Source organism: Salmo salar, chromosome 02 (assembly GCF_965601325.2).
Source record: "Salmo salar chromosome 02, fSalSal1, whole genome shotgun sequence".
NCBI lineage: Eukaryota > Metazoa > Chordata > Actinopteri > Salmoniformes > Salmonidae > Salmo > Salmo salar.
Window position 1 is genome coordinate 33087710 of NC_138292.1, and position 112777 is coordinate 33200486.

Below are 112777 nucleotides of genomic sequence, written 5' to 3' on the forward strand. Positions count from 1 at the left end.
AATAAAGAATCAAATATTCTACTAACCGAGGGGGAAGGAGATCCGTGGAGGTTCCAACCCTAGTGAAGGGGTCAGGAGAAGCCCCAGTAGAGCAGAGAGATACCAGGCCAGGATCCCATGTGCCATGATGGGGGTGCTCCTCTCAACAGATGGAGATTGAGGCGGAGGGTGTGGAAGGATCGGTAGTTGAAGAGGACTTCCTCATATGAGCACAGTGTGCGTATTAAATGCGTGTGAGTCTGACTGTGTTGAGAGCTTTGTTACACACTTGTGAAAAAGGTGTTGCAATGCTGTGGCCTGCATCGTATTTCTTCCTCTCATCATCACCCTTACTTGGGTTGTTCCACAAAAAGAGCGCCTTTTGCGCCCCTTTAATAATTTAAGTAGAAATTGTGCACCAATATTGAATTTTAAAAGACTGTTATAATAAATAAAGTGCCCCGTTAACATAGACAATATGGAGAATTCAATAAATCAGATTTTTTATATGAATAAAGACTTGCAATCTCTGACTTCTAGGAAGATTTTAACCCATTTAACTCCAACATTTCTCCAAGTTTTCACCGTCATTGTAAAGCCATAGTTATTTTGTTGCTTTGACAAAGTTATTTCTGAATATTATTATTAATTTCATGTGATTAGTGATTAATTTACCTCTGTCCCTCATTTTAAGGTCAACCTTGTTACATGAAACTAACACTCGATGTAATATGGTAACACTACTCTGTTTTAAATATTTTTTTCAAAAGAAACTTTGAACATTTAACCTAGTCAATTTCTGCAGCCCTGCTGAAATCAAATTAGCATAATATCCCTTAGGGTCCAACTGCGACTTCATCTCTCAAAGCAGTCATCCCTCAGGGTCTATGCTGCCACCTACTGATATGTCATCTCTCAGTGCAGTGCACCTCTCAGGAAAAGTAGGGGTGTCAAAAGGAGTGGGCGTTTCGAAATGAACCATATAAGGAGAAGTGGGGCTTTCGCAAAAGAGTCTTACATGCTGACCACACCACCCGCATTATGTGCAGGAAGGAGCTTTGCAAAATAAATCATTCAATCATTTCATCCAAACTACTTGCGCAGTTGGTTCTAATTTTGACGCGCTGCAAGTCCCGCCTCTCCCATCTCCTCATTGGTTTTTAGGAGCATATACCCACGTGGGTGAATGAAAGATGAACTGAGGTCCACACTCCAGTCCAGTTGGTGGTGGTAATGCACCTTAAAGTTGGTTGCCAGCCGACATATAACACAGAAGAAGAAGAAGCCTGAAGGAGGAGAGATTACTAGAAACTAACTAGGTTTCCCCTTTTATCTGTGGATTAATTGTCGGAGTAGAGAACACACGATTTGTGTGACTCAAATGGGTCAAAGTTTTACAAAGATCCAGAAAAAAGGACCTTGTGTATTTCAAGTAAAATAACAACCCAATGTTTATATCCCAGGACAAATTAGCTAGCAATGTTTCATGTGTTTCGACCTGTCCACAAATTAATAGTTGGTTCAGAGTTCTTTTGATATTTCAACCTGCGTGACCTGATCGTGTCTGGTGTGGATGGACAAAATCAACATGCGCGCGATTGCCTGGTCTAGTCAGCATGTTAACACTAGAAGTGCTGGAACTCCATAACTACTAAATATTTCAATTATTATTTCAAATATTCAGTAATAAATAACACATTGTAAAATGAATGCAGTTTTTATGTTCAGGTAGCTATTTACGGTAGCTATTTAAGGTAGCTATTTATGAAAAAGTTAACGTTACATACATGGCTACTGATAGGTAATGTATTATTGACTGTATGTTTGTTTTACTCCATGTGTAACTCTGTGTTGTTGTATGTGTCGAACTGCTTTGCTTTATCTTGGCTAGGTCGCAGTTGTAAATGAGAACTTGTTCTCAACTTGCCTACCTGGTTAAATAAAGGTGAAATTAAAATAAATAAATTAATATGTTCAAAGACACAGCTCTCAGTGAGTGAAGACTTTTTTGTTGTTGCATAACTGAAATTCCTTACTGTCATCTCTGCAGACCTTGACTAACGTCTGATAACTCAAACGACATCTTGAGTGGCACCTTTCGAAACCCCCACTTCTGCTTATATGGTTCCTGTCGAAACGTCCACTTCTTTCGAAAACCCCAATTTTCCTGAGAGATGCACTGCACTGAGAGATTACATATCAGTAGGTGGAAGCATACTGTAGAGACCCTGAGGGATGACTGCTCTGAGAGATGATGCAGCTGGACCCCTCTCCTAAAATCTGTCAATTTAAGCTAGAGAGCTGTTTTCTCTGTTGCATTGGATGCGTCTCAATCTACCGCAACTGCCGTTCACACTTCCGCATCTGCGGTGAAAGGTGACAGAGCAAGAGTGGTGTTTGTCAGGCCATGAAACATCCCAAAAATCGGTCTTCACACAAAATCATCTGTAGTGTCTGAACGGTTTGGCCTACTATGGGACTCGTCAGAAGACGGTACAGCCAATCTGCCAACATCTTTCTGTAGCATCCGAACAGTTTGGGCTACACAATAATATAACCCTTCTGTGGAACGATGAGAGTCTCAAACACTTTTTGCTCCAGGATGCCCACATGCCTCACAAGACTCATCTGAAAGTTCCCCGGTACAAGTTGAAAATGGAATGGAAGTACAGTATATACAGTGCATTTGGAAAGTATTCAGACCCCTTGACTTTTTCCACATTTTGTTATGTTACAGCCTTTTTCTAAAATGGATTAAATCAATGTTTTTCCTAATCAATCTACACACAATACCCCATAATGACAAAGCAAAAACAGGTTTTTAGAAATTCGAAATTGCAGCTAATTTATTAAAGACAAAAAACAGATACCTTATTTAAATAAGTATTCAGATCCTTTGCTTTGAGACTCTAAATTTAACGCAAGTGCATCCTGTTTCCATTGACCATCCTTGAGATGTTTCTACAGCTTGATTAGAGTCCACCTGTGGTAAAAAGCTATTGATTGGACATGATTTGGAAAGGCACACACCTGTCTATATAAGGTCCCACAGTTGACTGTGCATGTCAGAGCAAAAAATAATTGTCCGTAGAGCTCCGAGACAGGATTGTGTCGAGGCACAGATCTGTGGAAGGGTACCAAAAATTTCTGCAGCATTGAAGGTCCCCAAGAACACAGTAGGTCCCAGCTGCCTTTGAGATCATTGACAAGATCCCGTGTTGTTCTGGGCTGATTCCTCACCGTTCTCATGATCATTGCAACTCCACGAGGTGAGATCTTGCATGGAGCCCCAGGCCGAGGGATATTGACAGTTCTTTTGTGTTTCTTCCATTTGCGAATAATCGCACCAACTGTTGTCACCTTCTCACCAAGCTGCTTTGCGATGGTCTTGTAGCCCATTCCAGCCTTGTGTAGGTCTACAATCTTATCCCTGACATCCTTGGAGAGCTCTTTGGTCTTGGCCATGGTGGAGAGTTTGGAATCTGATTGATTGATTACTTCTGTGGACAGGTGTATTTTATACAGGTAACAAACTGAGATTAGGAGCACTCCCTTTAAGAGTGTGCTCCTAATCTCAGCTCGTTACCTGTATAAAAGACACCTGGGAGCCAGAAATCTTTCTGATTGAGAGGGGGTCAAATACTTATTTCCCTCATTAAAATGCAAATCAATTTATAACAATTTTGACATGCATTTTTCTGGATTTTTTGTTGTTGTTATTCTGTCTCTCACTTTTCAAATAAACCTACCATTAAAATTATAGACTGATAATTTCTTTGTCAGTGGGCAAACGTAAAAAAATCAGCAGGGGATCAAATACTTTTTTCCCTCACTGTAAATTGTTCATTCTTTTTTGGGATACTTCAAGGAGTCTTAAAATTCAAAATCAAATATCTAAAGGATCCTTGGTATGACCTTCTTAAAACAAATTACATATTATCTTAGTAGTTATTTTGTTTGACTGTTTCTTGAAAATAAATATCATGAACACTTACCATGCTGCGTTTTGCTCCACTTCTCCTTCAACTACAAACGACGGCCGTTACACAGTAACCAAAAGGCTGCTGGTTTGAATCCCTGAGCCAACTAGGTGAACAATCGGTAATGGTGTCCTTGAGCAAGGCACTTAACCCTAATTGCTCCTGTAAGTCGCTCTGGTAAATGAAAACGGAGTGGGTCAATTGGTTAGGAGCGTGTCATCCTCTTCGGCACCAGCTCTTTATGACACAATGTCAAATTTGGTTAAATCAAACGTTTTTTTGACAAAGTTACACTAATGACCCACTTGTGATTACTGTCAATGTCATTGGGAAGTAGGAGGGGGTACGGGGGATGGATGGAGTAGGCAGAGATGTGGACCAAGACAACCAATCACCTCACCTCTGTGGCAGGAAGTGCATTGGGCAGAGGTTGGCAGACCTCTGCCCAGATTGTCAAAATATTCCTGCATTAACACTAAAAGCACAGAAGCAGTTATTTTAACTGTTTATTCATTTAAATATCTCTGCCATTTTTAAAGTCATGCATTTGTTGTTAGCATTTGTTAGCGAACAGAATGTTGTTAGCGAACAATGTATTATAAGCAGTTTAAAGAGGAAAAACTAATTTCCGTATTGTGACGTTACACAAGGCCTTCATAAACACACATTCTAATTTTTCCGATAGTATATATTTAATGTATTTATTACGCTGCAGTCAAAATGACCCCTCATTGGCTCAAAGTGGGGTCCCTTGAGGCCCAGTTTTTCTAGTGTTAAGTACACAAGCATAGGTTTTGAACAACACACTTTCTACAACTGTGTGCAAGGAAGGGTGAATGGTGCGTAGTGCAGTCGTGCCATTTCATCAAAACTTAGACTTACGGATCCAAAAGGGTTGACATGAGCAACAACAGAGATGAAGAATATTGTAGGCAAGCATTTCAAGAAATTACAAACCAAAATAAACCAACTCATCTTCCATTACTTGGAGATAGACAAATACATATTTCCCCATAAGACAACTTCACAATTCATTGCAAATGTTCAGAGGAAGTCTGACTTCTCAGAATCAAGCCTTCTATTTATGTTGTTTCCTTCTGTGTTAAAGTGAGAGCAACATGACATCATTTCTCTAATCTGTATCCCCTGAAACCAGTCACTGCAAATCCAGGCTGCATGCACACACACCATGTATGAGAAGAATGTATTAGATCAAATTGGCATGCAAGCCATTATCATCAGCCAGTGAACCCCTTCCTCCTTCCCAAGCACCATGTCTTGTTTCAACTTAGTTGCACACCCAGTGCTGTGATATCACTGTGTGAAAGGGTAAGTCAGCCCAATAGGTAATTAAAGAGGAAAATTAAGCAGCCAACAAAACCAGTCATTTTTCCACAGTCTGTTTTATTTCCCTCAGCAGCAGTGAATGTCTCAATTGAGATAGTAGGAAAACTGCAGACAGAAGTCAAAGTAGATCCGTCTCCTATAAAGACAATCCCATAATTGCATTGAGCAAAATTCGTAACAATTCATGTTACATCTGAGTGTTCTCATACTGATAATCAGACGTATGAATAGAACCAAAGGGAAAGTGTTCAGAACACTGGAACAGATCATTGTCAGTAGAAGGTCAAAAAAGGACATTAACAAATTCTAAATCAAATGGACCGATGGAAGGCATAATCACATGTGCATGCCTGCGCCATTTAGAGGTTTTCATAATCAACCTTGACAACTTTAGTAATTAATCAAAATAATTAACAGTCAAATGATCTGAAATGCTTGTAATGTATATTGCATACCAGTACTCATTTATCCAAATGACCAAGAAGTATTGGCAGATTTCAAATCAGGATGAAGAGTATCAGTTACCAATTTCAATTATCATACCTGCTAGCTGTTCTCGTTGACTAAATAAGCCATCATTGATACACAAAATCATCTATTTGCTGTATAAAGACAGTTAGCCATGTTGCCGTGGAGTGCTTTCAAATTCAACCACTTGGTCTTCATAAGAGTATGTTATCAACTTAAAACTCATAAGGCTTGGAATTCATCACTTTAAACAATATTAAATAGAAGACAAACAAACGTTTTGACATAGAAAACAACAATCTTTCACTAGAAATGAAATACTTTCATGACATGCAGGCAAAAGCAATACCGTTTCCTGTTGACATACAGCCCCTGTACAGGTGGCCCACCACTTCAGGAGTAGTAATACTTATATTGTGGTTTATTCCAGACCATCATAACACTTTATATTAAGTTCCCCTTATACCATGTAGTTACTCAAACTGCAGAGAAGGACCATAACAATGCTTGAATTGCACTAAAAGGATAAGTGACAAAATATGTTTGACATTAATTACCAATCTAGTTACATGAAATAAGACGGAGAAAATGATATTTGGTGTAACTACATGGCATTGCTGTGACTTAATGTAAAGTGTGAGCCTAGTTTTTCTTCGTACATTCAGTCTGTGCATTTCCCCAGTTTAAGAAGTGAATCCCATGGCTTGGTTTTAATTCAACTGAATATGTAAAGACATTCTAGGAGTGCACTTAACTCATTTCGGCCAACACTGGTGCGGCACAACTGATCACCAAAGGTACATAAAAGGCAACCGATCTTCTGTCACAACGTAGGTCAGTGTTCGAGAAGTGGCCTCGCGTTTCACAAAGTTCAATCTACTTCCCCCCTCACTTCTCCAGAGATCCATCTCTTTGGCTTTTAAATAGTCCTTATTGTAGAATTAAAACTAGTAGGCAAGTTCCAATTCTATGGTATTTACAGTTGTGCAGTTCCAGTTAGTTGTACAGCTCTGCAACCGAGAACAACTAAAGTTTCTGTGACACTATTCTCATTTCATCCCAAGGGTTAGTCAGAGGGTTGCATGCAAGGTCTTCCCCTCAATGACACCATTGTGATGGAGATCAAAGGAATCATTGCGGTGAATGAAAGTGTTGATATGCTTCTTTATTCCAGAAAGAGAGCAAGAGGTGGTCAGGACTTGTTTCCTGAGGCCTGCATTAGCCAAGCCACTTAAAATAAAATACTGCAAAATGGTGGCCACAGTCGGATTGGGAGGATGACTTGGGCTTCAACCTATAATTTGAAGAGTAATAAGCTATTCTGAAGCATCACAGAGCATATTCAAATGTGCTAGTGCCATAAAACCAGTACTGGGCCTTTAATCTTGATTGAGCTTATCCTCTGTGTAGACATCCGTTTTGTAATGGTCAGTTAATGTCAAAAGCCACACAGTTTTCATGTAGTGTTACATCTTTGACGGATACTTAACTACATCCATCCAGTTTCTCAATGGCCAACGGATCAACTCGACTGAACATTCCAGACCTTCTCTGCTTTGCTTGGAGTCCCAGTCTGTCCCAACATGGCAGGTAACCAACCAAGGCACCTGTCAGTCTCTCAGTAGGAAGACAACAGGAAATAGTTTAGGGGGGCAGGGAGAGTGAAACGCAGCCTTCGTTTGGAGACTTCTGAGCCGTCCTATAAGGGTCTCCATATTAAAACTCCTGGCTGAATCAGTGCAATTCGTGCTGTCAGGTCCGGTTTAAGAGAATCCTAGTGGTTTTGTGGGTCTTTGGTGGTTAAATCGGAGGTGTCGAGTTAAGTTTTCTGGGTTGTGACGTCCGTACTGGAGGTAAAGGGGCACGTCTATGTGAGAGAGGGATATAAAAAGACAGAAAAGAAGGTCACCTCCAGCTTTTGTTACAATACTGTACAACGCCAACTGTATGTGTCTATCTGCCCATTCATCTGAGATCTATACATTCATCAACTTAGCCGAACAAATACTGTCACTGAAGTACCTGGTAGGGATGGCTGCAACAGGAGGGCCAACAGGTGGAACTGAAGTTATACTCGCTCCATGTTGCATGGGGGCACCAGATGCAGCGTACCCAGGATGGGTGGGATGTGACGGGGGGTCCGAAGGCAAGGACTTCCTGGGGGCTGGTGGTTTTTTGGGTGGTACAAGGGCCTGAAGAAAATACAATAGAAACATATAATACAATCCAGGTGTGACACAGGATGATTTTTGTTGATTATAGCTGTCTCGTCACATAGAGTTTAGGTAACAGAGACAAGACAATTGAAAATTGAGGGCTCTAGACCAACTCCAGTCCTCGGGGGCCTGATTACTGTCCCTTTTGCCCCAGCTAACACACGACTCCAATCATCAACTAATGATCTTCAGTTTAAAAACGAAATTAGTTTAAATCAGCGGTGTTTGCTAGGGATGAGGAACTAGTGTGACCACTATGGCTCCCGAGGCCTGGAGTTGCCCATCCCTGCTCTAGACCAAAAGTAGATTTAATTGATTAACTTTTGGTTTAGTTGCCTGTTCTGCCAATAGTACTAGAAATAATTTATGCGACTTGCTGATATTGATGTGTTGAAGGTTGCCTGCTTGTACGTGGGTGATGCAAACTACACTCACCGGCCAGTTTATTAGGTACACACATCTAGTAGAGGGTCGGACCCCCCTTTGCCTCCAGAAGAACCTGAATTATTCTGGGCATTCTACAAGGTGTCAGAAACGTTCCACAAGGTTGGTCCATGCTGAGGCGATGGCATCATGCAGTTGCTGCTTATTGGACGGTGGTATATTCATGCTGCGAACAGCCTGTTCCATCTCATCCCGAAGATGCACTATTGGGTTAAGGTCTGGGACTGCGCAGGTCACGCCAGGCAATGTTTTTTCACTCATCGATTGTCCAGTGTTGGTGATCGCGTACCTACTGGAGCCGCTTCTTGCTATTTTTAGCTGATAGGAGTGGAACCCGGTGTGGTCGTCTGCTACAATAGCCCATCCGTGATAAGGACCGACCAGTTGTGCATTCCGAGATGCTATTCTACACACCACTGTTGTACTGTGCCTTTTGTCTGTTTGTGGCCCACCTGTTAGCTTGCACGATTCTTGCCACTCTCCTTCGACCTCTCATCAACAAGCTTTTTTTTGCCCACATGACTGCCGCAGACTGGATGTTTTGTTTGTCACAACATTTTCAGTAAACCCTAGACACTCGTGAAAAGCCCAGGAAGGCATCTGTTTCTGAGATACTGGACCCGGTGCGCCTGGCACCGGCGATCATACCACGCTCAAAGTTGCTTAGGCCACTTATTTTGTCCATTCTAACCTTCAATCAAACAGTAACTGAATGTCTCGATGCCTGTTTTATATAGAAAGCCACGGCCACGTGACTCACAGTCTGTAGAAGCGATCCCTTTTCGTGAATGGGGTGCTGTACCAGTGAGTGTATTTACACTACACCAATATATTAAGCATGGTTTAATATGCAAATGAAGTATCAACATGAATAAAATGCAGTTAAAAATGCACATTTCACCATTTTTTTTTCTTTCTCCAAATAGTTACTAACATTGCCATTAGCTATAGCCATAGATTAGCTGTGCATTCTTTTATAACCAACTTTTTAGAGCCACTTCCTCTTCTGTCTAAGGGAGTGAATATGAAGTACTTTTTTTTTTAATCTGCATTTGCACATAACTGTAAATTCAGCAATAAAATACAATTCTGAACTAAAGCTTGATTAGTGTGATTATATTCATTGTCTCAAATAATTAAATCCATCGAATCAACCAATCAATCAACTACATAGACTCATCAGTTAACCACACAATCAAGCATTAAATCCCTCCACAATCAATTAACCAACCCACCCCACTCATCAGATAAATCAACCAATCAGACCCAATGCCCACATGCAGCCATGTCTACATGCTACTCTGGTACCTGGCTGCCTGTTAGCACAGGGTCAGGGGGTAGAGGCTTGGTGGGAGGAGCCGGCCGACTCAACGATGGCTAGAATAACGGACGGAAAACAGAAGAACAGGAGGAATAGATGGAGAGAATGAGAGAGAGGGGTGAAGAGACCAACCAAAGGAAAGGGACTATTCAGGTATTCTAACTGAATGAGACTCCAGAGTAGTCACAATACTCAAATGTTCGCTTTTTGTACGATAAAAACAACAAACGTCAGATGAATTCTCATGCAATGAGACGTCAAATACACAAATCATTTCTATTAGCAAACCACAGAGACGAGACAGCTACCTCTATTCATTCGCCATCATGCTCAGTTCCATGCAGGTAACAAATGCACTCTAAAGTAATGGAATAGTATCCATTACGTTACTATTGACAAGACAGATTCCAATCATGGAAGTAGATAAGAGGGAAAGATGATTGACACCAGTGCTCCTCAAAGCCATACAGATGAGATGAATTTACCCACACTGACCAAACGTTAGAAATCAGCAACTTGACCAATGACCATAAGATACTTTTTGAGGAACAGTGGTATGGAATATACACTGAGTGTACAAAACATTAGGAACACCTGCTCTTTCCATGACAGATTGACCAGGTGCATCCAGGTGAAAACTAGGATCCCTTATTGTTGTCACCTGTTAAATCCACTTACAGTAGATGAAGGGGAGGCGACAGGTTAAAGAAGGATTTTTAAGCCTTGGGACATGACCTGTGTATATGTGTCATACAGAGGGTGAATGGGCAAGACAAAATATTTAAGTGCCTTTGAACAGGGTATGGTAGTAGGTACCAGGCGCACCAGTTTGAGTGGGTCGATAACTGCAACACTGCTGAGTTTTTCACGCTCAACAGTTTCCCGAGAGTATCAAGAATGGTCCACCACCCACTCAAGCCAACTTGACAACTGTGGGAAGCATTGGAGTCAACATTGGTCAGCATCCCTGTGGAACACTTTCAACACCTTGGAGAGTCCATGCCCCGACGATTCAAGGCTGTTATGAGGGCAAAAAGGATTGCAACTCAAAATTAGGAAGTTGTTCCTAATGTTTGTACACTCAGTGTACATTGATTCTAGAGCATCAGCTAATTAACTATGTAGCTCTAGATTTGAATGTTATGTAATAATGCCTACCGTGTTTTATAGGCATCATCACAGAAGATTCAACACACAATTTACGAAAGTGATTGGAAATAAAGAGATGAACAACTCTGGTGTGTGGAGCCACGGTCTTTGTCAACTTGTTCAATCATTGTGTCTCAGCAGATAGGCTCCTCTTCCAGATCTAAGCTGGGGATAGAGTTCGCTCATGTGTAGGGTTCTTTTGCTAAGTGACAGATTTACACATCTAAACAGGAGAGTTAATCTTGTCCTAATGAAACCCGTTAAGCATTAGACACTGTGGCGACTGTTGGTGCTTACCAGGAGGAACATGCTCCCCCATGCCAGTAAGTAATGCTAAATAATCAAAGTAATGCTGTGGTTGGTTTTCAACATCAATTTTTAAGTCACCCTGTACATGCAGGTTTCCATTCAGACTGACATGATGTCATATCCTCATAGAATATATATTTTTTAATGCTTTATTTTTACCCCAATTTCGTGATATCCAATTGGTAGTTACAGTCTTGTCCCATTGCTGTAACTCCCGTACGGACTCGGGAGAGGCGAAGGTCGAGAGCCATGCGTCCCCCGAAACACAACCCAACCAAGCCGCACTGCTTCTTGACACACTGCTCCCTTAACTCGGAAGCCAGCCACACCAAATTTGTTGGAGGAAACACAGTACTGGCGACAGAAGTCAGCGTGCCACAAGAGCATGATGGGGCAAAGAGATCCTGGCTGGCTAAACCCTCCCCTAACGACGCTGGGCCAATTGTTTTCCGCCTCATGGGTCTCCTGGTAGCGGCCGGCTGCGACACAGCCTGGGATCAAACCCGGGTCTGTAGTGACGCCTCAAGCACTGCGATGCAGTGCCTTAGACCGCTGCGCCACTCGGGAGACCCCCTCATAGAATAATTTTACAGAAACAGTGTGATGGCATGGCCCTCTAAACAGATACAAAAAGGGTGATTGCTTGAGAATCAATTTTGGAACCACAGCTCTGAACAACAACAACTGTTACTACATATGGACGAAGACCTCATTAATGGCAACCTCTGACTGTACCTGGTTGTTAGGGGTGCTGGGGTCAGGGGGCAGGGGCTTGGTGGGGGCTGGCCGTTTCTTTCTTATCTAATGATGGATATTTGGAAAAAGTAGAGGAACAAACACGACTTCGCTATAATACTGCAACTCCACATACATAAAGACAGAATGTTAGTTCTAGAAAACATGAGGATTCTTATAGATAAATAATGAGAAGTAAGTTAGAGATTGCATCTCTTTGCATCGCGCACACACAAGCATTTTTCAAGCTACCCATCACCTCACAGGCCTAGGCGAGGTTACCTGGGCTTGTTTTAAGACAGGGTCAGGAGGAAGTGGCTTAGTAGGCGGAGCAGGTCTGTCCTGAACCTGATAGGAGAAAACAGGAGGCAAAGGGTTTTGACAGCCAATGGAAACATGCATTGGGGGGGTAAATTAGTTATTAGAATTAAGCAGAACATATACAACTCAGATTGAGAAAATATGAATTGGTTTCTTGAACATATGCTGAACAAAAATATAAAACGCAACACGTAAAGTGTTGGTCCCATGTTTCATGAGCCGAAATAAAAGATCCCAGAAATATTCCATACACACAAAAAGCTTATTTCTCTAAAATGTTGTGCACAAATTTGTTTACAACAACTGCATTTTATCGATGGCTATTTGAATGCACAGAGATACCGTGACAAGATCCTGAGGCCCATTGTCATGCCATTCATCCGCTGACATCACCTCATGTTTCAGCATGATAATGCAAAGATCTGTAAACAATTCCTGGAAGCTGAAAATGTCCCAGTTCTTCCATGGCCTGCATACTCACCAGACATGTCATCCACTGAGCAAGTTTGGGATGCTCTGGATAGACTTGTACGACAGTGTGTTCAAGTTCCCGACAATATCCAGCAACATCGCACAGCCATTGAAGAGCGGAACAGGCTACAATCAACAGCCTGATCAACTCTATGTGAAGGAGATGTGATGCGCTGCATGAAGCAAATGGTGGTCATACCAGAATCTGACTGGTTTTCTGATCAATGCTCCTACCTTTAAAAAAAAATACAAATCTGTGACCAACAGATGTATATCTGTGTTCCCGGGAATATGAAATCAATAGACTAAATACATGTATTAAATGTACTGATTTCCTTATATAAACTGCAACTCAGTAAAATCTTTGAAATTGTTGCATGTTGCGTTTATATTTTTGTTCAGTGTAGTTACTGTAGAACTTGTTAATGTGTTAGATGCTTTTTTACATTTTCTTTATGCTCCCCATCTTCAGGCAAATCTTACATAGCTCCCCGCATGAAAAAAATACTATAGTATACAGTGCCTTCGGAAAGTATTCAGACCCATTGACTTTTTCCACATTTTGTTACGTTACAGCCTTATTTTACAATGGATTAAATTAAAAGAAATCCTCAGCAATTTACACACAATACCCCATAATGACAAAGCATCAAGAATGGTCCATCATCCAAAGGACATCAAGCCAACTTGACAACTATGGGAGGCATTGGAGTCAACAAAAATACAAAACAGAAATACCTAATTTACATAAGTATTCAGACCTGTTGCCATGAGACTCGAAATTGAGCTTGAGTGCATCCTATTTCCATTGATCATCCTTGAGATGTTTCTACAACTTGATTGGAGTCCACCTGTGGTAAATTCAATTGATTGGACGTGATTTGGGAAGGCACGCACCTGTCTATATAAGGTCCCACAGTTGACCGTGCATGTCAGAGCAAAAACCAAGCCATGAGGTCGAAGGAATTGTCCGTAGAGCTCCGAGACAGGATTAGTTCGAGGCACAGATCTGTGGAAGGGTACCAAAAATGTCTGCAGCATTGAAGATCCCCAAGAACACAGTGGCCTCCATCATCCTTAAATGGAAGAAGTTTGGAACCACCAAGACTCTTCCTTGAGCTGGCCGCCCGGCCAAACTGAGCAATCGGGGGAGAAGGGCCTTGGTCAGGGAGGTGACCAAAAACCCGATGGTCACTCTGACAGCACTCCAGAGTTCCTCTGTCGATATGGGAGAACTTTCTAGAAGGACAACCATTTATACAGCCCTCCACCAATCAGGCCTTTATGGTAGAATGGCCAGACGGAAGCCACTCCTTAGTAAAAAGGCACATGACAGCCAGCTTGGAGTTCGCCAAAAAGCACCTAAAGGATTCTGAGACCATGAGAAACAAATTGGTCTGATTAAATCAAGATTGAACTCTTTGGCCTGAATGCCAAGTGTCACGTCTGGAGGAAACCTGCCACCATCCCTAAGGTGAAGCATGGTGGTGGCAGCATCATGCTGTGGAAATGTTTTTCAGTGGCAGAGACTGGGAGACTAGTCAGGATCAAGGCTAAGATGAAGGGAGCAAAGTACAGAGAGGGCCTCCAGAGTGGTGCAATGGTTTAAGGCACTGCATCGCAGTTGCTAGCTGTGCCACTAGAGATCCTGGTTCGAGTCCGGGTTATGGGAGGGTTTGGCTGGCAGGGATATCCTTGTCCCTCTAGTGACTCCTCTGGCGGGCCGGGGGTATGGACGCTGACATGGTCTCAAGGTGTACAGTGTTTTTTCCAACACATTGGTGTGGCTGGCTTCCAGGTTAAGCAAAAAAAAAGTACAGAGATCCCTTGATGAAGTCCTGAGCGCTCTGAAGCAGGTTTTCAGACTGGGGGCAAAGGTCCACCTTCCAACAGGACAACGACCCTAAGCACACAGCCAAGACAATAAAGGAGTGGCTTCGGAACAAGTCTCTGAAACACGACCCAACAAAAGTGTGGCCAAGCCAGAGCCTGGACTTGAACCCGATCGAACATCTCTGGAGAGACCTGGAAAAGCTGTGCCGCAATGCTCCTCATCCAACCTGACAGAGCTTGTGAGGATATGCAGAGAAGAATGGGAGAAACTCCCCAAATGCAGGTGTGCCAAGCTTGTAGCTTAACCAATACCCTAAAAGACTTGAGGCTGTAATCGCTGCCAAAGGTGCTTCAACAAAGTACAGAGTAAAGGGTCTGAATACTTAAGTAAATATATTTCAGTTTATTTGATAAATTAGCAAAAAAGTCATTATGGGGTATTGTGTGTAGATTGATGAGGGAAAGAAACAATTTCGTACATTTTAGAATAAGGCTGTAACCTAACAAAATGTGGAAAAAGTCAAGGGGTCTGAATACTTTCTGTAAATACTGTAGTATTATCATATTTATATACTATAGTATTCACTGTAGTGTTTGACTTTACACTGTAGTGTTTTTGTGGACATGACTGTAGTATTTACAATTCACTATAGTATAAATGCAGTAGTATTTCTATAGTTAGAACTTCCGCGGTATCCAGATTGTCATACCGACCTTGTACCATCCCGGGATATTCTGTAATACCGGCACTGAACAGAAGGGGTGCTATTTTCAAACTCCATTGAGCCTCTGTAATCCAAAGGTTAGCAATGCTGATTTTGCAAGAAGCTAACCACTTAGCTGGATAACCAGGCAGCCAGAAAATTCTACCCGCTGATTTACAGCTGCACTAGGTTCAGACAGCATTCCTGTGTATATTAAGACATCACGGAGTCAGCACAAGATATGGCTCAGAAAACGTACCTCAATCCAGGGATGAGAAACGTGCTGTACTCCGAATTGTCCCATTAGCTCAACTGTTACACCGTGAAGACAATGGGACAATTAGGAGTACAATACATTTCTCATCCCTGGATTGAGGTACATTTTAATCTACACAGGAATGCTGTTTGACCCTAGTGCAGCTATAAGCAAGCGGCTTGGATCTGCTGGCTAATAGATAACTAGCTACTAAATTAGCAAAGCAAATGCCCAACTATAGAGTATTGAACATATTTCAGACAGTTAACTTAATAGTTATAAGATATCTAGCTGTAAAACATTTAGTTGTGAATTCCATACTGTAACTAGATCACCTGACGTGTGCTGCGCAACAGTGTGTGACTCACAAGGCTCCAGTCTCTAGTCATTGTGTGCTTGTAAACAAACACAATGTGATTAGGGACTACCAGTAAACTTCATAATGAAAAATAATGTGACAGGTGAAATGAAGAACGCAACCTGCTTTATCTCCTAACGTATTACACAAGTTGACTGCAGGTACCTTACTTAAAAAGTAGCTACACATTTTCAAATGTATAAAAAAAATGATAATAAATAGTTTCAAAGATATTGACAGCATTGAAAAACCATCCTGTGGCTATTTCCAAATACCCCAGTATATGGTATACTGCCCAAGCCTAAAATACTATAGTATTTACTATAGTGTTTTAGTTTTATTATCTTTGACATGGAATTGGTGGCTTTGTCCTTGAGGAAACCTACTGGACAAATACTAAAACATTTCCATAACCTGTAGGTAGAAATTCTATAGTAACTACTACACATGATTAAGGTATACTACAGTGTGTAGTATAGTATTCTACAGTACACAACAGAATTATATAGTAAGCACTACACAATCGAGGGGAATACCAGTGTGTAGTACAGTATTCTACAGCATACTACAAAATTCTATAGTAAACACTACACGATCGAGGGATACTACAGTGTGTAGCATAGTTTAACAGTAGGGATTCATATTTTCCATACAAGTTTCAATATTGGGAATAATTCATATTTATCCTGAAAGTTCCGGTAAATAGCGCAAAAATCAGATGTGCCCATTTAAAGAGTTTAAAACCAAGATATGGTCACTATGCCTGCCAGGTTTCTCCCCAAATAAGAGAGTGAAGATTTCAGAGAAAATGAAACTGATATTTAGTAATGATAGAGTAACTGTGTTTGATCGCCAATGACATCGTTGTGAATTGCAAAACAGGCCGTTCATAAATTCTGAGCCTTACATTCCTCAAATAATTCAGCAAATTTCAGCAGTAAGCCATCTCGACACAGAGCGCACCCAGAGTATAGAGTTGTTGAATCATTGAAACTTTGTAACGGCAGTCAAACAAAAGTCAAATGACCAAAGTTGCTAAGCTTGCTAGATAACCTTCAACGAATGACAGAATATCTACTCTTTTTGGCAAAAATCAAGTTCATGATTATACGGATAACAGATCAGCTCAAGAATAACAGGGAGATGAAGAGTGGAAATAGTTTAAATATCAAAGTAACTCTGTTTTCAAAATATCCATATCTACTCCCATATTGTTTGTTGAGCACACATTCTCTACCGAAGCAAGTCCGAGACAGCGCAGAGAAGATGTTATAGCGGTATTCTGACATGCACAGGCGAGAGACGTGCTTTGATAATGCAACCTATGGATTACAGAATAAAGTTAGGAATGTTCATGCAAGACAGGAGTCAGGGTTTTGGATTAGAAAAAAGCCTAGGCTTTAGGACAGGGGAATATATCATTTTCCCTCATCCCTACCCACAGACTTCATGCCTGTGACAGAGATGACTATGTAATAAATTGTGCATAGGCCTATCAAATTTGTGACTGTCTGAAGAGTCACTGAAGAGTCAATGACAGCTCAAAGAGGCACATGTTTTATAGGCTATACTGTAGGGGTTTCCTGTAGGGTTCATTAACTGCATTCGGGTCGCATGTGCAGTCCAGCAGTGGCAATTACGAGTGTACTTTGAATTTATGGTGACTTTGTGTGAAGTAAATACGCTAGACTAAAGGCTACCATGCGACAACCTGTTTGGATAATGTGCTATTAAATATTTAACTAATCTGATGCTGCGCATGTTGTGGATTTTGTGGAATGGCATTAGTGCTGACATTGGGGAGCATTTTAGTAATTTTCCAGGTGTTGTCATTTAATCTTTTCGGGAAATGTGTCTTCATGGATCAGTCAAGGGATCTCGATTACCCATGTTAATCCCGATTCTACAATTTACTACAGAATTCTATCGTAAATTCTACAGTAAACTGTAGTATTTTTTCATGTGGGTCAACTCAGAGATTGACGTCTACTAAATGGCCAATATTATTACAACAAATTCAGTGTTATCGAGTCCATGTACCTGTAACAAGGGGCACATAGGAACAGTGTAGGTGGAAAAACTATCTGAGTGACAGCCAGGGAAGGCCAGGCTGGGTCATCGTGGTACCTTGTTGGAAGGCAGCGACGGGGTCATTTGGATGTCACTCTGGCGGCTCCAGTGGTACCTCAGAGGTTGGACCTGCTCACCGTTACGAGCATCCACTCGCTCTGTGGCCGGGGTCCTGGGAGACAGCACACACTCACACATTAACACACTAACACATTACCAAAAAGTTCATACCACAATTTCAATAATGGGGGTGCTGAAGCGTAGTAAGCTGAGCACTGTCATAAGCGTTAAGAATGATGTTTCTCTATAACACTGGTCCAGCCCTCAAAGAATGGCCGTTTGATTACAATACACTGGTTAATATACATGATGTTACAACCTAGGGGAATAATCCGTTCTGGTTCTGAAGAGTCAGAGGTCATTGCAGTGGTACAGTATAAGTACAAATGAGGTTGAGAGAAGTAACGCTCAAAATAAGCGTATAGAACTGAGACTCTACAGAATGGTCACCATCCATATCCATGAAAACCGGCTCTAAAGGAGTCTTATATAAAACAATGAAGAAATGGGGAACTAAACTGGGGTGAGTTTCCCAAAGCCTTCGTAGCATTTAGTTAGTCGTTAGATCCTACTTAAAGTGCGTCGCTAGTATCTGAGCTGTTACTCAAAAAACACCTGTTGAACTAAAACTGATCAATCAAATTTAGTCACTCTCTCTTCAGATTATAGTGAGTTATTTTAATATGGACCAACGTTCACAGATATTTTTGCAAACTAGAGACTCTTGGGTGTTATATGGAACACTAAGTATTAACTTTGCACTTCAGTAACGATTCGTCGTAAAGACACAGCCCAGAACTGAGCAGCTAGAAACTAATTCCATGGCTTTACTCTACCCTTAACATTTACTACCTTTTAGCCTGTTCTACGGCAAACACCAAGCCCCAATTCTCACTATGGGCCACATTGACCCCACTGAATTCTGAGTAGTGAAAAACACAGTTAACTCTGACCTCCATTGATTGATGAAGTGCAAGATAATTGGACATGCACAAGGTTTCAAACTTGCACATACTGTAGTTTGCCATAGCCCCTTTCATTCCATTATAGCTATTAAAAAAACACTATGGCCGAAATTCTATCCATACTGATAGCGGTTGTCTGCACTGCGCAAACATATACATACTATATAAACATTGTAACTAATCAGTGAACACAGCTGGTGTCCCCTGGGTCAGGGCTCTCACCGGCTCTGTTGGCGTCCGGTGCCCTTGTGGAAGAGGCTGGTAGTGCCCAGGCAGGGCAGGTTGCGGTGACAGCGGGGGAAACGTAGGGCGAGGAAGAGGAGAACCACTGGCAGGATGAAGAGGAAGATGACCAGCAAGGCCACACGTGCCGGGTCAGATCCTGGAGATACAGAAAAAAAATGGAGGTCTTGGTTATCATGACAGACATAGAATTAAAGCTGGGGGCATGTTACTTATCTCATCCTAGTTTTATTGATACGGTGTCCCAATTTCTCAAGGATTTGATTAAGATAAGGAGTGTGTATCTATGAGTGCATTAACAGAGGAACGGTGAGGTACCTCTAGGTGCTCTTGCAGGGCCACTGTCCACACTGCCTCCATGGCCTGTGTACCTACAGTCTGGAGGAGCCCAACCCACATCACAGTGGCAGTTCTTATTGCTGTTGCACACCTGGCAATGTCAGAGAGAGGACATTGAGCCATATTATTCATTTAACATCAACAACAGTATGGGCCAGTCCATTGTAAGCTATACAATATAACTCCTATAAAGGGGAGACAGGCAGCTGGCTTGCTCACCCCGTGTCCGTTGCATTTGCTCTGACACTCGTCGACGCCGAACAAAGACACATCCTGACACCGCTGGTTCCAACAGGCCTGAACCACAACATGGTCAGTAATACCAATCATCATTTTTGATATGCATGTAAGCTTAGATAACAACACAGAAAACCTCCCTATTCCAAAGGGTCAAATGGCCCGTTCCACAAAACCAGATGTTGCATTGTATTTCTATAGTTGAGGAGATGCGCACCTTGCCAAGACCACACGCGGTGCCCTGTGCCACCATGGCAGGGTCGGAGACGTCGTCGCCAAGGTGGAAGTAGGTTCCCCGGCAGACAAAGTCGCTGTAGTTAAATTTTACTTTAGTGGTCAGGATCTCAGCGCTGGTGCCTAGCAACGGACGGTCGTTGCCTCCCTGGCACTGGAGCCTCCCACAATGCACATCTCTGAAAAGTCAGACACAGTCAGAGCAACAGTCAGACACATGGAAGTGTTCATTAGGCACCAAATGGATGAAAAAGGACTGAAACAGGGCAGGACTACATGAACTTACCAATAAGATATGCTAATTTGCAATCTGTTGCAGAACATTTTGCTACGATGTTCCCCAATGAACGTGGTACCTACTTGCTAGGGCAGGGGATGTAGGTTCCGTTGGCCATCTGGCCACAGTTGCCGTATTTGTTGCCCTGTTTGTTGACGGAGGAAAAGCAGACAGGCGGAGCCCTGGTGGAATCTGAAAAGAAAAGGGAGTTTAAACAATCAGAATTGTCTCAAAGATTCTACAGTAAAAGTGTCTGAACAACACTGCATCCTGAGTTTATGAGCCATTCTCAATTCTCCATCTCTGCAACATATGGCATATGAAGATTTGATATGATGTAATAACTCGCCAAAACAGTTTCTTCAATCAAACACTAGTGGTGACATTATTTATAGGAATCTTTGTCCAGGGAAGTATTCTCTGTTCCAGTTCCGCTGACCAGTCAGTCCAGAACTCTGGGGTTCGGATCTCTTGAGGTTCTAGAGTACTTGGTAAAAGTACTGAAACAAGTCAAAATAACTAGCCACTAGCTCCCCACAGTGGTATCAATCCCAATGGTTATCGGGTCCAGAACATTTGACCAATAGTGTAACTCACTAGGTCCCCACAACATCTGGCACTGTGTGTTGAGGCTGGCGCAGACACCGCTGTAGCAGTAGGAGGAGCCTTCCTCGCAGGGCTCGCCGTTCTGCAGGAACACGTTGGGGGGGCAGTACGGAGAGGTACCGGTGCAGTGCTCTGGGAGGTCACACTCCCCCAGGGGCTGCCGACACATCCATCCACCTGAACGCAGCTGGTCAGACAGAGAAAATAGACAGTAGATCAGTAAAGGGGTTTATGATTTGGACCTTTGTTCAGCTTCTTGTGATAGATCATGTAACAGTTTAGTTCATTAGGATCACTATTAGCTATTGCACACGCAGCAGCTACTCTTCCTGGTGTCCACATAAAACATACACGACAAAATACAGAACCGTAATAGACAAGAACATAACAATCAGGGTTATAACATATATAATTATAGTTAGAATAAATATGAGACTAATGAACTGAGCTGATTTAAATGTAGGTGTTCAGTGATGGGGTTGAATGAGTGACTGTCAGTAAGGGTCCAGTGAAGGAGAGAAAGGCTTGCCCACCTTGCAGTTGTCACAACAGATGCCATCGGAGGAACACTGGGCCCCAGGAACCAGTTTACAGGTGGTGGCGTTGCAGCAGGGATCGTTACACTCCTGGACATCCAGAGAGACAGACAATAATTAATCCTAAACCCTGAAGTTAGGGCTCTTCAACCTTTTCTTTCCCAGGGATCCCGTCCCAGGCAAACTGGCGACCCAGGGACCCCCATCATACGTTAGTAATATAAACATTGAAATAACAAAATAAAATGTGTAATTTGATATATATATATTTTTGTGGGCCTCCTAATTGAATACCCCTGACATAAATCATAAAGTCTGTTAATAGAATTATCATCTATGGTGGCAGGTTGGTGATGAATCTTGTCATTGAGATGAATCTTGTTCTGTAGGCAGCTCTGCAGGGTGGTCAGTAGCTGGCACATCCACAAAGTCATAAAATCTGATTTTAAACCTAACCTGAACCTTCACCCTAACCACACTGCTAACCTTATGCCTAACCTTAAATTAAGACCAAAAAGCACATTTTTGTTTTCATTAATTTTGTATGATACAGCCAATTTTGACTTAACAGCTGGCCCATCTAGAGGAAACCGCTCAGTGCTGCTTCCAGGGCAAGATCCATCCAAATAAAGGTCAACCTGCATCTATGGTGAGCTATGCTGTCCTCCCTAAAAATATCAAATTTACTGTCCAACATACATCCAGCAGGCCGCAGTCACATTCCTCTCCCTTCTCCACATAGAGGTTTCCACAGCGTGGCCCCCCCAGCAGTTTCTCAGGCTGGGGCACGTTGAAGAGGCACATCCCTCCACCGTGGAGCAGGCTGAGGGACAGGTCTCTGGCACTGCAGCTGCTGAACAGCTGGCCTGGCATGAACCTGGAACAGAGGGGTAAAGAGAACAAGACATTTAGTGGATGCTCTTATCCAGAGCTTCTTACAAGTGCATTAAAATGAAGTGCCTCGAAATTGACATAATACAAGGCAAGTGAGGATCACAGCTGCACATAACTGACCCTTTGTTTAGTATCATTGACTTTGCATGGCCTGGTGCTTTTGTAATGCATGTCAAACCTAGCCCACCATAGCCCCCTAGCCCCTCACCCAGTAGATGGCTCCATGATGCAGCCTCCCAGGCGTGGTTCGTTCTGACACTGGCAGCGCCGGTCGGCCGTGTCGTGATTCATGCCCAGATTGTGCCCGAGCTCGTGGGCAATGGTGGACGCCACCCCCAGTACACTGACCAGGTGATCCTGCAGACAGACAGACAGACAGACAGACAGACAGACAGACAGACAGAGACAGACAGAGACAGACAGAGACAGACAGAGACAGACAGAGACAGACAGAGACAGACAGACAGACAGACAGACAGACAGACAGACAGACAGACAGACAGACAGACAGACAGACAGACAGACAGACAGACTCAGTCAACTACCAGACTCAGTCAACTACCAGACTCATACTGTCATTGTGGGGCAGATACCCCTGTACTCCACTGATAAGCCTAACTGAAGCTAACTAACTCACCACATTTACCCCTCCTGACCGGTCCTTGGAGCACATGGAAGACTGAGATGCCATTCCCACTGTAGTTCCATCAAATGAGCCCCCCCTGGAACAGATCAAACACATACAGTTATAGTTAGTCTATTTTCACAAAGAGGCCATTCACTGGTATATACACATGTATTTGGGATGAATCTGCTTCCATAATGTACAGGTGTGAGAAAGGCTTCAACCAAGTCCATTTGACTACTCACATAATGAGCTGAGCATTGTCGTGGCGCAGGCGGGGCAGCAGCTCTCTGGTGCGCCACTCCAGGAAGCGGTTGAGAGTGTCTGAGGGACTCTTGTCAACCTGGATCTTATCCTGGTCACTCCAGATCTCCACCCCAGTTAGAGCCACACGCACACTCAGCGGCCGGTAGAACTAGAGAGGGGTAGATGAGGACCACCATGATAAACCAATGAAAATCTAATACAAATATACACTGGCCAGTTTATTAGGTACACCCATCTAGTACCGGGTCAGATCCCCTTTTGGCTCCAGAACAGCTTGAATTCTTTGGGGCATGGAAACGTTGCTCAATTTGTATCAAGAGACCTAATGTGTGCCTGGAAAACATTCCCCACACCATTACACCACTGCCACCAGCCTGTACCATTGACACCAGGCAGGACGGTGCCATGGATTCATGCTGCCTACGCCAAATACTGACTCTGCTATCAGCATGACGCAACAGGAACCAGGTTAAGTTTTAGTGTTTTACTTGCTAAATGGTATTTACTTTGCCACCATGGCCTTTTTTGCCTTTACCTCCCTTATCTCACCTCATTTGCTCACATTGTATATAGACTTATTTTTCTACTGTATTATTGACTGTATGTTTGTTTTACTCCATGTGTAACTCTGTGTTGTTGTATGTGTCGAACTGCTTTGCTTTATCTTGGCCAGGTTGCAATTGAAGATGAGAACTTGTTCTCAACTTGCCTACCTGGTTAAATAAAGGTGAAATTAATAAAAAATTTGAACCCGGCAATGTTTTTCCACTCCTCAACTGTCCAGTGTTGGTGATAGCGTGCCCACTGAAGCCACTTCTTCTTGTTTTTAGCAGATAGGAGTAGAACCTGGTGTTGTAGTCTGCTGCAATAGCCCATCAGTGACAAGGACTGACGAGTTGTGTGTGCGAGATGCCGTCCTGCGCCATTATTTGCCTGTTTGTGGCCTGCCTGTTTGCCTGCACGATTCTTGTCATTCTCCTTTAACCGCTCATCGAGCTGTTTTCGCCCACAGGACTGCCGCTGACTGGATGTTTTTTCGTCTGTGGCACCATTCTCTGTAAATCCTACACACTGTCGTGCGTGAAAAGCCCAGGAGGCCAGCTGTTTCTGAGATACTGGATCTAACGCACCTGGCACCGACAATCACACCACGCTCAAAGTCGCTTCTAACGTTCAATCGAACGGTAATTGAATGCCTTGATGCCTGTCTGCCTCCTTTACACAGCAAGCCACAGCCACGTGACACACTGTCTGTAGGAGCGAACCATTTTTTGTGAACGGGATGCTGTACCTAATAAACTGGGTGTAAGACATCCTCCAGCGATTTAATTTTACTTTTGAAAAGCGATATCCCAAGGATAAATACAGTAAAGTACACACACTAAACGGTGAAAACATTTGTTTTTAGCAAAATAATATTTTTTAGACACCTGCAAACTTCAAGGAGTAAGGCATTCAAGGAGTTGGTCTGTTGGGAATACGTGATATCGCCGGCCTCCTGCTTGCTTGAGGAACAATAGAGAAGCAGTAGACGATAGAAGAGGAAAGGCCCACTCCCCCACTTGTGCCATGTCCCGACTTACCTGGACCACTTACTGAGATGTGGCTTTTGTCAAGTAAATCAGGTGTTAAATGAGGTGAAAAGGAGACAACTTTAATATTAGGTTACATACCCAGTCTACTTGGTTGGCCACATCCAGCATTCGATAGATGATAGTCTTGTTGATTTTCTGGTAGTTACGGTACTGTAAACAATAACAGTTATTGGTTAGGCCAATAGAGGCAGAACATGATGGGATTGGTCTAAATGTATTGGGGTCTCTTCAAAGTGCAGCTATGTCAGTGCCTTGCTTACACTAGGAGGCATTGTCGTACATTAGCCTTATCGTACATTACCTCTTTGTGATCAGCTACAAGCACAAGCTCTATGTACTTGGTCTCTGAGAGAATGTCCCTCTTACTCTGCAAAAAAAGCAAAGCGTAAACAAAAGACATTCGGGCCAATGTACACTATGTTGTCGACAATTCAGGGAAGTCAGTACGGTATTTCCAGCAGTGGCGAAAACATCAGTAGTTCCAATTCCAGGATAAACAAACATTTGATTGTGCTTCCAGCCCCTCTCACCCTGTGTGGGACTTGTGGTGGGATGTGGATGGGGGCTACAGGTGTATGGGACACTCCACAGCCCCCAACACTACCCCTCTCCAGAGGTCTGGTGGAGTAGAGCAGGTGCATCCCCTCCTCCTCCTCCCCTCCACTCTCCTCTGCCCCCTCCTCATCCTCGTGTTCTTCCTCAGGCTGCAGCTCAAAGCTCAGGGTGGAGTTGATGGCCACCACACCCCTGAAGGAGAAGGGAATAAACAGGGACTCACTCAACAGGGAGTCAACAGGGACACAAAATGGCGTCCAAGTTCAAAGTAAATACAGTTACTTCAGGTGAGGACATTGTCCAAGGCTCTGCTAGCAACCGGATTACGTTCGCTACATAAACATGACCCTAAACCGAGTATATAGCCACACGGTCTGCCCACGCGAGTAAAGAGCTCTAAATAACTCCAACTCTAAATAAAGGCCAAGAGGATTTTCCATGGATTTCCGCCAAGTTAATTTGGATATCCCTAAAGTATCCAAGCCAGCGGAAGGGACCCTAGATTAAAACTGGTGCTCTCTCAAATCGGGTGATTAGTATGCTTGAGGAGGTCAGAGTTCTTTCAGATTAATCTGGATTGGATTAAAGCCACCTCATGGTGGATCACTCCGCCCCACTCACAAAACCATGACGCTCACATAACAATGACGTTGTCCGTACTGCAGGCAAAGGTGAAGTGCCCTTAGTAAAGACTTCCCCTTTATAATAATAGGTTTACCATATAGTGCACCACAAAGGGTTTAACTGAGGTGGGTGATTAAGTGGGATAAGGCTGACCCCCGTTTAGATCACTTTACTGGTTTTAAATGCATTAACCATTACATAACAGAGTATGAAAAGCATATGCTTAAGGTCATAAGGTCATGCGGGTAAACTTTTTGAGCTGTTAGGCTCTATTTCTTAATGTAAAACCTAAAAGGCATATGAATTTGTATGATCTCACTTCCATGGACACCATTCTCAAATCAAGAATGTTGACTGGGTACATCTACAGGGAACATTGTTCGCATACTGTTGCCTTGCTTGTGAAGTTCCGTGAAATTGTACATTCCTTTGGGTAGTGACAGAGGGGAAATGATCCTAATTTTGACAGGCTGCATACCATCCTGTGGTTTTGACAGAGTTAACATTGATATTATTACCTGAGTCCAGAGCAGGTACTGAGAGCCACCCTGGACTGTGGGAAGCCCCTCACTGAGCCGTGGTAGTAGCAGTGAGTCTATGAGATAACAACCAGGGAGAGAGTAGTCAACATAATATAATGACATATTATCCAAGCTCATATGAACTAACTTAACGTTAACTATCCCTATAACAATTCAACCTATAACAAATCAGAACATTTACAACACATTACTTACCACTGTGCCCTCCTCTAAAGAAACCCCAGTGCCATTAGGGAGGTAGTAGAAGACATTGGGGGGCCTGGGCAGGAGATCACTGCAGGGAGAGGACAGGGTTACTGTACATTCATTCAGACTGCTTCCTCTGAAGATTTGTCTGAAGTCCGAATGTTTTTTATTGCTAATGATAAACCCCTTTATGAAACTATGAAGTCTTAACTCAACAATGGCAAAGGTTGGGGCACTTCAGCATCACATCTCCCCATTCAAAAAGCTAAGGCCTAAGATCAAAATATAGGTCATTTTCTGATATTTCAAAACGGAGTATATTTTCTTAGTGAGCTTACTGGTTTTTCTCCAGGTCCAAAAGATAGATGCTGCCTCCAAATTGAAGACCACACTGTAGCTTGTCTGGGTGACCTTTCTGTGAAAGGAAGAGAAACATACACCTGGTAATGTGTACTGTAATTTCTTCCCTCATAAGTCAGTGGATAATTTAACTGACTGTATTACAAAAACCCAGTTGAACAATTCCCTCTAACAACTGTTGTGCTAAAGGTGAACAAGGACTTTGTGTGGCCATATTAACTCATCGTCCAACAAAAATGACTATGTTTGCGGTTGTTGTTATTGTAATCGCTCAATGTTTCAACATGGTGTATTCATGATTAGCATGTGATGGGTGTCTTAATGAGCGAATGCAGCCAAGAGCAGCTTGAAGTGGCAAACGGGGCAAAGGGACAATCTTCTTAGTGAAACAGCAGTAATATCCAGTACCACCATGTGGTCTTTCTTATTAACCCTGCGAAGGTAAAAGGATTGAGGCTTAGGAAGTCCTGTATAGTTCATAAAGAGCATGTTATGTACACAATGACCTATATCCTTTAGAGGCTGATGGACAACATTTCAGATGTAGTAGACAGCTATGGAGCGCTCATCCTTTCTCCGCACTAAAGTCCCATTATTACACAACGCTCAGATTGGATAATACTATATACTTTGAATCCCTTCAGCCAATCAATACTCATCCCATCAAACCAGTCAGCAGACATGAAATGAGATGGTGCGATTAAAGTTATACTTTGTCTATGGCTGCAGCACTACCTTACACCTGCATGCTCTCTAAAATAAACCCAGTCTCTAAATGCGTGCAGCACCCAGTCCCTGATTGGCACTGGCACCTAAGCACAATACTAGAGCCCAAATGAGCTGAATCAGACTGTCAGCCAGGGTTACCCCTCATAGGCACTAAGGACCAGGCTATAAATGGCCTTCCTTTACCTGCTGCACATTTCTCTCACCAAACGCAGAGGCGGCGGTGGATAAATGACATCCTATCCCTCTTTTCATGTCCGTTTTCCCTGCGCTTCCATCTCATTACAGTCATTCGGGAACTAACCCGTCTCCCCCCTCCTCTCAACACCGTCTCTCTTCCTGCCAATCAGTCGCTTTCTAGCACGTTTAGCGGCTCCACCTTTGAAGACAGTGAGTAAGTGAAACCCTTCCTGTTGGTGCTTCCCTCCTTCCCCACCGCAGAGTGCTGCTTCCTCGTTTTCTCCTCTCCAGCTAACTGACAGGAATTGGCAGAGGCTTGGAAATGGGACTAGAACTAGGAGTACTGGCAGTAAGGTAATGGGTGGTGACAATATGCCAGAGAGGTCAGTTCAGTTCCAAGTAGCGGTTAGAGACTATGAGGAACCAAAAAGTCTACCTCCTCTGTGGACCGGCCAAATCATGCTGGATAATGTCATTGCCGGGTACCCAAATCCAACAACAACTTACACCCAATTCACTCAGAAGTATTCTACTGTCCACAGTCCCAGAAATATTGTAACAACATCATGGTTCATATGACACAACTGTGTCCCTGTACCATAGGCTCTAAGAGGCTATTAGTAATAACATAACTATTCACACTGGAACCCAGTCATTGGATATGTACAAAATATAACTGGTTCCACATCCAAGAATATCACAATCCAAGAAGAATCCCAGAAGTAGATGCTGATAATTGAGGGGGATTTCCAATACATTTGGATGAAAACATAAAACTCTGGTCTATTTCTAGTTTCTATAGTCTTTATGAGAATCAGAGGGCTTTGGTGAGGTCATTCACCACAGTATGTAAGGAGAGTGTGACTGAGTTATGTTGGGTGGGTCTGTGTTTTTGTACTGCCAGGGCAAGAGTCCAATGGCTAACCAACAAAGACTCCAGGTAGAATGGTGGAGATCTGGCTACAAACTACAAGGCAAAAAACAAACTACAGTAAAGTCAGTTATGCAACCAAAGAGAAGAATGAATAAGGGAGAGAACGAGATGGGAAGACATACAGTACATGTTCACACTCAAACATCTGCGGCTTTTGGCAAGCTGCCTTGGATTGTGGTTTTGGGGTGAGAGGTCAGAGTAGAAACAGGGCTCCTTCCAGAGCACAGCAGAGCTACATCTGTTCAGGGCTCTAGTGGAGGATCCCACCCAAATATCTGGAGCTCAGCCAAGAAACACCCACCTTCTCCACACTTTGTTTGTCATTGCCTCACTTCTACCTTTCTCGCCCTCTCCCTCTTCTTTGAGCGTTACAATTTCTCTTACATTTCTCTCCTTGTCTCTACCTTCTCTTCTCTCCCCCCTGCTGAACCCTTACCTCACACTCGCAACAGGTCTCTCGTTTCACTCTGACTGGCTTCTTACACCGCTCTGTCACTCTTTATCCTATCGACAACCATGTCCACTCCATCTCTGCTGCCATTACCTCTCCTTCCCCCACTCTCTCTACCTTCACCCTCTCCTCCTCTTATTTCCCCCTCCTCTCCCTCAGTGAGGTAAATGTCCCAGGCCGATCTCCTGCTAGTAACAAGATGAGCTCACCGCCACATGAATGCTGGGTGGGGTCCATTCAGACCCAGAGCTGCTTGTGACCCGCAGCAGAAGAAATAAACCAGGGAGGAGGAGAGGGGAACATGGGCGGAGGGGGTGTAACGGAGGAAGGGAGAGAGGGAGGGACAGGGCGAGTCGTGATTCCTCTCCAGCTCTTTCAGCTCAACGGAAGAGTGTGAGGGAGGGTAATCCAATCAGTCAGCTCCTGGGATGTCGGTCTTCCTCAGTCCCTGTAGTGCTTCTCTGTTATTTAGTCTGACCCAGGGCAGCCCTGGATCCTGTTTATGGATCAAGTCCGGACATGTCAATGGAGTGTGCCTGTCCACTATCTGGGGGAAATCTCTGGGTTAGTTCATGACTTGTGTATCCCTTTGCATTACAATAACAGCCAAGTGAATTACTGTACAATGGGCAACATGAAGTAGAGGAGTGTCACATTCAACTCCAGTCCCAAAGGGAAAGTGGTGTTTGCTGGCTCTGCTCCTCTTCCCTAGCACTTGACTGATTAATATTGATGGACCAGAGAGTCAACACTTCCTGGTTTATAGATGTTCAACAGATTGTGGTATGAAGGCAAGAGTGAAAACCATTTCACTGGAACTCATGTCTGCCTCTGACTGTTTCTTTACTTCTGTGCATGGATATCCAGAACTAACCTCACCAATAGGAAAAGAGCTTCATTCCCATTTAACTAGTAGCCAGCCTGCCTACTGGCATTACCTTCACTTGGGCTCAGAGAGTTACTCAGTGATTTGAATTACTTTTGGGGTATAATGAATGATCTGGCTATATAAACAGGACCCCTGGTTGGGGATTAACTCAAGACCATTCTTTAACCAGCTCAATCCACCACACTTTCCCTACAGGCACTTTCTTAAATAGATAAGAGGGCCCCCCCCTCACGTAAAGAATCAGTCTTACCATGCCCCCCTTACACACACACGGACGTCTTAATGGTAGGGTAAAGGGTTGGGGTGCCAGAAATGCTCACTGTCAACACAGAGCGATCAGGCTCTGAATTAGCTGAGATCTCCTCCTTAAGCTGCATTAAGGTGAAGCTCCCTGCTGCACTCCTTACACCTCAGAGTTCCCTGTGTGCGTGGTGTCACAAATCCATTCATAACCAAGTTGGTGTGGAGGCTAATAATAGCAGGCACCAGAGAGGTGAGCACTGAGCAGCAGAACTCAACAAAAAAGCGTTACCTGCAAACTGATAACATGTCATACATGTCTGTATTTTCTTCTTAAAACATTCATTTCCAACATCAATGTGGCAACTGTCTGAAAGTTTGTCTGACAAAGTAGATGTATTCATGGTTCAACGTTGACAGAAGCTATTCAGGCCAAGTCAAGTGCCTCTCCCAAGAGGACACAAGTCGCCTGCACCACCATAACAAATGAAACGAACACTGTGGTGACTGGCATGTTTCCTTCTTTAATATCTCACACGTATAATCAATCTGAGATCCTAATGGGGCTGGGAGCTACATGCATTTCATCAAAAGAAACTCGTAGTTCTTTTGAACACTTGGCTCTGTCATATCCTCACATGGTGTCTCCTATCATTGCTACGCAGACGACACACAATTAATCTTCTCCTTTCCCCCCCTTCTGATAACCAGGTGGCGAATCGCATCTCTGCATGTCTATCAGACATATCAGTGTGGATGACGGATCACCACCTAAAGCTGAACCTCGGCAAGACGGAGCTGCTCTTCCTCCCGGGGAAGGACTGCCCGTTCCATGATCTCGCCATCACGGTGGACAACTCCATTGTGTCCTCCTCCCAGAGTGCTAAGAGCCTCGGCGTGACCCTGGACAACACCCTGTCGTTCTCCGCTAACATCAAGGCGGTGACCCGATCCTGTAGGTTCATGCTATACAATATTCCTGCCTTACACAGGAATCGGCGCAGGTCCTAACCCAGGCACTTGTCATCTCCCGTCCGGATTACTGCAACTCCCTGTTGGCGGGGCTCCCTGCCTGTGCCATTAAACCCCTACAACTCATCCAGAACGCCGCAGCACGTTTGGTGTTCAACCTTCCCAAGTTCTCTCACGTCACCCCGCTCCTCCGCACACTCCACTGGCTTCCAGTTGAAGCTCGCATCTGCTACAAGACCATGGTGCTTGCCTACGGAGCTGTGAGGGGAACGGCACCTCCGTACCTTCAGGCTCTGATCAGGCCCTACACCCAAACAAGGGCACTGCGTTCATCCACCTCTGGCCTGCTGGCCCCCCTACCTCTGAGGAAGCACAGTTCCCGCTCAGCCCAGTCAAAACTGTTCGCTGCTCTGGCACCCCAATGGTGGAACAAGCTCCCTCACGACGCCAGGACAGCGGAGTCAATCACCACCTTCCGGAGACACCTGAAACCCCACCTCTTTAAGGAATACCTGGGATAGGATAAAGCAATCCTTCTGACCCCCCCCCCCCCCCCAAAAAAAGATATAGATGTACTATTGTAAAGTGGTTGTTCCACTGGATATCATAAGGTGAATGCACCAATTTGTAAGTCGCTCTGGATAAGAGCGTCTGCTAAATGACGTCAATGTAAATGTAACTAACTAAAATAATCTTCTGGATTTATAGCATGGTAGTGATATGCAAAGAATATACACTCGGATCTTTTTGCCTCGAGAGAACATTTACGATCGTCTTATCTATAGCTGATCTTGCTTTATTACACGAATAAAGATCTACATTTAACATGAAGTTACACATTATCATGGTGATTACATTCAAGTGAGTGCACTCAGTTTCGAGTGGTGAATTTAAAATACTTTTAATTGGTGTTATTTAGAGCACAAGTGGTGGCTCTAACTTCTAAGGTCACACTTGGCTCGGGTTGGAGTGATCTTTATCACTTGAATACCCTGGACTGGGAAATGGAACGTTACAGGAATTACATTGTTCAGGGGATGGGTGGGTGTTGATGAGGGTGGACGGACAAAGTTTGAATCACAGACACACAGTCACACCCCTCCCATATGGCACCATCCCCCACCTTTCCTCTCATTTCTGACAATCTAAAAACAGGTCCCGGTTACCATGGTTACACATTGCGTGTATTTTGAGGGAGTATGTGAATCACTGGTGTTACGTTCGTCAGTATGAGCAGTAGGCTGTGGGTGCAGTAACCTCATGACAAGTAAAAAAACGGCTACTCATTCATCAATGACTGCAGTGATTCAGTGGATAAACCACACAATAATGTAGGAATTAAGAGTGACTCTCCACTGAGTCTTAGCCAATGAGGCCCACTCAACTGTTATTTGTATGACATTGCAGTGCCCTGGTGTGTTTTGAAACCAGTAAACAAACATCTGGGTGCCTGATGGAGACTGCTTTGCCAATGGGGTTCAACCTTTTGAAAGTTAACATTCCGATCCAGTAGCTGGCTTAAAAAGTGATGTGCAAAAATGTAGCCCTGTCATGCTCTTATTCTCTACTTTCCTCTATAGGGTGTGTGTGTGTGTGTGTGTGTGTGTGTGTGTGTGTGTGTGTGTGTGTGTGTGTGTGTGTGTGTGTGTGTGTGTGTGTGTGTGTGTGTGTGTGTGTGTGTGTGTGTAAAGGAGGGGGGGGGGGGGGTCTGCTGTCTGGCTTCCTTTTTTGCGCTAATATAACAGAGGAAGGAAGTAGGCGCCTTGACATATTTTACAGGGAGCTTCCTGAATAAAAACTATGATCTGAAGAAGGTGGGGGGGACTGGGGCACTTTAAGAGGACGGACACTTCCTGTGCAGCTGACAGGAGGTCTGAAATCATATCCTGAAGAATTCCCCCATATCACTCACTCCACCCAGAGAGAAGAACATCATAACACTGATGACCTTCGACTGGAAAAAAAAACGTGAGCCGCACAATTGGAATAACCAGGTGTGGGTTTGATGTTAGTTTGAGATATAAAACTGCAGTTTAAAATTAGAGTTCCTATGGGACCTGTAAAAATAGAACGGTTATTAACCTCTGACACCATCTAAAAAAATAAAGGCCACTGGGATCACTGAATGAAGAACGGTAACATGGAAGCATGGAAATAGAAAGCAGGTAGTGGAAGTAGGACCAGAGTAATAGTATGTGTATGGCTCTGTGTAGAACGATACTCTCACACACACACATTCTCTTGATGTCTGTAGTCTCACCTGCAAGGCCTCACTCAGACTTCTCTTGTGTCCGTCCACTACCACAAAGGGCCTGGTCCTCTCCAGTGGCTTGCCGTGCCTACTACCATGGTGGTGCTCTGGACCTGGGGACAGGGAGAGATGGGATTCATAGGAAGATATTGTCTTATGTCCCTTGAGGCGCTATATTCAGATTTATAAATATCAGTTTGATACTCTAACATCAGGGGATGGAGAAAGTCTTTCGTTAGTGCTAGTAGTGACCTTAAAATCTAAATTCTCAGCTAATGGCAACCTATTATCCAGCCCTAGTAGTCAGTGAAGCCCCTTCCCCATGGGGCAATGCTAATTCTAAGATCAAGTCAGCCATATCTCAGATGGATATCCCTTAGTAGTAAGGACAAACTAATGTGGTATACCGGCTTAGGGTAGGAAATGCAGGAAATCTCCAATTTTCATTAAATGGTTTCAATATGCCAGGAAAAAAGCTCAGCATCACAATCTAAACATGTACAATTCAAGCTAATTGCACAAGCCAATCAGTGATGCCGGATGTGCTTAATAGCTCATGCTCTCTCTTTCTCAGCCGGCATATCTTCAAACTCCTTTCTTCACACACATAAAACAGACACAGCTGCATTAACTTCAGTACAAGAGGCTCTGCGTCCCCTGTCCATTCATAGTACAGCTGTTGTCCAGAACCTGTATTAGGCTTGTTATAGATGACTGGCTGGCTGACAGGTGTCTTGAAGACTAAAAAGCAGCAGACCACCTCCCAGTGCCCATTTTACAATAGCCTACCTATGTACACTGAACAAAAATATAAATGCAACACGTTTTCATGAGATTAAATAAAAGATTGCAAACATTTTCCATACACACAAAAACATATTTCTCTCAAATGCTGTGCACAAGTTTGTTAACATCCTTGTAGTGAGCATTTCTCCTTTGCCAAGATATCAAGAAGCTGATTAAAACAGCATGATCATTACACAGGTGCACCTTGTGCCGGGGACAATAAAAGGTCCCTCTAAAATGTGCAGTTTTGTCACACAATACCAGAGATGCCTCAAGTTGAGGGAGCGTGCAATTGGCATGCTGACTGCAGGAATGTCCACCAGAGCTGTTGCCAGAGAATGTAATGTTTATTTCTCTACCATAAGCCACCTCCAACATCATTTTACAGAATTTGCCCCAACTGGGACTTGAACATGTGCCCTGCGACTGTCAAGCCAACAACTTAAAAGTTAAGTGGAAAGGTCTGAACCTCTTCACCAGGTCGCTAAGTGTTGGGTTTGACAGTCACTGAGCCAGGGTCCAAGTCCTGGTCGTGGCGTACACCCGAATTCACATGAAACATGTTATTATAAGTGTTTAGAAAGTAAAGGTATCAGATAAATATTAACTGTCATAACGTTACATGCTAGGCTCCAGAATAGAGAGAGGTTTAACTGACTGTAGGATAGGCCTAAAATGTAAGGTCATTTTGGGTGAATTTGAGAGTGCCCAGGCAAGGACTGAAATTACATTTTAATGACAGTTCCTTTGAAGTTGCCTAGGCTAAACAAATACCTACTTGTAAGTGAGGAGTGAGACGATATTGTTGTTGCGTTCAAATGAGACAGCTTCTCTTGTGGCTTCTCCATCTCTGTTTTATTTGAGTTCAAATGACTTTCCACCAGCAGATATTCCTGCAGATCGTTATCGTCCAGTAATCCTAACTGGCTAGTAAGTAACGTATTTGATTGAGTACCGCGAAATGTAACAGTCTCGAGTAGCACCAATGTTACCACAGCTCCAGATAGAAACATTGTTGCGCAGTGACATTGGCTCGTGTCCATCAATTAATCCACCTAAAGGGTGTAAAAAAAGGCATTCAGAAACAGAGAAAGGCAACAGGTTCTGTCGGAGGCAACTATATGGCTACCTCAATGTGCCTACAAGGGCAAATGTCAAGCGAAAGTCCATGATAGGCATCCACAAAGGCACGCGCAGATCAGAAGTGTTGCATGGGCCAGTCAATCGAACGTGTAACTTTATTTCAAGAGGCTTCATTCACCTGCGCCATTAGTCCACACCAAAAAGTCCTGTAACAAGCCTCTAAACAAGACCGGCCCGCTGTCCGTAGCCTCTGCAGTTATCGCTGGGTCATATTTCCAGTACCGTTACCTTCACACACAGAGCTACTACAACATATGTCCCTTCCGTAGCGGAGAGGAGCCCACTGTGATCTTGTTAAACTCCCAAAGTGCTATCCATAATACCTTAATTCCTGAAAGGCAGACAGTTTCGCACATGCAAGACATTCGGGCAAAAGACTGAGTGAGTGTTTACAGCGATGGTGTAATCGCATTTCAACCCCCGTACAGGGCGGGATTTTCTCTTGTGCTTTAACTCTTTACTGCCTGAATCTTTCTGCGGTCACATTCTAGACGGCCGCGTATTCTAACAAACCTTACACAACATTTCTATTAAGGAAATTCAAAAAAAAATAATAGAAAATCGAGTCCTGCATTTTTAAGCTAATTAAGTGTGACTAAATTATGCAAATGTTTACTTTACACAGACATAGGCTATTTCATCTGATAATATGTCATCCTATTGTCTGAACAACCCAAATAATTTGCTGTATCTACAGTTTTGCCAATTGTTAGCATTGCCAAATAAATAAAACCTCTGGAGAAACAGATGCTATTGTTTTACATGTCTAGTCGAATTAATTAGTCACAGGAAATACAACTTTGGACAGGGATTCAAGGAATGAAACAATTTCCTTCAGAACAATACTTGAAAGAAATGAACAAAGATAAACATTTAACAGTGTGTGATGATCAACTGTTCATTCAGCAAGTTTGCTTTTATTGCTATTGAAAAAGATTGAGGACCAAAACCTGTAATGGGCTAATATGCTAAATATCTTTACTGTGTCTGCGTGTGATTTAGGTGGTCACCCTAATGGACATAATACATGTCTGTGTCTGAACAGCTTTCTGCTGGATCCCAGTTACTAGTGGGGACACAGGCGTAACAGATCCTGCTCAGGTCCCTCCAGCACTGGGGACAGTAGGCCGCCTGGCAGCCTGGGACTGTGCACTCCACGGCCCGGTCACCCCTCTGCCTCTCCCCACACACACAGCACCACCGCAGCCTGCAGCCCAGCCTCTCCAGTCTAGACAACACACCAGACAACACCTGAGAGGGAGAGAGTGGAGGTGAAGGGGAGAGACAGCAGAAAAGTGGGAGGAACAGAGAGAGTGGGATGGGGAGAGTACAGGAGGTAGAAGAGGTAGTGTTAAATAACAGTATAATAACAGGGTATGGAATGAAAAGCATTAGTGAAGACAGAACAGAGGATAATACAACAGCATGTAAGACCGGATGGAGACGGAAGGGCCCAGGAAGGAGAGTGGGAGGGAGACTGCATCCCAAAGATTTTGTCTGTGTTTGTTTAGATTTGTCTTGGACATCATTCCTGGAAAAGAGTGAGCCCATTTGACTTCAAAATTAAAGGCACTGTCATTCTGTCATGAGTTCTCAGAGGTCATCCAAGAACCATCCCATCAACTAAATCAGGAAATAGAAGGGTTCAAAGACGTTTAGGAAAATAAAGATGTTTAAACTCTGTTTAATGAGAGAGTAGTTAAATACACACAGTACGCACTGTTTTCTCTCCTGTTCCTAGCTGCATGAGTCGTGTCCGTTGCCTTTTGGTGTATGAGATGCGCCTCTGGATCTGCAGGTTATAAAGGAACAGAGCGCGCCTCTTCTCCCGCTAACAGACAGGCAGCCACAGCAGAGGGTGGACAGACAGAGAAATGGGGCAGTCAGATAAATTACAATGAGCTAATATAGCGTGTAGAACAGTAGGGCCACAGACAGGCAAGATATAGAAAAGTTGAGACATGAAAAGATAATAGCTTTTTTTTCTGTTGAATTAGATATTTGAATCACCCTGAACATGGGTACTAGACTTCACCACTGCTGTATGAAGACTCAATACTGTCCACCATGAGGATGCTTCTGGAGCGCTGAACACCTGAGGCCAGTCGGATTAGTCTGTGGGCTGCACACTTTCACCATGTTGCACTTCTCTCCCACATGCTGAATGTGCAGCAGCTTAATTTTGCTTGATTTGTGAAACTAATCCCCTTCAGAGAGCATAAGGGGAGGACTAATAACAGTAATGACACTTCAGCTGATTTAGTGCTAAGTGAAACACACAGAGGGCAATCCTTCACTCTATCTACTACGTCAGTCTCTCCCCTCGCTGTAGTTTCTCTGTAGGTGCTTACACACTGGCATTTTCAACCCTTAGTCAACCCAGGCAGCTATTCAATTATGATCCTGGAATGGCGAAACACTCTGGTTTTTGTTCCTACTTGATCTATCATTGCACTCACCTCATCTGGTGTCCCAGGTCTAAACCAGTCCCTAATTAGAGAAGAATGAAAACCAGAAGTGTATCGGACCTCAAGAGCCAGATTTCACACATGCATTTTCAACCTGGGCCAGAATTTTAAATGCTCAAAATGCCTTTGAAACGCTCTCCCTGTTGTGGAAATGCCAGCATGAAAAATGTCTGTATCCCACTTTCCTTCCGATAATCTCTTACTCCCGCTAATTCTTAGTTTCTCTGCATACAGTATACACACCTTCTTCACCCCTTTGCCCCTCTCTGTGCAGTACTGTAGGTAGGGCTTCAGTATGAGCAGAATACATAGTGTCTAATGCTATTACAATAAGCTGCTCTCAGGTAAGCACTGCTTTACTCGACACACACGAGCCAGTGCATTTCTTACAGGATTGGGGGAAAAGGGCCACATTCACTCTGTGTACACATTGTGCTAAAGCCTATTGAATTCTAAACTGGGTGGCTCGAGCCCTGAATGCTGATTGGCTGACAAATCTGTATACCACGGGTATGACAAAACATGTATTTTTACTGCTCCAATTACGTTGGTAACCAGTTTATAATAGCAATAAGGCACCTCAGGGGTTTGTGATATATTGCCAATATACCATGGCTAAGGGTTGTGTCCAGGCACTCCGCGATGCGTCTTGCCTAAGAACAGCCCTTAGCCGTGGTATATTGGCCATACACCGCACCCCCTTGTGCCTTATTGTTTAAATATACCTCAACCAGCAATGTTGCACAAGTTTGCATGAACAGTTATATCTATTACGTCTGGATTAGGCTAGGTTTCTTCTTTTAGTCACGTTCCTATATGCATATGTGCCTTTTTATGGAGAACGTGCATCTTATAAGGCTAGAGGTTCCTAGACTTCATTTGTGTTCATTTCATTAAACCCATTGCTTCATTTGGAACAATTAAGGGAAATTTGGAAGAAAAAAAAACTATGTGCACAACTGGCCTTAATGAGGTAGCTCAGCTTATCTGTTGAATTTCACACAAATAGTGAATGAGGTAAATGAAGGCCAAGCTTTCTCCTGAACAATGATTTGTTTTATTTCCATTTATACTCAGCAGTCGACCCAGTAGCTGTTCCAACTTCCGGGGAGATATCCCTAAACCATCTATAAGAACTCCGGGAAAATCCACCCTTTGTGATATCCAGATCGACTGTAAATACTAACAGTATAAGGGGGACATTGTGGGACATTGTATTCTTTGTTTATTTGCAGGTCGACCGACAGGACCCTACTGTTTGTTCAAACCTTCCCTGTGCCAATTCCACCAGGGATAAAAAATGAGAGGAATAATAAATGTTAGTCTGCCTATTTAAAACGTTACAGAGGCTGGGCCCAATGTCAACATGTCTATGTGCATGTTGTGTAGAGACTCCCAGAGTTTTAATGTAGCTACTGATGTTTTGATCACAGTGGGTGTCGTCACCTGTCTTGATACATTGCACACATTATATTATGACTTTATAAATACACTTTTTTCCCCCCTCTTCCTTTTTATTACTATACTGACCAAAAATATAAATGCAAAATGTAAAGTGTTGATCCCATGTTTCATGAGCTAAAATAAAAGATCCCTGAAATTTTCCATACACACAAAAAGGCAATTTCTCTTAAATTGAGCACAAATTTGTTTACATCCCTGTTAGTGAGCATTTCTCCTTTGCCAAGATAAGCCATCCACCTGAAAGGTGTGGCATATCAAGAAGCTGATTAAACAGTGTGGTGGCTAATTTCTGCATTACCAAATGAGGAGAGTTACAAAAACACAAGTCTGAGTTAAACTACATATTCAATAATTAAGATAGTTTTGCAAAAGTACTTTGACCTTCAATAATGCAATCTCTCGAATGAACCAGGAAGGTCTCTATACAACAATACAAAGAGCTTTTTATACCCATGAATCCACCCCTTCAACGTACATTGGAACAGTTCACAAAGGTTAAGTTTTGTATGAAAAGATATCTATAAAACACAGCAGACAGCAACTGCTATCTCAACAGTGTTCATTATATAGACCGGTGTTTGGTCTCCCTAGAACTGTCCCTCTCTGGTACGGTATAGAACAAAACCATTAGCTCATGTCCTCTGGAATGCTTTTTAGGCATTCTTATCAAAATACATCATAAATCTCCTGTGTCAGTGCTATCTCATAGAGGCCCATCCTCAGTAAGACACCTCTTGTTCTCACTCCTGGACAAGCTCAATGAGGGGAGTGACTTGCGCACAGACATTGTGGAGACAAATAATTGGTTCCCCATTAATCACGCCATCCCTTCACATGGTTTAAGAATAGGTAAAGACACATTCACATATGAAGACAATGTTTCATTCTGTCCTCCTCTCTTGCTGATATTCTGCATAGCAACAGAGACATGTAAAAAACAAGTCTGACCTCTCCCCTCTCTGGGCCCCAAGTGACTGAGCCCCAGGTAAGGGAAACGTGCAACTGAAAGACACCAGAGTCCAAAGGACACTTTCTAATGACAAGTATCTCACATAAGCATATTATACTAATAAAACATCTTAATTATCTATGTTACCCAACTAATTCTGATTCATCCACCACAACAGCATGATCATTACACAGGTGCACCTTGTGCTGGGGACAATAAAAGGCTGCTTTAAAAATGTGCAGTTTTGTCATAACACAATGCCTCAGATGTCTCAGGTTGAGGGAGTGTACCATTGAAATGGTGACTGCAGGAATGTCCCCCAGAGCTGTTGCCAGAAAATTGAATGTTTATTTCTCTACCATAAGCCGTCTCCAATGTCGTTTCAAAGAATATGGCAGTACGTCCAACCGGCCTCACAACCGCAGACCACATGTAACCACGCCAGCCCAGGACATCCACATCCAGCTTCTTCGCCTGCAGCATTGTCTGAGGGGTGCTGACGAGTATTTCTGTCTGTAATAAAGCCCTTTTGTGGAGAAAAACTAATTCTGATTGGCTGAGACTGGCTATGCACTCCCAGGCCCACCCACGTCTGCGCCCTTGCCCAGTCATGTGAAATCCATAGATTAGGGTGTAATTTATTTATTTCAATTGACGGATTTCCTTATATGAACTGTAACTCAGTAAAATCTTTGAAATTGTTGCATATATATATATATATATATATATATATATATATATATATATATATATATATATATATATATACACACACACACACACACACACACACACACACACACACACACCTTTCTTTCGACTCATTGAAAGACAGTTGCAACTTCAGAGAAACCATCCAAGTGGGTATGTCAATCAGAGCAATCAATCAGCACCTTGACGCACATACACTGTAGTGTAGGCTCTTAACAAGAGAACGTTCAATTATCAGATTTAAGAGCTGAGAATACCTTTACAGGATTTAAAAGCAGAGATTACCTTTAGAGGATTTAAGATCTACATGTATGACTGGGACAAGGTGTTAATGTGAGAACTATAATTAACACAAATACTACAGATTACATACAGGCAAGCCTAACGTGCCGTGAACACGTTATACATTGTGTCATACATCCGAGTTACAGTATGCAGAGGTTTTGTTCAACCAAGAGGATGGTAGTTGTGGTTGAGAGTGGGTGTGTGTGGCCTCACCTTGGGGAAGTAGAAGGCAGAGATGACCCTGCGCAGGCGGTTGCTGTACACCTGCAGGCAGCACATCAGCGCCATCATCAAGAGGGGCACGAAACTCCACAGGTAGTCCTCTATGGTGAGGGCCCTCGGCTGGGGCAGACAGTCTGAGAGAGAATAAAAAGAGAAAGGGGGATTGTTGTTGACTAATCTGTGGTCTCACTTAATCCTGATTATTAGCACATACTATGAGAATGACCATTTTATTGTGCATGGATAACTCCTAGTTGCCATCCTTCATATGGACAGACATGTGATACTGTCTAAACTATCTAGCCAAGACAAGGCTGTACACCACTAGACCAGAGCAGATTAGTGTTTCAGCCAGTCAGACAGGGACAGGTTAACTGGTCAACACTAGCTAGCCACAACACACACGTCTGGCACATCAGTCTTTGACACATTGAGCAGTGAGAGAACAGCAGAGAGGCCACCTACGCTGGTTACTAGACTGCATATCCAGGTTAGAGGAGGTGTTGAAGGCCCCGATGGTCTTCCTCAGCAGCTTGGCCATAATGGACTGTCCTCCCACGTTGATGTCTATGTGGTGGCTACCTGTGGAACACAGTGGCATGAGTTAACACAATCACACTGTGACAATGATATGGTACAGGGGAAAGTGTGTCTGTGTGTGAGACTCACTGGTGAGGGAGAACTCTGTGAAAGTGTGTCTGCGGATGATGTCAAAGATGTGGTGGAGGACCATGTCGACAGCCAGTAGCACACAGACAAACACAGCCAGAGAGACTACCTGCAGCAGGCCCGCCACCTGTGGCCCAATGACACAGATCTGGGATTAGAGTTGACTCCCTTTTGTGATTGTAAAAAGACTTGGACAAGTATTTTGATCAATCACAAGATTGTTCTTCAGTCTATACATCCCTAAAGTCAGCAAGGAATGGAAAGATAGTAATGAACAAGTCATTGGAGAAAATTATTGGATTGAAATACACCCAGGAGAGATCAGCAACGCACCACTAGTTTAAGCTCACTGGGATGTATGGACAGGCTGCGAGGGTTGATGAAAAGGCTCCGCTCAGCTTTCTTCAAAGGTAACAGATAACGTTTGTCCTGAAATGTGAAATGTACATATCAGCTTCCAAACGTTATACATTTACATTTACATTTACATTATACACTCCCCTACGTATTTATTTGGACAGTGAAGCTAAAACAATTAATTTGGCTCTATACTCCAGCATTTTGGATTTGAGATCAAATGTTTTACATGAGGTGACAGTATAGAATGTCACCATTGATTTGAGGATATTTTCATATACTCGTTTTTCTGTTTAGAAACGAAAGAATTGTATGTATTTAGTCCCCCCATTTGAAGATATAAGTATTTGGAAAAATTCACTTATAGTGTATTCAATTTTGTCAAAAATGTACTATTTGGTCCCATATTCCATGCAAAGAATACATCAAGCTTGTGACTGCAAACTTGTTGGATGCATTTGGTTTGTTTTGGTTGTTTCAGATTATGTAGTGCCCAATAGAAAGGAATGGTAAATAATGTATCCTGTCATTTTGGAGTCACTTTTATTGTAAATAAGAATGTTTCTGAACACTTCTACATTATGCCACCATGATTACGGATAATCAGGAAAGAATTGTGAATAATGATGAGTGAGAAAGTTAGACACACAAATATCATCCACCCCACACAAACGCTCGCCTCCCTGTTATCGGTAATGGTAAGAGGTTAGCATGTTTTGGGGGACATGATCTTTGTGCAACTTACGCACAATTCATTCATGATTACCCATAATCATGGTAGCATCCACATTAATGTAAAATTGTTCAGAAACATATGCTATACGTAAAAGTGACTCCAAAAATGATACATTATTTACCATTACTTTCTATTGGGCATAACAAAAATGGCAAATGCATCCAACAAGTTTGTAGAGAGTCAGAAGCTTTATGTAGTCATTGCGTGCTAGGAATATGGGACCTGTGACACCTTTAAATGGGGGGACTAGATGCATAAAGTGCATTCATTTCTAAACAGTAAAACAGATATGTATTAAAATATCCTCAAATAAAAGGTGACATTTGATCTCAAATCCAAAATGCTGGAGTATAGAGCCAAATTAAACATTTTAGCTTCACTGACCAAATATATACGTTATCTTTTGTTTGCTTACGGCTCTCTTTCTCCTGGCATCAATCTGTCTGAAGTAGGTGGTGATGTAGATGTTGTCAAACCGAATGTCTTGTGTATACTGCCTCGCATATCCAAACGCCCTTCACAGGAAGGCAGAGAGCGAAGAGAGGCACACATGCGCTGATTACATTAGAAACTGTATAAACACTTTATAGAAATAAACAACATCATGGTACTGCAGTGAGTCCAATGCAGGGATGCATGACTTTAGTCCTCGAGGCCTGCAGTAGGCTGGCTTTCAACCTTGACTGATTCAGGCCTGGGAAACTGGATGTATGGACTCTGGCCAATCACTGACAAAATAAAAGAAAAGGACACTGCCACTTTGGAGAACTAAAATAGCCAGCTTCTCAAAAAGCATAACATCTAACACACCCCTACATTAGATAGCATAAATACACATGTCATTCCATCATATCTAACTGAGTTGCTGTGTGGTTGAGTAGGCTCACGAGGTGAAGATAGTGATGAAGGTGCAGGAGAGGAGGAGCTGGATGAGGCCCAGAAACTGGTCCAGGATGACCTTGGTCTCCTCGAAGGCTTTACTCAGACCCTCTGTGAAATCCTCCTGTAGGGCTGACACACCAAACACAGACTGCTGCTCCTCCTCCTACACACTCTCACGCACACACACACACACACACACACACACACACACACACACACACACACACACACACACACACACACACACACACACACACACACACACACGAGAGGGAAAGATGGAAGCTCAGGAACTTTAAATAACATCCAATTAAAGTATTGTGCAAAGTGGATCTTCAAAAGAGTAAGGCATAATACATGTATTTCGAGTAGAGAAAACCTCCAAATGACCTAATTATGTGTAAACTACAGTCTTGTATTTCTTTCATTACTTGGTTTTAGTGAGAGCAGACAGAGGAGTTGGGCTGTACCTGCAGCACCACGTTAGTGCTGAATTCTCTGGACAGTGCGTCAATGGAGAAGTTGAGCTTGTCGAATGTTTGCCCAAAATTCCCTTCCACTGGGATATCCTCCCTGCACCAGGTCTTCATGACTGACAGGAAAAGCAACCAAGCAAACATCATTGTAATCAGAAAAGTATATCATCCCACTTGACTAAACACCTGGGCTACTAATGAAGTTGAACCCCTACCTCTCATGATGTCACAGAGGAAGTGGAATCTCATGGACACACACAGGATGTGGTTGATGATTGGGGCTTTGATGGTATCCATGCAGTCCTGCCACTTGACCTCAAACCACTCCCGACAGCGCTCTATCCCCTGCTCCACCACATCTGTCCCACAACGCAGAAAAATAGGTGAGTAATGTTAATACATTCACAACTAATTATTGACCAGTAACAACCAACTTCAATCTGCTGAATAGGTTTTTAAATGCAAACCAATACTCACTGTCACATCGCATCATCGTCTTTGCTGCATACAAATCCTGGGTGCTGTTGCCAGCAGCAACAGGGCCCTGTTCCATGGAGTCATAGCCATACTGCCCCATGACCTCATCCCTGATGCTCTGAAACTTCCTGCTCACACTCTTAGCCTCCTCCTGGAACTCCCCATTATCCTCCTGACCCAGTAAAGGAAGGAATGAAGGAAATGTTGGGGCATATCCTTGAAATATCAGTTGATAATGTGAAACAAACCTACTGAACTAATACAATAGTGAACTGTGTCCCATTAGTGGATACTCAGACTGCTCTTAGGGCAGGTCTGCCGGTTTTGACTAGCAGAAGTGACTTTTCGTAGCAGGTTAGGATAATTAACGTGGCAGGTTAGGATAATTAACGTGGCAGGTTAGGATAATTAACGTGGCAGGTTAGGATAATTAGGTTTAGGAAAAGGGTTAGGGTTAGCCAAAATTCTCGTCGCAAATATATCTAGCTAGAACCAGGCCTGCCCTGAGAACAGTCTTGGTTTCCACTAATGCCCCGTGTGGCTCAGTTGGTAGAGCATGGTGTTTGCATCACCAGGGTGGTGGGTTCGATTCCCATGGGGGACCAGTATGGAATGAAATGTATGCATTCACTACTGTAAGTCGCTCTGGATAAGAGCGTCTGCTAAATGACTAAAATGTAATGCTATTCTGCCAATAGTGGCCCACTGACCATGATAATGTATAACTTACCACAATATCCTGCACCACCTGTATGAAGGGCTCCATCACCGCCCTCCACATGACCTTGCTGTGTTTGATCTGGAGCTCGATGTTGCACCCCATAGAGAAGGCCACATCCTGGACATTACGGTGGATGTTAGCAATTGGGCCTGACAGGATGATCAGAGGATTGCTGGTTTACACCACAGCAAAGCCATACTGCTAGCAATCTATTTGGCAAGTATCAAGGCAATACATTTTTTCCAGAGCTATTTTCAGTTTACCCATATACAGGCCGTAGAGGACAAACAGCATGAGGTACGCCCTGCCACGAGAGCCGAGCATGCTGGGAAAGATCAGGAGGACCGAGCAGCGAAAGTAGGAGGAAAATGCCCCACCCAGAATACATACAGCTGAAAAACACACACAGAGCATGACTAATATGTTTCCAATTTGTTAACTTTACTGATTGACTCCAAACAGTGTTAAATTGCAGTACCATAATCTACTCACCAACAAAAGCATATGCTGCTAAGAGCCTGTTTACACTGGTCATTGAGACATTGTGGAAGAGACCCAGAAATAAACCTGGAGGGGAGAATTCACAAGACACGTTTTAATACAATGAACTGCCCAAACTATAAACTGAAATATTGTAGCGTTGTGGAATCAGTCAACCCTACCTGCACCGCTGAGAGCACCAAATAATGCTCCCAGGAAGAAACGAGCAACTGGGAACTCCTGTGACTGACTAAAGAGGAACCGGTGGGCAAAATCTGGCAGAACCCACCTACTGATCCTCTCCAAGGCTGTGACAAAACACACACAAACACGGTAAGTATAGTACATTGAAGTTGTCTATGTCTATCAAATTGATCATCAGTGGCACAAACACCAACTCATTATCTGGAATCTACTAACTGGAATGTGGTGCTTTTTTGAGTCTTCGGAGTTCACTCAATTTAACCATTACTGCCATTAAATAATTAGCTGGTTTTATAATTTTGCATCCACTTGTTTAGAACATGCTGGAAGAGGGAATAATTCCAGAAGAGGGAAGAAGAACTCCATCTTGGTGACCTCATAATGCAACTTAGTTCTGTGGAGACCTGCAACAATAACGATTCTCTAGTGACAGTTAGAAATAAGAAAACAAATCTTATGTCTATGGGGACAGCATAGCATACATGGTCTTTTTCAAAGGTTCGTGCAAAGTGGCCAAGCCGCGATGGAGTGTTTGAGGGGGGTCCTCAAGCGGTAAGGAAAAAAATTGTCAAATTGACATTATTGAGATGCATAGGCTTACTACATAATGTTGTCATTGGTGAGTTTAGCCTAAATATCTAACCTTTTTGACAGGGTTCCCAGATTCCCAAGGCGACGCCCACGAAGCAAGACCAAACCTTTCCGTGATCCTCGTCTCCGTGGGCTTGTGCGGAGTTTGGGCGGGTTTTTGTTTGGCCTATTCCTTGCCTCTGTGTACGGAATGACTGCACTTTTCGTACAGAACCAAGGACTGTGGTATTGTGTGTATACCACGATTGCCATAGCTTTCCTCACAGCATTTGGTATGGGCCTCTCCATCCGTGTGCGAGCGAATGTTATGCTAATGATGCCAATGCTGTGTTCAAGTGAGTACCCTATATATGAAGATTGTTTTAACCATACCATAACAAAAATGGTATATGTGCTGGGTGTTGAAATGTATCCAGATACCCAGTCAAATCAACACTGGCAATATTTAGACAGGTAGCCCAATTCTGATCTTTTTTTCCCCCACTAATTGGTATTTTTAACAATCAGATTAGCTCTGAAAAAGATCTGCTGTGATTTCTGAAAATACCAATTAGTGTGAAAAAATATCAGAATTGGGCAGCCTTTCAAACAGAGAGAGACTGAAACGGGATTGCTGCAAACTGGATATATTGTTTCCCAGGCTGGTGTAGGCACTTACAGTAGAAGGGAAAGACCGCCATTTTGTACGAAACAGGTGGAGGTGGGTCCTCGTCATAGCCTACCTGCAAACAAATGATTAATTCAAACGGACCAATAAGCTCAGTTTCAAAATCACATGGTTACCATGGTGTTATGATACTGATGACTTGTCTTCCACAGATTGTTTGTTTACATTTCTTCCATTCTGGCTAGATGGGGTGTAGTGTCGGGGACAACAATTGTTGACAACTAGCATTGTAGCTAAGCCTAACCCTTATCCTTTTCCTAACCTGTTACATTAATTCACCTAACCTGCCACGTTAGTTATCATAACCTGCTATGTAAACATACCATATGTGGCGACAAATCATCAGTATTACCACACATGGAATTAACCTTCGTTTGGTTGTAGTCCGCCAGAATACCCCACAGAAGAAGAACATAAGAGGCACAGGCACCTCCAACCTGTTTACATTTTCCCCGCTTTGAAAATAAAAAATTACTAAAAATAAAGCACTATGTAGGCTATCTTTCATAGAGGAATCGTGAGCAGCTGGCGACGTCTCCACGTTTCCTAGTAGCTCACCCACTAGCTCAATCTCTTTAGGACAGTCAGTTTGGAGATGCCAGAAGGGCTGGTCCATATGCTTTCTAGTGGGCCTGTCTAACTTTTTTTTGTGCAAAATTATCATGATCTGGCTTATAATGAGAGTCTCAAGTGAAAAAAAATGGGCCGTTGTGGGAGCCTCGAGGGAAAAAATGGTCTAGTGTGTTAGAAATGCCAGGACCGATTTCTGGTCCCAGTCCGCCCCCGAGTTGTCAAAAGCAGTGCAGAGGTGGAAGATGTGTACGTAACTGCTGTTTAACTTGACAGGAAAATAAACTCAAGTTTTTAATCCCGGTGCTAGTGTACAGCAGCTAATTGCTGTAGGCTATGGCATGTGTTTATTCTAGAATGTTATGTATGTCCCTTATCGATGGGTGAATAAAGCTAAAGCAGCCAAGGTGATAATGGCTGGAGTCATTTTTGCTTGTTTTTGCTTAGTCAAAGAACACCACTAGACGTTCATTCAGGGGTTAAAGTTTTCCATTACTTCGACGGATTTCCATCATATGGATTCTGAGAGGTCGTTTTTGAGATCAGTGTAGATCCTCAATATCTTGAATATGGATTCAAATGGATCATTTCAAATTAATGTATTTGAATAAATTAGGGCAGATACAAATTAACAGTTGAAACAGTTATTCAATGCATTGCAATTGCCAATGTTTTATGCTATTTGTGATCCAGTTTGATGATTTCCCATGGCCAGCCATCATGATTGGTTCTTGGCCACCCCAGAAAAAAAATCTGAGAAACGCCCTGGGTGGAAGGAATGACCTACAATGCATTACTCAGTAGACCAACTTGTTCTGGGTACCACTAACGCACCTTTTTATGAATTTCCTCACAGTGAAGGGAAAGAACTTCCTCCTGTTCCTCATCTTCTCCATGTTGGTCCAGGGCCCCATGACCAACACCCTGGAAAACTTTGACCGTGCAGCGGACAGCGTGGTGTGTGGGGCCGAACTTGCCATGAACCAGACCCAGCAGCTGATGGAGCGAGCGGCTACACCTCTTCTCTGTGAGTCCAGCTGTTCCATAAAATCACACAACACAGCTGTAATTACACTCATTATACATGTTGTCTCAAATAGTTCACACTAGCTTTGTTTTCTCCATGGTCACTGAACTGGAAGGACATTGCTGGTATAGACAATATGGTGGATGACTCCTTTTACAATACAATTTCTACACAATCTATCTGAGTGCTCTGCAATGTCACACACCCGTATACGCTCCTAATGTCCACTTGTTTCAGCTGTGCTGGGCAAGATAAAAGAGATCACCAAAAATGTCCACTCCGTGGCTGGGCGGGTACAGAACTTAATCAAGGCCCTGACTGAGTCTGTCCGCCATGTAGGTATGTCTGTGGGCCATGCTTATTCTAGCGCTGTCATTACTTGAAGACATTGTTAGTACAGTTACTGTATCTAACAATTTAACTCTCCAAATGAAGCCTTCCATTGATTTCTGTGCCCTCTACCTCCTGTTACAGCTCGTTCCCTGAGAAACGTGTTACACTATCTGGTCGGCATTGGCGAGGTGTGTAATGACAAACTGGGCACCCCCTATAAGAAGTGTAACAAGCTGTTTGATGATGCCCGTGATGACTGCATGGAGCTCCTGTCTGTGTTCAACTTCCTTTGTCACATTGTGGATGGGTTCCGCCCCCTCTGTGGTCTCGCTCGAGGTTGGTTGACATGTTGTTCCATCATACAGTAGAATCACTATCCTCACTCACCCTTACTTCCGTCAGCTGTCAGTAGTAGAGGAAGGGTAGCTGTTTGTCATAGTGTCAGAGGGATAAATTATTGTCCACAAAGAAGCAGGAACAAATCGCAAGAGTAGGAACCTGAGAGGCTTTTGCACATATACAGCTGTATCAATAAGCAAAGGAAATGTGAAAATGACATCAATCACTGTGGAAGGTGTCTGTTTAAAAATAAGAAAATCTATAGTAGTGTTATAATTAGGTTGTCATATCTGTATTGTCATTGTCGCAGTCTTAGCTCAATGTTTCTCTTAAAGAGCCATTTTGATGAACAACTTTGTTAGGGCCTTGCCTCCTAACCATTACATATTTTATCTGAGATGTTTGTTCTCTGTTTTTAAGTCATTCCCAGCTAGCAAATTTGGTTCCTTAGCAGTTTTGAGAAAGTACGTTTTTGGTTTCCCATTGGTTGTGGGAACAAAGCCATAAGTTTCCTTACCGTTAAGGCTTTTCTAAAAGTTCTGGGAACATACATTTTCAGGTTGCAGGGAGGTTCTGAGATAGTTTTCCTATGGTTTCCTGAACGTTTTCCAGGGAGGTTTTATTAAAGAATGGAAATGATAGGTTATTTTAAGGTAATTAAATAACGTTCTGAGAACATGTTTCAATAAGACTTTTAAAACACTGCTAGCTTAGGTTTACTGTTTTGAACTCCAAGCATAGATAGGACACATGGAAATTAATTTGCTTAGGCATTAATCATGCAAGCACATTTGTTTTTTATTGTGTCATGGTGTCAGTGAGATTCAAACCTATGATCTTCTGCTCTCTATCCATGGAATTAGTCCACTGCGCCACGAGGTTTGAACTAGCATGCCAGGTTTTTTAACTAATACAAAGCCGTTAATTTTTGTCAATTCAAACAGACCCTATTTCAAAGGAAACAGGCACTCATTAAGATCAGGTGTGGCCAACACACCTGAAAACACTGAACAAGATAGAGGATAGAGAGAGTTTTGTTGATGCTGAGAATGGAATGTTTATGTTCTTTAAACGTTAATGTTTTCCTGTAGTTTTTATGGAAAGTTTTCATAATGTTCTTAATGTTTAAATAGAACCATAAGGAAACCTGCAAAAAACGTTACGCTGAAGTACTGGAATTCCCATAGAAGAACTTTGTTTCCTAACATTCTCTGAACATTCTGAGAAAATTCCTTTAAATAGAACCATGAGGAAACCTGCAGAAAACATTATGCTGAAGTTCTTGAATTCACATAGAAGAACGTTGTTTCTTAATGTTCTCTGAACATTCGGGGAACATGACTTTAAATAGAACCATGAGGAAACCTGTAGAAAACCTTATGCTGAAATTACCACAGAAGAACATTGTTTCTTAACGTTCTCTGAACAATTTGAGAACATTACTTTAAGTAGAACCATGAAACCTATAGGAAATGTTATGGGAAGGTTGTATGCAAAATAACCATAGGATAACCACGCTCTCACCAAGCTCTAAGCAACATATGGTTCTCAGAACATTATGTGCTAGCTGGGTTGTCAGTGGTTTAAAATCTTTTGAAATTCAGTTAAAATGTTACCTTTTTTTGCACCCAAGCCTGTTTTTTTTCCCGATTTCAGTGAAAAAGTGCTGACTATAAATATGTAAGCTCATGGAAAAATAGATCACCCATTGTTGTGAGGTTGACATCAGTGTAGAGGTACAGCACAGCCCTCCTCTCTAGCAGCTCTGCGGTGCTCTGTGTTATTCTTTAGCCTAGGAGGGCAGGGTAACTTAGGGGCCAAGGCCTTGTTAAAACCCTCCAGCCCCACGCCGCTCTCAGGTTTCCTCTCACATTTCCCAGGAGGAGCGCAGCCGTGAGTCACCCTCCATCCCTCTGCCTCCCATGTTTTCTTTTCAAATGAATTATTGTTTCATATCCACCACTTATCTCGGGCTAGCCAGGCATTGGAGACTTTTTAATCCAAACATGACCGAGGGCCAGAGACAGGAGGAAGAGAAAGAAAAGATAAAACACACTTCCGGCCCTTGGGAGATCTAGAATGCTGCTCTCAGCATAAAGTGAATGGTGGCATTTCACTTTCTAAACTATGGGTCATAAATCCTATATAATGCTGTCTTATAAACCTGACATGACACTTGGGTTTACTTTTAATGACCGTTCACAATGGTTTTATGAGACAATGAATAGAGCCTGTGATGCAGAGATGCATTTGTCACGTAAATTAGCTAGAGGTTATGTCATTGTAGGTATGAGGACAGTAATTCTCAATACATTCCTCTCATTTCAGTTGGTCAGCTGTTTTGCATCATCCCTTCTTACATTGTTGGCCACATGAAGACAAAGATTGCTGCCCGTAAGTGAAGTGCAGAGGTACAAAAACCTTGCCCTCATAATAGTTTCTACTACTTCTCTATTCAAAGGTAGAACATTCTTTAATACCATCATTCTACTGTAACTCCTTTTTGATGGCCATTCTAAACAGTCACAAATGCACAGTGGCACATTCTGGTGCGTGTCTTTTTGCTCTCTTCTAGCAACCATAGCAGCTTTCGAGAAGATGAAGAAGGAGTTTGAGTTCAACATATCGGCCTCTATGCACTTTGACACGAATGTGAACAGCAGTCAGTCGCTGCAGCAGGTGTCACAGGATATGATGGAGGAAGTGTCGGTGGAGCTGGGACGTTTCCAGGAAGTGATGGGGCTAATAGCCTACATAGGCCTCTTCCTTCTGCTGCTAATGTACCTACAGTGAGTCTATATTCATTCACATGGGCCATGCAAACAAGGTTTGACAAGAAAGGTATACTCTATACCAGGGGTTCCCCCCTCCGGTCCTGGGGCCCCCTCAGCTATATAGTGCAAAAAACAAAACGTGCACGGGGGGGGGGGGGGGGGGGGGGCAGGACCGATTTTGGGAAACCCTGCTCTATACTGTGTGTGTGTGTGCGCGTGTGTGTCTGTGTTGGGTGTGCTCTTTGTATGTGTGTTTTAAAGGGCTGTCCTGTACAAACACAAGTACCTGCACCAGGATTACTTTGACAACACTTACATCACAGAGCAGTTTGAGGAGCTCGACCAGAGATTGGCTAGTGAGGGAAAACCTCCTGTCCTACCGCTCAGCCAGAGAGAGGCCCGCACCTACATCAGACCATGTGAGTGGAGCAGGAAGAGAGGGAATGCACAGAAAAGAGGAGAAGAAAAGATAAATGGATTGTAGGGAGGAAGCAGTGTGGGTGTTGAGAGAAAAGGTACAAAGCAAAAGGATATAGAGAAGTTAGAAAATGAGAGAGAACAACAAAAATGTCTCGAAAGGTGAAAGAGAAAGTCAGTGTAACATTGATGTCATGGCAGTGAAAACACCCACCTAACCTCCCCTACCCCACACCCATCTCTGTCCTCTAGTCTCAGTGTACCTGACGGCCAGGGAGCGGCAGACGGCTGCCCTCAGCGCAGTGTCCATTCTCAGGCACATAGCCATGGGATGCCTGGTGGTGGCGCTGGACCTGGTGGTCTTCTGGATGTTTGACCTGGTGCACCACCAAGCCCAGGGGGACATCGTGGCCAGAGGTGAGACAGTCCGGCTACAGGGAAATAAATAGATGATGTTCAGTTCAGTTCAAGGTTATTTACTGTAATAAATACATTGGAAATCTTACTAGCCACCCCACCCATCAGTGCACTCACAGGTGCATGGTTAAAAACAGAAATAGATGAGAGGTATAATGTCTGCATTTGTTATTGCTTCCAAAAATGATATTTACCTGAATGAAACCAGAAACACTGCAAACAAACCAAGTCTCAAGCTATTTTATTTGTACACATTTTGTTGGGGCTGATATTTTGGACTTAGTTTTTCTTAGACATAATGAACAGTTTATTTAATGAGAGAAAGTGTTTGTTTGGTGTGATGAGTAACCTTGCCTGAAACCTGAGACTTGTCCTGAACATCACTTTACTCCATTCTATTCAGTACAATCAAGGAATTAAACTGGACATCAGTTTCCAATTAAATACTATAGTACAGATTATTCTAATGAAATTGTATATCAAACCATATTTGGAACAAACAACATCATCCAATACATTGTTCTCTCTTTGTGCTCTCTCTAGCACCCATCGTAGTGGCGGTGGAAGTAAATGGCACAGGCTATGCCTCGGACATCTTCAAGGACATAGTGGCTGCCTTCGCCATTCTGCAGAAGGGCAACATCACTGTTCTCAGCAAGAAGTGTCTGATGGAGCCTTCAGAGCCAGACCACTCAGGATACATGCTCATAGGTAACACCTAGATTAGTATTATTTAGTATTTACTAGGATCCCCAGCTGTTACAAGGCAGCATCTACTCTTCCTGGGGTCCAAACAGGAATAAAACAAAACAACAGCCTACATTATAAGTACAATAATACTTAATACAATACATTATTACTCTTATTACAAATGTACAATATAACATTTACAATACTACATTAAGTAAGGGATAGTCAACGAGGAGCTATGTGTTCTATGGAAAATGATGAACGACGTGGAAGGCGTGTTCCACCAAGCGCTAGTGGAGTGGAACTGACCGTCCATGGAGTTACATTCTTTTCCAGAGAATGCATAGAGCCATAAGTTAATTATCCCTTTTATACCATGGCTACAATTTAACACATTTGGCACTAGAAATGTGTTCATTTGTTTGTAGAAATGTGTTCAACGTCCATTAAAGTAGCTAGCAAGTTTACTAGATGGCTACAGTAGTGTCCGTGGTAACCAGACAAACAGACTTTATCTAACCAAGCCATCAGTTCTAGCTTGCTATTATGAACATCAAATTCAACAATACCAATACTGTGTTCAATTCGACTTAAGCTTTTAAAACCAGCTCAAACAAAACATATAAAAATGAACTATAGCCATTGAATTCTACAGTGCAAATATACCGAGCTCTTAAAGCCAATCAAAAAGGAATATCATGATATAATACAATATTACATTACAATGTTTGTGTGTTAGAGAGTGTGTGTGTCTTTTCACAGTCCGTGTTGTGCTGTGACGTGTTGTTTTATCTGTTGTTTTTTCATCTGATTTTACTGCTCGCTTGAGTTACTTGATGTAGAAGAGAGTTCCATGTAGTAATGGCTCTATGTAGTACTGTGCGTTTCCCAGAGTCTGTTCTGGACTTGGGGACTGTGAAGAGACCCTTGGTGGCATGTCCTGTGGGATATGTATGGGTGTCTGAGCTGTGTGTTAGCTGTTTGAACAGACGGTTCGGTGCTTTCAACACATCAATACCTCTAACAAAGACAAGTAGTGATGCAGTCAATCTATCCTCTACTTTGAGCCAGGAGAGATTGACATAAATGTTATTGATATTAGCACTCTGTGTACATTTAAGGGCCAGTCGTGCTGTTCCATTTTGAGACAACTGTAATTTGCCTATGTCCTTCTTGACCATATGACTGGGCAGTAGTCCAGGTGTGATAAAACTAGGGCCTGTAGGACTTGTTTTGTTGATAATGATGTCCGAAATCAGAGCAGCGCTTTATCAGACATCTCCCCATCTAAGTTACCGTTGCATCAATATGTTTTGACCATTTCAGTTTACAATCTAGGGTTAGACCAAGCAGTTTAGTATCCTCAACTTGCTCAATTGTTCAGTCAAAAATGTAGATTAGGTTTAGGGTTTAGTGCAGGGGTTCCCAAACCTGAAAATTCTGGTGACCCCACCCCATGTGAAAAAATGTATACACTTTACAGCCAATGTTTACTTTTGGGGGGGGGGCTAAGGCAGTGAAATGAAAAACATTTTAACAGTTTTTCTGATTGTCTTCTCAACATCACATATTTTGAATGTAGAGCAGTCAATTGCAAATTAGTCTGACATAATGTCCCTTACCTCACCACCACTAATGAGATGGGTGTGCTTGATTCATGTTGCATCGGAGCTTCTCAAAGTCAGGGGGCGTGGTCGACCTGGATCGATATTTGGTTTTAATGCAGAAGAGAGCACTGAATCCAGCTTCACACAGATATAAACTGGCGAAGGGTAGCCTACCATGAGTTTTATAGTGCTTTCAAGACAACTGGGAACTCTGAAAAATACAAGTTCAAATCATGACGACAGTGATCTTTAGGACAGAAAGTCAGGTCTAGAAAGAGGCCTGAGTTCCTGAGTTGGAATTCCGAGTTGGATGACCGTTCAAAACTATTTTTCCCAGTCTGAGCTAATTTCTTTCCGAGTTCCCAGTTGCCTTGAGCGCACGGAAGTCGGAGATTTCTGAGTTCCCAGTTGTTTTGAACGCGGCATTAATGCTCAGAGGGAGACAGCAGGGTATTGCCTTTGAGTCAAGAACCAAAACTCCTCTGTAGTGACCCGTGAATGCATTGTCTGCAGTATTCAGCCACATGACAGCTATGTCAGCTGTTCAATTTCACTTACCGGCATGTCAACTGAGCCAGGATCACATTCAAATGGATTGGGAAGTAGGTCCGTCCCAAAATGCTCATCCAAGTGTTGGAGGTGAGCAGTAATCACTTGTGTGGGACACTTACTGATGATGCTGTTATTTGTTATTTTCTTTTCATTACACAGAAAGTTAACCAAGTCTGGTTTTTTTCTTTTTATATCCATTGTGAATGACAACAGTTCCTCTCTCAATGCACATTTTTTCCCCCAACACTCCCCCTTGATAACCACCAAGACTCGATGTGAAACATTGCTATGCTCTGATCACATATCTCCACATAGTTATGCGAACACGCGTGGGCTCAGTGGATGTGGTTTGATGTAGTTAACCATTGAAGTTACCTGCTGCAGTATATCTCGAGTTCTATGCTCAGCTGTTTTGCCGCCAGTTGCTCTCGGTGTATCATACAATGCGTCCATATTGCAGAGGGAGACACATTCATAACTAGAGTGCAGAGGCCTGCCCGCTGTCCCGTGATAGATGGAGCTATATCTGTGCAAAAGTCCACTATTCGATCCCGTATGGAATCTGTTCGTCGTCAATATAGCCATGCAGCACACTCAACATCCCATATGTCGTTTCATACTTAGGAATCGTGAGACAGAACAATATGTCCTTGTAAATAGCATCCCCCGAAAAGGAATAGCAAACAAAAGTAAATGCATAGGTATCTCGGCCCTAACAGCTGACGTCCATTTGGAGAGGATAAGCTGGGAAGTTTTTGAGTCATTCAGTCAGAGTTTCCTCTTGATTGCTAGCAATAGCATAAATTCTTTGTTTAACAGTGTTATCTGACAAAGGTATTGAAATGAGTTTCTGTGCCTCTGCCTCCCAACACATTGTTTTCACCATATCAATTGCAGCTGGTAATATCAAAGTCTCTCCTAGCCATTCACCGTGGGAATGATTCAAGTGCAATGGTCAAGTGCGGCCTTTTCCCATGATCTAAGAGCGCTCTCTGGTTACATTTTATTTTTTAGATTAAAATAATTTATATATAAGGGTATATATTTACATTTTGAGGGGATTTTGGAAATTCTCCCGCAACCCCATTTTCATATCAGGCGACCCCTAGTTTGGGAACCACTGGTTTGGCTAATGATTTGTTCCAAGTACAATGCTTTTAGGTTTTGATATATTTAGGACTAGCTTATTACTAGCCACCAATTCTAAAACTGACTTCAGATCTTTATGTGTTGCAGTGATTTCACTTGCTGTGGTAGTTGACGTGTATAATGTTGAGTCAACAGCATACATGGATGCACTGACTTTATTTTTATTTATTTATTTATTTCACCTTCATTTAACCAGGTAGGCTAGTTGAGAACAAGTTCTCATTTACAATTGCGACCTGGCCAAGATAAAGCAAAGCAGTTTGACAACATACAACAACACAGAGTTACACATGGAGTAAAACAAATATACAGTCAATAATACAGTAGAAAAATAAGTCTATATACAATGTGAGCAAATGAGGTGAGATAAGGGAGGTAAAGGCAAAAAAGGCCATGGTGGCAAAGTAAATACAATATAGCAAGTAAAACACTGGAATGGTAGATTTGTAGTAGAAGAAAGTGCAAAGTAGAAATAGAGATAATGGGGTGCAAAGGAGCAAAATAAATAAAATAAATAAATACAGTAGGGGAAGAGGTAGTTGTTTGGGCTAAATTATAGATGGGCTCTGACAGCTGGTGCTTAAAGCTAGTGAGGGAGATGTGTTTCCAGTTTCAGAGATTTTTGTAGTTCATTCCAGTCATTGGCAGCAGAGAACTGGAAAGAGAGATGGCCAAAGGAGGAATTGGCTTTGGGGGTGACCAGAGAGATATACCTGCTGGAGCGCGTGCTACAGGTGGGTGCTGCTATGGTGACCAGTGAGCAGAGATAAGGGGGGACTTTACCTAGCAGGGTCTTGTAGATGACCTGGAGCCAGTGGGTTTGGCGACGATTATGAAGCGAAGGCCAGCCAACGAGAGCGTACAGGTCGCAGTGGTGGGTAGTATATGGGGCTTTGGTGACAAAACGGATGGCACTGTGATAGACTGCATCCAGTTTGTTTAGTAGGGTATTGGAGGCTATTTTGTAAATGACATCGCCGAAGTCGAGGATCGGTAGGATGGTCAGTTAGGTCATTAGTAAAAATATATTAGTCATTAGTAAAAATATATTAGGTCATTAGTAAAAAGCTAAAAAAGTAAGGGGCCAACACAGCTACCTTGAGGTATGCCTAAATCTACTTGGTATTCAACCAGCTGTTTTCAACTCTCTAGAGACAGCAGGAGAGTTAGAGATACTCTGAATGATCTGCTATGAAAAGCCAACTGACATTTACTACCGAGGTGCTGAGCTGTTGCACCCTCGACAACCACTGTGATTATTATTATTATTTGACCCTGCTGGTCATCTATGAACATTTGAACATCTTGGCCATGTGCTGTTATAATCTCCACCCGGCACAGCCAGAAGACGACTGGCCACTCCTCATAGCCTGGTTCCTCTCTTGGTTTCTTCCTAGGTTCTGGCCTTTCTAAGGAGTTTTTCCTAGCCACCGTGCTTCTACACCTGCATTGCTTGCTGTTTGGGGTTTTAGGCTGGGTTTCTGTACAGCACTTTGTGACATCAGCTGATGTAAGAAGGGCTTTATAAATGCATTTTATTGATTGATTAGTTTAAGTTAGAGAAGCATCCATTAAAGAACACCCTCTGTGTTCTGTTAGATATGTAACTCTCAATCCACAATATGGCAGAGGATGTAAACCCATAAAACACGTGTTTTTGCAGCAGACTATGATTGATAATGTCAAAAGCTGCACTGAAGTCTAACAAAACAGCTCCCACAATCTTCTTATTATCAATTTCTTTCAGCCAATCATCAGCCATTTGTGTGTGCCGTACATGTTGAGTGCCCTTCTCTATAAGCGTGCTGAAAGTTAGTTGTTAATTTGTTTACTGTGAAAAAGCATTGTATCTGGTTAAACACATTTTTTTCCCCAAAGGTTTACTAAGGGTTAGTAGCAGGATTGGTTGGCTGTTTGAATCAGTAAAGGGTGCTTTGCTTTTCTTGGGTAGTGAAATTACTTTAGCTTCCCTCCAGGTCTGAGTACACACACTTCCCTGTAGGCTTAGATTGAAGAGATGGCAAATAGGAGTGGCAATATAGTCCACAACCATTTTACTGAGTTACAGTTCATATAAGTAAATCAGTCAATTGAAATAAATGTATCAGCCCCTAATCAATGGATTTCACATGACTGGGCAGGGGTGCAGCTATGGGTGGGCCTGGGAGGGCATAGGCCCACCTACTTGGGAGCCAGGCCCACCCACTGGGGATCCAGGCCCAGCCAATCAAAATGTGTTTTTCCCCACAAAAGGGCTTTACAGGCAGAAATACTCCTCAGTATCATCAGCTGCCCGGGTGACTGATCTCAGAAAATCCCGCAGGTGCAAAAGCCGGATGTGGAGGTCGTGGACTGGCGCGGTTACACGTGGTTTGCGGTTGTGAGGCCGGTTGGATGTACTGCCAAATTCTCTAAAATGATGTTGGAGGCAGTTTATGGTAGAGAAATTAACATTCAATTATCTGTCATCAGCTCTGGGGGACATTCCTGCAGTCAGCATTTCAATTGTATGCTCCCTCAAAACTTGAGACATCTATGGCATTGTGTTGTGTGACAAAACTGCACATCTTAGAGTGGCCTTTTATTGTGCCCAGCACAAGATGCACCTGTGTAATGATCATGCTGTTTAATCAGCTTCTTGATATGCCACACCTGTCAGGTGGATGGATTATCTTGGCAAAGAAGAAATGCTCACTAACAGGGATGTAAACAAATGTGTGCATAAAATGTGAGAGAAATAAGCTTTTTGTGCATATGGAAAATATCTGGGATCTTTTATTTCAGCTCATGAAACATGGCACAAACACTTTACATGTTGCGTTTATATTTTTGTTCAGTAATTATATTTTTTGGGGACTTTTAACCTTAAAATATCTGGTAGAACTTGCTCCTAACATTAACTGCCAAAATAATGGAAATGCTTGAGTAAATGGGGGATACAAAGTATATTGAAAGCAGATGCGTAAGCAATTAATGTTAAGCAATTAACATCCCATCATGCTTAGGGTCATGTATAAAATTATTTTGGCCATTATTTTTGCTACCATGGCTATGCTCCCATAGGATGACAATGCTCCCATCCACAGGGCGATAGTGGTCACAAGATCTCAACCCAATTGAACACTTATGGAAGCGATTCTGGAGCGGTGCCTGAGAATGCGTTTTCTATTATCAACAAAACACCAAATGATGGAATTTCTTGTTGAAGAATGGTGTCTCATCCCTCCGATAGAGCTCCAGACACAACAATCTATGCCAAGGTGCATTGAAGCTGTTCTGGCTCGTGGTGGCCCGACTCCCTATTAAGAGGCTTTATATTGGTGTTTCCTTTATTTTGGCAGTTATCTATATCTAGCCCTTGGCCTAGGGATATGGAGTAAATTCTACAGGGTCTCTGTAATGGACAATTGTTGTGAAAGGAAATATATATTTTTTGCTAAAAGACACTGACACCCAGTGGCCAAAATAACCTTTTCACTTTGCTTCCTCTCTTATCACAGGATTCCTCTATGGACTCTCCTTGTTCATTGTGTTCGCTGGAAGCTACGTCAAGCGGTTAAGGAGGCTGGTGTGTGCCAGGTACCACCCGAAACGAGAACAGGTACGTTATTACTCAGTCACACCTCTCTCCTTATCTGTCCACTCCCAAACCCACTCCTCTAGTCCTTACCACTTCTGTGTTTGCTGATCTGAAGGAACCAGGTAGGTGTAGTAATAGATGGATACCTATCCAGTGCTTAGCTGTTGCTTCCATCTATCCATTTCCTTTAGATCTGCAAACACTGATGAGTTAGGGGCTGTCAGTTACATAAAACCTACACTGAAATAAAATGATCCACAGATAGATTTGTTCACAATAGCCACTTCAGGTTGTGGTGTTGGGCAGGCACAATAGAACTTGTTCTGCAGTAGTCTGCTGGTCTGGGAGTCTAAGAAGAATGTGAACCATGCATAGAATTGAAACAATTTCAAGACTTCAGTGGAACAGGCAGGTCAGCACTGCACTGCAATACAGATGTGCTTATCTTGATTTCAGGACAAAAGAACAGACAGAAATTGAATGCTGGTCTTATATAGTGGCGGTCTTTGTCATTGTTTATATACTAGTCGTGGCACAGTTAGCATCACACTCAACTATGATATATTACAAACTGGTGTGACAGGGAAGGTGTTGCATCATTCTAATGGCAGTGTTCATACACTTTGCCAGCAGCTTCAGGTTTAGTGTCACTACATTTTATACTAGACTGTTGGATCAGATGGAATTCAAACCATGTACAGAATGTTGAGCATCGACACCGGGTCTGTGTAACGTAACTTAGTCTATGTGCACACAACTCGATGTACAGGTAACTGCCAAAATAAAAGAAACACCAACATAAAGTGTCTTAATAGGGCGCGGGGCCACCAGAAGAACAGCTTCAATGCACCTTGGCATAGATTCTACAAGTGTCTGGAACTCTATTTATCTTTTGGAGGGATGCGACACCATTCTTCCATGAGAAATTCCATAGTTTTGGGTTTTGTTAAAACTTCTTAGCGACAGGGTCTAGTTTCCTGAACTTCTGCCTGACTGGCGTGCCCAAAGTAAACTGCCTGTTACTCAGGCCCAGAAGCCAGGATATACATATAATTGGTAGCATTGGATAGAAAACACTTTGATGTTTCAAAAACTGTTAGAATAATGTCTGAGACTATAACAGAATTGATATGGCAGGCAAAAATCCGAAGGAAAAGCAACCAGAATTTTATTTACGTCCCAGGCTCTTACAATGGAAGCTATGGGTCCTATGTAATTCCGGCTCTCAGATTGCAATTCTTATGGCTTCCAGTAGATGTCAACAGTCTTTATTCAAGGTTTCAGGCTTGTTTTTTTTTAAACTTGGAGTTTTGGTGAAGAGAGCACCGGAACAATATCAGTCTTTTGGCGCACGAGGAAGAGCGTTTATTCATTTTACTTTCCGTATGAAATATTATAGTTTATTTACATTTTAGAGCACCTGAGGATTAAATAGAAATGTCGCTTGATTTGTTTGGACGAAGTTTAGCGGTAGCTTTTTGGACTCCTTTGTCTGCATGTTGAACGAGTGGATTACTGAAATTGACGGCGCCAACTAAACAGACTTTTTGGGATATAAAGAATTTTATCTAACAAAACGACCATTCGTGTTGTAGCTGGGACCCTTGGGATTGCAAACAGAGAAGATCTTCAAAAGTAAGTGATTTATTTAATTGTTATTTGTGATTTTATGAAGCCTGTGCTGGTTGAAAAATATGTTGATGTGGGGAGCCATCCTCAGACAATCACATTGTATTCTTTCGCTGTAAAGCCTATTGTAAATCGGACAACGCAGTTAGATTAACAAGAATTTAGGCTTTTAAATGATATAAGATACTTGTATGTTCATGAATGTTTAATATTACGATTATTTATTTGAATTGCACACCCTCCAATTTCTCCGGATGTTGTCGACTGGTGTGCCACCAGAGGAATGCCTATCCCTAAGATTAATGGTGGTAGAAAACGCTGTTTTAAGCCTCGTTCACATTACCCATAAGCACTCCGTTACGTTGCACCAGATGTCATGCGTTTCAATGGAGACGTCCAAAACGGAGTGCAAATGCAATGCCCCCTTGCGGTCAAATTTTGCGTCATCTTCAGTCCAGCCAGAGTCCGTCGAAGAACAGGAAGTTGGCAGACCACAGAAGATAATATGTTGTTTTCGGTAATGGCTTTTTGGGATAGCTAGCAAATTCCTATAAGTGAATACTATTTTAATAGTAATGTTAAATAATACACATAGGCTGTTAAGCTAATTCTACTATATGACTGTTGCCTCCTTTTTAAGTTCATTGTGATGGTAATAACGTTTGTTTTTGATGATAATTATTAGGTGGAGGTCGCTAGCTACAATGGTATCGTCAACCTAGCCCTAGCTTTTAGCTAGCTGTTCTGCAGTGCAATCTAACTTGACTTGCTATAAAGTTATAGAAACAAGTTGAGGAAAACGTAACTAAACAAAACATGTATAAAACAATATATTTATCCTGTCTTGAATGAAAAGGCCACATTTTGTAATCTCACTAAATAAATGCAATCTCTGACGAGAGACAGGCTCTCCTCCATCTTGCATTGCAAACACTACACTTGTCCGTTCAGTAGCGGGGCAAGACTCCGTGAAGATGACGTACGGTGTAGTGAAATACGTCACGATGTAAACAGGGCGCCGTAAACATGCGCCAATACAGAATATCCCATAAGTGTTCAATTGGATTGAGAATTGAGATCTGGTGACTGAGACACACACCCTTTAAACCCCCTATACTGCTTTGAGACCCCTCTTTCAAAGTCACTGAGAACTCTTCTTCTAGCCATGTTAGCCAAAATAATGGGCAACAGGGCATTTTTATACATGACCCTAAGCATGATGGGATGTTAATTGCTTAATTAATTCAGGAACCACACCTGTGTGGAAGCACCTGCTTCAATATACTTTGTATCCCTCATTTACTCAAGTGTTTCCTTTTATTTTGGCAATTACCTGTATTTGTCTATTGTCAGCCGATGGGTATTTATTGTCTTGCCCTGGTGACAATCTAATTTCCTCTCTGAGATTGACAAGCATGATCAGGAAATTCTATAGATTATCAACTGGGCCAGGCTGCAGATGAATTCTATTTGTCCAGCACCTTTTCCAGATCCAGACACTTTTAACATAACATAGAGCAGGTAATGGTGTTTCTCGTTCCTCTGTGGGGCAGGAGCGGGTGCAGCTCCTCCACAGGAGGATCCAGAGCCAACGTGCGTCTCTAGGTAAAGCCCTGCTGAGGTCTGTAGCCAGGAGCAGGGCAGACGGAGAGGGGACCAGATTCCTCCAGACACTCACAACCTGGTAAAATGAATGTCAATTTCACACAAATCTCCCATTCTTGAAGCCATTTCGCATTTTTCACCATATTAGTATTTTAACTAGTGCATTTTCTTTGCCCATGCAAATCCATAGTAGTCCAGGACTGTAACACATGACACATATTTGTACAGATAACTTTGACACATCACTAATGTTATTACAGCTAATGATGTGTTATTTAATCTAGCCTCCCAGGTGGGTCCTACCTGGCTGAAATTCTGGGGGTGTCCTCTGTCTCTTGCATGGCCTGTGGAAGGGGAGGGGAGGGACAGAGCGACCCCAGCATGGTCACATGCATCACCCCTCAGTGTAAAGGTACAGCAGCCGAACTCAGACCTTTAAGGTTGTCTTTGTTTGGGGATTTTTGTTTATAGGACCCCCTTGAAAAGTAGATCTGTTTCCTTTAAAAACTCTACAAGCTCATAAATGTTACCTGCCTTTCATGTACCGCTTTTCTTCGAGTGTCATAAAATCTTTCCTTTTTCCTTGTAAAATGAAATGGAGTTTGACCTTACTGTGTGTACAGTGAGGGAGTTGACTCTGTTAAACTGTTGAGTCACCCTAGAGGATAAGAAATCAGCTAACACCTTTGGTGAAGCACCACGAGGGGTGTTTCTCAAAACCCCTTTCAAAACTCTTTGAAACCGCTTAGGGATTACTTGTGTTTCAAATGTTAACCCAGATTTGCGAGCCATATTGTAACGGCCGTCGTTGAAGAGAGAAGGGGACCAAGGCGCAGCGGGTTGCGTGCTCATCATTATTTATATTAATTAAAGCGAAACCAAGACCGCCAGTTTCACAGGCTATCATAACAGCAGTGCAAAATACGACTACCCACAATGAGACAGGTGAAAACAAGCTCCCTAAGTATGACTCCCAATCAGGAACAAGGATGTACAGCTGTTCCTGATTGAGAGCCACACCAGGCCAACAAAGAAATACAAAACCTAGAAAACCCAGAAACCCAAAACAAGAACATACACCAAAAACCCCGGAACACATAAATACAATACCCCTCTACATACACATAACCCCCCGAACCATATAAAACAAATACCCTCTGCCACGTCCTGACCAAACTACCATAACCAATAACCCCTATACTGGTCAGGACGTGACACATATCTTTGATATTATTTTGTGACATAGCCCCTGGTCTTGATTTGTTTTATGTTCCCCTTGGCATCTGACATTTCTGTTCCATTCAACTGCTCCACTGTGGTTTGTTGCACTCTAACCCGTGTGCTGTTCTAACATTACACAGGGGTATACTGTAAGCAGTGCTTCCAGAGTATGGGCCAGGTGTGTGCAGTTTGCATGGGACCCCTGACCTTTCAGGAGGACTGTGAGGAAGAGCTGTGAGTCTTCCACAGGGACACATTACTCATGATGACCACCTGTTAGACTGTTAAACCAGTTAGACTCTAGCTGACCACTTAACTATCATGTTACACTTTGTTTGGTTACACTTAAGATACAGTAATATACTCACTTGCCCCAATTGCATTTTGTCACTAGAAACCACTTGTCACATAGTAACTAAACATATAACTAATGTGGAATAAAAATGAATGAATGAACTAGAATGTGCCCCTTAGTCGTACAGAATAGCAGTTGTGTGGTATGTTCCAGAGACTCCAGTGATGATGAGCAGCTGGGCCTGTGGACCGCTGCCCTGACTTCCCCCCACATCACCCACAGGGGCACCAGGAGACTGATGAAGAGGAGGATCTCCATGGCAACCCGGCGGCGGCCCTCAGAGAGCAGGGTGCAGCATGGGGCCTGCAGCAGTATAGGGCTGGTGGAAGGAGACAGTGGGGACAGTAGTGGTCATATCAGTCCCCCCAGTGACTCTGAACACAGGTAATGGAGATGTGACTCTTCATATTTATGATTATGATCACTACTGTCATTACCATCAGAATTAACATGATCTGACATTTAATTGAGCATTCATTCATTATCTCTGCCTGTCATCCCCAGTGAGCCAGATATGACTTACCAAGACTACTCAGAACAGGACCACTCTGAGCCTAGTGACGATGACTATAACCCCAACCCAACATTGTCCCTCTCGGCCATCTGTGTGAGCAGGGGGCTGGAGACCCAAGGGTGCGAGAGTGACACTTCAGACAGTGACGCCTCGTTTCACTCTGTCACCTCTGGCCGGATTGACCACTCTCAGTATGGATCCCTGAGAACGGTCACAGTCCACAGCCTTGACCACAACTCACAACCGCAACTTTCTCAGGGATGACCACCTTAACCAACCAGCTCCACTGACATTCAGAAGGAACTCATTGGGCTCGGCTCAGAACACTGCAGTCTGTGACAAAGAGGCAACAGATGCTAATAGGGATGAGCAAATTACTTTCTAAGTTATTTCAATTTCATTTGGTATTAAAAACCATGTTTTCCTTGTTATCAAAGCATTAGCCCATTTATTTTCCATATGTAAGTGCGATAGTAATAGGGGTACTTCATAGTGAACTAGTAGATGCATTTGAAGTGTTCTCCAAATCTAGAATGTAAATGAGCTTGTTTGGTTTTGGTTAAGTTCCCCTCATTTATGCCTTAGTGCCAGTGGAATGCACTGCATGAATCACCTGCACTCCAGCGCTTCATTTATAATCAAACTGATGATAACCTTAGATGCTGTAGGGTCAATGACCTTAAAGAGTTTTTTTGAAGGATGAATAGTACAAACTGATGTTGTGGATTGACCATTTTAGGACCATTTTAAGAGAATAAATACATTATTTAAGATTTACATTTTATAATGTTAGTCAAAGACTGTTTTGTGATATTCATATTTGTATGTCTCAGTGGAAAGTTGGAAACCGATAAGGACACTATGACTTTGTAAATGGGGTGGCAAACGCCCACAAAGTTGGAATTAAAAAGTACAATAAATAAGTAAACTGAATAACAACAAACACACGTCTCATGTTTCCACCCTCAGTTCGTTATACAGGCCGTGTTAAATGTCGGTGTTTCTCCTCCCCATTCCTTGTCTGATGCGGGGGGTGGAATCCAGTTTTTTTTTTTTTTGTGGGAGGATACGAGATTCCAGCCAGGATGGCAATGGAACGCTGACAAGAAAAGTTTAGTCCGTTACCTCTTGACTGGACAGACCAAAACGGACTCAATGGCGACGAAGGTATGATATATCACCTTGTGAGAGTTGTTTTCTTGCCATTAGTAATATTTAAGTCATTAATTATCTGTTTATTTTGATATCCATCATTTGTTATTCAAACGCACAGGAGACTCATCAAGTTATAAACTAGGGCGCCGGCTCTCACCTATAGGACTTTATTGTGTTATATTCTCCTGACATCAGCGCATGATGTACGATGAAGTGCTAACATGTTAAAGCGCAACAAATCGAAACCACTTTTGGGATTTAACCAGAGTATATCATTAGCCTACATTATGCTCACTGGCCTTGTGGATTTCATTTTTACACGGAATGCGCAATCTGGGTGCCTGTTATTTTGGAGCAGTTGAGTGCCCTGTGCCTCGACTGTCGGCGCAGAGTAATAGAAAGTACGGGGAATCAATCAGGTTCACGCATCCCTTCCTACGGAAACGTTGGAATGGAGTCCATTGCATGCACAGTTTCCATACGCTTTTTTGTTAAGGAGGAACGACTATAATTTTGCTTGGCTATTTGAATAATATCTGAATTTCTTGCATTGAAAATTGGTTTCCAGCCACCATTGACAGTAAAAGTAGACGCCTCACACATAGAATAGGTGCAGTACAGTGGGATTTAATGAGCCCAAAGTTCAGCGCATGGATATGCAATGTATGGCAAAAGGCTACCCGAGATGAATAGGAGTAACGTTCTGCAGCTTTGGCCAACACCCAGAAAGAAGGTAAATCTGTGAGAGCTGCCATTGCAGACAGACGGGGTTCTACAACGCTTGAGTGGGATTGTTAAATTAGTGAATGAATCAGTCAATTATTAGTTTAATAAAATTCTGCTGAAATACACACTAAGTGTACAAAACATTAGGAGCATCCCCTTTTGCTCTCAGAACAACCTCAATTCATCGGGGCATGGGCTCTATCTACACTGTCGAAAGCGTTCCAGAGGGATGCTGGCCATACTGACTCCAATTATTCCCACAGTTGTGTCAAGTTCGCTGGATGTCCTTTTGTGTGGTGGATCATTTTTGATGCACACGGGAAACTGTTAAGTGTGAAAAACCCAGCAGCATTGTAGTTCTTGGCACACTCAAGCCTGTACGCCTGGCACCTACTACATACCCTGTTCAAAGGCACTTAAATATTTTGAATTGCCTATTCACCCTCTAAATGGCACACATTCACAATCAATATCTCAAGGCTTTAAAATCCTTTTTTAACCTGTCTCCTCCCCTTAATATACACTAATTAAATTAGTTATAAAACCTCTACAGGATCGGTGTGTCCCCCACCCGAGATGGTTGAGCTAAAATGCGCTAATGTGATTATCAAGAATATGCATATCCTTGCTTCAGGTCCTGCGCTACAGGCAGTTAGATTTGGGTATGTCATTTTAGGTGAAAATTGAAAAAAGGGTCCGATCCTTAAGCCGTTTTAACAGGTGACATAAATAAGGGACCATAGCTTTCACCTGGTCAGTCTCATGGAAAGTGCACGTGTTCCTAATGTTTTGTAAACTCAGTGTATATGTCAACAAATTAAACACGTCAGAATCCTATACAATCCACCCTCAATTGAATTTTGGAATTGTAGCAATTCGTTCTGAATCTGAGATTCTGCAACAACAAAAAATTCCCCATGATGATGCAGATATTGTGGCAGGTAAATCAACATTTGCTGAAATATCAAATACATTAGGAAATGTCATAATCTGTCTGCTGTGTAATAGCGGTTTCATTAATTACAATTGGCGAATTCCATTCAAATGCTTCAAAAGTACAGGCCATTTTATCATAAGGGTGTGTCAAGCAACAAGCTTTAAACAATGTTCATGACTAGCCCTGAGGCTTAACACATCGTGGTATTGTTCTTGGGTAAACATTAGCCTAACAGTAGTGTGCGTGACGCATACATTTTTTACTACCAGGTGTGCACTGTGCAGGATACGGATCATAATGTGATTGCAAATGAGTAACTTACACTCATGATTATGTTGTGTTATGCATAGTACAATTTATCTGTCATACACTATTAAAAAAGTGGATACTCCCTTCATATCTGCTCTTAATCCTTGTGTGTTATTCTCTCTCACACACCACAAGTACTCAGATCTGGAATTGGCGTTGAACACCCTGGTGAGTCAGTTCCATGCTGCTGCAGCCAACAATGCCCACACACTAACCACAGAGGAGTTCCAGACCCTGGTCTCCACACAGCTACCCACCCTTGACAAGGTAATATGAACCCACACAGTAAAGTACAACTCTGTTCCAATATTTCCAATTTGTTCCTTCCTTCCTTGCGGTAATCACTGATCTGACATCACTAAATTCAGAAAATATGTGTAGTTTAACCCTGGTTTAAACCTGTCCTGCCATGTTATATACATTTTTATCCCAAGGAAACAATGAAGGAATAATTCATTTTAAGTATTGGGCCAGGGAGAGGTCCCTCCATTTTGCATGACAGATTCTTCCCTTCCATGGCAACCTCTGTAAACAAATAGAAGTGCAGTCCCAAAATTATCCCTTAGCAGTCTAATCTCTCCCATCTGGCTGTGTGTTGCCTCCCCCTTGTGGATCTGAGAAGATTGGAATTAGGTTGTGGCTCCACCTACTGTAGTTCAACTGTAGTTCAGCACGCTTACATCTATCCAGCCATTACTGATTCATGGAGGGTGAATTGATGGGGTGGGGTAGGGTTCAATAAGAGCGGTTTGGATGGCTCTCTTTAAATATGGACCATAAATTATGTTATATTTTTCAACACTTTTTTTTTTTCAATATATAATTTTTTTAAACATAACATACACGTACAAACGACAACATCACACAAACATCAACTACATCACACCTGCCCAGACCCACATGCTCACACCCCGATCTCCAGCGCCCGCATCACTCTCTGCCACATGGCCTCAAACTGTACCATTTTGTTTCTCTGTCACCCACAAACATTCAACATTGTGTTAACGACAAAGGATTGGTTGATTTACAGTTTAAGTGTACGTTTTTTTCAAGATGATTGACGAGAATAGTATTGTCCAACCCATTGGGTATCCCACTGCACCCTCATATGCCATGTCTTGAAATATGCAGCCAGACGGATTAAAAGTACATTTATATTGTAATACTTCTGACAGCCAACTTTCTAACTCCACCCATAACGTTTGGACTTTATAACTCTAACCTTTCTAATAGACAGCAGGAGATGAACAAGGCTTGAGCCAGCTGCTGCAGCAGATTGGAGTGAAGGATGGAAGGGGGGTCTCCTTTGAGAACTTTTGGAACTTAGTCCAGACACTGGCCACCATTCAATACGGCCAGAGGAGCCAGGAGAAGACAATCAAGTGTAGCTGCGTTCTACAGTGAGGAGCTGGTCAAACATTATCTTGGGAAACCTACCACTTAAGGGAACAGTTTACACCACCCAGAAAATCACACTTTAACCTGGGCCCCTCCCAACCACCCCATCCTAGTATTCTAACTCCCTAACTCCTCCCTGTCTGTTCACACCTGGTTGTTATGTGTCTGCGGGGGCTAATAAAGTTGTAGGCCTATTGGATGGTTAAATGAAAGGTTTACTTTATAGTCTTCTATTCCATCTGCAATTACCCAACATTATTATTTCAACTGCATCGTTATGTCAGTTCTTATGGATAATAGCATGCTATTTATGTTTTCATTATTTACATTGTTGTCACACTTATTAAAACCAACATGTCAAATGCTAAAATGACTAGAAATGAAACATAGTATGCATGTTATGTTCATGATAATTGTATTACTTGTTGAATAAAACGTTTAATTTTGTTACATGTTTTGTGTTATTTATGCTTTTTTTTCCTATCGTAAGTATAGGCTATAGGCTTATATCATGGACGCTACCAACTCTAGAATACACAACAACACTATACAGTCTACTCCTTTATGTAGGTCTGACTCCACCTACTGACTCTGGATCTGATAATATGTCAGAGAGTTTCTAAACACAGAGGTGCAACATTGCGAGACTTCAAAGAACGCGCAAACCAAGCAGACTAGGCCTAGACTTTGGGTTCGAGAAGTCAATGGCCGTGCTCAATAGGATCAAAACTGTAACGTATCATGGGTAAATGATGGAAAGTGTCACAATGTCATATTTTCGTCAAAAACTAATTTATGTGGAACCAGTACCTGACGGCTTGCACATGCGCAGTTCGGCGCAAGACCACCGTTAGACCAGATGACGTGATCCTGCGCATGAGTTCAGCTAGCCAACGTCGCCATGGACCTCGCCTACTGCAACCGTCGTGATCGGGAGAAGCAGTTTCTGGCTAGCTGGACTATCTTTGACTATGCTCAAACTTCTTCCGTTCCATATTTTTTTTCAGTCTGAAAGAATATCCGGAGGAGCTTTGCGCTGGTTGAGAACCTGCGCAAGGTAAATGCAAAAACATTTTAACGGCTTTTATTCTCATTTGCGTGCGAACGATCATCAATGGAGGTACGTCTCTCCTTAAATATGCATACATTATGATTATTAATAGTAATGCAAGGCTCGTTTTTCTCTCATAAAAAAATATTTATCCCGGAATGACTCTTCCACACAGATGTACCATGGCGGGCAAAGCGGCGGTGGCTTTCCGTTTGGGCCGGACGTAGTAAATGAATCGGGAACCTATGGAAATTGTGTCCTCTGTGGGTTAACTTTAAACCATGAGCGATATCCCCAACTTCTTCCCTGTTTGCACTCTATTTGTCAAGCATGCCTGCCCCCAGTCAATCCAGGGTTGCAGAAAGGTATGAAGCACTTTTGTTGAACACAACTGGGTTTAGTGAATTTACTGTATCGAGCTTTTGGAATAAGGACTGTTCTATCTGACATTTTGGTCAAAAATGAGTTATTCACATAGCCAGTTAGAGTTGCTCTTGACTTTAGATGGTGTCCTTCACAGAGTTGCTCTTTAGATGGTCTTCACAATTTACGACGGAAAAAAACATGAAGTTTTATCTTCACAAACAGCTTTGCCTGTTATATTTGGGTTATATTTGCAATTCAATCACACAATGCTGGGTTTCCAATACAATATTATGTAAAGTGATGTCATGAAAGAGGAAGACATCACAAAACAGTTCTGGTTCTATTTGCAATTCAATCACACAATTCTGCATTTCCAATAAAAAATGATGTAAAGTGATGCCGTGAAAGAGGAAGACATAACAAAACAGTTCTGAGCTACAAAACTATACATTTTGATAAAACCAATAGTTCCATGTCCTTGATTATTCATATCATGGGTTCTGATGCTCTTTTGCATTTATTTAGTTTTTTTTCAGCACTTTTGTTGAATAGTGCCTGGCCACTTCTGCTCTTTATGGCAAAAATAGTTAAATACAGCTACCTTGGAGCATGTTAAAGGCCCATTGGAGAGGCATCCCTGTTTTTATCTTGTTCTATATAGATATTGAAGGAGAATTTCACTGAAAATACAAACTTACCAGATTTCATGGATAACTAGTTTGCTTGCTCTGGGCATCGAAGACCAGACAGATATATCCGTTTACTCATCCAGAGCTAAGCTTTAGCCATCCTGCTAGTACTCCATTACATTTACATTTTAGTCATTTAGCAGACGCTCTTATCCAGAGCGACTTACAGTAGTGAGTGCATACATTTCATGCATTTTTTTTTTCCTTCTGTACTGGTCCCCCGTGGGAATCGAAACCACAACCCTGGCGTTGCAAACACCATGCTCTACCAACTGAGCCACACGGGACAAATCCATGGTGTATTTGTCATTTTGTGGTTTGGAGGATGGAGGGGATACTCTTTATTTAATGATTAAATGGCTTTACTTTTCTTTTGAAATTAAATGAATCTTATGATTCAGTATCAGAACCTTTTTACTCAACCCAGATCCACATATGAGAATGCTCAATATCTCATAACTAGACTTTTGGCAGATAGAACCTTATAATTCCAAAGTCACGGTATCATTATCTAGGGGAGAGACCAACGACTATTCAGAGACTCCCACAAGACAATCACAGTGTTTTAGACAGGAAACATTGAGAAGGGAAACGTTACAACATTACAACAATAGTCTATTTCTCTCTCTCTCCAGATCTCTCTCTCTCTCCAGCATGTCCGTCCTGTGACATGCCATTTAATATTCTGGAAGTCAAAGATAATCTCTTTATTAAGAACTCTTCCAACAATCTCTGGACTGGTAATGTCCAGGTGAGACACTTTGGGGGTTAATATGAATAACTCCATCAATAATATTAACTCAGTCAATGATTGTGCTGTTCCCATAGCCTGTGAATGCCTTTATATATTCTGTGTATTCCATCATCACGTCTGTGACTGCAGTGTACCTGTTGTGAGGGGTTCGTGGCGAGTGGCTGGTGTGTGGAGTGTGGAGAGGCGCTGTGTTCAGAGTGTGTATCTGCACACAGAAGAGTGAAGGTCACGAAGGACCACACTATACGGCTCCAACCCCCAACAGGTCTGCCCTATATACCCTCAATACCATGCTATTGAGCACTATGGCTGTTCTTTTCAGAGACTTCTACTCATGTAGAATTTGATTAAATTATCCACAGACATCTTTTCTGCTCAAATCTTTTTTCAAACATCATACCATCTTATGCAAACACCTTGTAATATTCAAGTTATATTTTATTATCTGGTCACTACAAACGCACATATGCACGCACACACACACACTCCCAAACATTGACTTAGAATTCGACTGAGCCAGTCACAGCCGTCAAACACTTGTTGATAATACCAGGACACTGAAATAGCATGTTCATATACTAGAATGTATCATATTTTTCTATTCCCCTGTAGGAGTCTCCGCTGCCACAGTGTTTTGTCCCACACACAAACATGAGCCAATCAAGCTCTTCTGTTTGACCTGCGATCAGCTGACCTGTCGAGACTGCCAACTAATGGATCACAGGAACCACAGGTAAGTTTCCTGGCATATTGTAAGTACAGTCACAGTATCATGGAAAGTTCAAATACTGTAGAAGAAGCATCCTTACCTACCTTGAAGTAATCGCTAAAACACAATTCGATAGGTAAAAAATAAGGTAAAGTCACGTGATTACTTCAAGGAAGAGAGGAGGACAAGATGGATTCTTTAAGCATTTGAACTGGGCCGAATTCTCTTCTCCTGTTCTCCTGAGTCTCCTCTTCCATTCTCATGCAGTTTCCAGTTCCTCCATGAGGCGATGGCTAGCCAGAAAGATCAGCTTCAGTCCCTGGTGCAGAGAGTGAGGCAGCAGAGAGTTGCAGTGAAGCAGAGCCTCCTGGACATGGACGGCAGGTAATAACTAGTCAATTACACTGGAATGAAATGACAATATTGGAACAGGAGTTTCTTGTCACAGGGCATGAACTTCATGTCACAGAAGTAAATCTTCTATCTGCTGTATTGTTTACAACTGCGTCCTCTGCATCTTAGTTGGAACAGAAACCTTCAGCTGAATATAGTAGGATGTTTTTGGTTCGTTTCTAAAGACTGCAGCTGCATATTGAAACTGTTAGTGTAAGCAAATACAGCTAAGATTGAGCATCTGTGCAGGTCTATTCAATTATATGGTTGTTTAGGGTTAAGGTTTACCTCCGGGCCCATGCCTTCAATACCTAGACAAAAGTGCTATATCCTACCCACAAATTTTGGATTGAGGCAATATTTTTAGCGGAATCTAGACAATAGATGTCATGAAATGTAGCTTGAATTAGACAAACTTTAATGTGGATGATCCACTAGACATTTTATTACATGGGACGTTCCACCAATTCGGTGCCTTTTGAGAAGTGTAACTTGATCAAAAAATGTTTGATTTCATCTAATTTTACTGTTCGGTCATAAACAGCATATGTTCAACTTCATAAAAAAACTAGTTAACCCAACTCAAGAGGTTAAATAAAAGAATATGACTATAGTAAGTCCCTATTAAGTTTCAAATAAATAACAGGGTTGACTGTAACAGGGTTGACAATTTCATCATAAATCCAATTGTGACAGGGGAATGGAAGCCTGTTGTGTGCAACAGGGAGGGGCAATTGAATGCAAGCTTAATTTTTTGTTGTTGAAATTAAAACATTTCTAGCCTGTCTATCCATGGGTAACAGGTTGACGTGTTATGCTCGTCCCACTCAGTTTTCCATCACAAAACACCAGAAAATTGCCAAAAAAAGAAGAACCAGCTCACCTGCTTTTACACTATAATTTGACAATTAAATGTTCAATGTTTCTTTTAAAAACAGATTTCAAAAGGAATTGTTTCTCCATATTAAAACGAGAGTACAGTAACATGGATGACCATAAAATGAGGGACAGACGTAGATTAATTTCTAATGACATGAAATAAATAATAATCTTCAGAAATGACTTTGTCAAGGCAACAAAATAACTAGGGCTTTACAATGATGGTGAGAACGTTGAGAAATTTCGGAGGTAAATAGGTTAAAATCTTCCTAGAAGTCACAGAGGGTTCACGGAGGGTGCACGGAGGGACATGTCAAAATGCAGAATTTTGGTACTTTAGTAAGTCTTTATTCATAATGAAAGTATGATTTATTTCATTCACCATGAGGTCTATATTAAAGGGTACTTCATTTAATATAACATGTTTTTGGTGCACAACTTCTACTTACAGTACCAGTCAAACGTTTGGACACACCTACTCATTCAAGGTTTTTCTTTATTTTTACACTTTTATACATTGTAGAATAATAGTGAAGACATCAACACTATGAAATAACACATATGGAATCATGTAGTAACCAAAAAAGTGTTAAACAAATCAAAATATATTTTATATTTAGATTCTTCAAAGTAGCCACCCGTTGCCTTGATGACAGCTTTGCAAACTCTTGGCATTCTCTCAAACAGTTTCACCTGAAATGCTTTTCCAACAGTCTTGAAGGAGTTCCCACATATGCTGAGCACTTGTTGGTTACTTTTCCTTCACTCTGCGGGCCAACTCATCCCAAACCATCTCAATTGGGTTGAGGTCGGGTGATTGTGGAGGCCAGGTCATCTGATCCATCACTCTCCTTGGTCAACTCGCCTTTACACAGCCTGGACGGTGTGTTGGGTGATTTCTTGTTGAAAAACAAATGATAGTCCCACTAAGCACAAACCAGATGGGATGGCGTATGCTGTGGTAGCCATGCTGGTTAAGTGTACCTTGAATTCTAAATAAATCATTGACAGTGTCACCCCCACACCATCACTCCTCCTCCTCCATGCTCCCCGTTGGGAACCACACATGCAGAGATCATCCGTTCACCTACTCTGCGTCTCACAAAGACACGGCGGTTGGAACCAAAAATCTGAAATTTGGACTCATCAGACCAAAGGACAGATTTCCACCTGGCTAATGCCCATTGATTGTGTTTCTTGGCCCAAGCAAGTCTCTTCTTATTATTGGTGTCCATTAGTAGTGGTTTCTTTGCAGCAATTCGACCATGAAGGCCTGATTCACGCAGTCTTCTCTGAACAGTTGATGTTGAGATGTGTCTCTTACTTGAACTCTGTGAAGCATTTATTTGGGCTAACATTTCTAAGGCTGGTAACTCTTAAGGAACATATCTTCTGCAGCAGAGGTAACACTGCGTCTTCCTTTCCTGTGGCAGTCCTCATGAGAGCCAGTTTCATCATAGCGCTTGATGGTTTTTGCAACTGCACTTGAAGATACTTTAAAAGTTCTTGACATTTTCTGGGTTGACTGACCTTCCTGTCTTAAAATAATGATTGACTGTTGTTTCTCTTTGCTTATTTGAGCTCTTCTTGACATAATATGGACTTGGTCTTTCACCAAATAGGGCAATCTTCTGTATACCACCCCTACCTTGTCACAACACAACTGATTGGCTCAAATGCATTAATAAGGAAAGAAATTCCACAAATTAACTTTTAAAAAGCCACACCTTTTAATTGAAATACATTCCAGGTGACTACCTCATGAAGCTGGTTCAGAGAATGCCAAGAGTGTGCAAAGCTGTCATCAGGGCAAAGGGTGGCTACTTTGAAGAATCTAAATATAAAATATATTTTGATTTGTTTAACACTTTTTTGGTTACTACATGATTCCATATGTGTTATTTCATAGTGTTGATGTCTTCACTATTATTCTACAATGTATAAAAGTGTAAAAAATAAAGAAAAACCTTGAATGAGTAGGTGTGTCCAAACGTTTGACTGGTTCTGTATATATCAAAGGAATACAAAAGGCATTAATTTTGTGGAAAGACCCACATGTTCTCTCCCACTCGCAGATTGCTAGACATAACACAACTCAAGTCAAAGCTGAGGGAGAGCCTGAAGAGAATGCTTTTTGCCACTGTTCAACTCTTGAAATCGAGAGCCACGTCGCTCTACAACAACATAGAGGTATTTCAGCTATCCAAGACTAACACAATCCATGAAAGCTAAAGAAAGTGTGTGTGTGCGTGTGTGTGTGTGTTCATGTGATTTTGCTCTCAGTTTGAGTCGATAAAATGCTTGCTCATGTCCACCCAGACTATGTGTAATGCCGAGGTGGCAGGGATCGAGACGAGACGGAGTGCACTAAGAAAACTGGGGCAGAGGCAGGACTATGTTGCTGACTTTGCTGAGAAAGCCCTGAAGGTGGAGGACTTCTTTGCCCTGCTCTCCTGCAAAGGGCAGGTACGAACCCACTTGTTCTGCCTGTACAAAGCTACTCACACATTTCCTTGTTTTTCTTTTGGCTTATATGAGAGTGCCTTATCCCCCATCTCCCCCAAAGACACTTCATTCTGAATTGAGTTGCGAATTTCTCTTTAATTGAAATTATTGAATTTGAATTGAACTTCAATTGGCCACACCCTACATGAAGCAGAATTTCAATTGAATTTGAATGAAAGGAAGTAGAATTGAATTCTATAAAATTCAATGAAATTCAAATGGCTTATTTTTTTCAACAAATCACCATAGAAATGTTTATTTTGACATAATGTATGGTTACCAATACCATGTAGCATAAGGTTGAACATTTTCATTTTTAAAACTCATTCTCCTAAAACCATTTAAAATAATTACAGTGGTCTGGAAATATTTTTAAGATCCTGTTGTGGGTTTTCTATAATAATTCATCATTCCCTTAATGTTTTTAGATATCAGAATACATTTCCCAGAATGCATCTGGTCAAAAACTGCAGTATGGAAGGGAATAATCTAACATCTCATGACAAAGAAAATGACATCTTTGAGTTATAATCAAACTAATATTTGAAATGGTATGTGTGTATTCTTTGCATTAATAAGTGGCATATCCTTTTTGATAAAATATTTGTCAAATTAATGATGCTTTCATGTCTTAGTTCAATTGGTTTGAATTATAGGTCAACCGATTAACCGGCATGGCCGATTTTAATTAGGGCCGATTTCAAGTTTTCATAACAATCGGTAATCAGCATTTTTGGATGCCAATTATGGCCGATTACATTGCAAACCAGGTGGCAGTCTGACCACCTGTTACGCGAGTACAGCAAGGAGCCAAGGTAAGTTGCTAGCTAGCATTAAACTTATCTTATAAAAAACAATACATTTTAACAACATCACTAGTTAACTACACATGGTTGATGATATTACTAGTTTAACTAGCTTGTCCTGCGTTGCATATAATCGATGCGGTGCCTATTAATTTATCATTTAATCACAGCCGACTTCGCCAAACGGGTGATTTAATTAACAAAAGCGCATTTGTGAAGAAAAACACAATCGTTGCACCAATAAACCTAACCATAAACATCAATGCCTTTCTTAAAATCAATACACAAGTATATATTTTTAAACCTGCATATTTAGTTAAAAGAAATTCATGTTAGCAGGCATTATTAACTAGGGAAATTGTGTCGCTTCACATGCGTTCAGTGCAAGCAGAGTCAGGGTATATGCAGCAGTTTGGGCCGTCTGGCTCGTTGCGAACTGTGTGAAGACCATTTCTTCCTAACAAAGGCCATAATTAATTTGCCAGAACTTTACATAATTATGACATAACATTGAAGGTTGTGCAATGTAACAGCAATATTTAGACTTAGGGTTGCCACCCGTTCTATAAAATACGGAACGGTTCCGTATTTCACTGAAAGAATAAACGTTTTGTTTTCGAAATGATAGTTTTCGGATTTGACCATATTAATTACCTAAGTTTCGTATTTCTGTGTGTTTATTATATTATAATTAAGTCTGTGATTTGATATTTGATAGAGCAGTCTGACTGAGTGGTGTTAGGCAGCAGCACGCTCATAAGCATTCATTCAAACAGCACTTTACTGCATTTGCCAGCAGCTCTTTGCAATGCTTGAAGCACAGCGCTGTTTATGATTTCAATCCTATCAACTCCCGAGATTAGGCTGGCAATACTAAAGTGCCTATAAGAACATCCAATAGTCAAAGGTATATGAAATACAAATGGTATAGAGAGAAATAGTTCTGGAATTCCTATAATAACTACAACCTAAAATGTTAAAAGGAACCACAATCTTTCATATGTTCTCATGTTCTGAGCAAGGAACTTAAACGTTAGCGTTTTTACATGGCACATATTGCACTTTTACTTTCTTCTCCAACACTGTGTTTTTGCATTATTTAAACCAAATTGAACATGTTTCATTATTTATTTGAGACTAAATTGATTTTATTTATGTATTATATTAAGTTAAAATAAAAGTGTTCATTCAGTATTGTTGTAATTGTCATTATTACAAATAATTATTTAAAAATAGTCCGATTTAATCAGTGTCTGCATTTTTTGGTCCTCCAATTATCTGTATCGGCGTTGAAAAATCATAATCAAATCAAATTTTATTTGTCACATACACATGGTTAGCAGACGTTAATGTGAGTGTAGTGAAATGCTTGTGCTTCTAGTTCCGACAATGCAGTAATATTCAACGAGTAATCTAACCTAACAATTTCACAACAATTACCTGAATAAGAATATGTACATAAAAAAAATATACGAATGAGTGATGGTATAGAACGGCATAGGCAAGCTGCAGTGGATGGTATAGAGTACAGTATATACATATGAGATGAGTAATGTAGGATATGTAAACATATAAAAGTGGCATTGTTTAAAGTGGCTAGTGATACATTACATCAAGATGGCAAGATACAGTAGATGTTATAGAGTACAGTATATACATATGAGATGAGTAATGTAGGGTATGTAAACATTATATGAAGTGGCATTGTTTAAAGTGGCTAGTGATACATTTATTACATACATTTTTCCATTATTAAAGTAGCTTGAGATGAGTCAGTATGTTGGCAGCAGACACTCAATGTTAGTGATGGCTATTTAACAGTCTGATGGCCTTGAGATAGAAGTTGTTTTTCAGTCTCTCGGTCCCCGCTTTGATGCACCTGTACTGACCTCGCCTTCTGGATGATAGCGGGGTGAACAGGCAGTGGCTCGGGTGGTTGCTGTCCTTGATGATCTTTTTGGTCTTCCTGTGACATCGGGTGGTGTAGGTGTCCTGGAGGGCAGGTAGTTTGCCCCCGGTGATGCGTTGTGCAGACCTCACTACCCTCTGGAGAGCCTTACGGTTGTGGGCGGAGCAGTTGCCGTATCAGGCGGTGATACAGCCCGACAGGATGCTCTCGATTGTGCATCTGTAGAAGTTTGTGAGTGTTTTTGGTGACAAGCCGAATTTCTTCAGCCTCCTGAGGTTGAAGAGGCGCTGCTGCGCCTTCTTCACCACGCTGTCTGTGTGGTTGGACCATTTCAGTTTGTCCGTGATGTGTACGCCGAGGAACTTATCGATCGACCTCTAGTTTGAATTAAACGTTACTTCCTTCAATTCAAATTCAATTCAAATGTTGCTTTAAGTGGGGTGTGGCCAATTCAAATTCAATTCAAATTTATTGTTCGAAATTGAATTTAATTCAGAAATTCCAAATTGACCCCAATCCTGCGTCACAAACATTACCACATTAACACACATGTGCAACCCTATGGACACATGCTCCTTCCTCTCACTCCACAGATTGGATCCCAGTTACAGCATCTCTTGACTCAGAGTACTGAGCCCCCGGGGACCATGCTTAAGTTGCAGCTGGTGATTACGGATGACTTCAAGAAACAAATAGCTTCCTTTGGTAAGTCAAGATACTCAATCTCCTATTCATGTAGGCTGTTGTCAGGTTAGGTTCCTTGTTCCCTGTCAATCATGGGCTTATTGGTGAAATCAGCAGTCAGACAATATCTTCTTTAAGTAAATCAATCAAACTTTTATTAATGCAATTGCAGACAGAAGTTAACAATGGAAACACAGCAAAGGGCTCAGCAAAGGGCTCAGCTGATTATATACCTGTGATCACTCCCTGGTGGTGTGATCACCTTCATCAATGCATATGTCCAATGAGTTGAGGTTACCTTAATGCAAATACCTAGAACAGTGCATTCTCTGAATTCAAAGTATTATCAGCATTTTCCACTGTCGCACGAGATGAAAGTGGCCAATCTAGACAGTGTTCACTTCTCAGCTCTTTATCTAGTTCCGGTCTCTTGCCTAGCCTGCGGGCATGTTCTTGCAACAACTAGGTCTTAACCACAATGACTAATATAGATATCTTATGCAAAGTATAGTGGCAGAGTTCAGACACACAGCAACAGTATAATAGTGAGACCTGCTATTATAAGGCCTGTAGCAAGCATATGAGTTTTAAGGTCCCCTTAATCAATATGGGGAGGGTCTTTGGTACCCTTCCCCTACACTCTGCTGGCTTGGATCTTAACAAAATTCTTAGATTAAATCAAGAAAAAAAGGTTTTAGCATTGATTGCCACATAACGATGTGGTAGTCCAGTATTGCCCATTTAGTGTTGTTAAAATAACATGCCAAAATGAACCCAAGGAATTTTGTCATTGGGAATGGGGACCCCAGGACAAATCAAAATCAAATCAAATGTATTTATATAGCCCTTCGTACATCAGCTGATATCTCAAAGTGCTGTACAGAAACCCAGCCTAAAACCCCAAACAGCAAGCAATGCATGTGAAAGAAGCACGGTGGCTAGGAAAAACTCCCTAGGAAAAACTTCCTAGAAAGGCCAAAAACCTAGGAAGAAACCTAGAGAGGAACCAGGCTATGAGGGGTGGCCAGTCCTCTTCTGGCTGTGCCGGGTGGATTTTATAACAGAACATGGTCAAGATGTTAAAATGTTCATAAATGACCAGCATGGTCAAATAATAATCATAGTAGTTGTCGAGGGTGCAACAAGCACGTCCGGTGAACAGGTCAGGGTTCCATAGCCGCAGGCAGAACAGTTGAAACTGGAGCAGCAGCACGGCCAGGTGGACTGGGGACAGCAAGGAGTCATCATGCCAGGTAGTCCTGAGGCATGGTCCTAGGGCTCAGGTCCTCCGAGAGAAAGAGAGAAAGAGAGAATTAGAGAGAGCATATTTAAATTCACACAGGACACCGGATAAGACAAGAGAAATACTCCAGATGTAACAGACTGACCCTAGCCCCCCAACACTTAAACTACTGCAGCATAAATACTGGAGGCTGAGACAGGAGGGATCAGAAGACACTGTGGCCCCATCCGATGACCCCCGGACAGGGCCAAACAGGCAGGATATAACCCCACCCACTTTGCCAAAGCACAGCCCCCACACCACTAGAGGGATGTCTCCAACCACCAACTTACCATCCTAAGACAAGGCCGAGTATAGCCCACAAAGGACACAAGCTTGAGACCGCCTGGTCTTGACCATCTCATTTATATCATTGCTCCTACGATAGTATTATTTTTCTTCCTTTTTTCCAGGTAAACTTTTGGGTGATATTGTTCCCTTTGCCCAATCACATGTTAGTCAAGACAACAACCCCCTGGAAAACCAAGAAAGACCCAGTGCTCCCTCTGGCCAGACCTCTTCCAGTGCTCCTAACATGCCCATCCATTCTGTTCCCCCTCCACATAACCCTGTCTTCCAGCCCCCACGCTCCTCTTACACTGCCCCATCCAACCCCCTCAGTCAGCCCTCAGCTTCCCAGCCCTCCACCTCCCGTGAGCCTCCTCCTTATCGCTCCCTGCCTGTCCACACCCCTTCAAGACTTCCATTGAGCCATCCTGTGACACCCCAGCCCTGCCCATCTACACTAGCCCCATCTCACCCCTCCATGAATATACATAATCCACCATTCTGTCTTCCCTCAAACCCTGCCCAGCCATCACTTGTTCCTGCACTTCATGCCCAGTCACCGTTGGTCCCCACAAACCATGCCCAGCCATCACTTGTTCCTGCACTTCATGTCCAGTCACCATTGGTCCCCACAAACCCTGCCCGGCTATCCCCTGTTCAGCCTCCAACCTCCCCATCTCTCCAACCACTGATCGAGGCCACACCTAGACTTTATGGTATGTTCAAGGCAACTCCTCCACCTGGACCTGGACGATCTCGGAGAGGTAAGGATGGAAAGTCCTGGACGTTCCACTCATACTCACCTGTAGAGAACTGCCACCCACCTTCTGGCTCCTCCTCTCCTGCAGCCGTAGCTCAGCATCAGAATAGGAACTTTCCAAAATCGCAGCTACTGTGGATCCTCCATCAGCCTCCCTCTGTAAACCCCATTCCTGTCCTCCCGGTGAAAGCCCTAGCAGACTCCCCCTGTGATAGAAGCCTGCCTCCTACTGGTCTCGCAGACCCTGACCCAAACTCTCAGGCCAGGGAGAACGAGCCCACCTCTACTGTCACTGAGTTGGAGACTGACACAAAGGCAGACAGTGCTATGGATTTGGAGGTCCCATCAGCCTGGGCTGATAGAAAGGCAGCTGCCTGCTCAGACAGTACTTCTTCAGATCTGCCGTTCACAGGGACTTTGTCTACTGAGAGGACCTCTAATCATCTCTCTTACAGTGTCTTAACCCACACCCACCACCCCAAAGACGAAACTGACACGGACCCTAACAGTAAACCCTATTCTGTGGGTAGGACCCATACTGCCCCCCACAACAATAAAAATATAGCTTATGACCAACAACAAGAGGACGCTAAGGCTATCAGGTCACTTCATCAGCGTGTGAATAACTGGAGAACTGAGCTGCCAACACGCATTAGAGTGCTACTGGAGGGCCCCTCTCCACTCCCCACCAGGACAGGTTTGGTGGTGGCCACTGAAATGCCAACCAGGCAACCCAACACCACCCAGCCACCGAGCTTGACCAATGGCAACAATGTTAACAACTCAAGGTCCTGGCAACCCAGGGTCTTGATGTTTCGGCTACCCATCTCCACCCCCACTCCTGGATGCGCTCTTCCTCAGTTCCTGCTTGTCCAAGGGGCCAGCAAAGATGAGATTATTCTGCAAGAGATTGCAGAAGACCACCAGGTAAGCACGTTGCTGCACTACATGTTTTGTTCTTGATTTAAAGTCTGGGTTAAGGTTAGTGATAAAGCACTTTACTTTCCTTTTTAGCTTAGCAAGATGATGATGATCTATCCCCTCTGCTATTGTTGCAGTCCCATGGCGATGACATCACACCACCAGAGTCAGACAGCCTCCTCTGGACCAAGGCCCTGTCCTCCCCAGAGAGTCCCCCACTGCTCCAGTATGTGACCTGTGCGGCCTGTCACACTGTTGGCGGTTCGCTATTCTGTGTAGAGTGTGGGAGGGGCTACCACCAAGATTGTCATATCCCACCCATTGGTCCTTCCTTCTGGTAATCTCCCTAAAGATTTACAGTAGTAGTTTCTGTGTAAAGTTCCAGTTTGGTGGAGTTGATATGGAGGGAATACTCTAGTCTGAGTTCCTTGTGTTAAAGCTGTGTGCTGTCTGTTTCCCTCTCTGGTAGGGAGGAATGGAAGTGTTCACTTTGTCAGGACCTGGCCGACACCATAGACCCCTACAGTGATGACAGGCACAGGACTATGTGCCTCAGCCTAGCAGACCAGCGGGTAAAATTCACCCGTTGTGCATTTGAGTCGGATAGCATTTAAATTGACCTTTTGGACCTGCAACTTCTTAGATTCAATGCTGGCATTAACCAGATCTTGTTATTTTCTTTGCTAACAGAAATGTGAGCATCTCCTACTCTTTCTAAGGTGTGAGAATGACAGAAACATCCTTTGCAGCACGGCTGAGGTGTGTATGAAAATATATATTAAAAACATGTTATTTTTTTATGATTACGCTGTCCTGACCAAAATGGCTTATTGTAACTCAATGGCATTAGTGATATTTGTAAATAATCTTATCTGTTGCTATTATTTAGCACATTTATAATGAGAGCTCTCATACTTTTGTCTCTTCAGCCCACCTCAGATTCAATATGTCTTGACTCCATACATGGAAGGCTGCTACAACATCGATCATCCCCTTACCGTACCCCCTCCGAATTTGTCTCTGACGTCTGGGTCCTTTTCGACACCATGTTGATGAACTCAAAGGTTGTCACATCTTCTAAGATGTAATTTATATAGTCAAAAAATCACTACTGAAAGCATTTGCTAAACTACCAAATTACCTGAGAATTTACAGACAAAAATACCAGGCAAATGACATTGAATGTGTATTTTTTATTATCTCAAAGGACCAGGAGTTGGTTGTCAAGCTACGGGGCAGCTTTCAGAGGAAGTTAGGGGAAGTGTTTGGGACAGCTCTCCACCCTTCCCTCCTCAGCCACCCTAACAGAAGCTGGACTGAGACGGGGGAACCTGAGGAACCAACGGCTGCAGAGTCTCTGAAGAGGATGAGGGAGTTGCTGAATATGACCAAAGTGCCAAAAGCTAAGAAACGTCACTCCCAGGTCAGAGTTGCAACAGATGAAAATGAAACTAATATGAAAAAAATGAAAAAAGATGCAGACTGAATAATGGCCATTTGAAGTGGAGACTCAGAAATGCTATGTTGTTAGTCAATTATATACAACTGACATTGTACTTTTTTCATTAAATTAAATACAAAAGTGATTGTGTGTGACTTTGTTTTTGCACATTTGTAACAACGATGCAATATACTATGCATTACTGTAGCCTTTGTACTGTACGCTAGTAAACTCAGCAAAAAAAGAAACGTCCTCTCACTGTCAACTGCGTTTATTTTCAGCAAACTTAACATGTGTAAGTATTTGCATGAACATAACAAGATTCAACAACTGAGACATAAACTGAACAAGTTCCACAGACATGTGACTAACAAATTGAATAATGAGTCCCTGAACAAAGGGGGGTCAAAATCAAAAGTAACAGTCAGTACCTGGTGTGGGGGAGGAGGATGTCTTCCCTGTAACGCACAGCGTTGAGATTGCCTGCAATGACAACAAGCTCAGTCCGATGATGCTGTGACACACCGCCCCAGACCATGATGGACCCTCCACCTCCAAATCGATCCCGCTCCAGAGTACAGGCCTCTGTGTAACGCTCATTCCTTCGACGATAAACGCAAATCCGACCATCACCCCTAGTGAGACAAAACCGCGACTCATCAGTGAAGAGCCCTTTTGCCAGTCCTGCCTGGTCCAGCGACGTTGGGTCTGTGCCCATAGGCGACGTTGTTGCTGGTGATGTCTGGTGAGGACCTGCCTTACAACAGGCCTACAAGCCCTCAGTCCAGCCTCTCTCAGCCTATTGCGGACAGTCTGAGCACTGATGGAGGGATTATGCGTTCCTGCTGTAACTCGGGCAGTTGTTGTTGCCATCCTGTACCTGTTCCGCAAGTGTGATGTTCAGATGTACCGATCCTGTGCAGGTGTTACACGTGGTCTGCCACTGCGAGGACGATCAAATCAAATGTATTTATATAGCCCTTCTTACATCAGCGGATATCACAAAGTGCTGTACAGAAACCCAGCCTAAAACCCCAAACAGCAAGCAATGCAGGTGTAGAAGCACGGTGGCTAGGAAAAACTCCCTAGAAAGGCCAGAACCTAGGAAGAAACCTAGAGAGGAACCAGGCTATGAGGGGTGGCCAGTCCTCTTCTGGCTGTGCCGGGTGGAGATTATAACAGCAGTCTGCGCTGTCTTAGGGTCTCACAGTACGGACATTGCAATTAATTGCCCTGGCCACATCTTCAGTCCTCATGCCTACTTGCAGCATGTCTAAGGCATGTTCACACAGATGAGCAGGGACCCTGGGAATCTTTATTTTTGTGTTTTTCAGAGTCAGTAGAAAGGCCTCTTTAGTGTCCTACGTTTTCATAACTGTGACCTTAATTGCCTACCATCTGTAAGCTGTTAGTGTCTTAACGACCATTCCACAGGTGCATGTTCATTAATTGTTTATGGTTCATTGAACAAGCTTGGGAAACTGTTTAAACCCTTTACAATGAAGATCTGTGAATTTATTTGCATTTTTACAAATTATCTTTGAAAGACAGGGTCCTGAAAAGGGGACGTTTCTTTTTTCTGAGTTTATATAAAATATTCTATGTATGCCTGTGTTTCGAACGTACTTAAATTGGCCTAGATGAAAGGTGCACTGCATGAGAATAAGGCAGCCAAAGATTAAACCAGTGGTCTTGGCGATGCTGATACAACGCCACCAGATGGCGCCTGAGTAAAAGCACACTGATCAGGGGTGAACAACTTCTGGCTGTCCTCGAGGGCTGCGTTCTTGATGGTTTTTGATTTTCCCTTAACTGATAAATTAAAATCACTGATTCCCCAGGGTGTGTACTATCTGTCAATGGTGTGTGCAGTGCACACATTTGCCCTCCCAAAGTTAAAGCAGTCTAAAATTATCAAAATGTTTATAAAATGATTTGGTTAGTGATTCATATTTCTTTGACATGTTCATATTTTCAGTAGGTTTGTGTAGAGGGGATTTACCAATAGATCAAAGTAATGAAAAATGTTGAATGAAAGATTTAAACCAACCTGAAAAAGTTATTTCAATTATCACAAGAATTTCATGATCACATAACAGCCCTATCAAATGAATCAGAGTTGTGACCCAGCCCACTTAAACAGGCTATCTTCTCATTGGTTCATAAATGGCTCCACCTATCCTCCAGCTCTGCAAACTGTATATATTTATTGTCACTGTACAGTACCCTATATTAAAACAGGGTAATTAAAAGAGCATTTTGAAGCATAATCCATTCCAAATGGTTGTCCAAGTCAAACCTAGCTCGCATCACTGCAGCAAGACAATTGAGGGAACTCAGCAAAAAGTGGAAGCTAATATCTTATTACTTGGGGCTGAAAATGTAGGGAAATCAGGTAAGAATGTGTTCTTGTCTTTGTGTTTAATATGCACCTTGCAATGTTCACAGAGAGGTATTTTCAACAGTTAACGAGTTATCATGTGCTTTGCCATCCTTCACTCAACGGGCATTCAATGTGAAGCATGAGCAGGAATCTGGAGTATCTGATCTAACGGAAGGCCTACCTACCAACTGCATATTAGGGAATTTATTTCCAGTGACAATGTACACTCAAAGTTTGTACAAGCCATTAAAATACATTTTGATTTAACTGTACACAACTTTTTGTCTTTTCCAGCGCTCACCGTCCGATTTATTACCAGAAGATTTATTGGCGAGTACGGTGAAATAGGTTAGCCTGCCAAATGAGTACATACATATTGTGCGCAATGCTGACTATTTAATACATTATGATGTTTTTGATTTAATTCATATGTGTCTCCGTCAGAATCAATTTACAGTCATATTGACACAGTTGACGGGAGGGAAATATCCTTCAACATATGGGACTCGCTCTACCCACAGGTAAACACTCTTGGACTACCCAAATGTCGCCATTTATCATTACGCATTTGCCATTGGCAAATGTTTGTCATCTAGCCATAGTGACCACTCATATGTCATGTTTTTATGTGTTTTTAGGACAGTGCAATAACTGAGTCGATAAGTGAGAAACAGCTTCAATGGGCAGACGGCGTGATACTGGTATACAGCATATGCGACCGCTCCAGCTTCAAGGTAGTGCGTCAACAAGTGCAGCGCATCCGCCACGCCAGTAGGAAGATGTCTGCAACAGCGCCCATCATCATTGTTGGAAACAAACGCGATTTGCAGCACCGACGGACAGTCTCAAGTGAGGAGGGCCGACTCCTCACAGCGATATCCGCAGCTGAAACATACCACGGTGTTTTGCTTGTGTTCCATGGACTGATAGATCTAATCAAAGAGTCGAGAGCTCTGCGGAAAGGTGCCGCGGGTATTAAAAGTATAGTGAGAAGCATGTCAACTGTATTCGGGAAGAAACGTGCAGAGTAATCTACCACAGGATAGGCTACATTATGCGCAATGGGATTTGGATAGTCAGAACATGTAGGTATGCTACGCGGTTGGCCAATGCAGGCTTTGAGGCGCAATTGAGAAAAATGGTCTATGGCAGGTTGTAGTCCAACAGCAGGTGCGTTCTAACAACTTCAACAGGTTTTGATAGGGAACTTAATTGGGACGTTTTTAAGAGAGGAGAAATTGGTTCTCTTGTAGAGTTACACAAAAGTTTGAATTGCAGATGGAAGCAGTCAATCAATAATTTATTCTACTTTTTGAAGTTGAAAAGTAGGTATACAGTACGGTAGATAAACTATATGAGAAATCATGTGCGCTTCCATCCTTCACTCAATATGTATTCAATGTGAAGCATGAGCAGGAATGTGGAGTAGCTGACCTCTGACAATACTGTTGATCTGATGGAAGTCCTACCCATTGCCAATTGTTAGGGAATTTATTTTCAGTGACAATGTACACTCAAAGTTTGTAAAATGTTGAAGGCTTGATGTGTGTATAATCAGCAATGCAAAACAGCAAACAATTACATTTCAGTATTATACTTTATCTGAAAACGAACAACTTTAAACTTAGTAATTCTATGTTTCAAGTTCTAGCAGACTTGATGCTTATATGTGCTGTGCACACGTTTGTTGAGAATTGTAAATAAATAAATGAATATATTGAAATGTGGATAAAACTATTTCATTTCTGTGTAATAAATCTTGGGGAAAAGTTATATGTTGTAATTTTAATGTTTGTACAATGCATGAAACCGGAATGGGTTAATCTGGGAAAGTACATGTATGAGCTGAATACTGTACTGTAGATGGGGAAATGACACTTTATTTCACTCTTCATAACCTCAATACATTTCACATCAGCAATACAAATGTTATTTATTTATTGAATACAACCAATGTTATGTTGATGTATACTGTAGGACAATCTAAATGTGTCATGTATTATATGTTATGAAATATTAAATGTTATGAAATTGCAATAAAGACACATTTTCTACTGTCTATTCGATGCTCATTCCTCAACACATTCAACTTCCTTCCATCATCCATATTTAGGCCAATCAATCCAGACTTTACCTTTAATCATGACAAGCTTTGTTTCTCACGGCTACTTTGGGAAACAGAAAACAGAATGCGACATCAGGTTAGCACGTCATTTAAGAATAGTTAGGTCTAATATATAATGGGGTACAAGGTGTATAATGTCACATGATGCTCAGGAAACCAAAACAAATTTGGGTTGGTGTCTGTACATGAAGTAGAGCGGCTGAATCTTTCAGTCACATACATTGACACATTTTGTATTACAATGGATTTATCACAGATTATGTCTGCTGAACTATGGTCCTCCTATGTGTACCCACAAACTAAAATCAACTAATAAGTCTTACACCTGGGCCTTCAAAGGGGCCCCATTTCTAGGACACTGGTGACTTCTTAGTGCTCTGTGGCCTCCACCGCGGGTATTTCGGCCTCTTCTATATCGGCCTTTTCTGAGTGCCCAGGGTTCAGGTACTGCAGAATGGGGTCTAGGAGGACCTCGACAGCCCAGGAACGGCGATGCACGGCGTTGGTGTCTAACTCCTCCAGGTTGTCCTGCATCTGGCTGCCCTGGAGGACATTGTGTGGGTTGTCCGGGGTTAGCCGGGGGGCTGGAGCATTGCCTCCACTGGATGAGCTCCTGCGGGAGCGGATTGACAGGCTTTTGTGTCTGAGTGGGCTGCTGTCTCCTTCATCAGAGTAATACTCAGGGGTCTCCACCTCAGGCACAACAGCACTGGACGAGCTCCTGCGGGAGCGGGGAGACAAGCTCTGGCGTCTGGGTGGGCTCTCATCACTTAACTGTGCATTCTTCTCTGTGGTCTCCACCTCGGGTATTACGATCTCGTCTGAGGATGGTTCGGAGCTCAGGTACTGGAGGATGGGGCCAAGGAGGACCTCGGCAGCAAAGGATCGGCGGTGCAAAGCACTGGTAGAAGAGACCTCCAGGATGTCGAACTCCACAGAGAGAGGCTGGTCATTCGTCATCTGGCTGCCCTGGTGGACGTTGGATGGGTTGCCAGCACTTGATGAGCTTCTGCGGGATTGGACAGACAGGCTCTTGCATCTGGGTGGGCTCTCGTCTCTGACTTCTGTGTTCTCGGTGTTGTCCACCTCGGGTACAACAGGATCCTCTAAGGGTGGCTCAGAGCTAATGTACTGGAGGATGGAACCTTGGAGGACCTCGGCAGCCGAGGAGGGGCGACGCACGGTGCTGGTAGAAGGAAGCTCTAGGGGGTCCAGCTCCAGAGAGAGAGGCTGGTCGTCTGGCTTCTGGCTGCCCTGGCGAGAGAGAGGTTGGTCGTCTGGCTTCTGGCTGCCCCGGCGAGAGAGGGGCTGGACATCCGGGTTACCAGCACTTGATGAGCTTCTGTGAGCGCCAGCAGACAGGCTGTTGCGTCTGGATGGGCTCACGTCTCTTGCATCTGAGTAGTACTCAGTGCTCTCGCCCTCGAGTGCAACGGCCTCATCTGAGACTTTCTCAGGACTCTGGTCCTCAGTGGTCTCCACCTCGGGTGCAACGGCACTGTACGAGCTCCAGCGGGAGCGAGCAGACAGGCTCTTGGGTCTTGGTGGGCTCTCGTCTCTGGCTTCTGTTTGGCTCTCTGTGGTCTCCACCTTGGTAATAATAGTCTCGTCTGAGGGTGGCTCAGAGCTCAGGTACTGGAGGATGGGGCCAAGGAGGACCTCGGCAGCCAAGGATTGGCGGCGCAAAGCACTGGTAGAAGAGACCTCCAGGATGTCGAACTCCACAGAGAGAGGCTGGTCATTCCGCATCTGGCTGCCCTGGCAGACGTTGGATGGGTTGCCAGCACTTGTTGAGCTTCTGCGGGAGCGGACAGACAGGCTCTTGTATCTGGGTGGGCTCTCATCTCTAGCTTCTGTGTGGATCTCGGTGGTCACCACCTCGGGTACAACAGGCTCATCTGAGGGTGGCTCAGAGCTAATGTACTGGAGGATGGAACCTAGGAGGACCTCGGAAGCTGAGGAAGGGTGCAGCACGGTGGTTGTAGAAGGGACCTGCAGGGGGTCTAGCTCCAGAGAGAGAGGCTGATCGTCTGGCTTCTGGCTGCCCCAGCGAGAGAGAAGCTGGTCATCTGGCTTCTGGCTGCCCCGGTTAGAGAGAGGCTGGTCATCCGGGTTGCCAGCATTTGATGAGCTTCTGCTGGAGCGGGCAGAGAGGCTCTTGCGTCTGGATGGGCTCTCGTCTCTTGCGTCTGAGTAGTACTCAGTGCTCTCCACCTCGAAAGCAATGACCTCATCTGAGACTTGCTCAGGTCTCAGGCCCTCAATGGTCTCCACCTCGGGTGCAACAACACTGGACGAGCTCAGACGAGACCGGGCAGACAGGCTCTTGCATCTAGGTGGGCTCATGTCTCTTGCATCTGAGTAGTACTCAGTGCTCTCCCCCTCAAGTGCAACGGCCTCATCTGAGACTTTCTCAGGACTCTGGTCCTCAGTGGTCTCCACCTCGGGTGCAACGGCACTGTACGAGCTCCAGCGGGAGCGAGCAGACAGGCTCTTGGGTCTTGGTGGGCTCTCGTCTCTGGCTTCTGTTTGGTTCTCTGTGGTCTCCACCTTGGTAATAATAGTCTCGTCTGAGGGTGGCTCAGAGCTCAGGTACTGGAGGATGGGGCCAAGGAGGACCTCAGCAGCCAAGGAGTGGCGGCGCAAAGCACTGGTAGAAGAGACCTCCAGGTTGTCGAACTCCACAGAGAGAGGCTGGTCATTCCGCATCTGGCTGCCCTGGCAGACATTGGATGGGTTGCCAGCACTTGTTGAGCTTCTGCGGGAGCAGACAGACAGGCTCTTGTATCTGGGTGGGCTCTCGTCTCTGGCTTCTGTGTGGATCTCGGTGGTCACCACCTTGGGTACAACAGGCTCATCTGAGGGTGGCTCAGAGCTAATGTACTGGAGGATGGAACCTAGGAGGACCTCGGAAGCTGAGGAGAGGTGAAGCACGGTGGTTGTAGAAGGGACCTGCAAGGGGTCTAGCTCCAGAGAGAGAGGCTGATTGTCTGGCTTCTGGCTGCCCCACCGAGAAAGAGGCTGGTCATCTGGCTTCTGGCTGCCCCGGTTAGAGAGAGGCTGGTCATCCGGGTTGCCAGCATTTGATGAGCTTCTGCGGGAGTGGGCAGACAGGCTCTTGCGTCTGGATGGGCTCTCGTCTCTTGCGTCTGAGTAGTACTCAGTGCTCTCCACCTCGAAATAAATGACCTCATCTGAGACTTGCTCAGGTCTCAGGCCCTCAATGGTCTCCACCTCGGGTGCAACAACACTGGATGAACTCCGACGGGACCGGGCAGACAGGCTCTTGCATCTGGGTGGGCTCATGTCTCTTGCATCTGAGTAGGACTCAGTGCTCTCCCCCTCGAGTGCAACGGCCTGATCTGAGACTTTCTCAGGACTCTGGTCCTCAGTGGTCTCCACCTCGGGTGCAGCGGCACTGTACGAGCGCCAGCGGGAGCGAGCAGACAGGCTCTTGGGTCTTGGTGGGCTCTCGTCTCTGGCTTTTGTGTAGTTCTCTGTGGTCTCCTCCTCGGGTTTAATGGTCTCATCTGAGCGTGGCTCAGAGCTCAAGTACTGGAGGATGGAGCCAAGGAGGACCTCGGCAGCCGAGGAGGGGCGATGCACGGTGCTGGTCGAAGGAAGCTCCAGGGGGTCCAGTTCCAAAGAGAAAGGTTGGTCGGCCTGTTTCTGGCTGCCCCGGCGAGAGAGAGACTGGTCATCCGGGTTGCCAGCACTTGATGAGCTTCTTTGTGAGCGGGCAGACAGGCTCTGGTGTCTGGGTAGGCTCTCGTCTCTTGTGTCTGCATGGAACTTGGTGGTCTCCACCTCAGGTATAACAGTCTCATCTGACAGTTGCTCAGGGCTCAGGTACTGAATGATGGGGGCTAAGAGGAACTCGATGGCTGAGGAGCGGCGACACACAGTGCTGTCCAGCTCCACAAAGAGAGGCTGGTCTTCCTGCTTCTGGCTGCCCCGGCGAGAGAGAGGTTGGTCGTCAGGCTTCTGGCTGCCCTGGCGAGAAAGAGGCTGGTCATCAGGCTTCTGGCTGCCCTGGCGAGAGAGAGACTGGTCATCGTCATTGGCTGGGTTGGCCGGGGCTGGGCCGGGGACTGGGCTGGGGTCTGGGGGATTGATGCCGCTGGATGAGCCCCTGCGTACTGAAGACCGACGACACGCAGCAATGGTGGAAGGGAGATCCTGGTTCTTGAGCTCCAGAGAAAGAGTCTGGTCATCCTGCTTCTGGCTACCACGGCTGCCGTTGGGCGATTTGGCTGAGGCTGGACTGGGGGCACTGGTTGAGCCCGTTTGGGAGCGGGCATACGAGCTCTTGCGTTTGTGTGGGCGGCCGTCCATGGCTTTGAGAAAGAGGCTACTGTCAGAACTGCGGCAAGTGGTGTCAGAGGACATGGATTCCTGCTGGTTGAGGAAGCCCTCCACATCCTGATCACTTGGCTGCTGGAGCTGAGACAGAGACAGAGATAGAGAAAGAAAGAGAGACAGAGAAAGAAAGAGAGACAGAGAGACAGAGAGACAGAGAGAGAAAGAGAGACAGAGAAAGAAAGAGAGACAGAGACAGAGACAGAGACAAAGAAAGAGAGAGAGAAAAAGACAGAGAGAGAAAGCGACCGAGATAAAAGGTGGGGGTACACAGGGGATTAAGACTATTGGGAATATACATAGAGAGAGACATATAAGGGCAAATAAAGGAGCGATTAGACGAGGGGAGTTGATACAATGAGGAAGGTTAAATAACCTAGTAAGGAAGGGTGCAACTAAAATCTAGAATGCTCACCATGTTGTAGAGAGGGGTGTTGTTGACCAGCAGCTGCAGTAGGATCTTGCCCAGCTGCTGCAGGTCGGCCACCACAAGCTGCACCTGAGCAGGCAGTCCCAGCAGCTGATTGATGGGTCCCAGTTCAGCCAGGACCCGGACCTGGGCCTTCAGCTGGTCCAGGGCCAGCCTCCTCATGGCCTCCAGACGCAACACCTGGGACACGTAGAACAGCTGTAGCATCTGGAGCATAGAGCCCACCACCTCCAGCAGCCTGCTCAGGCCCATCTGATGATACAATGATAAGGCACTTAGCTGAAGACTTACAAACTTATAATGGCAGTTATATGAATTGAATCAGTCTTTGGGGAAATTGTTGAAGGACCCTTTAAATCATTTTCTCGACACTATTTGTGAAGTTGAAAAAACAAACATGACAAACTGACAGCTACTGTAAAACTGGTCATTATCCCATAAAAAACAATCAATGTCCATCCACTGCCAAGAGGATGTCATCTGACCTGGAGGACACTTGAATATGACCACTGTTGAAATGCCTCATTCTTTATACGTCTGTTCTCTTCTGTATTATAAGATCTGACATATCCCATCACTTGGCTCGATGTGGGTGCGAAAAAATGCCTGGCAGCGTATCTTGTTTACCCGCAGCAGTAACGTGGAACTAAACTCAGCAAAACGTCCCTTTTTCTGGACCCTGTCTTTCAAAGATAATAATCGTAAATATCCAAACATCTTCACAGATCTTCATTGTAAAGGGTTTTAACACTGTTCCCCATGCTTGTTCAATGAACCATAAACAATTAATGAACATGCACCTGTGGAACGGTCGTTAAGACACTAACAGCTTGCAGACGATAGGCAATTAAGGTCACAGTTATGAAAACTTAAGACACTAAAGAGGCCTTTCTACTGACTCTGAAAAATACCAAAAGAAAGATGCCCAGGTTCCCTGCTCATCTGCATGAACGTGCCTTAGGCATACTGCAAGGAGGCATGAGGACTGCAGATGTGGCCAGGGCAGTAAATTGCAATGTCCGTACTTTGAGACACCCAAGACAGCGCTACAGGGAGACAGGACGGGCAGCTGATCGTCCTTGCAGTGGCAGACCATGTGTAACAACACCTGCACAGGATTGGTACATCCGAACATCACACCTGCGGGACAGCTACAGGATGGCAAGCCCGGATCTCAATCTCATTGAGCACGTCTGGGACAGGTTGGATCGGAGGGTGAGGGCTAGGGCCTTGGTGGAAGAGTGGGGTAACATCGTACAGCAAGAACTGGCAAATCTGGTGCAGTCCATGAGGAGGAGATGCACTGCAGTACTTAATGCAGCTGGTGGCCACACCAGATACTGACTGTTACTTTTGATTTTGACCCCCCTTTGTTCAGGGACACATTATTCAATTTCTGTTAGTCACATGTCTGTGGAACTTGTTCAGTTTATGTCTCAGTTGTTGAATCTTGTTATGTTCATACACATATTTACACATGTTAAGTTTGCTGAAAATGAACGCAGTTGACTGTGAGAGAACGTTTCTTTTTCAGCTGAGTTTAGAAGCAGATCAAATCACACCATCCTCCAGGCTTTTATACATGTGAGCTTGTGGTATGGATCAACAGCTCCAGATAGGCAAACACGTTTTACCAAGTCTCTAGAACTAGGCCAAAAGTCCCCCAGTTTTGGTGGGGAAGACAAAAAGAGGTGGAAGAGGTATTTGGGTCAGCTAAGTGACACGCAATCCCCTTCTGTTTCTGCTGTGTGAAACCAAACAAAGGATTCTGGTGAGGGGGCAGGACACTGGCCCACAGTAGCCTGGGGACAGACTCAGGGCAAACGTAACAATGCAGCATGGTACCCGCTGCCAAATTTCATCGATGTAGGACATCTGAGGACACCACCACACACACACACACACACACACACACACACACACACACACACACACACACACACACACACACACACACACACACACACACACACACACACACACACACACACAAACGCTCTCTCACACACACACACGTTTCTCTCCCAGTGCCTCAGTCTCTATGGGAGAGTGTGCAGGAGCATTAATGAGGGTGTTTGTCTGATGAGGCCGACCCTCATTGGTGGGCTTTCAGCACCAGCCTATTCTCCTCTCTCTCCAGCCAGCAGCCTGCAGCAGCAGTTAGGGTCATTTAGCACCAATTACCCCTGAATCAAATTCTGGGAAAAATGTGGCTCAGGTCGTTCCTTCACAGCACATTACATGAGGTTCAAGCAAAGAGACTGCTGGAAACCCTATAGTTGTAAGGTTGTTTTTTTTTGTTGAAATTGCTTTGACACTTTACCAAACTGTAAAATTCTAATCCTTACAAATGTGATGTGGTTTATTACAATGTGCTGTAAAAAAGAGAAATAAAGGAAAAAAATACAATCTCTCTATGAAAGTTCATTCAACAGTTCCTAGTGTTACTGTTTATTATTATATTTTTCTATTCAGTAACTACTTTGACAGCTTCACTATAAACCCAATTTGAGTTCAGAGAACCGTAAACCTAAAAATGAATGTGTTATAAAACAATCCATTGAAATTCTAGTAGTTATTCTTCTCAATGTTCATCCTCTTTCCTAAAATCCTCCTTGAGGTGACCCATATAGTGACCCTGTTATTGAAAATATCCCCCAATTTCAACTGACCTAAACCCAGTTTTAGCTTCATAAAACAACAAGTCTCACAATGAATTCATTTCTAAACATACCACCATACTGTTTTTTGTTAGTTTCCACAACTCTTGCTTTCAGAGAGCTGTGTATGTTTACAGTCTGTGTCACGTCCTGACCAGTAAAGAGGTTATTTGTTATTGTAGTTTGGTCAGGACGTGGCAGGGGGTGTTTGTTTAATGTGTTTCGGGGTTTGTTGGGCAATTTTCTATGTTAGTCTATTTCTATGTCTGTGTCTAGTTTATCTATTTCTATGCTTAGTTTATTGGTTTGACCTTCAATTGGAGGCAGCTGTTTCTCGTTGCCTCTAATTGAAGGTCCTATTTAGTAGGGGTGTTTTTTCATGGGTTTTTGTGGGTAGTTATTCCTGGTATAGTGTTGTGCCTTACAGGACTGTTAGCGTCTTCGTCATTGTTTGTTATTTTGTTTTTCTGTGTTCACGTTTTCTTATCAATAAATAAGAAGATGAGTTTACACATTCCCGCTGCGCCTTCATCCCATCTTTACGACGATCGTGACAGTCTGTGTCTTATCGGTCCATCAAAGTCTTGCCCCCCAGCTCTCGGATCTCCTCATCGCTCTGTGTGTTTGTCTGTCTGGGTTTATGCTGCAGGGGCAGTGGTAGGCTCAAAACCTCACGTAGGCCAAATCCCACAGGGACCATTCTCAGGACGGGAGGTAGCTTAGTGGTTAGAGCGTTGGGCCAGTAACCGAAAGGTTTCTGGATCGAATCCCTGAGCTGACAAGGTAAAAATCTGTTGTTCTCCTAATGAACTCGGCAGTTAACCCACTTTTCCCTGTTAGGCTGTCATTGTTAATAGGAATTTGTTCTTGTCTCATAATCTCTCTGTCCCTTCCTTCTGTCCTAAGCCATAAAGTCTGCTATAGCCCCAGGAGATTTGAGTCTGTTACATCTTAATGATGGATCTATGTGCTCAGAAATCTGTGCCTGGGTAAGGGTAATACTGAGCCCCAGCCCTCTGCCCATGTAGACAGGAAATGCAGGGAGTGCCCTAGAGCCTTCACAGAGAGCACTGACCATGTCTCTGGGCACGTAGCCTGCTTCTATTTACCCCAAACCCAATAAAGGCAGACAGAGACAGCAGAGGATGTTGTGGTGACTAGACAGCCTCCCGAGGGACCAAGCATCAAGTGATTACAGAGGAGGTCAACAAAGAGCAGCTGAGGTGCTGCCTGAAAATGCTCTGTTTTATTCATCCATTTAAAGTTATTTTGTTGTTTTGTTATTTTATTATTACATTGTTATTATCATTATGTTACACTTTTAGTATAAATTATTATGTTGTCTGAATGTTAGACTATTTTAACGGTACATCTAAATGTCTTTAATACCTTGTTTGATTTTGTGCTGTACCCTGATTGAGTAAGGAGGAGGCGGTATAGTCTATCATGATGGATGAGATGTCTGACAGATATGAGGAATAGATGGGTGTGTGGAGGAAAACGAGAAGGAAGAGAAAGGTGTAAAATAAACACAGGAGAGTGAGACACGGACGGTGGCTAAGGATAGGTTGTTTAGATGAATGAGAGTGGAGAGTGTGAGAAAGGACGAAGAGGAGAGAGCAGATTGACCTGGGCTAGGATGTGATTAAGTGTAAAGCAAGAGGCCTGTAGTTGAGACTACAGGGGACGAAAGCAGACAAAGGTTTGTTTTAGGGACACAACCATAGAGAGGGTTCTAGGTGATTCTCACCCTGTCGGTAGCATCCTGCAGCATCCCCATGGCCCGCTCCAGCCTGTTTCTGAGCTTCAGCAGGCGGTGGTACAGCTGCAGGCTCAGACAGAGCAGGAGGCCTCGGAACCGCGTCCTCAACCCAGGCTCATCCTCCCCATCTTCGTCCTCATACTGCTGTGTCCTCCTCTCCCACTCCAGGCCTGGGGAACACACAGAGGCAAGTCAAAAGACAAATATGGCGTGGTCAACTCAACAGAAAGATGTAGATGTGTCTTTGTTGCCAAAACCTGCCCTCGTAACTGTAGTGTCCAATATTTGAAGCTGACTGGACATAGCCGTATAGACAGAGCGAGGTGTTAGTACTTCCCACCGGGCACACACTGGTTGAATCAACGTTGTTTACACGTCATTTCAATGAAATGACGAATGTGGAGTAGACGTTGAATTGACGTCTGTGCCCAGTGGGTTACTAGTAGTTTGGTTGTATTTGCACGGTAGGCTGTGTCATTTCTTTCACACAGACGTCACAACTCCTATCACCCCTTCCAAACACCTCTTCCCACACACACAGAGCGTTATCAGTGTGACACACTGTCTGATAAAAACAGTCTATGCACTCTACAATTACACACCATCATCTAAAAACATGCTTGATTGTTTACAAGTTGACGAATGATGAAAGGAAATTGAATTTCCAAGCACACTTTATATTTCAAGTGAGGATATGAGTCAGTATGATTTGATAATGTACTGCAATATTACCAAGACAACAGTGCATCACATCAATCTGGTTTTCATGTTGATTTGATCTCCTTTACAGACCGCAGGATATCAATTATACTCTATTTTAATGAGTTATTTATTATATTTTTCCTATGATTAAAATATTTACAAAACAACACAATAGAAAGATTTGAAAATACGTTTTTATTCTCAAGTCTGTTGTTATGGATATCATTGTGTATTAGAACAGCCTCAAAGCAAATTAGTAGGGACATTATCAACCACTTGAAGAGCATTAACGCCCCCCTGTGGTAAAGTTCAGAAAGACGCAATAGGATGACCATTCAGATTGTGGTGTACACTGTATACTGTAACCTGACTTTAGACCAAAGACCTCATAAAGCATTCATGAATACACTTAAGCGGAAAGACAGCCTCCCAATCCACCATTCGGCAAAGACTGTGTAAAGTGCACTAGCCCCTCCACTACCCTCCACCCAAACTCACGCAGTGTAGCCGTCAGGGGCATGTACTTGGCCATGGCCTCCTCTGAGCGTGTGAGGATGTCGTCCAGGCCCAAGGTGGCCATCTGACCCAGCTGTGACTCCTGCAGAGCCAGGAGGTAGTACCAGGTGGCATCGGTCAGCTTGTCCCAGCGCCCCTGCATCCCGTCCAGCTCGTCATTCACACGCAGCTGCACGTCATCCAGGGCCAGGAAAAAGGCATCCTTCAGGCTACCCAATACCTGTGTGGAGGATGGGGGGTGGAGGAGAGGAGGGTTGAAGGGAATAGGGTGATAAAGAAGTAGCAGGGTGTTGAGATAATGAAAGAAGTGAAAGATGGCGAGTGAAGAAAAAGGGGGAGGTGGGAGTGGTAGAATAGTTGTAGATGATAAGGCAGAAAGAAAGGGAGAGAGACAATTTGTAATTTAGAAAAGGGGAGAAATAATCAGTCAGAGCAATAGTAGGATATTATAAATGGAATCCATCCAACATGACTGATGGTCAGTAGCAGTATCCTTCCACATAGTCTAACGTCATTAAAACTCAATGTCAATGTCAACTATTGAAACTCTGGTAATGCATCTAATAGACTATAAAGTGGTGTGAAAGGTCAGTTAATGCTGGAACAATCAGAATGTGTCTACTATAACAGACCAGTCAGTCAGGCTCACACACTGCATCATCACCCACTGGGCCAGGCAGAACAGAAACAGAGAGAGAAGACACCCACCTCCTCTGTAGACTGGTGCAGGACGGGAAAGTTCTTTTCCAGCTGGTCCAAGCCCATACAAGCATAGTTATTGACGACCTCAACTGCAATATGGAGGAGGGAAGCAATGGTGAGGGATGAGAACCAAAAGCTATTTGATGGCAGCGGTGGCATTCATGTTAAAGTTATTTACATTTGACATTTTATATTTGATGGCAGATGAGAGTTATAAGGCAATAGGGTAGAATCAATCAGTAAAGTTTTCAGTATTCAGTGGACTTACTCTGGGGCTCCAGACTAAGTAGGAGGGGGGTGGCACGGAGAATGGCAGCCTGGGACACATTACGCACCCCAATCTCAGCCACGCCCCCCACCACACCCAGGAGCGGGTAACGGCCCTTTACGTCCGTGTAAACTGAAACAACAGATTTCAGGGCAGAGTCGAAGAGCGGCAGACTAGCCAGCCGTTGCACGGCGTTGGCCTGGAGAAAGGAGGAGAGCCAAGAGAACAATTTACTCCCTTGGAATCAAACGTTTAACCCCTGGTTATTGTTTTTATATATTTTCCAGCCCACCTCAATGTGATGATTATTTGTGTACGACATGTCTTTTTCACCAATCCTGTAAAACAGAATATGTAGAAAGAGTGAATTACCTTAGTGACTGTCAGGCAAACACCTCATAGGGACACAGGGAGCAAAGCAGAATACCCCAAGCGCTCTTTCCCACATCTGTTCCATAATGACTTCCTTATCTTGAATCTAACATCCTGCTTACATGGTAATGTCAGCTGCTAGGGTGCCACAATGATAACAGCTGTTCTATGCTCCTAGCATGGAAATCTAGTTATCCCTTCAGTGGGTGCTGACCATACCCAAGGAGGATGACAGTGAACAATGGGAGTCATGAAAGGGAATGAACTGTTCAGAAGTGCTGTAATGAAGAAACAATTTCAAACCATTCTGTAATTAATTTAAGCAACAATAAGGAACTCAATAAATATTTACATAAACCAGAGGTCATCCATCCTTACATCAAAGTTTCAGTATGATCAAATATTACACCACAGCCTAGTGGTATTGACCAGAAACATGAACACAGAAAGCAGTTCTGCTCAGACTATCAAATTTAAAGGAATGTATTGAAAGACAAGACAATTATATGCTTGGAATAAGATCAAGTAAGCAGAGCTTTGGATATAATTACTGTCAATTATATATATAAAAACTACATGCCAACATAGGCTACCACTAACACCTTGTTGTAGCCCAGGCTAATGACTCCATCTGCCTCAAGATTGACCAACTAGGTAGCCTCGCCTAGGCAAATAAGAAAACATTTCTTGAAGGCTGATAAAAACAATGGAATAACATTCTTACCTCAGAAAAGTGTAGTTTTAAAGATTTGAAGTATAATACGAAATTTAACAAACTCTTCTCCAAGTTTTAATGCAGGTCTGGCTTGCACAACTTTCAATTCGGCCTATCAACTCCCGAGCTTCCAGAGCTGTTCAGCACCAAATAAGTATCGCTGCTGAAGTGCGCAGGTTATGACATCTTTGCAATTTGGAAAGGATGATCATGTGATTGAACTGCGAATCACAGTATAGCTCTCAGCAATTAGAGGAGCATATCAAATTGACAGATATGTTGCTTCTGCATTGATATTTCATGCATTAGGCTTTACTCCACCAGAAAAGCAGCCTCTGGATGTATTTTTGTTGTTGTTGCTTGTTTATAGCCTTGTACAGTTTGTTAAGTGCCAGCTTGTTATTTTTCTTGTTCTGTGGTGAAATGTCTACAACAGTCACGATAACAGCTGAAAACTCCCTCCGGAGGTAGAAGGGTCAGCATTTGAACATCAGGTATTCCAAGACGGCTGAACAGGATTCTAAAGCCTGAGCGCTCAGTCTAAATTAAAGCAATGGTCTACTACTTAGCCCTTCAAAAACTGTACTAGAAACGTAATGTTGAAGTAGGGGCTTTTAATGTCCTATCTTTTGCAACAGTCACTGAATAAATACATTTGACATGCATAAGTGATTTGATTTCCAAAGCATCATTGGAAACACCATACACCGGTTCAACCAGAAAACATGACAAGGCCTACAGGCACAAGATTGAGTCAACTTTCTGTGACTACTGAAATTATTTAGAGATGAAGTTGCTCAAGGTCTTAAGAGGGCTTGACCTTGACATAGTAGATGATGTTACCACTTTTGAAAAGTTTTTAAAAGTATCTGAAAGCTTACTACAAACTTATTAGTCATCTAGGTAGACTAATACATTGATTAGTGTCTAGCTAAACATGGCCAACTATAGCTATGCCGCTTAACTCCATGACTTAGGGGTCCTGGTAGGTAGGCTAACATAACGTGGGCTCCTGAGTGGCGCAGCGGTCTAAGGCACTCCATCTCAGTGCTTGAGGTGTCACTACAAACACCTTGGTTTGATTCCAGGCTGTATCACAACCAGCTGTGATTGGGAGTCCCATATGGCAGCGCACAATTGGCCCAGTGTTGTCTGGGTTTGGCTGGGGTAAGCCGTCATTGTAAATAAGAATTTGTTCTTAACTGACTTGCCTAGTTTAATAAAGGTTAAGTAACAAAATAAAAAACAGCACCATCAATGTACACAGAGCCCCACTTGAGGAGGCTATTAAAGTTGGTCAGCTCTAATGACTCAATTATGTGAACCAGTTTAGAAATGACGTGTGAGGAAATGGGAAAAACAACCCAAGAACCTTTCCGGGTAACTAATATCTGGACATCTCCAAATTTTAACAGAGGATACATTGTGTGAAACCTACATTCTTTACATGTTCTTAGTTACCTACCCAAAGCTAATTTAATTGAAATGCCACAGATATGGTTAAACAGAGTTTCACTGACATTAACAGCTTCTACCCACAAGCCATAAGACTACTGAACAGTTCATCAAATGGCTACCCTGACTATTTGCATTGACCCCCTTGTTTTATCCTTATCTATTATTATTTGTTGCAATGATACAGGATTTTGTCCTCTTGCACAGAATCGATGTACACTCACTGGACTCTAACCACACACCCACACATTACCACACACCCACACATTACCACACACCCACACATTCTACACTGACACTCCAACACACACACACAACACAAGACACACACACACACATGCATATTGACGCAACAGACACACACACACACACACACACACACACACACACACACACACACACACACACACACACACACACACACACACACACACACACACACACACACACACACACACACACACACACATTCCTTCACACTCTTCACTCATGCTGCCGCTACTCTCTGTTTATTATCTATGCATAGTCACTTTACCCCTACCTACATGTACATATTGCCTTAATTACCTCAACTACACCGTAACCCTGCACATTGACTCGGTACCGGTACCCCTTCTACATAGCCTTGTTATTGTTATTTTTATTGTGTTACTATTTTTCCTTCAGTTTATTTAACAAGTTTTTCTTACTTAATTTTTAAATACTCTGCATTGTTGGTTAAGGGCTTGTAAGGAAGCATTTTAGGGGTACACCTGTTGTATTCGGCGCATGTGACAAAAACAATTGGATTTGATTTGATTAGGCCTAACTACTTGACCTTGACAAAGAAGGCCTACTGTGGTAAAACTTTTTTTATTTTCAACACTATTACTGTCATTTTCCCCGATCTCATCCATTATAGAGCAAAGGAGGCATCTTTATTGAACTTAATTCCCACATTCAAGAACATTTTCATGTTTTCTTTCTAATAAAACAATCCTATCACAGTTGAAGGCTGATTCTTAGTTTAGATGGAGAGATGCTAGCTTAAGGCAATGGTTATTCACATAATACACTTTCTCTTATTTCAAGCCAAATCTTACATTTAGATCATTTCAATTTCCAAGGAGTTGAAATCACTTGACATGAATGGACTTCTGTATAGTGGAAGTTCCCAGAAACCCTGCTGAATTTCTCTGATGACTCCATGGCAAATCTGACCATAATTCTATTCTCCTGATTCCTGCTTACAAGCAAAAATGAAAGCAGGAAGCAGCAGCGACTCTGTCAATAAAAAAGTGATTAGATGAAGCAGATGCTAAGCTATAGAACTGTTTTGCTAGCACAGACTGGAATATGCTCCGGGATTCTTCTGATGGCATTGAGTAGTACACCACATCAGTCACTGGTTTCATCAATAAGTGCATCGATGACGTCGTCCCCACAGTGACTGTACGTACATACCCCAACCAGAACCATGGATTACAGGCAACATCCACACTGAGCTAAAGGGTAGAGCTACCGCTTTCAAGGAGCGGGACTCTAACCCGGAAGCTTATAATAAATCCCGTTATGCCCTCCAACGAACCATCAAACAGGCAAAGTTTCAATACAAGACTAAGATTGAATCGTACTACACCGGCTCCGACACTCGTCAGATGTGGCAGGGCTTGCAAACTATTACAGACTACAAAGGGAAGCACAGCCGAGAGCTGCCCAGTGACACGAGCCTACCAGACAAGCTAAATTACTTCTATGCTCGCTTCGAGGCAAGTAACACTGAAACATGCATGAGAACATCAGCTGTTCCGGACAACTGTGTGATATCGTTCTCCGCAGCCGATGTGAGTAAGACCTTTAAACAGGTCAACATTCACAAGGCTGCAAGGCCAGACGGATTACCAGGACGTGTACTCCGAGCATGCGCTGACCAACTGGCAAGGGTCTTCACTGACATTTTCAACCTCTCCGTGTCTGAGTCTGTAATACCAACATGTTTCAAGCAGACCACCATAGTCCCTATGCCTAAGAACACTAAGGTAACCTGCCTAAATTACTTTCCCGACCCGTAGCACTCACGCCTGTAGCCATGAAGTGCTTTGAAAGGCTGGTCATGGCTCACATCAACACCATTATCCCAGAAACCCTAGACCCACTCCAAATTGCATACCACCCCAACAGATTCAGAGATGATGCAATCTCTATTGCACTCCACACTGCCCTTACACACCTGGACAAAAGGAACACCTATGTGAGAATGCTATTCATTGACTACAGCTCAACGTTCAACACCATAGTGCTCTCAAAGCTCATCACTAAGCTAAGGACCCTGGGACTAAACACTAAACACAGGTGGTAAGGGTAGGTAACAACACATCCGCCACGCTGATCCTCAACATGGGGGCCCCTCAGGGATGCGTGCCCTGTTCACTCATAACTGCAAGGCATTTCTCATCTCTGGCTTTACTCATCTCATATGTATATACTGTATTTTATACTATTCTATGGTATATTAGTCACTTAATAATGTTTACAAATCTTGCATTACTCATCTCATATGTGTATACTGTACTCCATACTATTCTACAGTATCTTAGTCACTTAATGTTTACATATCTGGCATTCCTCATCTCATATGTGTATATTGTTTTCTATACTATTCTACGGTATCTCATTCACTTAATAATGTTTACATATTTTGCATTACTCATCTCATATGTACAGTTGAAGTCGGAAGTTTACATACACCTTAGCCAAATACATTTAAACTCAGTTTTTCACAATTCCTGACATTTAATCCTAGTAAAAATGAATTATCTTAGATTAGTTAGAATCACCACTTTATTTTAAGAATGTGAAATGTCAGAATAATAGTAGTGAGAATTATTTATTTCAGCTATTATTTCTTTCATCACATTCCCAGTGGGTCAGAAGTTTACATACACTCAATTAGTATTTGGTAGCATTGCCTTTAAATTGTTTAACTTGGGTCAAACATTTTGGGTAGCCTTCCACAAGCTTCCCACAATAAGTTGGGTGAATTTTGGCCCATTCCTCCTGACAGAGCTGGTGTAACTGAATCAGTTTGTAGGCCTCCTTGCTCGCACACGCTTTTCAGTTCTGCCAACACATTTTCTATAGGATTGAGGTCAGGGCTTTGTGATGGCCACTCCAATACCTTGACTTTGTTGTCCTTAAGCCATTTTGCCACAACTTTGGAAGTATGCTTGGGGTCATTGTCCATTTGGAAGACCCATTTGCGACCAAGCTTTAACTTCCTGACTGATGTCTTAAGGTTGCTTCAATATATCCAGATAATTTTCCTACCTCATGATGCCATCTATTTTGTGAAGTGCACCAGACCCTCCTGTAGCAAAGCACCCCCACAACATGATGCTGCCATCCCCGTGCTTCACGGTTGGGATGGTGTTCTTTGGCTTGCAAGCCTCCACCTTTTTCCTCCAAACAATAACGATGGTCATTGTGGCCAAACATTACTATTTTTGTTTCGTCAGAACAGAGGACATTTCTCCAAAAAGTACGATCTTTGTCCCCATGTGCAGTTGCAAACCATAGTCTGGCTTTTTTATGGCGGTTTTGGAGCAGTGGCTTCTTCCTTGCTGAGCGGCCTTTCAGGTTATGTCGATATAGGACTCGTTTGACTGTGGATACAGATAATTTTGTACCTGTTTCCTCTTGCATCTTCACAAGGTCCTTTGCTGTTGTTCTGGGATTGATTTGCACTTTTCGCACCAAAGTACTTTCATGTCTAGGTGACAGAACGCGTCTCCTTCCTGAGCGGTATGACGGCTTCGTGGACCCATGGTGTTTATACTTGTGTACAATTATTTGTACAGATGAATGTGGTACCTTCAGGCGTTTTGAAATTGCTCCCAAGGATGAACAAGACTTGTGGAGGTCTACCATTTTTTTCTGCGGTCTTGGCTGATTTCTTTGGATTTTCCCATGATGACAAGCAAAGAGGCACTGAGTTTGAAGGTAGGCCTTGAAATACATCCACAGGTACACCTCCAAATGACTCAAATGATGTCAATTAGCCTATCAGAAGCTTCTAAAGCCATGACATAATTTTCTGGAATTTTCCAAGCTGTTTAAAGGCACAGTCAACATAGTGTATGTAAACTTCTGACCCACTGGAATTGTGATACAGTAAATTATAAGTGAAATAATCTGTCTGTAAACAATTGTTGGAAAAATGACTTGTGTTATGCACAAAGTAGACGTCCTAACCGACTTGCCAAAACTATAGTTTGTTAACAAGAACTTTGTGGAGTGGTTGAAACACGAGTTTTAATGACTCCAACCTAAGTCTATGTAAACTTCCGACTTCAACTGGATGTCATTGTAAATACATTGAAGAATGACTACCACTTATGTCTTAGGTCAGTTTGTAATACCTTGTGAATTGAATTGAAGTATAGTGGCTGATGCCCTCCTAGCCACCCCGTCCAAATCTCCACCAAATAACCAATAACCAGAGCGTCTGCTAAATGACGAAAATGTAAAAATGTAAGCCATAAAGGACAACAAGGAATACAAATAAATGGCCTAGCGTCGTCCAGGTTTGGCCGGGGTAGGCCGTCACTGTAAATAAGAATTTGTCTTGAACTGACTTGCCTAGGTACAGTAAATAAAGGTTAAATAAAAACATTTAAAAAAATAGAAAATGACTTGACATCCTCTTCAATCTGTCCAGAACTCTTATTCATTTTACAGCAGGTTTTCAAGTCACAAAAATATATACAAATACACTGCTCAAAAAAATAAAGGGAACACTTAAACAACACTATGTAACTCCAAGTCAATCACACTTCTGTGAAATCAAACTGTCCACTTAGGAAGCAACACTGATTGACAATAAATTTCACATGCTGTTGTGCCAATGGAATAGACAACAGGTGGAAATTATAGGCAATTAGCAAGACACCCCCAATAAAGGAGTGGTTCTGCAGGTGGGGACCACAGACCACTTCTCAGTTCCTATGCTTCCTGGCTGATGTTTTGGTCACTTTTGAATGCTGGCGGTGCTTTCACTCTAGTGGTAGCATGAGACGGAGTCTACAACCCACACAAGTGGCTCAGGTAGTGCAGCTCATCCAGGATGGCACATCAATGCGAGCTGTGGCAAGGTTTGCTGTGTCTGTCAGCGTAGTGTCCAGAGCATGGAGGCGCTACCAGGAGACAGGCCAGTACATCAGGAGACGTGGAGGAGGCCGTAGGAGGCCGTAGGAGGCCGTAGGAGGGCAACAACCCAGCAGCAGGACCGCTACCTCCGCCTTTGTGCAAGGAGGAGCAGGAGAAGCACTGCCAGAGCCCTGCAAAATGACCTCCAGCAGGCCACAAATGTGCATGTGTCTGCTCAAACGGTCAGAAACAGACTCCATGAGGGTGGTATGAGGGCCCGACGTCCACAGGTTGGGGTTGTGCTTACAGCCCAACACCGTGCAGGACGTTTGGCATTTGCCAGAGAACACCAAGATTGGCAAATTCGCCACTGGCAAATGTATCCCTCTCCCCTCTCCCTCCCAGTTTTCCTCCACCTTTACCCCACCCAAGCCACGTGTGTCCCAATCTCCCATCTTTGCCCACTCTTGCCCGCCCAAGCTAAGCTTGTCCCTATCTCCCATCTTTACTCAACCAAGCCAAGCTTGTCCCAACCTTCCATCTTTTCCCACACTCCCTTCCTCTCAGAGACACTCACACCCATCTATCCATCTACAAACTAATCCATTCTCACAGAACATATACTCACTCTATGCATCCACACACCCATTCTCTCCTGCCCTCCTACACATATTCATATTTACCATCCCTTACACTCCCATTCATGCACACGCACGCACGCACGCACGCACACACACACACACACACACACACACACACACACACACACACACACACACACACACACACACACACACACACACACACACACACACACACACACACACACACACACACACACACACACACACACACACACACACACACAGAGACACATAGAAGAGTTATTGACATACGTGCTATATTTCCAGCCAGGTCACCCGTGATACAAGTCAGTGTTCGACGTCCATCCATGTCTGAGGGCATCATGAGATGACGTGGAAACCTGCCACTAGGGGCAACAGTGAGCGCTGTTACCTTCAAGTAGGTTTCTGTTTTGCTAGCGTGTTGTCGACGGGGATGGTGGATGGGTGTAAGTATCTGCCTTTGATTTCAAAGGTTTCAAGTTTGAATCCAGCATATAAAATTATTTTGGTTTTAAGCCTATCCCAAACCTTAACCCTTACCTTACCCATTCAGAGTTTATGCCTAACTTTAAGATTTCAGAGTTAATGCCTAAACTTAACCCTAACCGGAAAAATGCCTGAACTTAATCTTGAACACTTCAAAATTTGACGTTTGAGAAACATGGATGAATGTATAATTCTGACATAAGACTGTGAGACACATTGGCATCGTCTACTTCTATTGTTACTTCATAGAAAATAACATTTACTTGGGGAAAGTAGAGTATACAGTAGATTGTATTGGAGAGAGGGGGAAATAATATTGTCTCAATTTACGATTAACTGGTATCAGGCATCACTGTATTTAGCCTAGTGTGTTTATCACTTTTTCCATCGTCGTCCTCTCTTCAGTATGGGGGGCTCTCCTCTTTTCAACTAGAAAGGTTTCTTGCAGTTTGACTAGGGCTTCATCGGCGCTTGTGAATTCCATCCTATGCGTTTCCTTCCATACCCACAGCACTGCTGGGAATCGGAGCTGAGACTTGATCCCCTTTTCCTCCAATGATTGTCTGATCGGAATGTATTCCTTGTGTTTTATTCTCAGCCTAGCATACAGGTCCTGGGTGAATTGAATGGATTGGCCGTGGATTTTGATCTCCTTTCCCCCTTGTGCCATCAGAATGTTGATTTTGGTCTGATAGTTCAACAGTTTGAAGATTACCATGAGAGGGCATTTACATTTACATTTGAGTCATTTAGCAGACGCTCTTATCCAGAGCGACTTACAGTAGTGAATGCATACATTTCATACATTTAATATCATGCATTTTTTTTGTTTAATATTTTAATTTTATTTTTATTTTTTAAAGTATTATTATTTATTTATTTTTTGTACTGGCCCCCCGTGGGAATCAAACCCACAACCCTGGCGTTGCAAACACCATGCTCTACCAACTGAGCCACAGGGAACCTATTTAGCATGCTTCTGTTTCACAGTGATCCTATGGCATCCTTCCAGATTGTCTGGTGATATACCCATGCAAGTTTCTCTGATATCAGTTTGACCACTTAGCTGGAAAGGTCTCCTTTATCCTCATCTTCCGGTAAGGACAATATTCTCATGTTGTTTTGGTTATCTTGCTGGTCCAATTAATCTTCTAAAGTTTGAAACTTTGTTTCCAAAAGAAACATTTTGTTGTGTTGTTTGCTCTTGCGCACGCCTTGTTTGTGCATGTCTGACACGATAGCCTCTACTTTTATTGTAGCAGTTTGTTTGTTTTGGTGAAGTGAGCATTGAGATCATTTTAGCTATGTTTTCCT

At 43.1% G+C, this 112777-nt stretch overlaps 7 protein-coding genes and 1 pseudogene across 15 annotated transcripts in view; 4 read left to right on the forward strand and 4 right to left on the reverse strand.

Moving 5' to 3' along the window:
• The window catches only part of LOC106580108 (uncharacterized), a 13795-nt pseudogene extending 13669 nt beyond the window's left edge, over positions 1-126 (reverse strand). Inside the window, exon 1 of the transcript XR_014382661.1 lies at positions 27-126. The product of XR_014382661.1 is annotated as an uncharacterized LOC106580108 (transcript). The remainder of the gene's footprint in view (positions 1-26) is intronic.
• A 5217-nt stretch (positions 127-5343) lies between these two features.
• Positions 5344-36105, reverse strand: LOC106580111 (disintegrin and metalloproteinase domain-containing protein 15). 5 transcript variants are annotated; one of them, XM_045702423.2, is made up of 25 exons: positions 35314-36105; positions 33759-33862; positions 27085-27161; positions 26756-26834; positions 26537-26613; positions 25370-25586; positions 25141-25206; positions 24918-24989; positions 23223-23392; positions 22990-23074; positions 22561-22709; positions 22158-22335; positions 21456-21548; positions 20914-21109; positions 20400-20508; positions 20023-20218; positions 19788-19865; positions 19548-19659; positions 19209-19368; positions 18019-18133; positions 12231-12296; positions 11949-12014; positions 9743-9811; positions 7797-7966; positions 5344-7641 (listed from the first exon to the last, which is right to left on the reverse strand). In XM_045702423.2, the coding sequence occupies exons 1-25, from the start codon at positions 35576-35578 to the stop codon at positions 7575-7577; spliced, it is 3036 nt and encodes a 1011-aa protein (XP_045558379.2). In that variant the 5' UTR covers positions 35579-36105; the 3' UTR covers positions 5344-7574. The 5 variants fall into 5 exon arrangements, with proteins under 5 accessions (XP_045558379.2, XP_014016280.2, XP_014016289.2 ...); XM_014160805.3 differs by lacking the exon at positions 11949-12014; XM_014160814.3 differs by lacking the exons at positions 11949-12014; positions 12231-12296.
• Positions 36106-36642: 537 nt separating this feature from the next.
• Positions 36643-47044, reverse strand: dcst1 (DC-STAMP domain containing 1). The gene is made up of 16 exons (XM_082969180.1): positions 46996-47044; positions 46758-46883; positions 46588-46662; positions 46359-46487; positions 46105-46244; positions 45375-45546; positions 45113-45256; positions 44892-45013; positions 44427-44584; positions 43955-44054; positions 42780-42875; positions 42447-42573; positions 42243-42359; positions 41769-41911; positions 37390-37509; positions 36643-36929 (listed from the first exon to the last, which is right to left on the reverse strand). The coding sequence occupies exons 1-16, from the start codon at positions 47042-47044 to the stop codon at positions 36690-36692; spliced, it is 2058 nt and encodes a 685-aa protein (XP_082825306.1). The 3' UTR covers positions 36643-36689.
• Positions 47045-47302: 258 nt separating this feature from the next.
• dcst2 (DC-STAMP domain containing 2) lies at positions 47303-67734 on the forward strand. The gene is made up of 16 exons (XM_014159771.3): positions 47303-47331; positions 47434-47705; positions 49464-49634; positions 49872-49973; positions 50109-50303; positions 52635-52700; positions 52882-53095; positions 53342-53499; positions 53750-53914; positions 54458-54625; positions 61413-61513; positions 64675-64805; positions 65011-65138; positions 66088-66181; positions 66456-66686; positions 66807-67734. Exons 1-16 carry the CDS (start codon positions 47303-47305, stop codon positions 67078-67080), a joined length of 2499 nt encoding a protein of 832 aa, XP_014015246.3. The 3' UTR covers positions 67081-67734.
• Positions 67735-67848: 114 nt separating this feature from the next.
• Positions 67849-71791, forward strand: s100v1 (S100 calcium binding protein V1). The gene is made up of 3 exons (XM_014160844.3): positions 67849-67983; positions 70079-70210; positions 71177-71791. The coding sequence occupies exons 1-3, from the start codon at positions 67972-67974 to the stop codon at positions 71345-71347; spliced, it is 315 nt and encodes a 104-aa protein (XP_014016319.1). The 5' UTR covers positions 67849-67971; the 3' UTR covers positions 71348-71791.
• A 362-nt stretch (positions 71792-72153) lies between these two features.
• Positions 72154-86923, forward strand: trim33l (tripartite motif containing 33, like). 4 transcript variants are annotated; one of them, XM_014160857.3, is made up of 15 exons: positions 72154-72461; positions 72568-72757; positions 74083-74198; positions 74331-74466; positions 74814-74934; positions 75178-75294; positions 78258-78372; positions 78502-78648; positions 81996-82107; positions 83782-85343; positions 85475-85674; positions 85807-85909; positions 86028-86096; positions 86267-86401; positions 86545-86923. In XM_014160857.3, exons 1-15 carry the CDS (start codon positions 72456-72458, stop codon positions 86821-86823), a joined length of 3408 nt encoding a protein of 1135 aa, XP_014016332.3. In that variant the 5' UTR covers positions 72154-72455; the 3' UTR covers positions 86824-86923. The 4 variants fall into 4 exon arrangements, with proteins under 4 accessions (XP_014016332.3, XP_082818169.1, XP_014016340.3 ...); XM_082962043.1 differs by lacking the exon at positions 74083-74198 and having other exon boundaries at positions 72155-72398; XM_014160865.3 differs by lacking the exon at positions 74083-74198 and having other exon boundaries at positions 72156-72461.
• A 2066-nt stretch (positions 86924-88989) lies between these two features.
• LOC106580162 (ras-related and estrogen-regulated growth inhibitor-like protein) lies at positions 88990-91220 on the forward strand. Its single transcript, XM_014160917.3, has 4 exons — positions 88990-89173; positions 89456-89509; positions 89606-89682; positions 89800-91220. Exons 1-4 carry the CDS (start codon positions 89059-89061, stop codon positions 90190-90192), a joined length of 639 nt encoding a protein of 212 aa, XP_014016392.2. The 5' UTR covers positions 88990-89058; the 3' UTR covers positions 90193-91220.
• LOC145860905 (uncharacterized) lies at positions 91022-103917 on the reverse strand. Its single transcript, XM_082962045.1, has 8 exons — positions 103782-103917; positions 102978-103023; positions 102686-102884; positions 102424-102506; positions 101698-101935; positions 100486-100667; positions 96061-96327; positions 91022-95729 (listed from the first exon to the last, which is right to left on the reverse strand). Exons 2-8 carry the CDS (start codon positions 103005-103007, stop codon positions 91656-91658), a joined length of 5073 nt encoding a protein of 1690 aa, XP_082818171.1. The 5' UTR covers positions 103008-103023; positions 103782-103917; the 3' UTR covers positions 91022-91655.
• Between the last annotated feature and the right edge of the window lie 8860 nt (positions 103918-112777).

What these genes read in the sequence shown, in the direction of transcription:
- LOC106580162 (XM_014160917.3), top strand. Translation starts at nt 89,059, where the DNA reads ATGGTTGTCCAAGTCAAACCTAGCTCGCATCACTGCAGCAAGACAATT. An exon ending in TGAAAATGTAGGGAAATCAG is followed by an intron (nt 89,174 to 89,455) that starts GTAAGAATGTGT and finishes TGTCTTTTCCAG; the next exon opens with CGCTCACCGTCCGATTTATT. An exon ending in GGGACTCGCTCTACCCACAG is followed by an intron (nt 89,683 to 89,799) that starts GTAAACACTCTT and finishes ATGTGTTTTTAG; the next exon opens with GACAGTGCAATAACTGAGTC.
- LOC106580111 (XM_045702423.2), bottom strand. Translation starts at nt 35,578, where the DNA reads ATGGACACGAGCCAATGTCACTGCGCAACAATGTTTCTATCTGGAGCT. An exon ending in TTGGACCTGGAGAAAAACCA is followed by an intron (nt 26,835 to 27,084) that starts GTAAGCTCACTA and finishes CTCTCCCTGCAG; the next exon opens with TGATCTCCTGCCCAGGCCCC. An exon ending in CGTCGCTGCCTTCCAACAAG is followed by an intron (nt 12,297 to 18,018) that starts GTACCACGATGA and finishes TTCTCCTATCAG; the next exon opens with GTTCAGGACAGACCTGCTCC.
- dcst1 (XM_082969180.1), bottom strand. Translation starts at nt 47,044, where the DNA reads ATGGTTAAATTGAGTGAACTCCGAAGACTCAAAAAAGCACCACATTCC. An exon ending in TGGTGCTCTCAGCGGTGCAG is followed by an intron (nt 46,663 to 46,757) that starts GTAGGGTTGACT and finishes TCTCCCCTCCAG; the next exon opens with GTTTATTTCTGGGTCTCTTC. An exon ending in CTGCCTTCTACTTCCCCAAG is followed by an intron (nt 37,510 to 41,768) that starts GTGAGGCCACAC and finishes CCTGTCTGTTAG; the next exon opens with CGGGAGAAGAGGCGCGCTCT.
- LOC145860905 (XM_082962045.1), bottom strand. Translation starts at nt 103,007, where the DNA reads ATGTCGTACACAAATAATCATCACATTGAG. An exon ending in CAAATAATCATCACATTGAG is followed by an intron (nt 102,885 to 102,977) that starts GTGGGCTGGAAA and finishes TCCTTTCTCCAG; the next exon opens with GCCAACGCCGTGCAACGGCT. An exon ending in ACTTAGTCTGGAGCCCCAGA is followed by an intron (nt 102,507 to 102,685) that starts GTAAGTCCACTG and finishes TCCATATTGCAG; the next exon opens with TTGAGGTCGTCAATAACTAT.
- s100v1 (XM_014160844.3), top strand. An exon ending in AGCTACCCACCCTTGACAAG is followed by an intron (nt 70,211 to 71,176) that starts GTAATATGAACC and finishes CCTTTCTAATAG; the next exon opens with ACAGCAGGAGATGAACAAGG.
- trim33l (XM_014160857.3), top strand. An exon ending in ACGGCTCCAACCCCCAACAG is followed by an intron (nt 74,467 to 74,813) that starts GTCTGCCCTATA and finishes ATTCCCCTGTAG; the next exon opens with GAGTCTCCGCTGCCACAGTG. An exon ending in CTCCTGGACATGGACGGCAG is followed by an intron (nt 75,295 to 78,257) that starts GTAATAACTAGT and finishes TCCCACTCGCAG; the next exon opens with ATTGCTAGACATAACACAAC.
- dcst2 (XM_014159771.3), top strand. Translation starts at nt 47,303, where the DNA reads ATGGAGTGTTTGAGGGGGGTCCTCAAGCG. An exon ending in GAAGACAAAGATTGCTGCCC is followed by an intron (nt 52,701 to 52,881) that starts GTAAGTGAAGTG and finishes GCTCTCTTCTAG; the next exon opens with CAACCATAGCAGCTTTCGAG. An exon ending in GAGGACTGTGAGGAAGAGCT is followed by an intron (nt 66,182 to 66,455) that starts GTGAGTCTTCCA and finishes GGTATGTTCCAG; the next exon opens with AGACTCCAGTGATGATGAGC.